The sequence below is a fragment of the Cucumis melo genome, chromosome 8, assembly GCF_025177605.1.
Source record: "Cucumis melo cultivar AY chromosome 8, USDA_Cmelo_AY_1.0, whole genome shotgun sequence".
Classification (NCBI taxonomy): Eukaryota; Viridiplantae; Streptophyta; class Magnoliopsida; order Cucurbitales; family Cucurbitaceae; genus Cucumis; species Cucumis melo.
Window position 1 is genome coordinate 16,811,704 of NC_066864.1, and position 130,187 is coordinate 16,941,890.

Consider the following 130,187-nt stretch of genomic DNA (forward strand, 5'->3'; position numbering starts at 1 on the left):
TTTATGATGACCTAGGTAACTTAATCTTAATCCTGAGCTAACTATGAACTTCTGTTCATTCGGTAGTATCCTTAGATCTGCATAGGTGAGGGCAGCTCAACATCGCAGGCCCAATAAGCCTCCCATTTCAGGGGTAAGATCGAGTGGATAGCTAGGGACATAGGGTGCAAGATGGATTCACTCCTACCCACTTCTGGGAGAGTAGATAGCTTGTTCCCTTAAGGACTGAATCCAAATCTGAACAAGGGGCCCCACCTTCTCATTGGCCCGAGAAGGATTCTGATTTTTAAGGTTGGACCTTAAACCAATTGTTCAATAGTGGATCAGTGGGTCTTAAGGAGCAAGATGTAATCTTGGGGGTAAAACGATATTTTGACCCAGCCAAGATTACGAACAACCTGTGGAGGATCAACTTACTCATCATGGTTATATTAGGTGGACAAAAATATATCTATAGTGAGGGGAGTGCAACTAAGAGTCTTTAGTGGAATGACTCTTTAGTTAAAGAATGTTGATAAACCTTGGTCTAAAAGAGTTTAGGTAGTTAATCTCGAATCGTTGGAGCCCATGATCTATAGGTCTATTAGGTTCCCCTACTAGCTCATATGGATTCAACTAAGAACAAGTATGTTGAAGTAATTCGAATTGTTCGAATAAAGATAAGAGAGAGAAAATGACAAATATATAATATATAAGTTGGTAAAAATAAACTTTAAGTTTTGTGTTTAAATATGATTTAAATAAATATGAATATAGATTCATATTTAAAAGCTTGAAAAGTTTAGAAACGGCCAAAAGTAGTAAATGTTAACATGTTGACTTTTAACTTTGAACTTTGACCAGATTTATATTCAAATATGATTTGAATTTTAGAGAAATGAATACGAATTCATACTCTGGAGGTTAGAATTAATCAAGACGAGAAAATTAGTAAAAAGTCAAAAAGTTGACTTTTGACTAAGAAAAGTGAAAGTTTGACTTTGACTTAAGTTGGTCAAATGACCAAAATACTCCTTTGACTAATTTGTTAATTCCTAAATGTTAGTGGGCGATGTGGCAGCCGATAATGAATTAAAGGCCACTAATTTCATTAAAGAGTTAATGATTTGATTAGGTGTTGATTATATATGAAATAATTTACATGCAAATTGCATGTATATTTCATATAAAACTTCTCATTACCGAATGAGAAAAGGATGATGTTTTCTCTGGAAAAGAACATTTAAATGAGACACTCCCTATCTCTCTCGATATTTCACTTCACAAAACCGAGACCCATAACTTCGTTCTTGGTCCTGAGCATAGTAGGTCAGCTTGGTGGTTGTCCTTGTTCGTGATATTTGGGTAGAGAAGGAAAAGAATTCAGAGAGGAAGCTCAGAACTATAAAAAGGTAAGTTCTTCGTTTACCTTTTAAGCTCCTCGCTTAGGGCCATCGCATAGCATGTAATTGTTAACTTCTAAATCGTTTAGATGCATATAGAGTAAAGCATGATCTATTTCTTCCGCTGCAACATGCCTCTAGTATTTTTTTTCCATCATGTGGTATCAGAGCATGCTTAGCTTCACTCATATGCATATGGTGGGTTCTTACAATTTATGTGATAAATTGATCTGGTTGAACTAAAATAGATTAGTTTTGGTTATAAATTAAGTTGTTTATTTGCTTTAATCTTTGTAATTAGCCCTGTTGGTGGCTTAATTTAATTTTGCAAAGAGTCTGTAATTTATTGAAGTCATTAGAGTTGAGTATAGGCTGTAAATCTTTCATTCGGGAAGAAGATGATGTTGTTTAAGAAGCTCAGAAGGAGATGTTTCAAGCCTTTCGTTCACCCTCTCAACGATCGCATATGGTATGTGTATCGCTTGGGCCAGTGAACATCGCGCTTACCAGCTAAACGATGGAGTATGGTACGCATATCGTTTTAAGAAGACTCTATCATTTATATGCTAAACGATCGCATAAGGTACACATATCGTTTGCATAAGAAACGATCCTATACGGCTAGGCGATCGCGTAAGGTACGTGTTGTGCTAGCGCTAGATGATCGTTTACTTCTGAAGTGATCGTATATCTGCTAAGCGATCGCGTAAGGTACGCATAATGCTAAGCGCTTAAACGATCGTTTACATGCTAAGCGATTGCGTATGGTACGTGTGTCGCTAGCATCTATAAACGATCATGTACATGCTCAACAATCGTATATGGTTTGCTAAGTGATCACATATGGTTTGCTAAGCGATCGTGTATGGTTTTCTCAGCGATCACATATTGTATGCGAATCGCCTATGTCCGTGAATACCATCTGCCTGCTCAACGATCATGCAAAGATTATCAAGCGATTAGTGTACTCCATCAAATTATTATTGTAATAATTTAGTTTTAACTTAATTTGGAGAGCCTAGATCAATCTATTTTAGGGTGTTTTAATTAATCTTGCATGTGATGTATGGTTTAATTATTTCTAAAATTGTATGTGCATATTGTATGACATATAGTTTTAAAATCTCACCATAGGTTAACATGTTCATGCATGTTAAGAAATTAATATGGAAATTAATTAATGTGATTAATTAATTGTTAAATTAATATGATTAATTTAAAGATTAATTGAATTAATTTTGTTAAATATGATTTAATAAAATTAATAAATAATTGATTTATTTAAAAAATTAAATAAATCAAAATGTCATATTAATTTGTTGTGCTTCTAGATGAATGATTATAGGTTAGTCTAAGAGTTTTATAATTGTTATAAAGTGAATTAGACATTAAAATCTATAATAAAGATAAGATGCATACTCACCTAGGTTAATACCATATCTTCCAAAATTTGATTTAGGTCGATATCTTGTAAAACTAAGTTACAAGAGGCTTACCTGATTCGATCTTGTCAACAAGTCAGATAAGATGACTAAGGATTGGAGGTTTTTAAGTTGACGGTTTATCGAACACCTCCTACCTGGAGATCGTAATCGGTTCTTGAGCCTAGCTAACCTAGTTTTATGAGCATGCGTGAGAGATGTAAGGTCATAAAATTGGTTTATCACCTAGACATTGTAGGATAAAATCCAGTAAAAATGTTATACTTGGATGGTTTACCTACATATAGGATTTGTTTAAGATAGCCTAAATTAAATCCTAAATTTTTTACCCAAAATCATTTTAGAACACTTCAGCTGGAGAAAAGTATCGTACTTTTAGCTCTAGCATCCCTAAGAGTTCACATCGTGAGGTTCATGCAGGGCTTTGGACCGTGCATAGGAGCGGACTCCATCCGGAGCGTGTTTGCATGAGCTATGAACAAGGTGAATTGGGGAAGTAGTTCATAGTAAGTGGGTGAGGGATATATGACAATACATCCCATCGTCTTTTCCATTGGGTCACACCGTGAGATTCCTATAATGTGCCTGCTTGTTTGCCTTGGAGCGACGTGCCATTCAGAGGGCTGTATTATAGGATTCGGAACACCGCAAACTCCATATTTGGATAGGGTCTCTTAGATAAGTTTTCATACTGTCTTTCCACTTTCGGGAGCATAATGATTCTTATATCTGAGGATCGAAAATGGAGGGTCACACTTACAAGAAATTACTAAAATAGTTAGTATATTCTTGACCGAAGTAAACGTTAACTAAATGCTAAGTAAATATGAGATATTTGTGAGTTAGCATTTGGTTAAGATTGTCTTGATTCAAAGGATGAGTAATCGGCTACCCCTCGGTAGAGGTTATTCTGAACCTTTGAATTATCTTTGTAAAACATAAAGGGGATATTATTTAAAGTTTTGCTAAAATGATTAGTTTATTTAGATTATAGTTTCTAAACAAAGTATGTTTGTTTTTCAGCATGAATAGCTCGATAGTTCAATTATTAGCTTCCGAAAAACTTAACAGCGATAACTATGCGGCATGGAAATCAAATCTTAACACAATACTAGTTGTTGATGATTTAAAATTTATCTTAACTGAGGAATGTCCTCAAACCCTTGCCTCAAATGCAAACCGAGCTAGTCGGAAAGCATATGATCGATGGATAAAAGCAAATGAGAAAGCCCGTGTGTACATCCTTGCTAGCATGTCAGATGTTTTAGCAAAGAAACATGAATCCTTAGCCACGACTAAAGATATTATGGATTGTTTAAAAGGAATGTTTGGGCAACCAGAGTGGTCGTTAAGACACGAGGCAATCAAATACATTTACACTAAGCGTATGAAGGAGGGGACCTTTGTTAGAGAACATGTCCTAGACATAATGATGCACTTCAATATTGCTGAGGTAAATGGTGGTGCCATCGATGAGGCTAATCAAGTTAGGTTTATCTTAGAGTCTCTTCCGAAGAGTTTCATACCATTTCAAATGAATGCGTCCTTGAATAAGATAGAGTTTAACCTAACAACCCTTCTAAATGAACTCCAGTGTTTCCAAAATCTTACAAAAGGTAAAGGAAAAGAAGTAGAAGCAAATGTTGCTGCTACAAAAGGAAAATTCAAAAGAGGATCGTCCTCTAAAACCAAAGTTGGACCCTCAAAATTTAATAGAAAGATTGAGAAGAAGGGAAAAGGGAAGACTCCCAAGCCTGCAGAAAAAGGTAAATGTTACCACTGTGGTGAAAATGGGCACTGGCTAAGAAACTGCCCAAAATACCTTGCTCAGAAAAAACAGAGAAAGAAGCACAAGGTAAATATGATTTACTTGTTCTTGAAACATGTTTAGTGGAAAATGAAAATTCCACCTAGATATTAGATTCAGGAGCCACTAATCATATTCGTTTCTCATTTCAGGAAACTAGTTCTTGGAAAAGGCTTTTTGAGGGCGAGATCACTCTCAAAGTAGGAATTGGAGAAATGGTCTCAGCCAAAGCAGTGGAAGATTTGAAGTTGTTTTTTAATAATAGATATATCTTACTCAAGATGTCTTGTATGCACCTCAAATGAAGAGGAATTTGATATCTATCTCTTGTTTACTAGAACATATCTATAAAATATCTTTAGAAATTAATGAAGCGTTCATTTTAAGAAAAGGTATTCATATTTGTTCGGCTATACTTGAAAACAACTTATATAAGTTAAGACCAACACGAGCAAATTTTATCTTAAATACTGAGACGTTTAGAACAGCTGAAACTTAGAATAAAAGACAAAAGGTTTCTTCCAATGCCTTCTTATGGCACTTAAGGCTCGGTCACATTAATCTCAATTAGGATTGGGAGATTGGTTAAGAGTGGACTTCTAAGTCAGTTAGAAGATAACTCTTTACCTCCATGCGATTTCTGTCTTAAAGGAAAGATGACCAAAAGATCTTTTACTGGAAAAGGTCTTAGAGCCAAAAACCCTTTGGAGCTCGTACATTCGGACCTTTGTGGACCAATGAATGTCAAGACTCGAGGAGGATACAAATATTTCATTAGTTTTGTTGATGATTATTCGAGGTATGGTCATGTTTACCTAATTTAGAACAAGTCTTATTCTTTTGAAAAGTTTAAAGAATATAAGGTTGAAGTTGAAAATGAATCAGGTAAAACAATAAAGACATTTTGATCAGATCGAGGTGGAAAGTATATGGACTTGTGATTTCAAGACTATTTGATATAACATAGAATCCAATCACAACTCTATGCACCTAGTACGCCTTAACAGAATGTTATATCAGAAAGAAGAAACCGAACTTTGTTAGACATGGTTCGCTCTATGATGAATTTTGCTCAGTTACCAGATTCTTTTTGGGGATATGCTTTAGAAACAACTATCTATATTTTGAACAACGTTCCCTCTAAAAGTATTTCTGAAACACCTTATGAGTTATAGATAGGGCGTAAAGGAAGTTTACGTCGCTTTAGGATTTGGGGATGTCCAGCACACGTGTTGGTGCAAAATCCTAAAAAGTTGGAACATCGTTCAAAATTATGACTATTTGTAGGTTATCCAAAAGTATTTGTGACGAAAAATGCTACATTCTTAGAGAAAGATCACATAAGAAATCATCAAACCCGCAGTAAACTAGTATTAGAAGAAATTTTCAAGAATACTACAGATAGACCTAGTTCATCCACTAAAGTAGTTGGTAAAACTAGGGATATTGGTCAAACACATCCTTTTCAAGAGTTGGGAAAGCCTCGTCATAGTGGGAGGGTTGTACAACAGCCTGATCGCTATTTGGGTTTAAGTGAAGCTCAAATCATCATACCTGATGATGGGATAGAGGATCCATTGACCTTTAACAGGCAATGAATGATGTAGACTCTGACCAATGGATCAAAGCCATGGACCTCGGAAATGGAATCTATGTATTCCAATTCTGTCTGGACTCTAGTAGATCAACCAAATGATGTAAGACCTATTGGTTGTAAATGGATCTACAAGAGAAAACGAGACCATGCTGGAAAAGTATAGACTTTCAAAGTTCGACTTGTGGCAAAAAGTTATACACAAAAGGAGGGAATAGATTATGAAGAAACTTTCTCTCCTGTTGCCATGATAAATTCGATTAGAACACTCTTATCCATCGCCACTTTTTATGATTATGAAATTTGATAAATGGATGTCAAGACAACGTTTTTGAACGGTAATCTTGAAGAGAGTATTTATATGGTCCAACCAGAGGGGTTTATACAAAAGGGTCAAGAACAAAAGGTTTGTAAGCTTAAAAACTCTATTTATGGATTAAAACAAGCTGCTAGATCGTGGAATATAAGGTTTGATACTGCAATCAAATCTTATGGTTTTGAACAAAATGTTGATGAACCTTGTGTTTACAAAAGGTTCATCAACGCCACTGTAGCATTCTTATTTCTGTATGTAGATGATATTCTACTCATTGGGAATGATGTAGGTCATTTAACTGATATTAAGGAATGGCTAGCTACGCAATTCCAAATGAAAGATTTGGGAAATGCACAATATGTTCTTGGTATCCAAATAGTTCGAAACCGAAAGAACAAGACACTAGCCATGTCTCAAACATTTTATATAGACAAAATGTTGTCAAGATATAAGATGCAGAATTCCAAAAAGGGTCTGCTGCCGTACAGATATGGAATTCATTTATCAAAAGAACAATGTCCAAAGACACCTCAAGAAGTTGAGGATATGAGTAACATTCCCTATGCTTCTGCTATTGGGAGCCTGATGTATGCAATGTTATGTACTAGAGTTGACATTTGCTATTCAGTGGGGATAGTTAATAGATATCAGTCTAATCCTGGACGTGATCATTGGACAGCCGTTAAAAATATTCTAAAATATCTTAGAAGAACAAAAGACTACATGCTTGTGTATGGTTCTAAGGATCTGATCCTTACTGGATACACCGACTCTGATTTTCAAACTGATCAAGATGCTAGAAAGTCTACATCAGGATCAATTTTCACTTTGAACGAAGGAGCAGTAGTATGGAAAAGTATAAAACAATCTTGTATTGCTCACTCCACTATGGAAGCTAAATATGTAGCTGCCTATGAAGCAGCGAAAGAAGCAGTATGGCTTAAAAAATTCTTAACAGATTTGGAAGTTGTTCCAAATATGCATGCCAATCACCTTATACTGTGACAACAGTGGTGCAGTTGCAAATTCACGAGCACCTAGAAGTCATAAACGAGGAAAACACATTGAATGAAAGTACCATCTAATCAGGGAAATCGTACATCGAGGAGATGTTATAGTAACAAAAATCTCCTCCAAGAAAAACATGGTTGATCCGTTGACAAAAGCTCTCATGGCTAAAGTGTTTGAGAGCCACCTACATGATTTAGGTTTACGTGGTTTGTAAACTAGGACAAGTGGGATTATGCCTTAGTTTATATTCGTGTTTATTGTACTCATGTATATATACTCTTCTCTCATTATAAAATTCTAACTTTCTTGGAGTTTTAGTCCAAGTGGGAGTTTGTTGGAATTTGTGTTCAAAAACTCGTACTTTGTTATTTGATTCAATAAAATTTATTATTGAATGCTATAATCATTAAAACCAATAAATTAAGGTTCGAGGCTATTTTACTGAGTTGTCAAATACATTTGAACTTTATGTATAGACATAAACATGGATTAAGTTCAAGTTAATAACCCAAATAGTCTATAGTGTATGAATAAGGTTGGACGCCTTATTCTGGATAAACACTATGGATGCGGCCCGCTTTGTTGTTAATACAAACGATGTAATCCGGAATCCTTCATGTAGAGACATGGGAATGGGGGCGTCCTATGTAAATAGTTTGCATAAGACTGGAACCACGAAGTAGTCACTTTTAGTTATAACACCATAAACTATAAACTGATAATTTCTTTTATGATGACCTAGGTAACTTAATCTTAATCCTGAGATAACTATGAACTTCTATTCATTCGGTAGTATCCTTAGATCTGCATATGTGAGGGCAGCTCAACATCGTTGGCTCAATAACCCTCCCATTTTAGAGGTAAGATCGAGTGGATAGCTAGGGACATAGGCTGCAAGATGGAATTCACTCCTACCCACTTCTGGGATAGTAGATAGGTTGTTCACTTAAGGACTGAATCGAAGTCTTGAACAAGGGACCCCACCTTCTCATTGGTCCGAGAAGGATTCTGGTTTAAAGGTTGGACCTTAAACCAATTGTTCAATAGTGGATCAGTGGGTCTTAAGGAGCAAGATGTAATCTCGGGGGTAAAACGGTATTTTGACCCAGCCAAGATTACGAGCAATCTGTGAAGGATCAACTTACTCATCATGGTTATAGTAGGTGGATAGAAATATATCTATAGTTAGGGGAGTGCAACCAAGAGTCTTTAGTCGAATGACTCTTTAGTTAACGAATGTTGATTAACCTTGGTCTAAAAGAGTTTAGCCACTTAATCTCGAATCGTTGGAGCCCATGATCTATAGGTCCATTAGGTTCCCCTACTAGCTCATATGGATTCAACTAAGAACAAGTATGTTGAAGTAATTCGAATTGTTCGAATAAAGATAAGAGAGTGAAAATGACAAATGTATAAGATATAAGTTTGTAGAAATAAACTTTAAGTTTTGTATTTAAATATGATTTAAATAAATATGAATATAGATTCATATTTAAAAGCTTGATTACGGTCAAAAGTTGTCAAAGTCAACATGTTGACTTTTAACTTTAAACTTTGACCGGATTTATATTCAAATATGATTTGAATTTTAGAGAAATAAATACGAATTCATACTCAGGAGGCTAGAATTAATCAAGACGGGAAAATTAGTAAAAAGTCAAAAAATTGACTTTTGACTAAGTTTTTGAATAAGAAAAGTCAAAGTTTGACTTTTACTTAAGTTGGTAAAATGACCAAAATTCAACTTGGACTAATTTCTTAATTACTAAATGTTAGTAGGCGATGTGGCAGCCAATTATGAATTAAAGGCCCCTAATTCCATTAAAGAGTTAATGATTTGATTAGGTGTTGATTATATATGAAATAATTTACATGCAAATTGCATGTATATTTCATATAAAACTTCTCATTACCAAATGAGAAAAGGATGATGTTTTCTCTGGAAAAGAACACCTAAGCGATATGCTCCCCATCTCTCTCGATATTTCACTTTACAAAACCGAGTCCCACAACACCGTTCTTGGTCCTGAGCATAGTAGGTCAGCTTGGTGGTTGTCCTTGTTTGTGATATTCGGGCAGAGAAGGAAAAGAATTCAAAGAGGAAGCTCAAAACTATAAAAAGGTAAGTTCTTCGTTTACCTTTTAAGCTCCTCACTTAGACCCATCGCATAGCATGTAGTTGTTAACTACTAAATCATTTAGATGCATATAGAGTAAAGCATGATCTATTTCTTCCGTTGCAGCATGCCTCTAGTATTTTTTTTTCCATCGAGATTAATATTTCATGCATCATCATTAACGTAAATCAGTCAACATCATCAAAATAACTCAGTCATAATTATTAGTCATCAACATACGTCATCAATACATTATGCATTTTAGCTACATCAATGCATTATAGAGAAATCATATGCAAACTCTTAACTTTAGTACGAGGGTCTAGTAGGACAATCTCTTACCTTGAGATTAGCTTAACCAAAAAATATTCCGAACAGTAACAATCAAGCTTCCCATGAATAAACTCTAAACAGTAAGGGAAAAATATACTAAGTTGGGAAATGGACCAAAATTAAGGTTAACGGCTCGACTAAAGGGAATGGGCTTGAGTGGTTAGGCTCACGACTCGAAATGGGGCATGACTCATGTACAGAGTGCAGGACTTGATCTCAGCTTGTTGGCTGGCATGTGCGGCTTAGGTGAGAATATATAGAGGCTATTCGAATGCACGTGTTCCTTAGAAAAGCAGAACTTGGCTCGGGTACGGCTTCAACGAAAAAAATGGATGGCTTAGATGGCTAATGACACGCGAGGATCGACGACTATAGAGAACAGCTCATTGATGGAAAAGAACGAAGACATTGGAGCACGACAGAGCACGACGAAAACTAAACCCACGACTACGACTTGCTTGTTTTTGCATCTCGGATGTGTCACGTGAACGACAGCTGGCTCGCGATTGGCTTCAACGGTAAAACACAATGGATAACAGACTAGGCCGCAGTGAACAATGGTAGAGGCAACAATTAAGGTTTGTTGAAGAAAAAGATGAAACTAGGATTTCTAGGGTTTCCTTGATAAAGAAGATGAATAGTGTAAGCACGTATGTCGAGACCTATTTAAGAAAATAATAATAATAAAATGACTTTTATTTTTATTTTCTCTTTTTCCTTATTCTTTTCAAAATAACCAACACACCTTCTCTATCTTCATTTAATACAAATCAAATCTCATTTTTATCTTCTTTTACTCTTCTCCCAAAATAATATATTAATCTTATAATTATGTTATCCACTTCTAGAATTCGGATGAACCTGGTCTCGGGCTATCTTCTCAACAAGGCGGGCTTCACTCAACCTATAGGATCCAACTTCTGTACTTTAACGAAGAATAATGTTTTTGTGGGAAAGGGGTATGAAACATATGGGATGTTCAAATTAAATCTTGATATGAATAAAAAAGTATCTTTTGCTTACATGTTGTCTTCTTTTAATATTTGACATGCTAGGCTCTGTCATGTGAATAAAAGGTTAATTAGCAACATGAGTAGGTTAAACGTGATTCCAAAGTTATCTATGCATGAATTTGAAAAATGTGCATGTTGCAATCAAGCTGTAACTAAAACTTCACATAAATATGTAACTAGGGTAACTAAGCCTCTAGAGTTAATTCATTTTGATTTATGTGAGTTTGATGGCATGTTGACTAGAAATAGCAAAAGAGATGTAATAACGTTTATTCATGATTGTTCTAATTTTAATTACTTTTATTTACTTGCTTATAAATAAAAATGATGTCTTTGACATGTTTAGGGTATTTGTAACTGAGGTAGAAAATTAGTTTAGTAACAAGGTTAAGAGAATTCGTAGTGATAGGGGAACTGAATATGATTCAGTTGCCTTTAATGAGTTTTACAACTTGAAAGGAATAATTCTTTAATGAGAAAATTAGTGTAATGAGTTTTACAATTGCCTTTAATGAGAAAATTACATATTACTCTCCTAAAATGAATGGAAAAGCTAAAAGGAAGAATAGAACTCTAACCGAGTTAGTAGTTTTTATTCTTCTTGAGTCAAGAGCAGCACCATCCTGGTGGGGTAAAATAATTAAGACCGTAAACTATGTCCTTAATAGGATTCCCAAATCAAATAACTCAATCTCACCTTATGAATTCCTTCAGAATAAAACATCAAACCTGTCTTATCTTAGAACTTGGGGCTGCCTAGCCTATTTTGGAATTCCTGATCCTAAGAGAAAAAAGCTAACTAGTAGAGCTTATGAGTGTATCTTTATAGGATATTCTGAGTCTAGTAAAGCCTATAAGTTCTATGAATTAAATAATAAGGTAATCATAGAATCAAACGATGCAGAATTTTTTGAAGATAGGTTTCCTTTTAAATCTAGGAATATTTGAGGCCTAGTTAGTCAAACTAGTAGGGGCTCAAGTTCTAGTAGCTTACCTTCAGTTAGGATCCAATCCCAAGATAAGAAATTGTATCTCAAACCTAGAAGAAACAAGAGAGTAAGAATAGCCAACAACTTTGGAGAAGACTTCGAAATGTACAATGTGGAAGAAGATCTAAAAGATGTAACCGAAGCTCTTTCCTTAGTTGATGCCAACTTATGATAGGAAGCTATTAATGATGAAATGGGTTCTCTTGAATCAAATAGAACTTGGCACTTAGTTGACCTTCCCCTTGGTTGTAAAGCAATAGACTGCAAGTGGGTTTTAAGAAAGAAACTCAATCTCGATGGATCAGTTGATAAAGCTAGGCTAGTAGCAAAAGGTTTTAGGCAGAGGGAAAATATAGACTTCTTTGAAACATTCTCCACAGTAACTAGAATCATCTCAACTAGAGTCTTGTTTGCAATTGTTGCCTTAAACAATCTCTTAGTACATCAGATGGATGTTAAGACTGCGGTCTTAAACGATGATTTAGAAGAAGAGATCTACATGGAACAGTTTGAAGGTTTCACAGTCCACAGTCAAGAATCTAAGGTCCGTAAGCTAGCTAAATCCCTCTATGGCCTAAAACAAGCTCCCAAGCAATGGCATGAAAAGTTTGATAACTGATTCATGTCTAAAGGATTCAAAGTAAACAAAAGTGATCGATGCATCTACTATAAGTCCGAGAATGGCTTATGCACTATTGTATCCTTATATGTAGATGACATGCTAATCTTTGGATCAAACTTGCATGTCATAAACAATGTAAAAATAATGCTGTGTACAATTTTTGACATGAAAGAATTAAGAGGAGCTAATGTAATCGTTGATATTAATGGTCTGAAATAAGAATTTCTTTAGATCAATCCTCTTACACAGAGAAAATTCTGAAAAAATATAACTACTTTGAAAGTAAACCAGCTTGTACACCCTATGATCTAGTGTTAAGTTGTTCAAGAACATTGGTGACAATGTTAACCAATTTGAGTATGAGAGAATCGTAGTAGTTTAGGATATGTTGCTGATTGCACTAGGCCAGACATAACTCATGCTGTAGGATTTCTATGTAGGTTTACTAGTAGACCTAGCGAAGAACACTAGAGAGTCGTAGAAAGAGTCATGAGATGCCTTAAAAAAACCCAAAACCTAGAATTACATTACTAAAAGTTTACTGATGTTTTAGAAGGGTACATTGATGCAAATTAGAACTCCCTCTCAGATGACTCAAAGGCTACAAGTGGCTATATTTTTAATATAGCAGAAGGGGGTGTTACTTGAAAATCCAAGAAACAAACTATTTTATCACAGTATATGATGGAATCAGAGATGATAGCATTGGCTATGGCTAGTGAAGAAGCAAGTTGGATTCAAAGCTTAATATAAGAGATTCCCTCACGGGAAAGACCGATACTGTAACTCCCCAAATTTAAGGTAAATTATTTGTAATTATCTTAAGTTTAATTTTTTTTTAATTTTTGGGTGTTATTTAATTGTTGAAATATTTGATTGGTAGAAATTGGAACTTATTAGATATTTGGGAAAAATATCTAATTGTTTGTATTTGTGGAAATTTGATTAATTATACATTGATTGTATAATTAATTGGTTGTGAAGTTAAAATAATTATATTATAAGGATAATATAATTATTTAAGGGTTTATGTTTTTTTTGAAAGAATTTTTAATTAATTATATAATCAATGTATTAATTGATTTGAGGATAAAATAATTTTACTATAAAGATAATGTAATCATTTAAGGTTATTATATTTATTTGGGAAGATAAAATGATGTGATTGTGTCATCTCCTCCATTGAAAAAAAAAACACTAGATTGACAAAGCAAAACCCTAGCCACCTCTTTGCGCCTTCACCGCTGTCGCCGCTCACCTCCGCCCTGTGTCATCGCAAGTCGAGCCGATTACCATCACCGCTCCTGCTACTCCATCGCAATCCATCGACCACCGAGCTGATCTATCGTTCCCGCGCTTTCTAGTTGCAGAACCGAGCTGAGTATCATCGTCGTCTGCAAGCCGTCTCCATCTGGTCTCCTCTACCATCGTCGTTTGCGTTTCATTAGCTGCCACCATTAGCCGACTGCTTCTGTAAGCCACGCTCGTGAAGTGACGATTCATGCGCCACGCACATCGTCGCTCCATCAGCTGCAAGCCACACGTGTTTTCGTACCGAGCCGCATTCCCAGTCGCGTTTTGTCCTTCAGCCGTGAAGTCTAAGCTGCGTGCCCATACGCGAGCTGTCGAGCCATCTGTGTGAACCCAAGCCAGTGTCCGAGCTGCGCATGCATGTGCGAGTCGCCGAGTCGTCTGCGTGCCTTACCCGAGTCAATTCCCTCTTTTAGCCGAGCTGTCTAACCAATTTTCCCTCTAGCCAAATCGTTTTGAGCCACCAAGCCTATTTTTGGTCCTTTTCACCTATTGTTTTTGTAAGTTTTGGGTAAGTTGATTGGGTTTTGGTTAGTGCCCAAGAAGGTTTTGGTTGGACCGAAAATAATTTAATTATTTTTTTTATGATAGATCAATTGGGAGTTATACTGTAGAATTTTCCTAAACCAGGGATAAATTTGGATTCATTTTCAACTTTGGGTAAGTTGAAATAATTGGAATTTGATCCTTAAGCGAGTGTTAAGTAATTTATTTACATTAGTTATTGAATTCCCTTGTGAATAGGACTTTACTGTTGGAAAGCTTGACCGTGACGGTTAGGATAATCTTAGTTGTAACTAATCTTCAGGTGAGAGATTCTACTACTAAACCTTGAAACTGAATTTAAGAGACCCAATGTATTTATGGTTATGCATTAATGATAGCTAAAATGCATAACTTGATGCTATTGATAATGACTGTCATTATATGGTTAATTGATGATGATGGCTGATATTATGTTTATAACTGGTAGTATATGGATGACGACGACTATGTTATGTCTTTGATGACGATGTTTGATTAAGAATGATATGATCGATACTTATGTCATATTTATAATGATGTATATTATGTTACACGCTCTAGATAGGTTGTGCTGTTAGCTTTAGCTATTACAGTCGTACCCACATGGATGTCCCTTGGGATCACCACCTTTTTATGACTGTGTAGTCTAACGGGATCACCAGTCCAGTATGACGTAGACATGATTATGAGTGATTCGACGGGGTTACTCACAACCCGATTGTCTTAGTATTTCCCCTAGGTATACTAAAGACCAGTTTGTCCTAGGTGTTCCTTTGGCTTCACGAAAAACCAGAGATGTTCCTACAGGATCACAGATCGCACGTGTTTGGGAACGTGCCAGTTTAGGGGTACCACTTTATAGGACTCTAATAGAAAGTTAACAGGCACCTATCGAAACTAGTAGTGGATCCCTTACTGAGTATATTTTTATACTCGCTCTTTCTTATTTAATTTTACAGGCTGAGATAGAGGTAAGGGTAGAGGAAAGCAGGTGAATGACAAGAAGTGACTGTGGCGAGCTATAGGGAACACTTTTGCTTCCGCCTTATGTTATTTGTTCAGATTTCAATATTTATGAATTTGTTTTTATTAACTTTCTCCTTTTAAAACTAGATAGGGCATGAGTTAGGATTTTATTTAAATTTATTTCTATATACATTTGTTTATGATTTTAATGAATAATTTGAGGTTTTTTTTTATTTTCTATTTTTAATTTAAGAAATTTTATTTATCTTTTAATGAGTAATGAACTCAGCTTAGTATAAGGAGTTTGGTCGTTATAGTTGGTATCAGAGCCTATGTTTGTAGGTTTTGCAGACTGACTTACGATGTAAGTTTTCGTTTTTGTTTTTACCCCTATGGCGAATACGGTCCTTTGTTACTCGTCAGGTATGTTCTACGATTTATGATGATGTTATGAATATAACCTTGCCTGAATTAAACTAGATAATGTATGAATGTTATGACTGTATTGTGAAAATCTTCTACTGGTGGTGCACGTAGAGGTAGAAGGGGAGGCAGAGGAGTTGGATGTAACCAGCCTGAGGAGCGACCTGCTGTACAAGCTGCCAACCCTACTGAAGCCGTCACTCAAGCCGACCTCGTTGCAATGGAGAAGAGATACCAGGATATGCTGAGAGATGCTTTAGCACCATTTTATGCTGCCCAGCAGACTCTGGTCGCCCTAATGACCATCTTCAATACATGAACTGCCCTAATGACCAAAAAGTTCATTGCGCAATTTTCTTCTTGGAAGATAGAGGTACCACCTGGTGGGAGACTGTTGAGAAGATACTGGGTGGTGATGTTAACATGATAACTTGGGAGTAGTTCAAGGAGAGCTTCTATGCTGAATTCGTTTTTGCCAACTTGAGGTACGCTAAGCAGCAAAAGTTCCTGAACTGGAGCAAGGCGACATGACTATGGAGCAGTATGATGCAAAGTTTGACATGCTATCCCGTTTTACTTCAGATGTAGTGAGGGATGAGGCTGCCAGGATCGAGAAGTTCGTTAGAGGTTTCAGACTAGAGCTTCAGCATTTTCTTCAAGGCTTCAGTCCAACCACCTATGCTAACGCACTACGCCTGGCAGTAGATATGAGTCTGCACGAGAAAGCTAATCTGTCCAAGACTGCAGGAAGAAGGTCAACCCTAGGTCAGAAGAGGAAGGCTGAGTTGCAGCCAACTATAGTGCCACAGAGGAACCTGAGGTCAGGAGGTCTTTTCTAGCAGCATCGCCAGGAGCTTGCGGCTGTAGAAAGGATTTTGAGAGAGCTACCTGCTTGTCGTAACTGTGGGAGATGTCATAGTGGTCATTGCTTAGCAGGAAATGGCATACAACTGACTTTTGTCCTTAGAAACTACTTGAGACTACTTCGAACCAGACTCCCTGTCACACCCCCTCCCGGACTACCTGCTACCTTAGACCGAAAGATGGCGTGAAGCCGACGAACAACGCTTTTCTGTACCTGTATCTGTCGACTCTGCTTAAAACTTTCATGTGATGAACTTGCCAATCTAGTATATAAACTATTGCACATGCCACAAAACACAGCGGATCCTAGGCTAGTCAAACACATACATGAAATGTACCTCAAAATTTACCGATTTCACGAGTAAACCTAAAGACACCTTAATCAAAATATAACCAACAAAGTTTACACAACTACAGCTTCTAAAGCTTATACAAACTGTGGAGTATCTATAACATACAAGGGTGTGAATACATCACAACACAACAGACTTTATGCCCAACTCAAAACACATACTGGCAATCGATAATGAAGCTTCCGCAGACTAAGGCAGTCTATCAGGCACCGGGAAGTCGATCTCTACCTGGAAAATGGGTAAAACATTTTGGAAAGGGTGAGCTATGAAGCTCAGTGAGTGACTCAGTTTAAAACTATGAATTTAAAGATAAGAGCACGTGAAAACTTTACACATATAAATCTGTTTATACAAGTCGTAAATGTAAATGTGTAATAGTAAGAATAGCTTCCTTAAATACTCAGCATGTTCATCATTGAAATCTAGCAAGGCATATCAAGTATATCGAAGCATTTTAACTAACATGACGAATCTACGTTGTGTAGGGTACACCTAGTACAACAACGTTTACAAGCACTACGATGTAGTGGGGCCCGCCCAGCACTCCCATCGTCTTTGTCGTAGTGGGGCCCGCCCAGCACTCACGACAGCATCGTTGTTACGGAGTACACTCAACGTCAACAACGAAATCTAACCAGTGTGCACACGGTAATCTCTAGCCTCAGGCTCAAGATCTTAGTCATGTAGTTAATGAAAATTTCATAAATCATCTTAAAATATTAAAACATGCCTGCTTATAATTTTACACAAAGCTCGAACTTTACTCAGCTCTTTCGTGGAAAATTGTAGTTCTTAAAACAAAACTTCATACTAATTCATGCTTTGCTTAAAATATTGTGGTTTAAATACTTTCCAAACATTTAATATCTACGTGCTAGCATAAATTTCTTTAAGAAATCTAGTCTCCAAATGTATACTTGAAAATAGTCATGAAATTCAAATACCTTTAATGGCTTCGTAAATAAACATTTATCGCATTCAATCATAATAACAGTTATGGAAAATATTTCAAAGTTGGTTTTGTCACTCACAGTCTTGGGCTAGATCCTTGGTCTATAAGCTCGGTTTAATTCTTCTCGGCCTGCCAACAACCCAACCGAGTATTAAAACCCTAAATATTCTGGTTTCCTAAAGATATACATAACATGTCGCAGCAAAGATGACGCTCACGAAAACAAAGCTTAAGAAATAAAATCCTATTTCAACAATTCTCTAAAATTTCCAGATTTCTAACATAAACTTCAAAGGACTATAACTTTCTTAATACTTAACCAAAATGAGTGTTCTTTATATCAAACTCTTCATTTTGAGATCCTCTAAAACTTACCTGAAGACATATAAATCTGATTCCCCGTGCATAAACACATATAACCCTCAAAACAGAACCACTTCCAGAATCGCGCGCACACGACCTCTTTAACTTGTTCCTACAATTTAACCAATTTTTAGTCGTTGTTGGTTTACAATTTCTTCATGAAAGTTGTAGTAAATTGAATAAGCTTTCCAACCATACCAAATAGAGATTCTAACTCCACCGATACACTCTGAAATACAAGAAAAACCAGAGACCTCCTGATTTCGAGTGAAAACCAACTGCCCTGTTTTCTTCATCAAAAAGCACCAAATGAATATCCGAATTTGCTCCAACGTTCTTCATAAAGTTTATTTAAAAATGAGTTAACTTTCAGTAAATGTAAATCTCACCTCTTAATTCCTTTGGAAGAGTTCAAACCGAATTAAAAACCAGTGATGTGCAGAATGAACTAAAATTCAGCCATTGATACACTTTGCTTGAGTTCTCCTCCTCTTCTTCAACCTAAAAATTCTAGTAAAATTTCTCTTCTTCTTCCAAACTCTCTCTTAGAAGTTCTCTGAAAATTGAAAAAGGAAAAAGAAGAAAAAAAAAATAAAGGAAACTTGGATGTCTTTAAACTTGGCGGTGAAGGGAAGAGAAGAAGAAGAAGAAAAGAGAAAATGAAATTTTCTTCTCCTTTTCTTCTTTTTGTCCTTTCTTTTCTTTCTTTTCTTTAATTAATTTAATAAAACTATTTAATATATAAATATATATATTTATATTTACACTTAATTTCCATTTTTTTTCTTTTTTTTTTCCACATTTAAAGAAATTAAACCAAGAAAATATCGGGTTTACAACTTACCTTCCCTTTAGAAAATTTCGTCCTCGAAATTTAGAATGTCCTTAACTGAAAAGTATCGGATAGCTCTTCTTCATCTGATATTCTAGTTCCCAAGTTGCCTCCTCCGCTCCATGATGTCTCCACAAAACCTTTATGAGTGGAATCGTTTTGTTTCTCAAAACTTGTTCCTTTCTGTCGAGAATCTGAACTGGTTCTTCAACATAACTCAAATTTTCTTTTAATTCAACTGGTTGATCTTGCAACACATGCGATGGATCTGGTATATATTTTCTTAACATGGATACATGGAAAACATCATGTATTAGTGCAAGTTCTATTGGCAACTCAAGTCTATATGCTGCTGGTCCCACTCGTTCCGTTATCTGATATGGCCCAATATATCTAGGACTTAACTTACCTTTTCTTCCGAAACGAATAACACCTCGCCATGGAGATAATTTCAAGAAAACTTGATCTCCAACTTGGAATTCTAGGTTTCTTCGTCGCTTATCCGCATAACTTTTCTGTCGATCTTGGGCTTTCCTCAGATTTTCTCTGATCAACTTAATATTGTTTGTCGTAATCTGAACCAACTCAGGACCTACTAACTTCCGCTCTCCCACTTCATTCCAGCACACAGGAGTTCTGCATGGTCACCCGTATAAGGCTTCATATGGTGCCATACCGATACTAGACTGATAGTTATTATTATAAGCAAACTCCATAAGTGGCAAGTGGGTATCCCAACTTCCTTTAAGTTGTAGGACACATGCTCTCAACATGTCCTCTAAAGTTTGGATGGTCCTCTCGGACTGACCATTTGTTTGGGGATGAAATGATGTACTAAACTTTAGCCCTGTTCCCATTGCTTTCTGTAAACTAGGCCAAAATTTAGAAGTAAACCTCGGATCCCTATCTGAAACTATGGACACTGGTACTCCATACTGACTCACAATCTTATCAACATATAATCTCGCTAGCTGGTCTAACGTAGATGTCATTTTAATCGGTATAAATCGTGTCGTCTTGGTGAGTCTGTCTACTATTACCCATATACCATCATGTCCACTGGATGTACGAGGTAATCCAAATAGAAAATCCATAGTAATATGCTCCCATTTCCACTCTGGCACTGGCAAAGGATTAAGAAATCCTCCTGGCCTCTGTCTTACTGGTTTAACCTGTTGACAAATCAAACATCTATCAACATATTCAGCTGTCTCTTGCTTCATTCCAGACCACCAATAAGTCTTCTTTAAAGTTTTGTACATCTTAGTGCTACCTGGATGCATAGCGTAAGCTGAACTGTGAGCTTATTCTAGAATAGCATTCTTAAGCTCACTGATATTCAGAACACATAATCTTCCTTGTTTAACAATGGCTCCATCTGTTCTCAGCTCAAACTCCACCTCTAAGCCTTTCTTGGATTTCTCAAACTTCTTCTGTAAATTACTGTCTTCTAACTGTCTTCTTACAATCTCAGTTACTAGAGAAGATCGAACCTGAAATTGAGCTAAGAGACTTCCTGAATCCTCTGTCAACTGAGTAAACTAATATATCATCAATGAACACAATCACAAACTGATCTAAATACCGATGGAAGATCCTGTTCATGAGATCCATGAAAACCGCTGGCGCATTCGTTAAACCGAATGGCATAACTCGAAACTCATAATGCCCATACCTCGTTCTAAATGCTGTCTTAGCAATATCTGATTCTCTAACCTTCAACTGGTGGTATCCTGACCTTAAGTCAACCTTAGAGAACAACGTTGCTCCCCTTAGTTGATCAAATAAGTCATCGATGCGTGGTAAAGGATACTTGTTACGTATTGTAACCTTGTTTAACTGTCTATAGTCAATACATATTCTGAGGGTACCATCTTTCTTTTTCACAAAAAGCACTGGTGCTCCCCACGGCGAAACACTAGGCCTGATGTATCCCTTGTCAACTAGTTCTTGTAACTGCATCTTCAATTCTTTTAGCTCGCTTGGAGCCATTCTATACGGGGCCTGTGAAATAGGTGTTGTTCCTGGTAATAATTCAATGGTGAACTCAATCTCTCTATCAGGTGGCAAACCTGACAGATCATCTGGAAATACATCAAGAAACTCTTTCACCACAGGAACATCTTCTGGCTTTAGTTTTTCTCTCTGCACTACTACGATGTGTGCAAGAAACGCTGTGCAACCCTTCCTCAGTAATTTCTCAGCTTTCAAAACTGCGATTAGACTTCTAGAAACGGCCTTCCTCATACCTCTAAAAACCACTTCAGCAAAGCCTGGTTTTCTGAAAACCACTTCCTTCCTATGGCAATCCATAGATGCATAATGAGCAAATAAGAAATCCATTCCCAAAATTACATCTAACCTCTGCAACTCTAGTGGTAGCAAGTCCACTAGCAAACTGATACCTTCTACTAAAACTTCACAATTACGTAACACCTCATTAACAAGTAAAACGTCACCAACTGGAGTGTATATAGCTAACCCCTCAGATAAAGGCTCTAGCATCCTATTCAACTTAGTCAGAAATATACTAGAAACAAAGGAATGCGTAGCACCTGGATCAAATAAAACATCTGCAGGTACATTACAAATAAGAATCGTACCAGTAATAACGTCTGGTGCATCCTCTACTTCTTGTTGAGTCATAGCATAGACTTTTCCCTATTGCCTCGGTCTTCCAACAACTCCCTTTTGCCTTGCACCACTGGTGCCCTCTGTTGGAACCACTGAAACTCTCGATTGCTCAACTGTCAGGGACCCAACTCCCTGATCTCTCTGAACTGTCATGTTCAACTGCGGACAATATTTCTTGAAATGTCCTGGCTGTCCGCACTGGTAACATACACCGGCACCTACCAAACACTGACCCCGATGGTTCCTGCCACAACTCGTGCATGGTATTCGCCTGACGGTACTAGCAATGGACTCCTGACCTGGTTGCGATCTTACTGTTGATCTAATGGGTTGACTAGGTATTCTCTGGCTCTGTCTCTGAAAAACACTACCATAACTCACGTTCCTCGATGCTTGGCCTCCAGAGCGATTCTTAAAATCTTGACGGCTTGAAATATTTATCCCAGGCGTGAACCTCCGCTGCTCACGGCCTCTAAATCCACTAGCTGTTGAAGTCCCACGACTAAGCTCCACTGCCGATTTCTCTTCTGTTATACTCTGCTCCACACGAAGGGCAGTCTCCACTAACTGAGAGAAATTCGTCCACTTAGCAATGGCTGTAACTGGGGTACGTATTTCAAAACGAAACCCTCTTTCAAACCTTCGGCACCTGTCACTCTCAGAAGCTATAATAACGTCAGCATACCGTGAAAGCTCGGTATACTTCCTCTCATACTCAGCCACTAAAAGTGATCCTTGTTTCAACCCCAGAAATTCATCCCTCTTGGCTTCGCAGTATGTGCTGGGATAATACTTATCTTCGAGTATGCCTCTAAAAGTCTGCCAGTCTAAAGCACGTGCATCACTGCGTCTTGCTAATATAGATTTCCACCATCCTTCAGCCTCTTTTTGCAACAAAAATGTGGCCAATCTAACCTTTCGCTCCTCAGGACAATTCATCACATCAAAACACTTTTCAAGCATATTCAACCAGTTCTCTGCATCAGCTGGATCTGTGGAACCTTCAAACACTGTAGCCCCTAACTTCTTCAGCCGTTCAATTCTGTATGCCTTTTCTGGATCACTAGGCTCAGCTCTATCTGGCCTTCCTATTTCCTGTGTTGTTCTCGCAAACTGCTCGTTTCCTGCACCACCTCGAACTCCTAGGGTACTAGATTCCCCTACAGATGGACCTTGGGTAGGACCTTCCATCCCGTCCTGATTCTGCCGGCGTCGTCTACCAGTACGTGGTGGCATGACTCCTATAATATGTCAACACATTAGACATACTATAAATACTTAACTCAAATGCATGATACTAAATGTCTACTCACGTATTAATAATAATTGGACTCACTTCTACCCTTACCTAGACCATACTCCACTAGTTCCCTTTAAGCTAACTTGACGTTCAATTATTTACTTTCCAGTTTCTTCTTAGAGCTAACCGCTCTACCTTAATTCCCATGGAGCAAACTGCTCTGATACCAAGTTGTCACACCCCCTCCCGGACTACCTGCTACCTTAGACCGAAAGATGGCGTGAAGCCGACGAACAACGCTTTTCTGTACCTGTATCTGTCGACTCTGCTTAAAACTTTCATGTGATGAACTTGCCAATCTAGTATATAAACTATTGCACATGCCACAAAACACAGCGGATCCTAGGCTAGTCAAACACATACATGAAATGTACCTCAAAATTTACCGATTTCACGAGTAAACCTAAAGACACCTTAATCAAAATATAACCAACAAAGTTTACACAACTACAGCTCCTAAAGCTTATACAAACTGTGGAGTATCTATAACATACAAGGGTGTGAATACATCACAACACAACAGACTTTATGCCCAACTCAAAACACATACTGGCAATCGATAATGAAGCTTCCGCAGACTAAGGCAGTCTATCAGGCACCGGGAAGTCGATCTCTACCTGGAAAATGGGTAAAACATTTTGGAAAGGGTGAGCTATGAAGCTCAGTGAGTGACTCAGTTTAAAACTATGAATTTAAAGATAAGAGCACGTGAAAACTTTACACATATAAATCTGTTTATACAAGTCGTAAATGTAAATGTGTAATAGTAAGAATAGCTTCCTTAAATACTCAGCATGTTTATCATTGAAATCTAGCAAGGCATATCAAGTATATCGAAGCATTTTAACTAACATGACGAATCTACGTTGTGTAGGGTACACCTAGTACAACAACGTTTACAAGCACTACGATGTAGTGGGGCCCGCCCAGCACTCCCATCGTCTTTGTCGTAGTGGGGCCCGCCCAGCACTCACGACAGCATCGTTGTTACGGAGTACACTCAACGTCAACAACGAAATCTAACCAGTGTGCACACGGTAATCTCTAGCCTCAGGCTCAAGATCTTAGTCATGTAGTTAATGAAAATTTCATAAATCATCTTAAAATATTAAAACATGCCTGCTTATAATTTTACACAAAGCTCGAACTTTACTCAGCTCTTTCGTGGAAAATTGTAGTTCTTAAAACAAAACTTCATACTAATTCATGCTTTGCTTAAAATATTGTGGTTTAAATACTTTCCAAACATTTAATATCTACGTGCTAGCATAAATTTCTTTAAGAAATCTAGTCTCCAAATGTATACTTGAAAATAGTCATGAAATTCAAATACCTTTAATGGCTTCGTAAATAAACATTTATCGCATTCAATCATAATAACAGTTATGGAAAATATTTCAAAGTTGGTTTTGTCACTCACAGTCTTGGGCTAGATCCTTGGTCTATAAGCTCGGTTTAATTCTTCTCGGCCTGCCAACAACCCAACCGAGTATTAAAACCCTAAATATTCTGGTTTCCTAAAGATATACATAACATGTCGCAGCAAAGATGACGCTCACGAAAACAAAGCTTAAGAAATAAAATCCTATTTCAACAATTCTCTAAAATTTCCAGATTTCTAACATAAACTTCAAAGGACTATAACTTTCTTAATACTTAACCAAAATGAGTGTTCTTTATATCAAACTCTTCATTTTGAGATCCTCTAAAACTTACCTGAAGACATATAAATCTGATTCCCCGTGCATAAACACATATAACCCTCAAAACAGAACCACTTCCAGAATCGCGCGCACACGACCTCTTTAACTTGTTCCTACAATTTAACCAATTTTTAGTCGTTGTTGGTTTACAATTTCTTCATGAAAGTTGTAGTAAATTGAATAAGCTTTCCAACCATACCAAATAGAGATTCTAACTCCACCGATACACTCTGAAATACAAGAAAAACCAGAGACCTCCTGATTTCGAGTGAAAACCAACTGCCCTGTTTTCTTCATCAAAAAGCACCAAATGAATATCCGAATTTGCTCCAACGTTCTTCATAAAGTTTATTTAAAAATGAGTTAACTTTCAGTAAATGTAAATCTCACCTCTTAATTCCTTTGGAAGAGTTCAAACCGAATTAAAAACCAGTGATGTGCAGAATGAACTAAAATTCAGCCATTGATACACTTTGCTTGAGTTCTCCTCCTCTTCTTCAACCTAAAAATTCTAGTAAAATTTCTCTTCTTCTTCCAAACTCTCTCTTAGAAGTTCTCTGAAAATTGAAAAAGGAAAAAGAAGAAAAAAAAAATAAAGGAAACTTGGATGTCTTTAAACTTGGCGGTGAAGGGAAGAGAAGAAGAAGAAGAAAAGAGAAAATGAAATTTTCTTCTCCTTTTCTTCTTTTTGTCCTTTCTTTTCTTTCTTTTCTTTAATTAATTTAATAAAACTATTTAATATATAAATATATATATTTATATTTACACTTAATTTCCATTTTTTTTCTTTTTTTTTTCCACATTTAAAGAAATTAAACCAAGAAAATATCGGGTTTACACTCCCACTTCCCAACAGGGAAGAGTTCTTGCCACTACTCGTTAGGAGGCCGAGCAAGCTGGTACTGTATTGGCAGGTACGCTCCCAATCTTGGGGCACTTGACATTTGTATTGTTTGACTCTGGGTCATCCCATTCTTTCATATCCTCAGTTTTTGTTTGGCAAATGTGTTTAGAAGTAGAACCGTTGGGTAGTATACTATCTGTTTCTACTCCATCAAGAGATGTCATGTTGTCTAAAGAGAAGATAAAGGCATGTCAAGTAGAGATAGTAAACCATGTGTTAGATGTAAGTTTGCTATTTTTTGACATGTGAGATTTTGATGTAATTCTAGGAATGGATTGGTTGTCTGCCAACCATGCGAGTATAGACTGTTCCCGTGAAGAGGTAGTTTTTAACCCTCATTCAGCGGCTAGTTTCAAGTTTAAGGGGGCAGGGACTGTGGTCCTACCCAAAGTCATCTCAGCTATGAAAAGCAGTAAGTTACTCAGCCAGGGTACTTGAAGTATCTTGGTTAGCGTAGTGGACACTAAAGAGCCAGAAGTTTCCTTGTCATTTGAGCGATGGTGAGAGAATACCCTGACATTTTTCCTGATGAGCTTCTAGGACTTCCACCTCCTAGGGAGATCGATTTTGCTATTGAGCTGGAGCCAGGCACTGCTCTAATACCTAGTAGAGCTGAAGGAGCTGAAGGTCCAGTTGCAAAAGTTACTAGACAAGAGTTTCATACGACCTAGTGTGTCACCTTAGGGAGCACCAATACTGCTTGTGAAGAAGAAAGATGGATCAATGTGCCTTTCCATTGATTACAAAGAGACGAATAAGGTGACAGTCAAGAATTGCTATCCATTGCCCAGGATTGATGACTTGTTTGATTAGCTACAAGGAGCCACTGTTTTCTCTAAGATCGATTTACGTTCAGGCTATCACCAATTGAGGATTAGAGTTAGTGACATTCCTAAGACTGCTTTCCGTTCCAGATATGGACATTACGAGTTTATTGTAATGTCTTTTGGCTTGACAAATGCTCCTGCTGTATTTATGGATCTAATGAACTGGGTGTTTAAGGATTTCTTAGACACTTTTGTTATAGTTTTTATCGACGATATCTTAGTTTACTCCAAGACAGAGGCTGAGCATGAGGAGCACTTTCATCAGGTTTTAAAGACTCTTCGAGCCAATAAACTATACGCTAAGTTTTCTAAGTGCGAGTTCTGGCTGAATAAGGTATCTTTTCTTGGCCATCTAGTATCCAATGAGGGAGTTACGGTAGACCCAACGAAGATTAAAGTTGTTACTAATTAGCCTCGACCATCTACACTTAGCGAAGTTCGTAGTTTCCTTGGTTTAGCAGGTTATTACAGAAGGTTCGTGGAAGATTTCTCTCGTATAGCCAGTCCGTTGACTCAGTTGACCAGAAAGAGGACTCCTTTTATTTGGAGCCCAACATGTGAGAGTAGTTTCCAGGAGCTTAAGAAAAAGCTTGTGACTGCGCTAGTCCTTATAGTGCCATATGGGTCTGGAAGTTTTATGATCTACAATGACGCCTCTAAGAAAGGATTGGGTTGTATTTTGATGCAACAAGGTAAGGTAGTTGCTTATGCCTTTCGTCAGTTGAAGAGTCATGAACAGAACTACCCTACCCATGATCTAGAGTTGGCAGCAGCGGGTTTTGCATTGAAGATATGGAGAAACTACTTGTATGGTGAGAAGATACAGATTTTTACTGATCACAAGAGCCTGAAATACTTCTTCACCCAGAAGAAGTTGAACATGAGACAGAGGAGATGGCTGGAGTTAGTAAAGGATTATGACTTCGAAATTTTGTATCACCCAAGTAAGGTGAACGTGGTAGTTGATGCACTTAGTAGAAAGGTGTTACATTCAGCAGCGCTTATCACCAAGCAAGCTCCTTTGCTTAGAGACTTTGAAAGAGCTGAGATTGCAATTTCAGTGGGAGAAGTTACTTCACAATTGGCTCAGTTGTCAGTACAGCTAACCTTGAGGTAGAGGATTATTGTTGCTCAGCTAAATGAGAAGCGTTTCTTGGTAGAAGTAGGGCAAGCAAAAGAGTTCCCTATATCCTCTGATGGTGGACTTATGTATGAGAGGCATTTATGTGTCCCAATGGATAGTGCAGTTAAGAGGGAGCTTTTGACTGAGGCCCATAGCTCCCCATTCTCTATGCATCCTAGCAATACAAAGATGTACCAGGACTGGAAGCGAGTCTACTGGTGGCGATATATGAAGAGAGAAGTGGCAGACTTCGTTAGTAGGTGCTTAGTATGCCAGCAGTGAAGGCACCAAGACAGAGGCCAGCAGGTTTGTTGCAAACCTTGAGTGTGCCATGGTGGAAATGGGAGAGCGTATCGATGGACTTCATTACAAGATTGCCTAGGACTCTAAAGGGCTATATGGTGATCTGGATTGCACTTTATTCTAGGGAAATCCACTTACACTGCCAGTAAGTGGGGACAGTTATATATGACCGAGATAGTGAGACTGCATGGAGTGCTTATATCTATCATTTCTTATAGAGATGCTCGTTTCACATCAAAGTTCTGGAAAGGACTTCAGCTTGCATTGGGTGCGAGGTTAGATTTCAGTACAACCTTTCAACCTCTGATGGTAAAACAGAGAGGTTGAACCAGATTTTGGAAAATATGTTGTGAGCTTGTGTGCTAGAGTTTTCAGGGAGTTGGGACTCTCATTTGCATTTAATGGAGTTTGCCTATAATAACAGTTACCAGGAGACAATTGGCATGGCACCGTTTGAGGCTCTATATGGTAGGTGTTGTAGATCTCCTATATGTTGGGGTGAAGTTAGTGTGCAGAGAATGTTGGGCCTTGAATTAGTTCAGACCACCAATGCAGTCATACAGAAGATTAGAGCTCGTGTGTTGACGGTACAGAGCAGGCAGAAGAGTTATGCTGACGAACGGCGTAAGGATCTTGAGTTTGATATGGGAGACATGATTTTTCTGGAGGTAGCACCTATGAAGGGTGTTCTGAGGTTCGAGAAGAAGGGGAAGCTAAGTCCACGTTTTGTAGGGCCATTTGGGATACTTGAGCGGACTGTCCCCGTAGCTTATTGTTTGACATTACCTCCAGCATTTTTCTGCTGTACATGACGTATTCCATGTCTCTATGCTGAGGAAGTATGTCGTAGACCTAACACATGTAGTTGACTTTAAGTCATTGCAAATGGATGAGAACTTGAGCTATGAAGAGCAACCCATTGAAATTTTGGCAAGAGAGGTCAATATGCTTTGTAATAGGGGAATTGCACTAGTCTAAGTTCTTTGGCGAAACCACGAAGCTGAAGAGGTCACATGGGAGAGAGAGGATGACATGAGAGCCCAGTACCCTGAACTGTTCGTGGATTAGAACATTTGAGAATGAAAATTTCTTAAAGGAGGGAAAATTGTAACGCCCCAAATTTAAGGTAATTTATTTTTTAATTATCTTAAGTTTAAATTTTTTGAACTTTGAGTGTTATTTAATTGTTGAATTTTATTGGAACTTATTAAATATTTTGAAAAAATATATAATTGTTTACATTTAAGAAAATTTGATTAGCATATATTTGATTGTATAATTAATTGATTTTTAAGTTAAAATAATTATATTATGTGAATAATATAATTAGGTAAGGATATTTATTTTTTAAAAGATAAAGGTGATTGAATTGGAGAGAGAGAAATTTGAGTTTAAAGAGAAGATTTGATGGGTTTTAAATGAAGTGGGAGAAGATTTGGATGGTTATTTGGGGAAAGAAGGAGAAAAAAGGATAAGTTAAAATAAAATAATAATAATATTATAATTATTATTTTGTTTAAATGTGGCATGGGGAGTTGTGCCATCTCTTTCATTGGGAAGAAAAAAAAGAGAGAGGAAAACCCTAACCCTAAAAACCCTTGTGTCGTCGCTGTCTTTTTTTTTTTCCATAAGCTAGCCAATCACCGACCCACACCTGCGCCATCTCCTTTCGTCTATCAACGTCTCCGTCGTCGATCGAAACCCGAAGCCGAGCCATCTCCGTCTCTGTCTGTTTTCCTCCGTCCTCGCCTTAGCGTTCATGCGTCGCCGTCGAATCCCAATCGACCGCCATTCGAGTTTCGTTAGCCACCGTAAGTCATCCCATCCAGTTGTTTGTCGTTCGCACGTCGCGGTTGAAGCCTAGCCGCGTTAGCCGCTTTTGTTGCGTCGTCCGCCAAGTACCCGTCGCTTTCTGTCGCGTACCATCAGTCGTCGTCCGAAGCTAGCACAAGTCAGCCACGCGTCGTTCCCAGTCGTGCAACGCATCCGAGCCGTGCCTCGCCAAGCCATGCGCACACCTTCAGTCGAGCCGTGCCAGCCACCTGCGTGAGTCCGAGCCGTTTTCCCTGTCGAGTCGAGTCGTTGGTTCACCTTCAGTTGAGTCGTTTCCCTACCAAGCCGAGCCGTCTGTTTTCCTTCAGTTGAGCCACCTAGCAAATTTTCCCTTAGCCAAGCCATATTGAGCCACCGAGCTTATTTTTGGCTTTTTACCTATTTTTGGTAAGTTTGAGTTAGGTTTTGGATAGTGCTCAACAAATATTGATTTTTGGACCCTAAATAATTTAATTGAATTATTTTTATGATAGGTCAGTTGGGAGTTGTGCTGTAGAATTTTCCTAAACCAAGGATAAAATTGAGTTCAGCTTTAACTTTGGACTTCATTGTTGGGAAGCTTGACCGTGACTGTTAGAATAATTTTTGTTTGAGCTAATCTCCAGGTAAGAGATTCTACTACTAGACCCTTGAAATAAATTTAAGAGACCGCAGGTATTTTATGGTTACGCATTAATGTTAGCTAAGATGCATGACTTAATGCTATTGATAATGACTGTCATGACGTTGGGTGATTGATGACGATGGTTGTTAATATATTTATTACTTGTAGTATATTGATGATGATGACTGTGTTATGTCTCTGGTGACAATGTTTGATTAAAATGACATGATCGATATTTATGTCATGCTTACGATAATGTATGTTATGTTATATGTTATGGTTAGATTGTGCTGTTAGCTTTAGCTATTAGAGTAGTACCCACACAGGTGTCCTTCGGGATCACTACCTTTTATGACTGTGTAGTCCAACGGGATTAGCAGTCTAATATGACGTAGACATAGACATGATTATGAGTGATTCGACAGGATCACGACCCGATTTTCTTATTGTTTCCCTCAAGTACACTAAAGACCAGTCATCCTAGGTGTTCCTTTGGGTTCACCGAAGACCAGATATGTTCCTATGGGATCACAGATTGCACGTGTTCGGGAACGTGCCAGTTTAGGGGTACCACTTTCCAGGATTTTAATAAGAAGTTAACAGGCACCTAACGGGACTAGTAGTGGGTCCCTTATTGAGTATATTTTTATACTCACTCTTTCTTGTTTAATTTTTCAAGCAGAGGTAGAGGTAAGAGTAGAGGGAAGCTAAAGAATGACAAAAAGTGACCATGGTGAATCATAGGGATCTTTTTGTTTCCGCCTTATGACATTGATCGAATGCACTTTTTACTTTATTTTATTTTATTTTATTTTATTTATTTTTTCCTTAAAACTAGATAGGGCCCAAGTTAGGATTTTATTTAATTTCATCTTTACATACATTTGTTTATGATTTTTTAATAAGTATTTGAGGTTTTGTTTTATTTTCCATTTTTAAATTTAAGAAATTTTACTTATCTTTTAATTAGTAATGACTTCGGTATAGTATAAGGAGTTAGGTTGTTACAGCATAACTTGATGCTATTGATAATGACTGTCATTAAATGGGTGATTGATGATGATGGCTGATATTATGTTTATAACTGGTAGGATATTGATGATGACGACTGTTTTATGTCTTTGATGACGATGTTTGATTAAGAATGATATGATCGATACTTATGCCATGTTTATGATGATGCATATTATGTTACACATTATGGATAGATTATGCTGTTAGCTTTAGCTATTAGAGTCGTACCCACATGGGTGTTCCTCGGGATCACTACCTTTTTATGACTGTGTAGTTCGACGGGATCACCAGTCCAGTATGACATAGACATGATTATGAGTGATTCGATGGGCTTACTCACAGCCTGATTGTCTTAGTATTTTCCTCAGATATACTAAATACCAGTTTGTCCTCTGTGTTCCTTTGGGTTCACCGAAGACCAGAGATGTTCCTAAGGGATCACAGATCACACGTGTTCGAAAACGTGTGAGTTTAATTAGGGATACCACTTTACAGAACTCTAATAGGAAGTTAACAGGCAGAGGTAGAGGTAAAGGCAGAGGGAAGCTAACGAATGACAATAAGTGACCGTGGCGAGCCGTAGGAAACACTTTTGCTTCCGCCTTATGTTATTTATTTAGACTTCAACATTTATGTATTTGTTTTTATTAACTTTCTCCTTTTGAAACTAGATAGGGCCCAAGTTAGGATTTTATTCAAATTTATTTCTACATACATTTGTTTATGATTTTAATGAATATTTGAGGTTTTGTTTTATTTTCTATTTTTAATTTAAGAAATTTTATTTATCTTTTAATTAGTAATGACCTCGGCTTAGTATAAGGAGTTGGGTCGTGACAGATACCAGCCATACTGATCCATTTCGATAGTACTACAACTATCACAAAAATTCAGAATCGTTATAACAATGGCAAGAGACAACAAATACGTTGTAAGCATGGTACAATTAAAAAGTTTCTCACTATTTGTGTAGTTATAGTGGATCACGTACGGACTGATGATAACTTCGCTGATCATTTTTTATGAACGAGCTAGCTAAAGAGAAGGTTTTCAGAACCTCAGAAAGAATGGGACTCAAGCCTATAGCAACACGAATTGCTTGTAAGCCAAACCCAACTTGAAAGACTGGAGAACCCATGAATCAAGTTCAATGGGTAATAATTGATCACAAGTGATATAAAGAGAATCATGCTACAACACCTAGGAGTTCCATTCTTATGATTAGCATGACATCTTAAAGCAAATGAAAAGGCTGAACTTAGTTCTTAATGAATTCTATACTTGATGTCAACTGGGATACCTAGCTACAGGAGTACTCCTAATAGATTCATATTTGTGGATGTGGAAGTGATAACCACTTCCTATGGAATTTTAGGCAAATTCTCTAGAGCGTTCACTAAACTGGGAAATACGTATGAGGCCTTAAAGCACAGGCCATTTAGAATTTCACTCGAATAATGCTGTGTGTTCAATGCTTTTAGAGGTAAAGTTCAAAACCAAGAGTTACTTTACAATATTCTGATCATTGTCCCTACGTCAAGGTTCAAGTCGTAAGACACCTTTGTTTAAGCACAGTATTACATAGATAGATATTGCTTGATAAAAATATGTTCAAAGTTTTTTCAACTGGAGGATTGTTGGTGAAAAAAAAAAGAATAATAATAAAAGATTAATGGCCAAAAATAGGAAGTTATTGAATCTTTCTCAACAATGATGGAGAACGGGAAAAACTCCCTATTTTACCTCCTTAAAAAATGTGAATCATTTGTGGCCGCACATTAATATTATTATTACACCCTTACCCCTCCCACTTCCCCTATAAAAACCCACTCTCTCTCCCTTTCTTTTATACAAAAACAACAACAAAAGCCTCTTTCTCTCACATTCTTCTTCTTCACAACGAAAACAACCTTTGTATTTATTTCTTTTTTTTTTTTTAGTGCAGTAAGTGTTCTTTCTTGAGTGTTGGTATTTCAGTGAGTCCAAGTGTTGTTTCCACCGATGCAGATGGCTATTTTATTATGGAAATGATGGGGCTAACAATTTCTTGCACCTAAAGCAGAGCCGTGAAACGTCTTAAAGAAAGCGAGTTCTGCAACTTAGCCCAAGAATTGACGAATTTCTGTTTTGCAGGTTTCGCCGTTCTAATGAAATGTTCTAGTGAAGCGGTTTCGACACTACATGACTATTTTGACAGTATCATGATGGAAGAGTTTGCTATGGTTTTCTATGATACTTGTTTTTCTCAATCCTCTTATTTATCACTCTATAACGATTAGTACAGTTTCTGGAAAAGGTTATTTGTTAACCAACAATACTTATGTTTATAAATTTTTTTTAATGGTTTTTTATTGTTGTGTCATTTACAAATGAGGAGCATTGACTGTGGATACTTCAAATTGTTTTCATATCAAGCAAAAAATATTTGGACGTTTTTCACATATAAAGTACAATTGTTTTTGATATTTCTTACATGTCACGAAGAATTAATGTTATTCTTTACCTTTCATTTGTTTCAAATGTTAATATTCTTGATCCTTTTTTGTGGTCATGAACTAACAGTCTGTGCACTTGTTTTCACAACATTTTTTTGAACTAACATTCCGTGCACTCGTTTTCACAATTTGTTTTTTAACCTGAAGAACAGTGATACTTGACTTCGAACAAACTTTAAAAAACATTGGTTTTCTGGTAGCGGTAACAATTCATTCTGTCAACTTTTAAATTTGTAGTAATTGTTTTTGAACCAATTTATTTATATAGTTTGCAACTTGTAACTATCTAGCTGTTATTGTCACAAATAATATTAAAATATAATGAAATAAATATCTACATGTAAACTGATAATTTGTCGAAAATTAATATTTTCTTATAAACTATAAAAACTATGTTGTTAGATAGTGAAAGTTAACACCTGACACTAAATTATCATAAATGTCAACCAAAAAAAATGTGGACTAGATTTTTATTTATTAACATTTAAGCTGAGCAAGTTGTTACAAATTTCAAAATAGAGGGCCAACAAGTTTTATTTTTAAAAGTTTATGAACTAAATTAAACATATAATCATAGTTCTGTTTATTTAGGTGATTAATGAATATATTATATTTTAGAATTCTATTCTATTATGTTACCAACAATATTGTGAGAACAGCAGGGTATAATTTCATGTTAAATTACAATTTTACATATACAAATATTTTATCTTCCATTGAATATTACATACACATAGTTTAGTATATAGTGGATCTCTTTTTGTTGAGTTCGTCCTACACAATAAAGAACATAAATTATATTGACTAAACTTCATGCTAAATAAATACCACGTGAAATACCTGCAAATACGACTAAGGATAATGCATGCACATCCAAACAAGCAAACTAAAATTGATCCAAATGAAATCAAATTGTTTGATTTATGCATGTGTTGGTATGTTCAATACGATTCTTAGAAGTAAAAAAAATGCTTAGTGGACAAAACCGTTATACCCTTTAGTTAAGATAACTAAGAATATTTTGAGCTAAAGAGAATTGATTCAGAGCTATCTATATAATCAAGACAGCACACATATACCCCATGTTTAACTATTAAACCCTTGGATAGATATCGAAGTTAAAGAATTTGTAAAAAGTCTACGGTCAAAGAATCCAATTCTAATTTAGTCATGTCTATCCTTCCAACCCATAATTCTATAAATATTAAGCTACAACTTTAGGTGGAGAGCATAAACCAGAGTTATAAAATTTTTATTAGCTTCAAAATATCAATAAGATATAGTTACGATGAGTAGTACAACCGACTCTGCTATCGACACATTTACATTAGAGACAATGGGAAGGTTTGCATTTGCAAATACAAAAACGCCACCTGGCCAATTGCATACGTATTTTAATGTGATTGAGCATAAAGTTTCTACTACAGATCAAGGAAGAAAAGTCAGTCTAACCTATGAAGAGCAAGTAAGAACACCGACTCAACTCACCCTAGAAAAACGTAAAGCTGAAGTGCAAGATACAACATCTACCAAGACATGGAAACTCTTAAGCTCAATATGAAAAACTCTTGCCTACTAACCATGGCATCATGGTCTACATCATCTAAGTCTTATGAGGGGAATAAAAGTAGAAAATGTTTGAATAAAATCAAGGAGGACAATATACACTCTTGGTCTATATTGAGTGTGTCGGTTTTGTCCTTGGAGTTCTTAAAATATGTTTAAATTGCTCTATTGTATGTTTGACCCTTGATAAATAAATTTATTGATGATGTTGCATTTCATTTAGGAAATTTTGGATGAATATTGTTGTTTTTGGGAAAAAGAAAAAGAAAAATAGGATGGTTTATGAAATATTTAGAGATTTGTGCAACTCATAATTATACACTCTCTGCTATGTCATGGAATCAATTCATAACCTATACAGGAGAGAGAACTCAACATATGACATATACTTTCTCTCCTATATCATGGGTTCTCTTTCTCCTCCTATGCAGATTAACCCAACCCATGACATACACATCCTTTCTTTTGTTATGAGTTTAACCAGGTAAGCCCATGATATTTTTAAATTAATTTCAACAAATGTGGTTAGTTGAAAACCCGACCTAAACACCATCCTTTTGACCTTAACCCATGTTCTCAAATTTCTTATTTTTTAATTTGTATTTAATATAAATGTATAGCGAAATTTGCAATTCTCTTCCATTTGTTTTCAAATTCTATGAAAATTTATAATTATATTTTTTTATAATTGAATTTAAAAGATGATTGTTTAACCGTTTTTTTAAATAATTTGTAAATGAAAAAATTAAATCTATATTTAAATGTTTGTATCAATATTTTACATCTATTTAAAAATTAATTTAAAAATCAATGTTTGGAGATTGGCATCCATGTATAAAGAAGATGGATCGACTTTTAAATCAAAATATCCTGTACCGACCTTTAAATCATAATACCCTATGACAAATGCTAGCATCATCGTCATCAGACAACCATAACAAGTCTGGCTCTAGGTCTGTGTCATATGAGGCTTTTCTTCCACATTATGGTAAACCTCATCCAGTTCAATTTCTTCCACTTAAACACATCCCCTATGAATTGGAGGAGGTACAATAGATACATTGTATATATTATTTAGCTCTTCCGTGTACCTCTTATTATTATCGAATATATCAAGAACTTGTTGTGGATCATCTGCAACATCATAAAGTCTAATGTTGTACGATCTTTGTGAATTGCAAAAACAAAAAATTAGAAAATATTTAATTTAGTATATAATTTAATCTAATTATACAATATTTAAATATGTACAAGCTAACCCACACCTACACTTAGTTGAGTGATGTAGAACCTAGTAATATTACTATACTAGTTTATGTATTCTTAGGTCACATCTCTATCGAATTGCTGAATCAAAGCTTCCATCACAATAGATCAATAAATCTTCTCTAAGATTGCCTCTACACAACTGAATGCGCGACCATGTCTAGCTAATCCGTATTTCTCAAGTCAATGTTGTGCAGGTATGACCTCAGTATTGCATTCTGACGGGTATCTTGTTTAAAATCGAACTGTCTAATCACCTTACAAGGATAATTTGGATACCTAATATGAATTAAAAATATGAGAGAACTGATGGTCCACCATATATCTTAACCGATCTTACAAATATTGGGAAAATGTTCAATTACATTTTTGTAACGCTCAACCTCATGAATATCGACCAGCCTCATGTAGATCGGCTAATGATGGTAGGAACATTATTAGATTCACCAATTATTTATAGAAATGTATGTTCTTGTGTCAAAGCAAGCACAACTCACCGATGGCAAATTCATAGGATTTCATCTAGGGGCATAAGTTTATATAAAGTTATAATATCACCAAAACGAGCCTAACAGCTAATATACAAACAATGGCATATTTTCATATAGTTCTTGAACTTTAAAAATATATTCTGTTTCATATAAGTATGATCATTGATAAAATCTATACTGCGCATACATATACTGATTATTACTTATCAAATTAAAAGTTAACTTTAAATTAGATGCAAACTTAATTTTTTGTCCAATAAAATATTTAACTTAAAATTTTTTAATATGCTTGAAACCTATTTGTATAGAGCATTGAAGCTTCATTGATTATTAGACATTTTTGCTTATGAGATACAAAATTAAAATTTTAGAGATTTGTTTGACACAATTTTGAAATTTTAGAGATTTGTACATATTTGTTTGACATTTTGGTGAGTTTTGTTTGACAAAATTTTAGATTTGTACGTATTTGAAATTTTGAAATTAAAATTTTAGACGTTTTGGTGAGATTTGTTTGACAAAATTAAATCTACAAATGAACATTTATATGAATACAAAATATAGGGTGCAATACTTAAATTTAATAATATATAGGAGTATTTTAAAAAATATAACAAAGCGGCAAAATATTTACACAGTATAGAACAATTTCGAAAACGAAAAAAGCCCGCAAGTCCATAATAAAAAATACTTAAAATGACCCGTGATTAATTGGTACCCAACGAGCGTAGTATATTTGGTAAACAATCATTTAGATTTGACTATTCTTTCATACACAATACCCAAATCTAAACAATTTTTTTTTCAAGATTCTCTAGTACATAATCGATTAAATTTGGCTATTCTTTGTTATACGATCGTTTAGATTTAGCTATTCTTTAGTACACGATCATTTATATTTCATTGTTTAAATTTGGGTAGCCAAATCTAAATGATTTTTTTCAACATATTTTGGTACACGATCGTTTAGATTTGGTACACAGTCGTTTATATTTGGTACATGATCATTTAGATTTGATCGTTTAAATTTGGCTACCCAAATCTAAACGTCATTTAGATTTGACCGTTTAAATACCCAAATCTAAATGATTTTCTAAACTATTGTTTATAGTTGGCTATCCAATATCCCAATGATTTTTTTTCACGATCTTTTATATTTGGTACATGATTTTGAACAAAATAACAGTTTGAAAAAAAAATAAAAGACAAATTGCAGAAGAAAAGAAAAAGAAGATGGAAAGGAAAATAAAAATTGCATGACAAAGATGGAACGAAAGGGCAAACATAAATATTTTAAAAAACCATTGTAGAAGAAAAAGAGAAAAAGACACTAAAAAGAAAAAATTGGCAGAGAGGAAGAGAAGAAAGACCATAAAAAGGAAGGGCAAACCTGAAATATTTTAAAAAAAATGGCCAACTTCATTAGCTCTTTCACTTTGTTACCCGAGCAATAAATAATTTGCTGATTTGTTATATTTATGAAAATTAACCTAATATTTATTACAAAATTATAAAAGTTTCAAATATATAAGAAAATAATAGATTTGAAATATTTATTAAAATGGTTAATTTTAAAAAATATAACAAACTAGTAAAATATTTACGGTCCGTGTAACAAAGACCATAAAGTTAGTCATTTCTTAAATATTCCAAATTTACCCTTCCATCTTTCTTCTCCTTTTCGCTACGGTTTATTTTGTCTTTCTTCACTTTCTTTTTTTTTTTCGCTGCGGTTTCTTTCCATTGTCTTTATCTTTTCTTTTTTTTTTTACGTTGTTTAGATTTGGATCAAATCTTTTTTCTTTCTTTATCATCTTTCTTTTTTTCTCTTTGTTTTTTTCACGCAATTTCTTTCCATCGTCTTTTTTCTTATCATCCTCTCTTTTACGTCATTTAGATTAAGGTAACCAAATCTAAAAGATATTGTATATAAAGAATCTTGAAAAAAGATCGCATAGATTGAAGTATCCAAATCCAAACAATTGTGTAAAGAAAATAAACGATTATTTACCAAATAATCTTGAAAAAATAAATGATCGTGTACCCAACGAATCTTGAAAAAAATTCGTTTAGCTAAATCTAAACAACCAAATCTAAACAATCGTATTGTAACGACCCAACTCTTTATACTAAGTTGAAGTCATTACTACTTAAAAGATAATAAAACTTTTTAAAATCAAATGGAAAAATAACTAATTTTCCTAATTAAAACCTCAAATACTCATTAAAATTATAAATAACTAATTTATGTAGAAATACATTTCTAAAAAATGAAATCCTAGCTCAGACCCTATCTAATTTTAAACAAGTAATAAATAATAAAAAATACTGAAAAATACTGAACTCAAACTAATAAATGTAACGGCGGAAGCAAAACATTTTCCTATGGCATGTCATGGTCACTTCTTATCATTCGCCAGCTTCCCTCTACCTCTACCTCTATCTTTGCCTGAAAAAGTTAAACATTAAAGGGTGAGTATAAAAAATATACTCAGTAAGGGACCTACTACTAGTCCCACTAGGTGTTTGTTAACTTCCTATTACAGTCTCGTAAAGTGGTACCCCTAAATTGGCACGTTCCCAAACACGCGCGATATGGGATCCCATAGGAATATCTCTGGTCTTCGGTGAACCCAAAGGAACACCTAGGACAAACTGGTATTTAGTGAACTCGAAAGAAACACTAAAACAATCGAACTATGAGTGACTCCGTCGAGTCACTCATAACATATCATCTCATATTGGACTGGTGATCCCGTCGGACTACACAGTCATAAAAAAGGTGGTGATCTTGAGGGACACCCATGTAGGTACGACTCTAATAGATAAAGTTAACTGAACAACCTATATATAGATTAACATGTAGCATAACATAATATCATAAGCATGACATGAATATTAATCATAGTATTCTTAATCATGAGATTAATATTTCATGCATTAACATCAACATCATCAATCATCACCATCAATATAACTCAGTCATAACTATCAGTCATCATAAACATAAACTCAGTCATAACTATCAGTCATTATAAACCTAAACTTAGTCGTAACTATCAGTCATCATAAACCTAAACTTAGTTATCAATACATTATGTATTTTAGCTACATCAATGCATAATGGAAAATCTCTTACCTGGAGATTAGCTTAATACAAAAATATCCCTAATAGCAATGTCAAGCTTCTCAAGAAAATCCTAAACAATAAGGGTAGAATATACTAAGTTCAATAACTCAACTAACAGTTGCTCAAGGATAAAAAATTCTATTTAATTCAACTTACCAAAGTTGAGGTTGAATTCCAATTCAACCTTAATTGGGGAAAAATTTCACAGCACCAGCTCCTAATTTGATCTAACCAGTCTTTTATAAAAAAAATAATCCAATATTAAATTATTTAGAATCCAAAATTAATCTTTGTTTGGCATTAACCAAAACCCAATCAAACTTACCGAAAATAAGGGGAAAATACCAAAAAAAAAAAAAAACTTGGTGGCTTGGCTTGGCGACTCAACGAATAGGCTAGACAACTCAGAAAATGGGTGGTGGCTTGTGGATGGTTGCAGTTGGTGTACGGTTGGCGGACGACTCGTGTGCGGCTGAAGAGAAGAGGGCGGCTCGGGATAGGCTCGACTGATGCGGACGAGTTGTACGGCTCGGGCGAACGGCTGACGAATCGCAAAAACTGGAGGCATACGTGAGGCTTGTGACGATCGGCGACGCTCGTGGTGGTTCGCGAACGACGACTGACACGACAGATGCACAGATCGACTTGCTCTTTGGTTGCACGAAGAAAAACCGACTCAACTGACGGCGCTACTGCATGGTGGAAAGATGAGCGGAGAAGACCGACAGAGGCGGAGGAGGAATGGCAGTCAACTAGTGCACGGCAGTGGTTGGAGGAAGAGGGACGTCGACGGTGGCTAGGATTTCAAGGAGGAAGATGAGTAAATTTCTTTTTCCTTTCATGCTTTACGAGGACTTCTTTAAATAAATAAAATATTATTATCATTATTTTTTTTTCTTTTCATTTTCCCTTATTCCATTACAAAAAACAAAATAAATCTCAACCTTCTCCCTCTTCATTTAAAACCCATCAAATCCCCTCTTTAAACTTCAATATTCTCTCTCTCCAATCACATCACTTTATCTTTCCAAAATAATAAATCAATTTCTAATAATTATATTATACTTAATATAATTATTTAATCATTCTCTTAATATTAATTTTATATATATATATATATATATATATATATATATATATATATATATATATATATATATATATATATATATATATAATTACCCCAAATTCACCAAAATTACAACCAATAACATTCACTTAAAACAAAAAATTTCAATCATTAACTTCCAAATTTCAAATAATTAATTAGATATTTTTCCAAAATATCCAATTAATTATAATTTCTACAAAAATCAATAATTTCAACGTAGTCAAAATTAAACTTAAAGTAATTAAACTTCAAATTACATACTTTGGGGCATTACATGTGTACCGAAATTAAACGGTAGAATTGAAAAAAAATAAATCGTTTAGATTTTTCTATCCAAATCTAAATGACCAAATCTAAACGATCGTGTACCAAACAATAGCCAAATCGAAACGATCGTATATCAAATATATTACAAACGTTATTGACGGCATGGTTGACGAGCCATTTTTGTATTTTATATTGTGGGCATGCAGACTTTTTCCATTTTTGGAATTTTTTTATATGGTGTAAATATTTTTCGGTTTTGTTATATTTTTGAAAAGATCTCTATTAAAATTTCATAAAATGAAACCATAGTTTAAACAATATTCAATTTTTCAAAATTGATATATTAAAGTAAAAAACTAAAACTATTTACAAAATATAGCAAAAGTAAATAATTTTTTAATACGTTTTAGGGAGTTTGATGGTTTTTGCAATATTTTGTAAATACATTCAATATTTTGTTATTTTTGAAAATGCTCCAACTTGTTTTGGTTTTTTTGGAAACTAAGTAAAGAATTTGATCATTGTACTTTAAAATGATGCACATCAAGGTAAGAATTATAGAGAAAATAGATTAAATATTCAAAAACTAAAAACCATAAACCAAATTGTTACTAAACAGAATAAAAATAACTCGAATTTCAACCAAGGTTTACCTTGGTTGAATTCAGCTATCTTTTCCACTATATATGTACAACTAAATAAATAAATTGGGGTTAATTTACAGATACGTGAACAAAACTGAAAATATTTAAGGTAGGTATAACAAAATAAAAAATAAAAAAAAGTCCATGAAGATTTTTCATAAATTCCAAATTTGCCCTTTTAGAATTTCTATCTCCTCTTCAAGAATTTTTTTCTTCTTTGTCATCTCTCATCTTCGGCGTTCTCTTTTCCAAAAGACAATACTTTTTTCCTTATTTTTTTTTACATTAATCAAGTATTGTATTATTCTTCTTCATTTTCATTTTTTTCTTATTTTTTCACTATTTACCAATACCTAAACGATCAATCGTCCATTTTAGATAGTCAAAGATAGATCACTATCACTAGTACATAAGTGATATATTCAAATGATTGTTTAGATTTGGTACAAGATTGTTTAGACTGGGTATAGAGATAGAAAATCGTTTAGACTGGGTACAAAAATACAGGCTCATTTAGACTGGATACAAGGGTACAAGATCATTTAAACTGGACACTAGATCATTTTTCGCACATGTGTGGCCGATTAATTGCAAGGTATTTTGGTTCTTTCGCGTTATGGGATTGTGGACTTTTTCCTTTTTGAAAATTGTTCTATGCCATATAAATATTTTTGCGTTTTGTTCTAGTTTTTAAAAAGACCCTTAAATTGGACTATTTTGAAAAATAATGTTTTTCTTTTAAATAATGACAAAAATAGGGTAGCATGAAAAGAAATTGTTGAAATAGGGTATAACCCCAAAATATGAAGGAAGTTGTGGTACATTATTCTAAGTCCCTCGTACATTGACTAGTTTGACACATGTTGGTTTGTGACTGGATTAAAGGAAATTGTTTACCTAGTATACGATTTCCTTCAAAAACAAAGTTTATGTGACTATACACATAAAAATAATAACTACCATATTTATGTGACTTCCAAGTATCACACCTTAAATGACATGTTTTACTTGTGACTCTATACATAATCTTTAAAAGCTTCTTGGTTGGTCTTTATGATTTGGTATTAGAGGTGCTTATGGATTAAGTGGAAGAATTTTTTAGATCCAAGCCAATTATTACATGTGATGCTTGGAAGTAATATGTAATACTTTTTCACATTTCTCGACCATTTTTTATTTTTAATACACACACGACTTCCTAGAAATAAAAATAATTCATTAAAATATTTGATTGTATATTTTAAGCTATATTAATTGAACAAATTTTGGAAAAAAAGTTTGTATATCTTTATGTGACTTTTTTTTAAGCTTTCAAGGATTATTTTTCACTTTAAGTTTGTACTATCGTCATGGTTTTGGTGGAAATAAAAATGCATTTTTATATAATTCTACATTATATGAATTAAAATTTTGATTTACAAACTAAGCATTATCCTGATCTATCTCTGCTACATCATCGTCATGTCGTCATCTACGTCAAATGCGTCTTCAATCCGTGTCGGCAACATTGAATCATCTGGTCTGCTGAACACTACTACAAAACTAGGTTTACTTGACACTTTTATAATTGATATACTTGACAATTTTAATAAAAACTGTCAAGTAACATAAAAAAGTGTCAAGAATAAGAAAGAGTAAAAAAACTTATAATTTTTGTTTTTTTTTTTAATTTTAAATACTTTACACTTCCGTTTGTTGCTTTCGTCTGTTGTTCATCGCAAGCCCCCATTCAGTCTTTCGTCTGTTGCGTTCGTCCGCCGTTCATCGCAAGTCCCAATTCCCTCTTTCATCTGTTGTGTTCATCTGCCGTTCATCGCAAGCCATTGTTCATCGCAAGCTATCCGCCGTTCATCGCAATTCGTCCGCCGTTCATCGGAAGCCGCCGTTCATTGCAAACTGTTCGTCCGCTCCAACAAGTTCGTCTGCCGCCGTTCATAGGTTTGTCACATCTTGGTCCCAGATCTTTTCTTTTTTATTATTTAAGTCCCTGCACTACTTTTGTTTTTTAAAATTTATTGTTAGTTTGATTTTCTTTTTGTTAGTATAGTTTTTTCTTTAATCAAACTTCATAAAACAATATGAAGAATTTTCATTGAAGAACATGCACTGTGTGTTTGTTCTAAATAATTTTTAGATGGCAAACTAAAAGTTCAAACATCTGTGGTGGTAGTTTGATCCCAACCTTTGATCATTTTTATCCAACATAGAGGATTATAAATTGAGTTATACCGAGGTCGATCACAAGTCTTAGTTTTTCAAAGTGATCTTTAAGAGATTCTTGAGTTTTAGAAGACATGTCTTAATGTATAAATTTAACATAATATGCAATTCATAAAAATCACTACAAGAAATCTAGCCTTACCGACATTAAAGGCCTTTAATGTCACTTGGCGACCGACATCTTTGCGAGAGTTATTAAAGGCCTTCAATGTCGGTTATAAACCGACATCTTTGAAGGTGTTATTGAAGGCCTTTAATGTCGGTCATCTTTAATGTTAGTAGATAACCGACATTAAATATGTCTTTAATGTCGCTTATGATACATCTTTATTGTGGCTTTTTAACCGACATTAAAGATGTCTTTAATTTTTTTTAACCAACATTAAAGCTGTCTTTAATGTCGTTTTTAACTCGACATTAAAGCTGTCTTTAATATCGCTTTTAAACCGACATTAAAGATGTCTTTTACGTCTTTACCGACATTATTTGACTCGAATTACGTCCGAAAATGTTCATCATCGTATATTGTAAAAAATAAAAAAATGGCTTGCACGATTGCTATAATGCCTACTACTCAATGCCTTATAACTAGTTCACCTGCAATGCACACAATAATACCTAAAATTCTAGCATACACTTCCATATAGAACTACAACAAATACACATCATCCAACACCTACATATAAGCACGTATCAATAAACACAACTATATTCAACACTATAAGTCCAACTACTCCAAATCCTCCAATATATCCACTTATATATATAATCACACATATCAAACAACACATCCTGTCCTCCATGGCAAACCAATAATAAACACCTACAATGCATAAGATCCAACACTAAAATACCAGCACACTTTTCCACACTTCCATATAGTACTACAACAAATACGATCATCCAACACCTAAAATATCAGTACACCTTTCCACCCTTCAATATAGTACTACAACAAATAAAATCATCCAACTCCTATATATAATCACATATTTATATAAACAACCAACAACTGTAAATGAAAACTAAAAAATATAAAGATAATATGTAAGATCGTGATTAATAACCAATGTATATGTACAACAGAAAGTTCCTTCACTAACTAAAGTATACGTACAAACTATCTAACAAACAACAATTAGTACGGGACCACCTGCCCTTCAAAAAACTATAGGACTGCTCGTCCCTACAAAAACATAACTCAACCAACTACTAACTTAACTACAAAAATCAACTACTAACTTAACTCGACCAAAAAACACATTTAAAAGCTTACACAAATTTGCTAACAAAAGTTGCCCATTCAGTTTGAATCTCGTCAATCTCCTCTTGCCTATATGCATTTTTGGTATTGAACTACACACAAAGAGAAAGATATGGAAAGTATGAGTTTAGATCATAAATTGTAATATGTAAAAAGTTAAAGTAGAAACTTACAAGGCTAGTAATACAAGTTCTAGAATTATGCACTATCTCATGTATGTACTTTTCCACGTAGTACCCACACCCTACAGAATCCAATTGATGAGGGCACTGCATGTATATAAATTGAATACAAATTAATCTTATGTTTCATAAAAAATAATTACGTGTAAATGCAAATTACCTTTACAGGTCTCCATTTTGGAGTTGATCGATAGCGTTGTAGATCGTGTTTCGCTTGCCATGTCTTCAACCCTCTAAATATTTTGAAACATTAAAAGACAATAAAGTTCAATAAGAAGTAATAATATGAATACACTTACACATTTTGACTCCATGAATGTCTTCATTGACTTTACTCTGAAGAGAGTCTAAAACATAAACGCAATTTTCACGAAGATCGATAACATGCAACATCCAATGAAAACTACAATAAACAACATCTTCAATGTGTGTACACATTTAAGCTCAATGGAAAAAAAATTAATGTGTTTCTCTTCTTTATTTACATGGTATTATATGGAATTAGCACTTTCTGTTCCAAGTTAACTGCTTCTAGCTGGTTGGCTAAATTTCTGGATCGAAGATCACGATCTTTGATATGTGACGATATTTTTTATTGGTCAGTGACAAAAAAATTCCTTGCACAGTCATATTCATCCCAAAGACATCTAAGTAAAAGCAACCATAGTTAAAATATCAACAAACTAACTACAACAGTGGTATTGGAGATAAAGATGAGTATAAGTTGTCTTATACTTACGTAATATACGCTAGTATACACATATAGCCAATTTCAACCATGCCGCAGTAATGCAACAAATCTTCACGAGCTAAATAAACAAATTTTTGTCACTTCCAAATATTAGCTTGTTCATTGGGTTGCGAATCATGTCTACATCCTTCATGTTGTTCACGGCATGTCTATTTAAAAGCTTAATAGTCTCGTTAACGTCAGTATAATTTGAAGAGTATACGACTTCCTTCCTAGTTGAATGTTCCTATCACAACCAAGGTTCTAAATTCAAAATACATATACAAATAAAATCAAAACTTAAATAGTAAAAATGATATACACTTGTTCGTCATTGATCGTAGAAACAAGCCGACGAGGTCATTCTATAATGTTACCCAATGCTTGATTTAAAGTCTCTATCTTTCCCTTCATTGGATTGGGTATAGTCAAATTTTCTCCAGTAACCACGTCTACTAGAACTTTAACATTGGGACATCCGATGTTATCCTCAACTATCACGGCTACTGCAAATATTTTATTAATGGATCCTATAGACAATTGGCATGGTGTTCCCTTTACAAATATTAAAAGCATAGTTAAGAACAATTGATCCTATATCGTTAAAAAACTAAAAGTGACAACAAAGTCAATTACCTCCACTCCTTTTTTGCTAGGTGTGTCCTCATCGGCATCAAGATCTATATTAATACTTCCAATGGATGACCTCGAGTGATTACTTCTCTTCTTGTCACTTTTGCATCTCGATTCATCCTCTTCTTTATGACTTATTTTGACTTGTGGAGTTATCATTTTCTCCTTCCCTTTTACTGTGTTGAAATGTTGTGATTGAGAGACAAAACCACCCACACCTCTTACATTTCCACCGTGCTCCTTGGAACCCAATGCGTTAGTCAAGATGTCCTCGTTTTTATGTGTTGCAACTAATTCATCCTATAAAACAATACAAGTATTTTCATCATCAGTTAGGTTAACAAAAGATTATGTATTATAATCATAAGTATACTTACAGAGGCACAATCACGAGTAGCATCATCAAAATAATCATTATTTCTTCTTTTCCGTGCTTCTTTCCAAAGAGTTGAACGATAGGAAACATTATACGTTATTTTCTACAACAAAAGTAGATATTTAATTAACAACAACATATTGAAATAAATTCTTGAATTTAATTAGAAATACTCACTAGTTCATCGACAAGATTAGCATATCCCTTACATGACATGTGGTGATTGTATACGCATTTCGACCTTCTTTCCCTTTGAATACGGCTATAATCCTATACAACGTATTAGTTTGTAGGTAGATATCAAAACAAAATTAAAGTGAAAATGTAAACTTATTTACCTCTCATTCTTCACTTAGTCTAGCATCCACAAACGATTCCCAATCTTCTTGATTTATATGAGAATAGATTTTAGAAGGAAACTGCAAGAGTGATGGTTGATCCTTAGACGGAAGTATATACTTCTGAGTTAACGTGGTCTTGAAAGTTCGAAACTTTCTTGATGCAGACATAAGTATAGAATGTTTAGCATTGGATCGTAAATCGAACGACATCTACAAGAAAAAAAAGCGTAGATAAACTTAGAGTGTAAAGAAAACTACATTATATGAAAAACATAATAATAGAACTCATATCGATATACAACCATAGATTTTATCTTTCAGCTCATTCGGAACTTCTTTCCAAAAGTTATATGTGATAGGAATCTGTTGCCGAACGCACGCACCAATGTAATTTTGCATTTTCTTAGACATGGCTCCAACAGGTTGCCCGTGTTCATTAAATTGAATGGGCTACTTTTGCCCAGAATTTCTCACTAAGGCCAACTCAGACATAGTAGTTGGCCCACGTGGAACAAATGATTTCTTTCTTACTTTTGGAAGTATTTCTCTTTCATCCTCACTGCTATCCTCCATCTATGAATCTGTAAAAAACGGAAATACATTAGTAAACAAAGTCAACCTACATAAGCATAACAATTATGTTATGAACTTAAACATAAATACATTATAAAGCAAAGTAATGACATACCATAAATATAACAGTTATATTACGAACTTTAAACATAAATAAATTATAAAGCAAAGTAATAAGATAGCATAAGCATATCAATTATATTACGAACTCTAAACATAAATACATTATAAAGCAAAGTAATGACATACCCTTCTCTACCCATCTACCCTCACAATCATGTCTAATATAAGTTGAATGTGTATCATCAGTCTCATTAGGTGTATCAACATTGGGCATCCTTTTAATGGTTTCATAACAACACTTTTGAAGCATATCTCCTATTTCATCTTTAAAGAAATTTTCTTCAATATTTCTTTGTGGAGATGTTAAAACCACTGACCATTCAGGATTTGCAGAATCTTGAACATAGAATACTTTTTTTGCTTGAGTGGCTAAAATAAATGAGTCTGATTTATGCCCAATACGTTTGAGATCCATGATGGTAAACCAAGCTCGTCCACTTTGACTCCACTTCTATTGTCAACCCAATCAAACTTAAATAAAATAAAAGATAATTGATGGTAATCAATCTCCCATATCTCTTGTATTACACCATAAAACATTATATCTGACATGACAGGGCTTTTGTCCTTAGAACTAGAGACTTGCATCGTAGTAGCGGTTATACTAACTCCACTATTTTGAATTCTCCTAATATCATCACGCCTTTTTGTGTGATAATAATAACCATTAATTATGTAACCAGAATAAGTGGCCACATCTGGAGAAGGTCCGTGAGCTATCCATCTTAAAGAAGGCGTGATGGAATTTTTAGGCACTTCGAGAGCAAGTGCAACCTACACAATATATTGGATTTAGTTAGATCCAAAACAAACATAAAAGAGTATGATTATAGTGATTACCTGTGTGGACAGCCACCGACTGAATGAGCGATTATGCTCTTCTTGAATTGTAACGACCCAACTTTCCGGACTAAGCTGAGGTCACTACCAAATACAAAAACTCGACCATTCAACATAAAATTTAAAACGGACCAGTTACGATTCATTAAAGCATTAGAAACCTTACAAAAAGACAGTTTCGGGCCCTATTTTAAATCAATCAAAGAGTCACAAATAAAAACTCAAGTCACCAGTTCAAAAATCACAAGTCAAAATATTCTGACAAAATACATAGCGGAAGCGATAAGGAAAACCGGACGCGTCCATATGGCCTTCACGCGTCCTTCCTGCCTCTCGTCGGTCTGCCCCTCGCTGTGCCCTTACCTGAAAGGTTAAAGAAGAGAAAAGGGTGAGTATAAACATACCCAGTAATGGACCCACTACTGGGCCCGTTAGGGGACAACAGTTAACTTCCTATTCGGGGGTACCCTACATAACAGTCTAGTGGTTCCGTAGAACGCACATATCAGTCTAGTGCTCCCGAGGGATGCACATATCAGTCTAGTGCTCCCGAAGGATGCACATATCAGTCTAGTGCTCCCGAAGGATGCACAGATCAGTCTAGTGCTCCCGAAGGATGCACAGATCAGTCTAGTGCTCCCGAAGGATGCACGTATCAGTCTAGTGCTCCCGAAGAATGCACGCATCAGTCTAGTGCTCCCGAAGGATGCACATATTCGTAAGGCACACTACCCCATAGATGAAGCTAATCATTACCCCTCAGTCCATACTAAACCGTCTACATCAGTCATACCCCAACGGCATTTATATTACAGTTTCGCCATAGGCTTTGTCAGTCAGATAGTATAGGTTTAAACAATTTCGCCCTCAGTTGCTATACGCATCACCAATTCGCACACCATTAGGGAAAACCCTAGACCCAATCAACTAACCAATCAAAACCGGACTCACTGTCCTTCCCCGTCCAAACTCCATGATCAACATCCAGACCAATGCTTTACTACATACTCAACCGTAACTTCAAGGTCCATCAACATAAAATCTCAATCTACAATTAGCAGTCACAGTATCTTTACCTCAGACAAAATATGATAACAGTGCTTAACAGTCAACACGCATACAGTTATTCAGTACAGTCACTAACGTGTAATCCCCTGTGGATTACTACGTTTTCAGCCTGGATTCGGGGTCCAGTAGTAGGAAAACCCTTACCTGATACTCGGTTATGCCCCTCGATCGAATCCACGCTCAACGGATCAACCTAAACGAAACACGAAGGTTTTAGTTGATGACTTCAGTAGAAGTCGTTTTAAAAAAGGTCAGAAGCGACATCCGTTGACTTACCCAAGGAAAGGAAAACTACCTCCAAACAAGCCTACCGCGAGACCCGAGAACTCAAGCGTCAACTCTGTACTACCTTCAAAGGAGAAAAGTAGGGCCATATCTTATTCCAATATTCAAACTCTAATCGGATGTAGCAACATTATGAAATTCATCGAAAACAATCCTTACCGAAGACTCACCGTGACCCGGAGCGGAGGAAGGAAGGCTTAGGTGGCTTGGCGAAACAAGGAGCTCAGCTCGGCTTGAAGGCGTTCGGCTCGGCTCGGCTCGGCTCCACCTCGGCTCGGCTCGGCTCCACCTCGGCTCGGCTCGGCTTGGCCTCGGCTCGGCTCGGCTTGGCCTCGGCTCGGCTCGGTTGGCCTTGGCTCACAGCTCGGCTTGTGGGTCGGCTCAACTCGGCTCGCGGCTCGGCTTACTCGGCTTGCGGCTCGGCTCACTCGGCTCGCGGCTCGGCTCGCGGCTCGGCTCACTCGGCTCGCGGCTCGGATCGTGGCTCGACTCACTCGACTTGCGGCTCGGATCGTGGCTCGGCTCACTCGGCTCACTCGGCTCGGCTTACTCAGCTCGGCTCACCCGGATTTGTGTGTGGCTCGGACTGGAAACGGGTTTTGGGTTGGGTCAGCTTGGAACCGGGTCGGGTTGGATGAAAAACGGCAGCCACGGTGATCGATTTTCCCCCGGCGAGCGATGGCGGCGGCGATTCGCAGACGACGCACGAGGAACGCAGCTGGCTGTTTCGTGGAGCGGCGACGAGCGGCGGCAGATCTGCTGTTGTGTGAGGCCGAGAAGGTATCGGAAATGGATGGGGAGCCGCGGCGGACGACGACCGGTGAAGCTACACACGCCGACGGAGATGGAGATAGGGACAGAGGACGGAGACGGAGAGGATGGGTGATGGTGGCGGAGACGAAGAAGAGAACGAAGGAGAAGGAGAAAACGAAGGGAGAGACGGCTGGCGGCTGTCGGGCGAGGAAGGGAGAAGAAGAAGAAGGAGAAGAGATTTCACGGGGGGGGGGGGGGGGGGAGGCGCGCGTAGTTAGGGTTTCTTTCTTTTTTAAAATATATATATATATATATATAAATAATATTAATAAATATATATGTAATAAAAATAAATAATAATAATAATAATATTATTATTAAATATAATAAAAATAAATAATGATATATATATATATATATATATTGAATAAAATTAATATAAATTTATAATAGAATATTAATATTAATTAATTATAATAATATTAAATAAGAATATTAATATTTATTTTAAATAAATAAAAAGAAAATATTAACATTAAAAAATGTAATAATAATTTCCGATAATAATAATCTAATCAATATTATATTATTATTTTATCGTTTTACCAAAACTCAAATTTCCGAACAATTCATTTAAAATGCTAAAATTTTTACCTCGAACTTCGAGGCGTTACATTCTTCCCTCCTTAGGGAACTTTCGTCCTCGAAAGTTTTATTCCTCGAACAGCTCGGGATAACGGGATCTCATATCATCTTCTCGCTCCCATGTAGCCTCTTCCACCCGGTGATTCCGCCATAAGACTTTAACCAAAGGAATTTCTTTATTCCTCAACGTTTTCACCTCTCTAGCCAGTACCTCAACGGGTTGTTCGGTATAGCTCAAGTTTTCATCAATTTCCAGTGGTTCGTAATCCACTACATGGGATGGATTTGGCACGTACTTCCTCAACATGGAGACATGGAAAACATCATGAACTGTCGAGAGTGATGGTGGCAACGCCAAGCGATAAGCTACAGGGCCAATCCGCTCCAGAATCTCAAACGGCCCAACAAAACGGGGACTCAGCTTTCCCCTCCTTTCGAAACGCAAGACACCTCTCATAGGTGCTACCTTTAAGAACACCTTATCCCCTACCTCAAACTCAAGGTCCTTCCGCCTCACATCTGCATAACTCTTCTGCCTACTCTGAGCGGTATGCATGCGTGATCTAATCTTCTGTATCGCTTCGTTAGTAGACTGAACTAACTCAGGACCCATCAATCTCTGCTCACCCACCTCACCCCAGCAAACCGGGGATCTACAACATTTGCCGTACAAGGCCTCAAATGGTGCCATGCCGATAGTAGTCTGATAACTGTTATTATAAGCAAATTCCATCAAATGTAAGTGGGAGTCCCAGCTACCTGGAAATTCCAATGCACACGCTCGCAACATATCCTCTAAAACCTGGTTCAGGCGCTCAGTCTGACCGTCAGTCTGTGGATGGAAAGCCGTACTAAAGTCCAACCTCGTGCCCATAGCAGTCTGCAAACCCTTCCAGAATTTGGAAGTGAAACGGGCATCTCTATCAGAAACAATCGATACTGGCACTCCATGTAATCTCACTATCTCAGACATGTACAACTGTGCCCACTTACTAGCAGTATAGGTGGATTTACCCGGAACGAAGTGCGCTGATTTAGTAAGTCTATCCACCACAACCCAGATCACTGTAAAACCCCTCAGAGTTCTCGGCAGCCCTGTAATGAAATCCATGGACACGTTTTTCCACTTCCATTCTGGTATGCTCAAGGGTTGTAATAAACCCGCTGGCTTCTGCCTTGGTGCCTTAACCTGCTGACACACCAAGCATCTACTAACAAATTCTGCTACTTCCCTCTTCATGTTACGCCACCAATAAACCCGCTTCAGGTCCTGATACATCTTCGTACTACCTGGGTGCATAGAAAATGGGGAACTGTGAACCTCAGATAATAATTCTGTCTTAACCGCACTATCTGACGGAACACAGAGGCGTCTCTCAAACAACAGTCCACCATCAGAGGATAACGAGAACTCAGCCGCTTGCCCTGCCACTGCTAGGCCACGTTTCTCAACCAGATAAGGATCGTTACTCTGAGCATCAATGATCCTTTGCCTCAAAGTCGGCTGTACCGTCAACTGGGCTAACTGCATAGTGACTGCCCCCACTGACACTGCAATCTCAGCTCGCTCGAGATCCCGATGCAATGGGGCCTGTCGGGTAATAAGTGCTGCCGAATGTGATACCTTTCTACTAAGAGCATCAGCTACCACATTTGCCTTGCCTGGATGATACAGTATCTCACAATCGTAATCCTTCACTAACTCAAGCCACCTTCGCTGTCTCATATTCAATTCTTTCTGAGTAAAGAAGTATTTCAAGCTCTTATGATCCGTGAATATCTGTATCTTTTCACCATATAAATAATGCCTCCATATTTTCAAAGCAAAAACCACTGCTGCCAACTCTAGATCATGTGTAGGGTAGTTCTGCTCATGACTCTTCAACTGACGAGACGCATAAGCGACCACCTTACCCTGCTGCATCAAAACACAACCCAAACCTTTCTTGGAAGCATCACTATAAATCACAAAACTGCCAGAACCATCAGGTACAGTAAGAACCGGTGCGGTAACTAGCTTCTGTTTAAGGTTCTGGAAACTGTCCTCACATGCCTTGCTCCAAACAAAAGGAGTTCCCTTTCTGGTGAACTGAGTAAGAGGAGTAGCTATACGAGAAAAGTTCTCCACAAAATGTCGATAATAGCCTGCTAAACCCAGAAAGCTACGAACCTCACTGACAGTGGAAGGTCGGGTCCAACCGGTGACTGCCTCTATCTTAGCTGGATCCACAGAGACCCCAGCCTTAGAAACCACGTGACCCAGAAAGGACACCTGCTTCAGCCAAAACTCGCACTTCGAGAACTTTGCGTACAACTTATTATCCCGAAGTGTTTGCAAAACCATACGTAAATGCTCCTCGTGTTCGGCCTCCGTCTTGGAGTATATCAAGATATCGTTGATAAACACAATCACAAAAGTATCTAGGAACTCCCTAAACACTCTGTTCATCAAGTCCATAAACACTGCCGGAGCATTCGTCAGACCAAAAGACATCACAATAAACTCGTAGTGTCCATACCTGGAACGAAATGCTGTCTTCGGTACATCCTCGTCCTTAATCCTCAGCTGATGGTATCCCGACCAAAGATCAATCTTAGAGAACACATTGGCTCCCTGTAACTGGTCAAATAGATCGTCAATCCTGGGCAAGGGATATCTGTTCTTTACGGTTACCTTGTTCAACTCCCTATAGTCAATGCATAGACGCATCGATCCATCCTTCTTCTTAACAAATAAAACTGGCGCACCCCTAGGTGACACGCTCGGTCGAATGAATCCCTTATCAAGCAATTCCTGTAACTGTACATTCAGTTCTTTCAGTTCTGCGGGGGCCATTATGTAAGGGGCTCTGGATATAGGAACCGTGCCCGGCTCCAACTTTATGGCAAACTCAACCTCTCTGTGCGGAGGTAACCCTGGAAGTTCCTCAAGAAAGACATCCGGATAGTCCCTCACTACTGGTTCTGATGACAGGGATACATCGGCCTCTCTAGTATCCACCACGCTCGCTAAGATACCCCAAGTACCCTGACCGAGCAGTTTACTGGCCCTGATGGCTGAGATTACCTGAGGCAACGACTTTGACCCTCCTCCCTTAAATTTAAAACTGGCCATCGAGGGATTGTTAAACGTTACCTCCTTACGTGAACAATCTATGCTGGCGTGGTTAGCGGCCAACCAATCCATACCCAGGATTACATCAAAGTCTAGCATATCCAGGACTATCAGCGTTACTTCAATCACATGGCCTGCTATCTCAATTTGGCATGCTTTCACCTTTTCCTTCGACAACATACATTCTCCGAAAGGAGTAGATACTGATAGAACATGGTGTAAGGGCTCTACCTCTAAGCGGGCATGCAACACAAATGCGGAGGAGATAAAAGAATGTGACGAACCCGAATCAAACAAAACTAAGGCGTAATGCCCCAACACTGGGAGCGTACCTGTCACTACCGTGCCTGCCTTCTCAGCCTCAGTCTTGTTGGTAGCAAAGACTCTACCCTGATGTGGAGCACCTGCTCCCTGATTCTGCGCGTTCCCCGTGAGTCTCAACGGGCATCTATCAGCTGTATGACCCTCTTGCCTGCACTTAAAGCAAGTCCTGGTCCCGAATAAGCAACGGCCCAGATGGTGCTTCCCACAAGTGGTACACAACGGCTTCCCTCTGGCAGCCTCCCCTGCCTCAAAAGGTTTCTGCTGGAAGCGGCGAAACTCATCACCTGATCTGAAATTCCGCTGTGGCACTGGAACAGGCTGCTGCTCAGCCTTCCTCTTCTGTCCCGATGTCGAACCTCTACCAGCGGTCTTAGACGAGTTAGCCCTCTCCTGTAAACTGAGATCCACTGCCAGGCGCAGTGCATCGACATGAGTAGCGGGTCTGAAAGCTCGGACCAAACCCTGAATGTCCAGTCATAGGCCTCTAACAAACTTCTCAGCTCTGGCCGCCTCGGTCGCTATCATCTCGGGAGCGAAGCGGGATAACATGTCAAACTCCGCATCATACTGCTCCACTGTCATGTCACCCTGCTCTAAGTTCAGGAACTCCTGCCGCTTGGCATCTCTCAAACTAGCAGAGAAGAATTTCGCATAGAAACTCTCCTTAAACTGCTGCCACGTGATCTGGCTCACATCACCACCTAGCATTCTCTCTGTAGTCTCCCACCATGCAGTACCTCTGTCAGTCAACATAAAAACAGCACACTGAACTTTCTGATCCTCAGGGCATTTCATGTAACGGAATATGGTCTCCAAGGACGATAACCACATCTGAGCCCTGGTGGGGTCCTCCAAAGACCCATCGAACGTCGTGGGATTATACTTCCTGAAATCCCTCAGGTGCTTAGCCTCTACTGACAACTGATCCGGCACAAACTGGGGCGCAACTGGTACTGGAGCCGGAGCTGGAGCAGGAGCTGGTGCTGGAGCTGGCGCTGGAGCTGGCGCCGGAGTTGGCGAGGCAGGCTTCTGCTGCTCCCGCATCTGCATAATCAAATCTCTAAACCTCTGCTCCATGGCGGCTAGGTCCGCATGAGTAACTGGCGCAGCCGGGTCAGGGGCTTGGGCTACAGGCTGCACCTCAGGCTGAACGCGTCCTGCTCCCCTTCCTCGGCCTCCTCGGCCACCCCTACGTGCACCTCTCCTTGGCGGCATTTCCCTAACAACCACCAACGATCTCTTTAGTCATAAATGGTAATTGAATTTGCAGTTTAACTTAGGTAAGGTAATGCATGTAGAGTTATACATATATTTTCATGAGAGCGTACCTGAAGAGCGGCAAGGATCGTTTCAGCCATAAGGACACAAAACACAGACTCACATTATAAGCCAGTCTACAGAACCTAAAACTTAGGCTCTGATACCAACTGTAACGACCCAACTTTCCGGACTAAGCTGAGGTCACTACCAAATACCAAAACTCGACCATTCAACATAAAATTTAAAACGGACCAGTTACGATTCATTAAAGCATTAGAAACCTTACAAAAAGACAGTTTCGGGCCCTATTTTAAATCAATCAAAAAGTCACAAATAAAAACTCAAGTCACCAGTTCAAAAATCACAAGTCAAAATATTCTGACAAAATACATAGCGGAAGCGATAAGGAAAACCAGACGCGTCCATATGGCCTTCACGCGTCCTTCCTGCCTCTCGTCGGTCTGCCCCTCGCTGTGCCCTTACCTGAAAGGTTAAAGAAGAGAAAATGGTGAGTATAAACATACCCAGTAAGGGACCCACTACTGGGCTCGTTAGGGGACAACAGTTAACTTCCTATTCGGGGGTACCCTACATAACAGTCTAGTGGTTCCGTAGAACGCACATATCAGTCTAGTGCTCCCGAGGGATGCACATATCAGTCTAGTGCTCCCGAAGGATGCACACATCAGTCTAGTGCTCCCGAAGGATGCACACATCAGTCTAGTGCTCCCGAAGGATGCACACATCAGTCTAGTGCTCCCGAAGGATGCACGTACCAGTCTAGTGCTCCCGAAGGATGCACGCATCAGTCTAGTGCTCCCGAAGGATGCACATATTCGTAAGGCACACTACCCCATAGATGAAGCTAACCGTTACCCCTCAGTCCATACTAAACCATCTACATCAGTCATACCCCAACGACATTCATATTACAGTTCCGCCATAGGCTTTGTCAGTCAGATAGTATAGGTTTAAACAATTTCGCCCTCAGTTGCTATACGCATCACCAATTCGCACACCATTAGGGAAAACCCTAGACCCAATCAACTAACCAATCAAAACCGGACTCACTGTCCTTCCCCGTCCAAACTCCATGATCAACATCCAGACCAATGCTTTACTACATACTGAACCGTAACTTCAAGGTCCATCAACATAAAATCTCAATCTACAATTAGCAGTCACAATATCTTTACCTCAGACAAAATATGATAACAGTGCTTAACAGTCAACACGCATACAGTTATTCAGTACAGTCACTAATGTGTAATCCCTTGTGGATTACTACGTTTTTCAGCCTGGATTCGGGGTCCAGTAGTAGGAAAACCCTTACCTGATACTCGGTTATGCCCCTCGATCGAATCCACGCTCAACGGATCAACCTAAACGAAACACGAAGGTTTTAGTTGATGACTTCAGTAGAAGTCGTTTTAAAAAAGGTCAGAAGCGACATCCGTTGACTTACCCAAGGAAAGGAAAACTACCTCTAAACAAGCCTACCGCGAGACCCGAGAACTCAAGCGTCAACTCTGTACTACCTTCAAAGGAGAAAAGTAGGGCCATATCTTATTCCAATATTCAAACTCTAATCGGATGTAGCAACATTAGGAAATTCATCGAAAACAATCCTTACCGAAGACTCACCGTGACCCGGAGCGGAGGAAGGAAGGCTTAGGTGGCTTGGTGAAACAAGGAGCTCGGCTGGGCTTGAAGGCGTTCGGCTCGGCTCGGCTCGGCTCCACCTCGGCTCGGCTCGGCTCGGCTCGGCCTTGGCTCACAGCTCGGCTTGTGGCTCGGCTCAACTCGGCTCGCGGCTCGGCTTACTCGACTCGCGGCTCGGCTCACTCGGCTCGCGGCTCGGCTCGCGGCTCGGCTCACTCGGCTCGCGGCTCGGATCGTGGCTCGGCTCACTCGGCTCGCGGCTCGGATCGTGGCTCGGCTCACTCGGCTCACTCGGCTCGGCTTACTCAGCTCGGCTCACCCGGATTTGTGTGTGGCTCGGACTGGAAACGGGTTTTGGGTCGGGTCAGCTTGGAACCGGATCGGGTTGGATGAAAAACGGCAGCCACGGTGATCGATTTTCCCCCGGCGAGCGATGGCGGCGGCGATTCGCGGACGATGCACGAGGAACGCAACTGGCTGTTTCGTGGAGCGGCGACGAGCGGCGGCAGATCTGCTGTTGTGTGAGGCCGAGAAGGAATCGGAAATGGATGGGGAGCCACGGCGGACGACGACCGGTGAAGCTACACACGCCGACGGAGATGGAGATAGGGACAGAGGACGGAGACGGAGAGGATGGGTGATGGTGGCGGAGACGAAGAAGAGAACGAAGGAGAAGGAGAAAACGAAGGGAGAGACGGCTGGCGGCTGTCGGGCGAGGAAGGGAGAAGAAGAAGAAGGAGAAGAGATTTCACGGGGGGGGGGGGGGGGGGGGCGGCGCGCGTAGTTAGGGTTTCTTTCTTTTTTTTTAAAAAAAAATATATATATATATATAAATAATATTAATAAATATATATGTAATAAAAATAAATAATAATAATAATAATAATAATAATATTAAATATAATAAAAATAAATAATGATATATATATATATATTGAATAAAATTAATATAAATTTATAATAGAATATTAATATTAATTAATTATAATAATATTAAATAAGAATATTAATATTTATTTTAAATAAATAAAAAGAAAATATTAACATTAAAAATTGTAATAATAATTTCCGATAATAATAATCTAATCAATATTATATTATTATTTTATCGTTTTACCAAAACTCAAATTTCCGAACAATTCATTTAAAATGCTAAAATTTTTACCTCGAACTTCGGGGCGTTACATTCCACTTTTTACTTTGAGCTTTACCAGAGTTAAGCTTACACAAACTCTCCATATGTTGTCTGTCATAAATGACAAGTTATTAAGTAATTACATAACCAACTTATATAGAATGAGATGAGATAGGATTTAACACGTACTCGACGTATGGTAGAACATCATTTACATTATGAATGACATAAAGATGAGCTTGATCTAACTGCTCCTTACTCGGTCTAATAAAAGAAGAAGCTGATAATGCTCTATCCACGTTTGAATTCTTTTTTATTACAGATGAGTTAAGTCCGAGTTAAGTCCAATAGAACTAACTCCAGCAATAAATTCAGAATAAAACTTTATAGCCCTCTTCAACAATATAATTTTCTACCATATATCCTTCTGGTCGATTTTTGTTTCGCACATAAGTTTTTAGGACTTTCATATATCGTTCAAAACGATACATCCACCTTAGATGAACAGGTCCACAAAACTCAATTTCTCTTACGAGATGCACTACAAGGTGTACCATTATAGTGAAAAATGATGGTGGAAAATACTTCTCCAATAGACATAAAGTGACAACTACATCTTCTTGCATTCTTTTTAAGTGTGATGTATCAATTGTCTTCTTACATATAGCATTAAAGAAGAAGCATAGCCGAATAAATGCAAGTCTTACATGTTTTGGTAGAATACCACGAATTGCCACAGGTAGCAATTGTTGCATAAGAATGTGATGGTCATGCGACTTAAGTCCATACAGTTTCAAATTTTTGAGTGACACTAAACTTCAAATGTTCGATGAATAGCCTTCTGGTACTTTCAGTTCAGATAGTGTCTTACAAAAACTGAACTTCTCTGCTCGAGATAATGTATAACATGTCGAGGATCTTTTTCTCCCCTACTTGAGGGGCTAGCTCTGGTCTAATGTTCAATTCAACCAAATCTAATCGACTTTTTACTTCATCTTTCGTTTTACTGGGAATATTAAGCAATATGCCAATGAGATTTGCACAGACATTCTTTTCAATGTGCATCACATCTAAACAATGTCGCACATCAAGAAACTTCCAATATTCTAATTAAGAAGAATAGATTTTTTTCTTCCAATAAGTTCCTGAAGAACTCATTTCACTGTTCTTTTCGTTGATAGTTCTCTTCGCAAATGAGTGGTCGTACTTACTTATTTGTACAAAAATTTCTTCCCCACTCAATGGTTCTGGAGCCAATTCTAATTCTTGTGCACCATTGCGATGCCCAATATATGCCATCATCCTTCCTTTTGGCAAATAAATGGATAAAGTTTTCTCCCCACATATTGGACATGCATGATATCCTTTGACTGTACAACCACACAAGTTGACATACGCATGAAAATCATTAATGGTCCATAAATAAAATAGCTTTTAGCCTGAAACATTGATCTTGATATGCATCGTAACATTCCACCCCATCATGGCAAAGTATTTTCAAATCATCAACTAACGGAGCTAAATAAACATCTATTTCATTTTTCGGTTGTTTGGGACCAGATATTAGTGCGGTCAACATCAAAATTTTTTGCTTCATACACAACCATGGAGGTAGGTTGTATGTCACTAACATCACTGGCCAACAACTATATCTACTGCTAAGATCTCCATGTGGATTTACCCCATCTGTGAAAAGAGCAGGACGTAGATTTCTAGGTTCCGACCCAAACTCTAGCAATAAATTGTCTATTTTTTTCCATGATAATGCATCTTTTGGATGTTGTAATAGATCATTCACTTCTCTTTTTCTGGCATGCCACGTCAATAATTTTGATGTTTCTTTGCTTCGAAACATTCTTTCAAATCATGGAATTGGGGAGAAATACCACATGACTTTCACTGGAACATTCTTAACCTCCTTCTTTGAATTTTTAGGAATCTTCCATCTTGACATACCACAAGATGGGCATACATTTGCATCAGATAGTTCTTTCCTAAACAAGCAATAATCATTCCTACAGACATGAATCTTCTCGTACTTCATTCCAAGAGTACACAAAAGTTTTTTTTGCTTCATAAGTAGAAGTAGGGCATTCGTTGGGAGTAGGTAAGATGTCACAAATTAATTATAACAATTTAGTGAAACTCTTATTACTCCATCCAAATTTAACTTCCAAATTATATAACTTTATTAACGTAGATATTTTGGTAAAATTCGTACAATTAGGATATAATGGTTTCTTGGCATCATCTATTAATCAAAGCCTGCATGGGAGAACAATGATAAATTTGCTTCTTTTATATGCTTAGCTTTTGATTTAACTTCATTCAAAATGCAATAAGTCATGCAATTATATAGAATAGTACAGGAAGAAAAAGAGTATATGAATGAAAACTCAACTATGGGATCGATACAATATAATGCATAAGGTCCGAGACAATATATATAACAACTTCATGGAACCACACCCCACCACTTGCAATGCACACATGATAATAAATCCCTAAAAACACTAAAAAACATTACACAAAGCCAATGAATTATATCCAATTTATTAGGAAACAAAACCTAAAAACATTAAAAAAAACTTTATAACAAACATGAACATTACACAAAACCAAAAGAAAAACTTACATTTAACTTCTTTTGTCTACCAACACGAAAACCACAAAGAAAAATCAAGATTTTTCTTCCTTGATAGCCAAACAGAAACTTTCCTAAAAACCGCTTCACACTCTGACAGAGGAAAAATCTGAAAGAATTAAATCAAGAAACAATTTAATGATGTGAAGAAGAAATTAGAACAAAAAAAAAACATAACAAAAAGATCTGTAGGAATAAAAATAGAAAAAAAAAAGTTTCTTCTAAAACTTATCAAACCAATAAACAATTCAATGAAACAAAAAAACTTTGCATCCCAAACACAGACATATGACTTTTCCAAATATATGACGAACTCCATATACATATGAACTTCTGACATCCTATCTCAACTCAACGCTTCAAACGATCTCTAAATTTCTTTAATAAAATATCAAAAACAACAAAGGATGATGAACAAACATATGTCACAAAAACTCTACTGTCAGAACATTTCTCAAAAAACACCAATTGAAAAGTCTACAACAAAGAAGAGCAAAGTATTTATTTACGACAAATGTAGGGACAAAAAAGGAATGTACTAATTCTTCAACTTTTAATATAGTATAAGTAATTTAAGTAAAATTTCAAGTTTAGTCCCTCAATTTTAGGGGTTATCTATAGATTTATTATACTTTTGATTTAAAAATCTAATGGATATGTTATACACAAAATTAAACAATAAATAAGCTACTAATCGATTAACATTAAGTTATGATTACCAAGTTTAACCTAAAATTTAACGAAAAAATTCTAAGTTTATTAATTTTTAATTCATACCTCCATGGAATTTATCAAAATATTTGATTTTTTTAACTTTATTTTATGAATTTATGAGAAGATACTAAAATGTCTCTTTCTCCTAACACCAAAAGTCAGAACTTTGTGCGACAAGAATCCCGTACTTCCTTTGTTTATCATAGAATTTCATCTTTATAAATTTAGTTAACAAACTATTTTGAAATTAAAATCTACCAAAACTTTGGAGGAAAATTGGAACATAGGATGGGTACAGTTATGTCCAAGCCTCCTAAAATCCTCAAGGTAGATCCAATCCAACCACAATATTGCTTTCTCAAGAACTAATTCTCATATTGTACGGAAAAAATGGTCACACATCTACATTTTTCCTTACCAAAATGCGTAACAAGTGTCAGCAAGCTTGTTAGGTCGACCTTGAAATCCTCCATCAGCTGCTTGTTTCTACATAGTAACTCACTGATAAATAGTTGAAAAAAATGTTGACATAAGAAAGCAACTAAGTTTAGAAAAATTCAAGAGAGGAAAAATTATTTTTCATAAATATGTCTTTGTTTCCAATCTACTTGGCTTAGAAATTATTTTTCATAAATATCTTTTTTTTTTCCAATCTATCCTTGGGTTACAAATTATTTTTCATAAACATGTCTTTGTTTCCAATCTATCCTTGGCTGTTTATTTCTAGGAAAAGTCAATTTCTAAGCATTACAAAGTCCAAGTATTGGAAACTCTTTTATTGTAGTGGTAGGATGATGAAAATGAACCTGCAAGCACCACTACAGCAACAATGAAAAAAACATATATACAATCTACATGGACATATGGATATGATGCACATGATCAACATTAACGTGATACGTTATAAATTGCAATGTTGCGTCACGTTATAAATTGCAATGTTGCTCCCTTACATAAGAACCACACTTTGACCTTTGAAATCATAAATAACAAATAACAAATAAGAGAGAAAAAAAAGGCATTATTGAACTTTAAAAATTATCTGAAATTTCAATCTCAATCTCAGTGGCATTATTAGAGTATAAAAATTAACATGATAGTTAATATATAAAAATTGATTATGTAAATGAATGTATCTATATATTGGATATAAAATAAATATAACAATGATCTTAACTCTCTACATAGTTGCATGTATACATAATATATGTCCATGAACCCATTTCAAAGTTAACTTAAACCCCCCTACCCAAAAAAAGAAAAAAAAAAAAAAAAAGGAAAAAGTGAGAACACAAACTTATTACTTCAAACTTCGAAACTATAGTATAGTATTCAGAAACCCAAAATTTGTAATTTTTTTAACCAAAAAAGAAAGAAAGAAAACAAAAAAGAAAATAAAGGAAAGAAAATTAGGAATGTCCCCCCTCCCTATTTGAGCAAAAAAAGTTAGGAAAACAGAGCTTTGTTTGTGCAAAAACAAAAGGGAATAGAATGGACCCATTTTGAAAGAGAGAAAAAATTGTGAATGAAATGAGATGGCAGAATTTCAAAGGTGAAACCCAGTTAAAGACAACCCAACAAATTTTTTTCCTCCGGAAGCGTTTTTCTATGCTGCAAAAAGCTTGATTTGTAATTGAAGGAGATGAGGGAGAGAAAGAAATTGAGCATATAATAATCACAGACACAGTCTGTTACAAAAAAAAAAAAGAAGAAAAAAGAAATGACGGTGGGGAAATTAAACTTGTACGGTTAATTATAATTGCTTGCTTAACCGTCCTATTTTCTTAGCTTTTTCCCTCTCTCTTTCTTTCTTTTGTGGCTTGTCCTTTATTGATCGGTAGATGGGGTAGCAATAGCACGATAGTTTACCATTCTTTCAGACTGTGAAAAACATAGCAAGAGAGAGAGAGAGAGAGAAGAGAGACCCTATTTTCTCCTCTTCTTCTTTGGTTTCTCTTGTTGTTCTTCATTCTTTGGCATTTTAGACTGAGACCTATTTTTTCAATTTGGATGACACTTTACGAAGAGAATCCAAGGGAGTCTCACAAAGGTGAAACCCAGTTGAATATCTCTATTTTTTTCAAATTTGGTGTTTATCAAAACACCCAAAGGACTTTGAAATTTCGAGGTGTTTTTGGAGTGTTTGATTGATTTTGTTTGGTGGGTAGGTTTGGAAGGTGAGGATCTGTATGAGGAGCTGTGTAAGGCATGTGCAGGACCTCTTATTGAAGTTTCTATCGATGGAGAAAGGGTTTTTTACTTCCCGCAGGGTCATATGGAATAAGTATTTTGCCATCTCTTTTTCAATTTCACCCTTGAAACAAAAAGCCCTCATAATCTTAGAGGCTGAAATTTCTTCTGCTTTTTGGTTCTTCATCAATTGGAAGAGTCCACAAATCAGGAGCTTAATCACCAAATCCCTCACTTTGATCTCCCTGCCAAGATCCTATATCGTGTTGTTAACATTTGTTTGCTGGTATTTCTTATTTTCTCTTTTGTTCATGTACACTCGCCTACTTTGTTTCTGTTGATTCTTCAGGTTCGTTTTCTTCTTTTGATTTCAATTTTTCAGGCTGAAAAGGAAATGGATGAAGTCTATGCTCAAATCACTTTATACCCAGAGGCTGATGTATGCATATATTTTTACTTCTTAGCGTTAATCCTTCTTCTGTTCCTCTTCCTTCTTAGCCATCCATCCATCCATCCTTCAATCCCATTTTCTGAAACTTCCTAACACCTTACACCCCTCTTCTCTTCAATATATATATAAACCCAAACCAACCTCCTCCTTTTCCCAAATCAGGATACTTCAAGATTGAAGTGGAGTATCCCATTCCATTGATATACAACTCATAAACTAGTACATTGTTCGAAGTGTATGCACATTCATGAATATATGTTCGATTCAACAATAAACTCAGACATAATACATCAAGCATAAGGCTCCATTCGGTTTAAATTAATTATACAGTGATGGAAGGACATACCTACAGTTTTGGGTACAATCTGCCCATATAATCCAATCACGATTCTACCTACAAAGAGAGAAAAAAGAAAGGATTTAGAAGTAATAATCATGTCCACAGATACTCAAATACTGAAACAACTCATGTTGAATTTTGAACAAAACTCAAACTCATTCCTCATCAGAATTAAATAACCAAACCACTAAACGCAAGATAACAAGATAACAACATAGCTGCAAATTAATTAAAATCATGTCCATAGATACTCAAATACTGAAACAACGAGTGTTGAATTTTAAGATTGATGGGTGGTTTGCAGTCTAAATCGAAGTAAAAAAACATTGCAGCTTAAACCCCAAATTAAAAAAATTGTGACCACTTGAAAGAAGATGGAAATTACCGTTGCTGTGAATGTGAGAGGAAGAATGTGAATGTGAGAGGGAGACGTGGATGATTTTGTTTAGAAGGTGGATGCAGAAGCTGTGAATGTTAAAGGTAGGAGCGGCATTAATAGTCTGGGGTGAGAATGTGAGAGGGAGACGCAGACGAGTTTGTTTAGAAGGAGGGAAATGTGGATGAATTTGTTCCGAAGGGTGGATGAGTAGAACAACAATGGTGGCAGCAAGCAAATTGGTGGCGACGAGCACAATGGTGGCGTCGATCACAATAGTGGCGACAAGCTCAATGGTGGCAGTGATGGTTATTCGAAGAAGGAACGGGCATCGGAGAAGAAAAAGTCATCGGAGAAGAACTGGACAAATTCCATTTGGAGAAGAAAAGGGATTGCGAGTGGGAGAGGGTCGAAAGAGTAAAGTAAGAGAGAGAAACTGTTATTTTTTCACAAAATAAAATTATTAAAAAAATTAAATGGACCTTTAATGTTGGTTTTAAACCGACATTAAAGCGTGTTATTTTTTTACAAATTAAAATTATTAAAATTAAAATTCAAATGGACCTTTAATGTCGGTTTTCAAAATGGCGGACCTTTAATGTCAGTTTAAACCAACATTAAAGCTTACTCGTTAATGTCGGTGGAAAACCGATATTAAACAACCAACTTTTTCAAAATCAACATTAATGTTCATTTTTCATTTTTCCCAACCTACATTAAAGCGTATATTTCTTCTAGTGAACGTTTGTTTTCTCCTACTTTTTGCTTAGCTGTTTAAATCCTTCCCATAATAGTATCTCATTGGTTGAAATAAGATTTCCTTTAGTTTTTCTAAGATATAAAATAATACATTTAATATTATGAAATGATCATATATATCTTAGTATTTGTTATGTTTTCTTTTTAGTTCTTTAATTAACCCTTAGTAAGAGTGAAGAACCAAACTTACTTTTTATGTATGGATTAAAGTACAAGTTGGGTTTATATATATATATATATATATATATATTGTAGTTAGAAAAGAAAATCTTCATGTATGTCGCTATTTTTGTTTGTATTAATGGTACCAATAATGTTATGAATTTGGTTATGGCCTATAGTAACTTGTACTCTTTTTTTTAGTAAGAGTTGCTAAAATTTTGTTAGTAGGAATTGCTAAAATTTTGTCAGTAGGAGTTGCTAAAATTTTCAATTTCTTGTATTCTTCCATATGAATTTCTTTCATATTATGAATTTCTTGTATTCTTTCATATATTACAATTAAAATCGATAACCATTACTCAATAAATTCTCTTAGGACTTATACTTAAGGATAGATCATGGATGCACAAGAGTAGGTTATCCAAAGATTATAAATTGGGTGTAGAAAACTTCATCAATTTTAGATTTTCTAATACGGAAGATGCTTCTATTTGTCGTCCTTGTTTGAAATGTGAGAATTGTGAAAAACAAAGCCGTACTACTATTAGATATCACTTATATGTCAATGGAATGGATGAAAGTTATAAAATTTGGTTTTGACATCGTGAACAACTACCTAAGTCATCCTCATACGGGGAATCTTCTAAGTTTGACACCCATATGTATGAAGAGAATGATGCTGAAAGTATAAATGAAATGATTGAAGTTGCTTATGAGGAGTATTCAAAAGATCCAAATGAATTTGAGAAATTGCTTATTGATGCCGAAAAACCACTATATGAAGGATGCAAAAAATTCACCAAGTTGTCCACGCAGTTGTATAATTTTAAAGTTAGGCATGGATGAAGTGATATTATCTTTTCTGAACTACTAAAAACTTTAAAGGAAATTTTGCCTACTACCAATGAGATCCCAACATCCATGTATGAAGCGAAGAAAACTTTAGGTGCACTAGGAATGAATTATGAAAAGATTCATGCATGCCCTAATGATTGTTGTTTGTATAGAAAAGAATATGCTAATGCAATTGAATGTCCTGAATGTGGTGAATCAAGGTGGAAGTATGCTAATAATACAAACAGAGGGAAAAAACAGATTCCTAAAAGAGTTGTATGGTATTTTCCACCGATTCCACGTTTTAAAAGATTGTTTCAAAGTATTGTCAATGCTAAAAATTTGATTGGGCATGCTAATGAACGAGTAGTTAATGGAAAATTACGACATCCTGCAGACTCTCCAGCTTGGAAATTAGTAGATTTGAAGTGGCCAGACTTTGGTTCTGAACCTAGGAATATTCGTTTAGCATTGTTAGTGGATGGAATCAACCCACACGGTGAAATGAGTTCGAAATATAGTTGTTGGCCTGTAGTGATAAATATTTACAATCTTCCACCATGGTTGTGCATGAAAAGAAAGTTTATGATGCTATCAATGTTGATATCGAGTCCAAGACAACCAGGGGATGACATTGGTACGTACTTAGCACCACTCCTTGAGGATTTAAAACTCCTATGGGAAAGTGGTGTTGAATGTTATGATGATAATCTAGAAGAAATATTCAATTTAAGGGCTATTTTGTTATGAACAATAAATGATTTTCCTGCATATGGAAATCTTAGTGGATTTAGTGTGAAAGGGTATAAGGCATGCCCAATTTGTGGAGATAAGACTAAAATATGGGAAGAAAATTGCATACCATGGGTATTGAAGATTTCTAACATGCAACCATCCATACCGATGTCAAAATAAGTCATTTAATGGTCAAAATGAGCTTAAAACAATTTCAGAACCTTTGTCTAGAGAGTCTATATATTCAAGAATAAAAGACCTTGAATTTCCAAAAGGAAAGAAGACAAAAAGAAAAAAACCTACGAAAGGAAGTGCAAGGAGTTGTTGGAACAGAATGTCTTTGTTTTTTAAGCTACCATATTGGAAAGATCTTCATGTTAGACATTGTCTAGATGTGATGCACATTGAAAAAAATATTTGTAGGAATATATTGGGTACGCTTCTTGATTTTCCTGGAAAAAGTAAAGACGGCTTGAATGCTAGATGTGATTTAGTCCATTTGAAAATTCGACCAGAGCTTGCACCTATCAATGGTGAAAAAAAATCTTCATTCCACCTGCTTGTTATACTTTTACAAAAGAAGAAAAACGTTGTGTTCTGAAGACATTTTCAAAACTAAAGGTACCAGAAGGTTATTCTTCCAATGTTAAAAACCTTATGTCGATGGTTGATTTAAAACTTAATGGTTTAAAATCTCATGACTATCACGTTCTCTTACAACAATTGTTTCCTATTGTGATAAGATCTATGCTCCCAAAACATGTTTGGTATGTCATCACTCGGTTGTGTATATTTTTCAATCTGATATGTAATAAAGTCGTTGATGTGCAACAACTGGAAAAGTTGGAAGAAGATATTGTGGTGATTATTTGTTTGCTAGAGAAATACTTTCCTCCATCATTTTTCACCATTATGATGCATCTCACTGTACACATTGTAAGAGAATTCAAACTTTCTGGGCCTGTATATCTTAGATGGATGTATCTCTTCGAAAGATACATGAAAGTTCTAAAAAACTATGTGAGAAATAGGCATCGTCCAAAGGGTTGTATTGCAGAAAGTTATATAGTAGAAGAAGCGATTAAGTTTTGTTCAGACTTCTTATCTGGGGTTGATCTTGTTGGGCTAGGCATTGATAGATTAGATGCATCTTTCGACAATTCAAGCCTTTGTAGACCATTGTCTACAGGAGTTTCCTTCAAACCTGAACAAGATCTTCTATACCAAGTTCATCGCACTACAAAAAATATCAGTTACAATAGCATAAAAAAACGCTATCATTGACTTTCGATAGCATTTTCGAAATGCTGGCGTAGCCGATGTTATTGAAAGTCCATGACTTTTCATAGTGTTTTTTCGCCGCTATGCAAAATGCTATAATATGTCCCTAGCAATAGCACAAATACGATGCTATAAATGCTTTTTATAACGTGAGAAAAAACGTTATGGAAACATTTTGATAACGTTTTTTATTGCGTTGGAAAATTGCTATGAAATGTTTCAATAGTGTTTTCAATAACATTGGAAAAATGCTATAAACAATTTTTTGTAGCGTTTTATAAATGTTGTCGTAGCAAAAAGTCATTGACCTTTAATAACAGTTTTTGTAGAGCTATTAATAACAATATAAAAGATAGGTATATTTTAAAACCATTTGGCCTCATTAACATTTCATAATCACATTATTAATAGAAGAATTACCATAGTATACATATAATATCTCATTGAATAATATATGTTATCTTCTATGCATTACAATTTTGTTTATAAGGGAAAAAAAATCCTTTGAGAACAAACATGAACAAAAAACTACAAGCCTGTTTTAGAAAACTCAATACATCACAAGAAAACTAATAAACTGAAGCATTTCTTCATACAACAAATTTCCCATGGAACCATTTCTCATAGATATCACAACAAATCCAAAATTCATCTGAAGCATAGTTCTCACCGCATGCCCTACATAAGATGTCACTGTGCTCGTCTTTATCTTCTTCATACGTCTCTATCTCTTTCCTTGCCTGCGACTGCCTTGCGCATGTTCCTTGCATTTCAGCTTCACTCTGAAAATTCTTGAAAGATAGAATATGTAACCAATCCGAGTAATCAACACAGTAAATTACATCACATCAAAAAGTGTCAACTGAAAAAATGAAGATCATGATACACATACCGATTTAAAACTTGACTTGGATTTGCTACCATTTGCAGTTGATGATTTTTCCTTAACTTGTTGCTTTGCAATATTGGTGACCACTTCAAATACAGTTGGCATATCATTTATAATATTAAATAGCCGCCTCCTACATCAAAAGAACATGGAAAAATATTTTATAGCAAGATCAACCATCATGGTTATTATTGAAATAACTTGTCACACCCCCTCCCGGACTACCTGCTACCTTAGACCGAAAGATGGCGTGAAGCCGACGAACAACGCTTTTCTGTAATTGTATCTGTCGACTCTGCTTAAAACTTTCATGTGATGAACTTGCCAATCTAGTATATAAACTATTATACATGCAACAAAACACAGCGGATCCTAGGCTAGTTAAACATAGCTAGTCAAACACATACATGAAGTGTACCTCAAAATTTACCGATTTCACGAGTAAACCTAAAGACACCTTAATCAAAATATAACCAACAAAATTTACATAACTACAGCTCCTAAAGCTTATACAAACTGTGGAGTATCTATAACATACAAGGGTGTATATACATCACAACACAACAGACTCTATGCCCAACTTAAAACACGTACTGGCAATCGATAATGGAGTTTCAGCAGACTAAGGCAGTCTATCAGGCACCGGGAACTCGATCTCTACCTGGAAAATGTGTAAAACATTTTGGAAAGGGTGAGCTATGAAGCTCAGTGAGTGACTCAGTTTAAAACTATGAATTTAAAGATAAGAGCACGTGAAAACTTTACACATATAAATTTGTTTATACCAGTCGTAAATGTAAACGTGTAGTACTAAGAATAGCTTCCTTAAATACTCAGCATATTCATCCTTGAAATCTAGCATGGCATATTGTAACGACCCAACTTTCCGGACTAAGCTGAGGTTACTACTAAATACCAAACTCGACCACACAACATAAAATTTATAACGGACCGGTTACGATTTCTTAAAACATTAGAAATATTACAAAAAAAAAATGTTTCGGGCCCTATTTGAAATCACAGTCACAAAAGTTTCAAATAAAAACTCAAGTCATCAGTTCAAAATCACAAACCAAATATTCTGACAAAAATACATAGCGGAAGCAATAAGAAAACCAGACGCGTCCATATGGCCTTCACGTGTCCTTCCTGCCTCTCGTCGGTCTGCCCCTCGCTGTGCCCTTACCTGAAAAGTTTAAGAAGAGAAAAGGGTGAGTATAAACATACCCAGTAAGGGACCCACTACTGGGCCCGTTAGGGAACAACAGTTAACTTCCTATTCAGGGGTACCCTACATAACAGTCTAGTGGTTCCGTAGAACGCACATATCAGTCTAGTGCTCCCGAAGGATGCACATATCAGTCTAGTGCTCCCGAAGGATGCACACATCAGTCTAGTGCTCCCGAAGGATGCACATATCAGTAAGGCACACTACTCCATAGATGAAGCTAACCGTTACCCCTCAGTCCATACTAAACCGTCTACAACAGTCATACTCCATCAACACTCATTTTACAATTTCGCCATAGGCTTTGCCAGTCAGATAGTATAGGTTTAAACAACTACACCCTCAGTTACCATACGCGTTTCCAATTCACACACCATTATGGTAACCCCTATACCCAATCAACTAATCAATCGAAATCGGATTCACTGTCCTTTCCCGTCCAAACTCCATGATCAATGTCCAGACCAATGACTATCACGTACCTAACCGTAACTTCAAGGTCCATCGACATACAATTCCAATCTACCACGTAGCCCATTAACATAACCACACTATACCGAGCACCCAGCATCGGGGTCTACTAGCAAGAAACTCCTTATACCCGATAGCGCACAAGTTACAACTAGCGGTCGCGTTACTCTTACATCAGACAAGAATATAATAACAATGCTTAAAAGTCAAACACACTTATATTTATTCGGTACAGTTACTAACGTGTAATCCCCTGTGGACTACTACGTTTCCAGCCTCGCTCCGAGGTCCAGTAGTAGGAAAACCCTTACCTGAAACTTGGTTATGCCCCTCGATCGCGTCCACGCTCGACGGATCCACCTAAACGAAAACACGAAGGTCTTAATCGATGATACCAGTAGAAGTCATTTTAAATGGTCCTAAGCAACATCCGTTGACTTACCCAAGGAAAAGAAAACTATCTCCAACCAAGCCTGCCGCGGAAATCCGAGAACTTAAACGTCAACTCCTTAATACCTTCAAGGGATGGAAGATAGGACCAAAGCTTATTCCAATATTCAACTCGAATCGGATATAGCAACATTAGGGAATTCATCAAAACAATCCTTACCGAAAACTCACCGTGACCCGGAGTGGAGGAAGGAAGGCTTAGGTGGCTCGGCTCGGCTTGGCTCACTCTCGGCTCGGCTCGGCTTGGCCTCGGCTCACAGCTCGGCTCACTCTCGGCTCGGCTCGGCTTGGCCTCGGCTCACAGCTCGGCTCAACTCGGCTCGGCTTGGCTTGGCCTCGGCTCAGCTCGCGGCTCGCGGCTCGGCTCAACTCGGCTCGGCTCGGCTTAACTCGGCTTGGTTCTCGGCTCGGCTCGCGGCTCGCGGCTCGGCTCAACTCGGCTCAGCTTGCGGCTCGCGGCTTAACTCGGTTCGCGGCTCGGCTCCACTCGGCTCGCGGCTCGCAGCTTGAAACACGGGTCGAATTTGATTCGAGTTTTCGGGTCGGGTCGGCTTGAAATCGGGCAACCTCAACGACAACCTTCGGGCGTTCGACGACGGAGAAGTGTCGCGGCTGTCCGACGACTGGCCCTGCTTCCACGCGGCGGAGGGCGACGACCTAACGGCGGATACGGTCAGACGAAGGACGCACGGCGGCGTTCGAGTTTTTGAAACCGAGAGGAGACCCGAAATGGTGGGAAGCCACGGCGGACGAACACGTTGAAGCTGACGACATTGCCGACGCTGGAAGCGGAAATGGAGACGGAACGTGACGGGGGAGATGGAGACGCGTGCGGAAGAGAAAGATGGAGAGACGGCAGCGGCGGCGTGAAGCTGGAGACGAAGAAGAAGAAGAAGAAGAAAAAGAAGAAGAAGCCGAGGGGGGGGGTCTCGCGCGCGGTAAGTTAGGGTTCTTTTTTTTAAAAATATATATATATATATATATATATATTAAGTTAAATAATAATAATAATAATATTTAATAATAATAATAATAATAATAATAATAATAATAATAATATAATTAATAATAATATTAATTAATACTAATGTAATAATAATGTTAAATAATAATAATAATAATATTAAATAATAGTAATGATAACAATAATAAATTATAATAATAATAATAAAAGATAATATTAATATTAAATTATATATAAAGATTATAATAAATATTAATAATAATAATAATATAATTACTATTATATTATTATTATATAAATTTACAAATATTAATTTAAGAATTTCAGAAATTAATCCAAAATTTAAAATTCCCGAAAAATTATATAAAACGGTAAAAGTTTACCTCGAAAATTCGGGGCGTTACATTCTTCCCTCCTTAGGGAACTTTCGTCCTCGAAAGTTTTATTCCTCGAACAGATCGGGATAACGGGACCTCATGTCATCTTCACGCTCCCATGTAGCCTCTTCTACCCGGTGATTCCGCCATAAGACTTTAACCAGAGGGATTTCTTTATTCCTCAACGTTTTCACCTCTCTAGCAAGCACCTCAACAGGTTATTCAGCATAGCTCAAGTTTTCATCAATCTTCAGTGGCTCGTAATCCACTAGATGGGATGGATCTGGCACGTACTTCCTCAACATAGAAACATGAAACACATCATGAACTGTCGAGAGTGATGGTGGCAACGCCAAGCGATAAGCTACAGGGCCAATCCGCTCCAGAATCTCAAATGGCCCAACAAAACGAGGACTCAGCTTTCCCCTCCTTTCAAATCGTAAGACACCTCTCATAGGTGCTACCTTTAAGAACACCTTGTCCCCTACCTCAAATTCGAGATCCTTCCGCCTCACATCTGCATAACTCTTCTGCCTACTCTGAGCGGTATGCATGCGTGATCTAATCTTCTGTATCGCTTCGTTAGTAGACTGAACTAACTCAGGACCCATCAATCACTGCTCACCCACCTCACCCCAGCAAACCGAGGATCTGCAACATTTGCCGTACAAGGCCTCAAATGGTGCCATGCCAATAGTAGTCTGATAACTGTTATTATAAGCAAATTTCATCAAATGTAAGTGGGAGTCCCAGCTACCTGGAAATTCCAATGCACACGCTCGCAACATATCCTCTAAAACTTCGTTCAGACGCTCAGTCTGACCGTCAGTTTGTGAATGGAAAGCTGTACTAAAGTCTAACCTCGTGCCCATAGCAGTCTGCAAACCCTTCCAGAATTTGGAAGTGAAACGGGCATCTCTATCAGAAACAATCGACACTGGCACTCCATGTAATCTCACTATCTCCGACATGTACAGCTGTGCCCACTTACTAGCAGTATAGGTGGATTTACCCGGAACGAAGTGCGCTGATTTAGTAAGTCTGTCCACCACAACCCAAATCACTGTAAAACCCCTCAGAGTTCTCGGCAGTCCTGTAATGAAATCCATGGACACGTTTTCCCACTTCCATTTCGGTATGCTCAAGGGTTGTAATAAACCCGCCGGTTTCTGCCTTGGTGCCTTAACCTGCTGACACACCAAGCATCTACTAACAAATTCTGCCACCTCCCTCTTCATGTTACGCCACCAATAAACCCGCTTCAGGTCCTGATACATCTTCGTACTACCTGGGTGCATGGAAAATGGGGAACTGTGAGCCTCAGATAGTAATTCTGTCTTAACCGCACTATCTGACGGCACACAGAGGCGTCTCTCAAACAAAAGTCCACCATCAGAGGATAATGAGAACTCAACCGCTTGCCCTGCCTCTGCTAGGCCACGTTTCTCAACCAAATAAGGATCGTTACTCTGAGCATCAATGATCCTTTGCCTCAAAGTCGGCTGTACCGTCAACTGGGCTAACTGCATAGTGACTGCCCCCACTAACACTGCAATCTCAGCCCGCTCGAGATCCCGATGCAATGGGGCCTGTCGAGTAATAAGTGCTGCTGAATGTGATACCTTTCTACTAAGAGCATCAGCTACCACATTTGCCTTGCCTGGATGATACAGTATCTCACAATCGTAATCCTTCACTAACTCAAGCCACCTTCGCTGTCTCATATTCAATTCTTTCTGAGTAAAGAAGTATTTCAAGCTCTTATGATCCGTGAATATCTGTATCTTTTCACCATATAAGTAATGCCTCCATATTTTTAAAGCAAAAACCACTGCTGCCAACTCTAAATCATGTGTAGGGTAGTTCTGCTCATGACTCTTCAACTGACGAGAAGCATAAGCGATCACCCTACCTTGTTGCATCAAAACACAACCCAAACCCTTCTTGGAAGCATCACTATAAATCACAAAACTACCAGAACCATCAGGTACAGTAAGAACCTGTGCGGTAACTAGCTTCTGTTTAAGGTTCTGGAAGCTGTCCTCACATGCCTTGCTCCAAACAAAAGGAGCTCCCTTCCTGGTCAACTGAGTAAGAGGAGTAGCTATAATAGAAAAGTTCTCCACAAACCGTCGATAATAACCTGCTAAACCCAGAAAGCTACGAACCTCACTGACTGTGGAAGGTCGGGTCCAACCGGTGACTGCCTCTATCTTAGCTGGATCCACAGAGACTCCAGCCTTAGAAACCACGTGGCCCAGAAAGGACACCTGCTTCAGCCAAAACTCGCATTTCGAGAACTTTGCATACAACTTATTATCCCGAAGTGTTTGCAAAACTATACGTAAATGCTTCTCCTGTTCGGCCTCCGTCTTGGAGTATATCAAGATATCGTCGATAAACACGATCACAAAAGTATCTAGGAACTCCCTAAACACTCTGTTCATCAAGTCCATAAACACTGCCGGAGAATTCGTCAAACCAAAAGACATCACAATAAACTCGTAGTGTCCATACCTGGAACGAAATGCTGTCTTTGGTACATCACCATCCTTAATCCTCAGCTGATGGTATCCCGACCGAAGATCAATCTTAGAGAACACTGTGGCTCCCTTCAACTGGTCAAATAGATCGTCGATCCTGGGCAAGGGATATCTGTTCTTAACGGTTACCTTATTCAACTCCCTATAGTCAATGCATAGACGCATCGATCCATCCTTCTTCTTAACAAATAAAACTGGCGCACCCCAATGGGACACGCTCGGTCGAATGAATCCCTTATCAAGCAATTCTTGTAACTGCACCTTTAATTCTTTTAGCTCTGCGGGGGCCATCCTGTAAGGGGCTCTGGATATAGGAACCGTGCCCGGCTCCAACTCTATGGCAAACTCAACCTCTCTGTGCGGAGGTAACCCCGGAAGTTCTTCAGGAAAGACATCCGGATAGTCCCTCACCACCGGTTCTGACGACAGGGATACATCGGCCTCTCTAGTATCCACCACGCTCGCTAAGATACCCCAAGTACCCTGACTGAGCAGTTTACTGGCCCTGATGGCTGAGATTACCTGAGGCAACGACTTTGACCCTCCTCCCTTAAATTTAAAACTGGCCATCGAGGGAGGGTTAAACGTTACCTCCTTACGGGAACAATCTATGCTGGCGTGGTTAGCGGCCAACCAATCCATACCCAGGATTACATCAAAGTCGAGCATATCCAGGACTAACAACGTTACTTCAACCACATGGCCTGCTATCTCAATCTGGCATGCTTTCACCTTTTCCTTCGACAACATACACTCCCCGGAAGGAGTAGATACCGATAGAACATGGTGTAAGGGCTTTACCTCTAAGCGGGCATGCAACACAAATGCGGAAGAGATAAAAGAATGTGACGATCCCGAATCAAACAAAACTAAGGCGTAATGCCCCAATACTGGAAGCGTACCTGTCACCACCGTGCCTGCCCTCTCAGCCTCAGTCTTGTTGGTAGCAAAGACCTTACCCTGATGTGAAGCACCTGCTCTCTGATTCTGTGCGTTCCCCGTAAGTCTCAACGAACATCTATCAGCTGTATGACTCTCTTGCCTACACTTAAAGCAAGTCCTGGTCCCGAATAAGCAACGGCCCAGATGGTGCTTCCCACAAGTGGTACACAACGGCTTCCCTCTGGCAGCTTCCCCTGCCTCAAAAGGTTTCTACTGGAAGCGGCGAAACTCACCACCTGATCTGAAGTTCAGCTGTGGCACTGGAACAGGCTGCTGCTCAGCCTTCCTCTTCTGTCCCGATGTTGAAACTCTACCAGCGGTCTTAGACGAGTTAGCCCTCTCCTGTAAACTGAGATCCACTGCCAGGGGCAGTGCTTCGGCATGAGTAGCGGGTCGGAAAGCTCGGACCAAACCCTGAATGTCCAATCGGAGGCCTCTAACAAACTTATCAGCTCTGGCCGCCTCGGTCGCTATCATCTCGAGAGCGAAGCGGGATCACATATCAAACTCCGCGTCATACTGCTCCACTGTCATGTCACCCTGCTCTAAGTTCAGGAACTCCTGCCGCTTGGCGTCTCTCAAACTAGCAGAGAAGAATTTCGCATAGAAACTCTCCTTAAACTGTTGCCACGTGATCTGACTCACATCACCACCTAGCATTCTCTATGTAGTCTCCCACCATGCAGTACCTCTGTCAGTCAACATAAAAACAGCACACTGAACCTTCTGATCCTCAGGGCATTTCATGTATCGGAATATAGTCTCCAAAGACGATAACCACAGCTGAGCCCTGGTGGGGTCCTCCAAAGACCCATCGAATGTCGTGGGATTATACTTCCTGAAATCCCTCAGGTGCTTAGCCTCTGCTGACAACTGATCCGGCACCACCTGGGGCGCAACTGGTACTGGAGCCGGAGCTGGAGCAGGAGCTGGCGCTGGAGCTGGCGGGGCAGGCTGCTGCTGCTCCCGCATCTGCATAATCAAATCTCTAAACCTCTGCTCCATGGCGGCTAGATCCGCATGAGTAACTGGCGCAGCCGGGTCAGGGGCTTGGGCTACAGGCTGCACCTCAGGCTGAACGCGTCCTGCTCCTCTTCCTCGGCCTCCTCGGCCACCCCTACGTGCACCTCTCCTTGGCGGCATTTCCCTAACAACCACCAATGATCCCTTTAGTCATAAATGGTAATTATCTTTGCAGTTTAATTTAGGTAAGGTAATGCATATAGAGTTATACATATACTTTCATGAGAGCGTACCTGACGAGCGGCAAGGATCGTTTTAGCCATAAGGACACAAAACACAGACTCACATTATAAGCCAGTCTACAGAACCTAAAACTTAGGCTCTGATACCAACTGTAACGACCCAACTTTCCGGACTAAGTTGAGGTTACTACTAAATACCAAACTCGACCACACAACATAAAATTCATAACGGACCGGTTACGATTTCTTAAAACATTAGAAATATTACAAAAAAAAAGTTTCGGGCCCTATTTGAAATCACAGTCACAAAAGTTTCAAATAAAAACTCAAGTCATCAGTTCAAAATCACAAACCAAATATTCTGACAAAAATACATAGCGGAAGCAATAAGAAAACCAGACGCGTCCATATGGCCTTCACGCGTCCTTCCTGCCTCTCGTCGGTCTGCCCCTCGCTATGCCCTTACCTGAAAAGTTTAAGAAGAGAAAAGTGTGAGTATAAACATACCCAGTAAGGGACCCACTACTGGGCCCGTTAGGGAACAACAGTTAACTTCCTATTCAGGGGTACCCTACATAACAGTCTAGTGGTTCCGTAGAACGCACATATCAGCCTAGTGCTCCCGAAGGATGCACATATCAGTCTAGTGCTCCCGATGGATGCACACATCAGTCTAGTGCTCCCGAAGGATACACAGATCAGTCTAGTGCTCCCGAAGGATACACAGATCAGTCTAGTGCTCCCGAAGGATGCACACATCAGTCTAGTGCTCCCGAAGGATGCACACATCAGTCTAGTGCTCCCGAAGGATGCACATATCAGTAAGGCACACTACCCCGTAGATGAAGCTAACCGTTACCCCTCAGTCCATACTAAACCGTCTACAACAGTCATACTCCATCAACACTCATATTACAATTTCGCCATAGGCTTTGCCAGTCAGATAGTATAGGTTTAAACAACTACACCCTCAGTTACCATACGCGTTTCCAATTCACACACCATTATGGTAACCCCTAGACCCAATCAACTAATTAATCGAAATCGGATTCACTGTCCTTTCTCGTCCAAACTCCATGATCAATGTCCAGACCAATGACTACCACGTACCTAACCGTAACTTCAAGGTCCATCGACATACAATTCCAATCTACCACGTAGCCCATTAACATAACCACACTATACCGAGCACCCAGCATCGGGGTCTACTAGCAAGAAACTCCTTATACCCGATAGCGCACAAGTTACAACTAGCGGTCGCGTTACTCTTACATCAGACAAGAATATAATAACAATGCTTAAAAGTCAAACACACTTATATTTATTCGGTACAGTTACTAACGTGTAATCCCCTGTGGACTACTACGTTTCCAGCCTCGCTCCGAGGTCCAGTAGTAGGAAAACCCTTACCTGAAACTTGGTTATGCCCCTCGATCGCGTCCACGCTCGACGGATCCACCTAAACGAAAACACGAAGGTCTTAATCGATGATACCAGTAGAAGTCATTTTAAATGGTCCTAAGCAACATCCGTTGACTTACCCAAGGAAACGAAAGCTATCTCCAACCAAGCCTGCCGCGGAAATCCGAGAACTTAAACGTCAACTCCTTAATACCTTCAAGGGATGGAAGATAGGACCAAAGCTTATTCCAATATTCAACTCGAATCGGATATAGCAACATTAGGGAATTCATCAAAACAATCCTTACCGAAAACTCACCGTGACCCGGAGTGGAGGAAGGAAGGCTTAGGTGGCTCGGCTCGGCTTGGCTCACTCTCGGCTCGGCTCGGCTTGGCCTCGGCTCACAGCTCGGCTCACTCTCGGCTCGGCTCGGCTTGGCCTCGGCTCACAGCTCGGCTCAACTCGGCTCGGCTTGGCTTGGCCTCGGCTCAGCTCGCGGCTCGCGGCTCGGCTCAACTCGACTCGGCTCGGCTTAACTCGGCTTGGTTCTCGGCTCGGCTCGCGGCTCGCGGCTTGGCTCAACTCGACTCGGCTCGCGGCTCGCGGCTTAACTCGGTTCGCGGCTCGGCTCGCGGCTTGGCTCCACTCGGCTCGCGGCTCGCAGCTTGAAACCCGGGTCGGATTTGATTCGAGTTTTCGGGTCGGAACGGCTTGAAATCGGGCAACCTCAACGACAACCTTTGGGCGTTCGACGACGGAGAAGTGTCGCTTCTGTCCGACGACTGGCCCTGCTTCCACGCGGTGGAGGGCGACGGCTTAACGGCGGATACGGTCAGACGAAGGACGCACGGCGGCGTCCGAGTTTTTGAAACCGAGAGGAGACTCGAAATGGTGGGAAGCCGCAGCGGACGAACACGATGAAGCTGACGACGTTGCCGACGCTGGAGGCGGAAATGGAGACGGAACGTGATGGGGGAGATGGAGACGCGTGCGGAAGAGAAAGATGGAGAGACGGCAGCGGCGGCGTGAAGCTGGAGACGAAGAAGAAGAAGAAGAAGAAAAAGAAGAAGAAGCCGGGGGGGGGGTCTCGCACGCGGTAAGTTAGGGTTCTTTTTTTTTTAAAAAAAAAAAAATATATATATATTAAGTTAAATAATAATAATAATAATATTTAATAATAATAATAATAATAATAATAATAATAATAATAATATAATTAATAATTATATTAATTAATACTAATGTAATAATAATGTTAAATAATAATAATAATAATATTAAATAATAGTAATAATAACAATAATAAATTATAATAATAATAATAAAAGATAATATTAATATTAAATTATATATAAAGATTATAATAAATATTAATAATAATAATAATATAATTACTATTATATTATTATTATATAAATTTACAAATATTAATTTCAGAATTTCAGAAATTAATCCAAAATTTAAAATTCCCGAAAAATTATATAAAACGGTAAAAGTTTACCTCGAAAATTCGGGGCGTTACACATATCAAGTATATCGAAGAATTTTAACTAACATGACAAATCTACGTTGTGTAGGGTACACCTAGTACAACAACGTTTACAAGCTCTACGATGTAGTGGGGCCCGCCCAGTACTCCCGTTGTCTTTGTCGTAGTGGGGCCCGCCCAGCACTCACGACAACATCGTTGTTACAGAGTACACTCAACGTTAACAACGGAATCTAACCAATGTACACACGGTAATCTCTAGCCTCTGACTCAAGATCTTAGCCATGTAGTTAATGAAAATTTATAAATCATCTAAAAATATTAAAAAATGCCTGCTTATAAATTTTACACAAAGCTCGAACTTTACTCAGCTCCTTCGTGGAAAACTGTAGTTCTTAAAACAAAACTTCTTACTAATTCATACTTTGCTTAAGACATTGTGGTTTAAATACTTTCCAAACATTTAATATCTACGTGCTAGCATAAATTTCTTTAAGAAATCTAGTCTCCAAATGTATACTTGAAAATAGTCATGAATTCAAAAACCTTTCATGGCTTCCTAAATAAACATTTATCGCATTCAATCATAATAAAAGTTATGGAAAATATTTCAAAGTTGGTTTTGTCACTCACAGTCTTTGGCTAGATCCTTGGTCTATAAGCTCGGTTTAATTCTTCTCGCCCTGCCAACAACCCAACCGAGTATTAAAACTCTAAACATTCTGGTTTCCTAAAGATATACATAACATGTCGCACCAAAGATGACGCTCACGAAAACAAAGCTTAAGAAATAAAATCCTATTTCAACAATTCTTTGAAATTTCCAGATTTCTAACATAAACTTCAAAGGACTATAACTTTCTCAATACTTAACCAAAATGAGTATTCTTTATATCAAAATCTTCATTTTGAGATCCTCTAAAACTTATCTGAAGACATGTAAATCTGATTCCCCGTTCATAAACACAGATAACCCTCGAAATAGAACCACTTCCAAAATCGCGCGCACACGACCTCTTTAACGTGTCCCAACAATCTAACTGATTTCTAGTCGTTTTTGGTTCACAATATCTTCATGAAAGTTGTAGTAAATTGAATAAGCTTTCCAACCATACTAAATAGAGATTCTAACTCCACTGGTAAACTCTGAAATACAAGAAAAACAAGAGACCTTCTGATTTCGAGTGAAAACCAACTGCCCTGTTTTCTTCATCAAAAAGCACCAAATGAATATCCGAATTTGCTCCAACTTTCTTCATAAAGTTTGTTTGAAAATGAGTTAACTTTCAGTAAATGTAAATTTCATCTCTTAATTACTGTTGAAGAGTTCAAACCGAATTAAAAACCAGTGATGTGCATAATGAACTAAAATTCAGCCATGGATACACTTTGCTTGAGTTCTCCTCCTCTTCTTCAACCTCAAAATTCTAGTAAAATTCCTCTTCTTCTTCCAAACTCTCTCTTAGAAGGTCTCTGCAAATTGAAGAAGGAAAAAAAATGGAAGTTGGATGTCTTCAAAATTCTTGGCGGTGAAGGGAAGAGAAGAAGAAGAAGAAAAGAAAAAATGAAATTTTCTTCTCTTTTTCTTCTTTTTATCCTTTCTTTTCTTTCTTTTCTTTAATTTATCTAATAAATCTATTTAATATATATATATATATATATATATATATATATATTTACACTTAATTTCCATTTTCTTTTTCTTTTTTTTTCTACATTTAAAGAAATTAAACCAAGAAAATTTTGGGTTTACAACTTACCTTCCCCTTAGAAAATTTCGTCCTCGAAATTTAGAATGTCCTTAACTGAAAAGTATCGGGTATCTCTTCTTCATCTGATATTCCGGTTCCCAAGTTGCCTCCTCCGCTCCATGATGTCTCCACAAAACCTTTATGAGTGGAATCGTTTTGTTTCTCAAAACTTGTTCCTTTATGTCGAGAATCTAAACTAGTTCTTCAACATAACTCAAATCTTCTTTTAATTCAACGGGTTGCTCTTGCAACACATGTGATGGATCTGGTATATATTTTCTTAACATGGATACATGAAAAATATCATGTATTCATGCAAGTTCTATTGGCAACTCAAGTCTATACGCCGCTGGTCCCACTCGTTCCGTTATCTGATATGGCCCAATATATCTAGGACTTAACTTACCTTTTTCTTCCGAAACGAATAACACCTCGCCATGGAGATAATTTCAAGAAAACTTGATCTCCAACTTGGAATTCTAGGTTTCTTCGTCGCTTATCTGCATAACTTTTCTGTCGATCTTGGCCTATCCTCAGATTTTCTCTGATCAACTTAATATTGTTTGTCGTAATCTGAACCAACTCAGGACCTACTAACTTTCGCTCTCCCACTTAATTCCAGCACACATAAGTTCTGCATGGTCTCCCGTATAAGGCTTTATATGGTGCCATACCGATACTTGACTGATAGTTATTATTATAAGCAAACTCCATAAGTTGCAAGTGGGTATCCCAACTTCCTTTAAGTTGAAGGACACATGCTCTCAACATGTCCTCTAAAGTTTGGATGGTCCTCTCGGACTGACCATCTGTTTGGAAATGAAATGATGTACTAAACTTTAACCATGTTCCCATTGCTTTCTGTAAACTAGGCCAAAATTTAGAAGTAATCCTCGGATCCCTATCTGAAACTATGGACACTGGTACTCCATACTGACTCACAATCTTATCAACATATAATCTCGCTAGCTGGTCTAACGTAGATGTCATTTTAATCGGTATAAATCGTGTCGTCTTGGTGAGTCTGTCTACTATTACCCATATACCATCATGTCCACTGGATGTACGAGGTAATCCAAATAGAAAATCAATAGTAATATGCTCCCATTTCCACTCTGGCACTGGCAAAGGATTAAGAAATCCTTCTGGCCTCTGTCTTACTGGTTTAACCTGTTGACAAATCAAACATCTATCAACATATTCAGCTATCTCTTGCTTCATTCCAGACCACCAATAAGTCTTCTTTAAAGTTCTGTACATCTTGGTGCTACCTGGAGGCATAGCGTAAGCTGAACTGTGAGCTTCTTCTAGAATAGCATTCTTAAGCTCACTGATATTCGGAACACATAATCTTCCTTGTTTAACAATGGCTCCATCTGTTCTCAGCTCAAACTCCACCTCTAAGCCTTTCTTGGATTTCTCAAACTTCTTCTGTAAATTACTGTCTTCTGAAAACCTTCTTACAATCTCAGTTACTAGAGAAGACCGAACTTGAAATTGAGCTAAAAAACTTCCTGAATCCTCTGTAGTTACTACTGCCTTGGAACCTCTTAACTCATTCAACAAAGCTACTCGAATACCACACAAGGCACTCTTCGGAAGTCTTGACTTCCTACTTAATGCATCCGCTACAACGTTGGCCTTACCTGGATGATACTCTATAGTACAATCATAATCTTTAATCAGTTCTAGCCATCACATTTGTCTCAGATTTAGCTCTTTCTGATCAAAAATATACTTCAGACTTTTATGATCTGTGAAAATATGACACTTTTCCCCGAACAAATAGTGTCTCCAAATTTTTAGTGCTTAAACAGCTGCTGCTAGCTTAAGATCATGGGTAGGGTAATTACACTCATGCTCCTTCAACTGCCTTGAATCATAAGCTATTACATTCCCATCTTGCATAAGCACACAACCTAATCCTAGCCTTGAAGCATCACAATAAATCACATAGTCCTTCTCTGTTTCAGGAAGTGCCAAAATAGGTGCTGTAACTAGTCTTTTCTTCAATTCCTGAAAACTTTGCTCGCATTTATCTGACCACTCAAACTTAGCATTCTTCCTTGTCAAAGCGGTTAAAGGCAATGCCAATCGAGAGAAACCTCAATAAAACGCCTATTGTATCCTGCCAAACCTAGGAAACTACGTACTTCTGTCGCACTAGTTGGTCTTTCCCAATTGACAACCGCTTCTACTTTTTATGGATCGACACTAACTCCTTTTGCTGAAACTACATGTCCCAAAAATACTACTTGTTCCAACCAGAACTCACATTTGTTGAACTTAGCGTATAACTGTTTATCACGTAGAGTCTGTAGAACAATCCTCAGATGTTCCTCATGGGATTCTTTGTCAACCGAGTAAACTAATATATCATCAATAAACACAATCACAAACTGATCTAAATACTGATGGAAGATCCTGTTCATGAGATCCATGAAAACCGCTGGCGCATTCGTTAAACCGAATGGCATAACTCGAAACTCATAATGCCCATACCTCGTTCTAAATGCTGTCTTAGCAATATCTGATTCTCTAACCTTCAACTGGTGGTATCCTGACCTTAAGTCAATCTTAGAGAACCACGCTGCTCCCCTTAGTTGATTAAATAAGTCATCGATGCATGGTAAAGGATACTTGTTACGTATTGTAACCTTGTTTAACTGTCTATAGTCAATACATAATCGGAGGGTACCATCTTTCTTTTTCACAAATAGCATTGGTGCTCCCCACGGCGAAACACTAGGCCTGATGTAACCCTTGTCAACTAGTTCTTGTAACTGCATCTTCAATTCTTTTAGCTCGCTTGGAGCCATTCTATATGGTGCCTGTGAAATAGGTGTTGTTCCTGGTAATAATTCAATGGTGAACTCAATCTCTCTATCAGGTGGCAAACCTGATAGATCATCTGGAAATACTTCAAGAAACTCTTTCACCACAGGAACATCTTCTGGCTTTAGCTTTTCTCTCTGCACTACTACGATGTGTGCAAAAAACGCTGTGCAACCCTTCCTCAGCAATTTCTCATCTTTTAAAATTGAGATTAAACTTCTAGAAACGACCTTCCTCATACCTCTAAAAACCACTTCAGCAAAGCCTGGTTTTCTGAAAACCACTTCCTTCCTATGGCAATCCATAGATGTATAGTGAGAAAATAAGAAATCCATTCCCAAAATTACAACTAACCTCTGCAACTCTAGTGGTAGCAAGTCCACTAGGAGACTGATACCTTCTACTAAAACTTCACAATTTCGTAACATCTCATTAACAAGTAAGACGTCACAAACTGGAGTGTATATAGCTAACCCCTCAGATAAAGGCTCTAGAATCCTATTCAACTTAGTCAGAAATATACTAGAAACAAAGGAATGCGTAGCACCTGGATCAAATAAAACATCTGCAGGTACATTACAAATAAGAATCGTACCAGTAATAACGCCTGGTGCGTCCTCGGCTTCTTGTTGAGTCATAGCATAGACTTTTCCCTGTTGCCTCGGTCTTCCAACAACTCCCTTTTGCCTTGCACCATTGGTGCCCTCTGTTGGAACCACTGAAACTCTCGATTGCTTAACTGTTTGGGACCCAACTCCCTCATCTCTCTGAACTGTCATGTTCAACTGCGGACAATCTTTCTTGAAATGTCCTGGCTGTCCGCACTGGTAACATACACCGGTACCTACCAAACACTAACCCCGATGGTTCCTGCCACAACTCGTGCATGGTGTTCGCCTGACGGTACTAGCAATGGACTCCTGACCTGGTTGCGATCTTACTGTTGATCTAATGGGTTGACTAGGTATTCTCTAGCTCTGTCTCTGAAAAACACTACCATAACTCACGTTCCTCGATGCTTGGCCTCTTGAGCGATTCTTAAAGTCTTGACGACTTGAAATATTTATCCCAGGCGTGAACCTCCGCTGCTCACGGCCTCTAAATCCACTAGCTGTTAAAGTCCCACGACTAAGCTCCACTGCTGATTTCTCTTCTGTTATACTCTGCTCCACACGAAGGGAAGTCTCCAGTAACTGAGAGAAATTCGTCCACATAGCAATGGTTGTAACTGGGGTACGTATTTCAAAACGCAACCCTCTTTCAAACCTTCGGCACCTATCAATCCCAGAAGCTACAATAACGTCAGCATACCGTGAAAGCTCAGTATACTTCCTCTCATACTCAGCCACTGAAAGTGATCCTTGTTTCAACCCCAGAAATTCATCCCTCTTGGCTTCGCAGTATGTGCTGCGATAATACTTATCTTCGAATATGCCTCTAAAAGTCTACCAGTCTAAAGCACGTGCATCACTACGCCTTGCTAATATAGATTTCCACCATCCTTCAGCCTCTTTTTGCAACAAAAATGTGGCCAATCTAACCTTTCGCTCCTTAGGAAAATTCATCACATCAAAACACTTTTCAAGCATATTAAACCAGTTCTCTGCATCAGCTGGATCTGTGGAACCCTCAAACACTGTAGCCCCTAACTTCTTCAGCCGTTCAATTTTGTATGCCTTTTCTGGATCACTAGGCTATGCTCTATCTTGCCTTCTTATTTCCTGTGTAGTTCTCGCAAACTGCATCTTTTCCTGCCCCACCTCGAACTCTTAGGGTACTAGATTCCCCTACAGATGGACCTTGGGTAGGACCTTGAATCCCGTTCTTATTCTGCCGGCGTCGTTTGCCAGTACGTGGTGGCATGACTCCTATAATATGTCAACACATTAGACATCCTATAAATACTTAACTCAAATGCATGATACTAAATGTCTACTCACATATTAATAATAATTGGACTCACTTCTACCCTTACCTAGACCATACTCCACTGGTTCCCTTTAAGCTAACTTGACTTTCAATTATTTACTTTCCAGTTTCTTCTTAGAGTTAACCGCTTTACCTTAATTCCCATGGAGCAAACTGCTCTAATACCAAGTTGTCACACCCCCTCCCGGACTACCTGCTACCTTAGATCGAAATATGGCATGAAGCCGACGAACAACGCTTTTCTATAATTGTATTTGTCGATTCTGCTTAAAACTTTCATGTGATGAACTTGCCAATCTAGTATATAAACTATTATACATGCAACAAAACACAGCGGATCCTAGGCTAGTGAAACACAACTAGTCAAACACATACATGAAGTGTACCTCAAAATTTACCGATTTCACGAGTAAACCTAAAGACACCTTGATCAAAATATAACCAACAAAATTTACACAACTACAGCTCCTAAAGCTTATACAAACTGTGGAGTATCTATAACATAGAAGGGTGTATATACATCACAACACAACAGACTCTAGCCCAACTCAAAACACGTACTGGCAATCGATAATGGAACTTCAGCAGACTAAGGCAGTCTATCAGGCAGCGGGAACTCGATCTCTACCTGGAAAATGTGTAAAATATTTTGGAAAAGGTAAGCTATGAAGCTCAGTGAGTGACTCAATTAAAAACTATGAATTTAAAGATAAGAGCACGTGAAAACTTTACACATATAAATCTGTTTATACAAGTCGTAAATGTAAACGTGTAGTAGTAAGAATAGCTTCCTTAAATACTCAGCATGTTCATCATAATAACAGTTATCGATCTCTAGCAAGGCATATCTACGTGCTAGCATAAATTTCTTTAAGAAATCTAGTCTCCAAATGTATACTTGAAAATAGTCATAAATTCAAATACCTCTCATGGCTTCGTAAATAAACATTTATCGCATTCAATCATAATAACAGTTATGGAAAATATTTCAAAGTTGGTTTTGTCACTCACAGTCTTGGACTAGATCCTTGGTCTATAAGCTCGGTTTAATTCTTCTCGCCCTGCCAACAACCCAACCGAGTATTAAAACTCTAAACATTCTGGTTTCCTAAAGATATACATAACATGTCGCACCAAAGATGACGCTCACGAAAACAAAGCTTAAGAAATAAAATCCTATTTCAACAATTCTTTGAAATTTCCAGATTTCTAACATAAACTTCAAAGGACTATAACTTTCTCAATACTTAACCAAAATGAGTATTCTTTATATCAAAATCTTCATTTTGAGATCCTCTAAAACTTATCTGAAGACATGTAAATCTGATTCCCCGTTCATAAACTCAGATAACCCTCGAAATAGAACCACTTCCAGAATCGCGCGCACACGACCTCTTTTGGTTGTCCCTACAATCTAACTGATTTTTAGTCGTTTTTGGTTCACACAATCTTCATGAAAGTTGTAGTAAATTGAATAAGCTTTCCAACCATACTAAATAGAGATTCTAACGCCACCGGTACACTCTGCAATACAAGAAAAACCAGAGGCCTTCTGATTTCGAGTGAAAACAAACTGCCCTGTTTTCTTCATCAAAAAGCACCAAATGAATATCCGAATTTGCTCCAACTTTCTTCATACAGTTTGTTTGAAAATGAGTTAGCTTTCAGTAAATGTAAATGTCATATCTTAATTACTTTTGAAGAGTTCAAACCGAATTAAAAACGAGTGATGTGCAGAATGAACTAAAATTCAGCCATGGATACACTTTGCTTGAGTTCTCCTCCTCTTCTTCAACCTCAAAATTATAGTAAAATTCCTCTTCTTCTTCCAAACTCTCTCTTAGAAGTTCTCTGCAAATTGAAGAAGGAAAAAAAATGGAAAATGGATGTCTTCAAAATTCTTGGCGGTGAAGGGAAAAGAAGATGAAGAAGAAAAGAAAAAATGAAATTTTCTTCTCTTTTTCTTCTTTTTATCCTTTCTTTTCTTTCTTTTCTTTAATTTTTTTAATAAAACTATTTAATATATATATATATATATATATACACACTTAATTTTCATTTTCTTTTTCTTTTTTTTTTCCACATTTAAAGAAATTAAACCAAGAAAATATCGGGTTTACATAACTCGTACATGAACTAAAGTCAAAATCAAAATACCTATCAGATTTATCAAATCCAAATATCGTTCTAAAACTTAAATAATCTTTTCCTACATTTTTCCTTTTCCGCTTTTTTTTCCTACTTTTTATAGTGTTCATTAGAAATGTTATATATAAACCAAATCTAAATTACTTAAGTTCAGATAAGGAACCATAAACCATAAGCGAAATATTAAAACAGCAACAACAAGAACAAAAAAGTATTAAAAACATTAGGGGGCTAAGATTCATAAGAAACTTAAATGAATGGAGCAGAAAATTAGAGCAAAAAACCAGGAACTTAATAACCAAATCTAATTTACTTGAGTTCAGATAAAAAACCAAAATTGATACTCCTAACAAGAACAAAAACCAACATTAAAACAACAACAATAAGAACAAACAAGTAATCAAAACTTCGGGGCCTAAGACATCAATCTTTTTTTACTAATTTTTTTTATGAGACAACCACATCATATTCAATTGCAAGAACTAGAAGCAAATAAAGAAGCCTTTATTGATTTCTAAGGAGACTCCACAACATAAAAGCTTAATTCTCAATAGAAAGGTGGTCTCTACCACGGCTTAGCCTCATGTCTTATTCTAAGTTGGCCGCCTTGCAACCATTGCTTAGCTTCTAACTCCCTTGAAAGCATGTATCTAAACAAATACTAAGAATATATCAAAGAAAGCTCAGAATTAGAACTTACCTAAGTACGAAAAAAGTTCCAAAAGGTTAAAACTAAATTACAACATTGAAAATGAAAGGGATAGTTGCAAATTTAGCAATTATATTTAAAATAATCAAGTATACAATAACATTTTTAAAAAATTGCAAATATAGCAAAATCTGTCAAAATCTATCAATGATAGGAGTCTATCACCGATAGACCATGTAGCAAGTGTTGGTCTATCACTAATAAACCATAAGAGTCTATCAACGATAGAAGTGTATCACTTATAGATTTTGCTATATTTGCAATTTTTTTAAAATATTGCTACATACTTAATAATTATTCTAAAAATTGCTACCTATTATAATTACCCAAAATGAAACTAAAAATTATGAACAGAACTTCACCACACTTAAATATCTTACCCAACAAGGCTAGGGCCTTTGCTAGATTGAGAATAAATGAGATTGGAGAAAAATTAGCCATGCTGAGAAAGATAGAGAGAGAGGAACTACACTTTTGTAGCTCACATCTAAATCTAAACTAACAAAATGAGAAAATCCTCCATGAAAAATGGGTATTAACACTAACCAAAATCCAAAGAGCTAGAAAGCAACACATAATCTGACGAATTATTAAACATTAAATGAACTAATGAAAAGAAAATGAAAGGAAAGGTAAATAGGTACTTTGGGAATTCCCAAACAGTAGGTGAGGAGACTGGAGAATACATGAACAAAGGCTAAACAAATGAACAAACTAAATTAGTAAGTTGTTGCAACGATAGTAACCCAAGACCAATCTGTAATTTGGATGATAACAAAGATCAATTATGCTATCAAGTTTAAAAATAAAAGAAAATTTTCAATCAATAGTAGTTAACCATCAAATGAAACCATTATCTTCTCTCTTGAGTTTTGCAAATCGAATTATTGCTTTTTTGCTTATGTACCTTTGTACCATAAAAAAGAAATATAAGAGAATGGGTTAAACCATTAATGTTTGTCTTATAATAAGTTTTTTAGGAATGAGAACACAATTTAATAGCTAACTTGCAAATTGTTACTTTGATTTCATTCAGTTCAATAAAGATATCAGCATCAAATCTTCAAAGAACTTACAAGGATGTTTTAAATTCTTAAGCCATACCCATTTTCGTCTAAACTTCGTTTGTAAAGGACTCCACAATTAGTATGTAAATATAGTATGCATAAACAAACTTATCACAGGAAAATATACTTAAGAAACTCAAACCAAAAGAAATGGCAAACCATTAAAATACATTCATTCTATTTACTTATAGAAGATAAGCAAGCATTATTCTAATGGTGACAGACAGAGATGACAATAAGAAATGACAATAGAATAAGCAAGCATTATTTTATTTACCAACAAAGAGCTAGCAATAAGAAATAACAATAGTTTACCAAGAGATGACAATAAGAAATGACAATAGAATAAGCAAGCATTATTCTATTTACCAACAAAGAGCTTGCAATAAGAAATGACAATAGCTTACCAATAGAAAACCTGGAAATAACTTACTAACCGAAACCGTCTACAACAGACACACTCTGACGACGTTCATACTAACAATTCTGTCATAGGCTTCGCCAGTCAGACAGTATCGGTTTAAACAACTATATCCTCAATTGCTATATGCATATCCAATTCACACATCATTGTGACATTCTTTAGATCCAGTCAACTAGTCAAATCAGAATCGGACTCTTAGTCCTTCAACGACATAACTTTATAACCAATATCCGAACAATAGACTACAACATACCTAACATTAAGACTTTAAAGTCCACCGACATTCAATTCCAGTTCACAACGTAGCCCACCAACACAACTACAATACATAGAACATCCGGGCATCGGTGTCTATCCGTAAACAACTAATTACACACGATGTCACACAAGTTACAACTAGCGGTCACACTACCTTTAATCAGACAAGAGCATATAAGTGATATGTATTAGTCAAACATGCGTCAATTCATTCAGTATAGTTACTAACGTATAATCCCTTGTAGATTACTACGTTTCTAGCCTCGATCCGAGGTCCAGTAGTAAGAAATCCCTTACCTGAAACTTGGTTATGCCCCTTGATCGAGTCCACGCCCAACGAATCCACCTAAATGAAAATCATAAGGGTTTAAACGATGATACTAGTAAAAGTCACTTTTTAAATCGTTCAAACAACATTCGTCGGATTACCCGAGTAAAGAGAACTATCTCCAAAGAAGCCTGTCGTGGAACTCGAGAACTTGGACGTCAACTCCCTAATACCTTCAAGGAACGAAAGGTAGGACCATGTCTTAACCCAATATCTAAACTCGAATCGGTTATCGCAACATTAGGAAACTCACTAAATGATTCTTACCGAAGGCTCATCGTAATGCGAAGTGGAAATAAAATGGCTTAGGTGGCTCAGCTCGGCTCAACTCTCGGCTCGCGGCTCGCGGCTCACGGCTCACGACTCGTCGCTCAACTCGACTTGACTCAGCTTGCGGCTTGGCTCAGTCTTCGGCTCGCGGTGCAGCTCGGCTCGGCTCGCGGCGCGAGCACGACTTGGATTCGCAGCTTGAGTTGCGGGTCAGATTGGAAGAGGGTGGCTCGAGTCGGGTCAGCTTGAAGCCGGGGCAACCAAGAGCGACGAGTCTTCGGACGCTCGACGACAGTGGCGTTTCGCGGCCTGGAGAAATTGAACGATCGGCTCTACTTCAACACGGCAGACAACAAACGGAGGGGACGCACGACTGTGAAAACGAACGAACAGTGACAGCGGTGGCGTTGGCTGGATACGAAGTGGAGATTGGGAGGGCCGACGGTGAAACCGAATGGAAGCGAAGGGACTGGCGGCGAGGCGACAACGATGAGAAGCTTCACTGTACGGCGGCTGCAGGTCAGTGTTGATCGAAAAAGAAGGAGAAGAAGAGACGGACGTTACGTCGGCTGAAGAAGGAGAATGAAAAAGAAGAAGACGCACGGGAAGAGGAAGAAGGAGGACGCGGGGGGGGGGGGGGGGGGGGGGGCGGCGCTCGGGCGAGGGGAGGGTTTAGGGTTTTTTATTTTTAAAAATATTATATATATATATATATATATATATATATATATATATATATTTAAATTAAATAAGAATATTAATAATAATATAGGTAATAATAATAATAATATAATTTATATTATATTATTATTATATTATTTTATACTATATTATATAAAAAAAAATTATACCCTTCGATTTCTTTTTCTTCCCTCTTCAAAACCAGCCATAAAAAAACATTAACACCAAAGTTTTTAAATTCCCGACAATTTACATAAAAAGATAAAAGTTTACCTCGAAAATTTTGGGGCGTTACATTCTTCCCTCCTTAAGGAACTTTCGTCCTCGAAAGTTTTATTCCTCGAACAATTCAGGATAACGAGCTCTCATGTCATCTTCTTTCTCCCACGTAGCCTCTTCAACCCTATGATTCCGCCATAAGACCTTAACCAAAGGAATCTCTCTATTCCCCAACATCTTCATCTCCCTAGCCAACACCTCAACGGTTTTTTCTGTATAGCTCAAGTTTTCATCAATCTCTAGTGGCTCGTAATCCACTACATGAGATGGATCTGGCACGTACTTCCTCAACATAGAAACATGGAACACATCATGAACTACCGAGAGTGATGGTGGCAACGCCAAGCGATACGCTACAGGGCCAATCCGCTTCAGAATCTCAAACGGCCATGAACTACCGAGAGTGATGGTGGCAACGCCAAGCGATACGCTACAGGGCCAATCCGCTTCAGAATCTCAAACGGCCCAACAAAACGAGGACTCAGCTTTCCTCTCCTTTCAAATTGTAAGACACCTTTCATGGGTGCTACTTTCAAGAACACTTTGTCACCCACATCAAACTCAAGATCCTTCCGTCTCACATCCGCATAACTCTTTTGCCTACTATGTGCGGTATGCATACGTGATCTAATTTTCTGTATCGCTTCATTAGTGGACTGAACTAACTCAGGACCCATCAATCTCTGCTCACCCACCTCACCCTAGCATACAGGGGATCTACAACATTTGTCGTACAAGGCCTCAAATGGTGCCATGCCAATAGTAGCCTGAAAACTGTTATTATAAGCAAATTCCATTAAATGCAAGTGGGAGTCCCAGCTACCTGGAAATTCTAATGCACACGCTCGCAACATATCCTCTAAAACTTGGTTCAAACGCTCAGTCTGACAGTCAGTCTGTGGATGGAAAGTTGTACTAAAGTCTAACCTCGTGCCCATAGCAGTCTGCAAACCCTTATAGAATTTAGAAGTGAAACGGGCATCTCTATCAGAAACAATCGACACTGGCACTCCATGTAGTCTCACTATCTCAGACATGTACAGTTGTGCCCACTTACTAGCGGTATAGGTGGATTTACCCATAACGAAGTGTGCTGATTTGGTAAGTCTGTCAACCACAACCCAAATCACTGTAAAACCCCTCAGAGTTCTTGGCAGTCCTGTAATGAAATCCATGGACACGTTTTCCCACTTTCATTCCGGTACGCTCAAGGGTTGTAATAAACCCACTGGTTTCTGCCTTGGTGCCTTAACCTGCTGACACACCAAGCATTTACTAACAAATTCTGCCACCTCTCTTCATATTACGCCACCAATAAACCCGCTTCAGGTCTTGATACATCTTCGTACTACCTCGGTGCATGGAAAATAGGGAACTGTGAGCCTTAGATAATAATTATGTTTTAACCGCACTATCTGATGGCACACAGAGGCACCTCTCAAACAAAAGTCCGCCATCAGAGGATATGGAGAACTCAACAGCTTGCCTTGCCTCTGCTAGGCCACACTTCTCAGCTAAATAAGGATCGCTACTCTGAGCATCAATGATCTTTTGCCTCAAAGTCGGCTGTACCGTCAACTGGGCTAACTGCATAGTGACTGCCCCTACTGACACTACAATCTCATCCCTCTCAAGATCTCGATGCAATGGGGCCTGTCGGGTAATAAGTGCTGTTGAATGTGATACCTTTCTACTAAGAGCATCAGCTACTACATTTGCCTTGCCTAGATGATACAGTATCTCACAATCGTAATCCTTCACTAACTCAAGCCATCTTCGCTGTCTCATATTCAATTCCTTCTGAGTAAAGAAGTATTTCAAGCTCTTTTGATCCGTGAAGATTTGTATTTTTCACCATACAAGTAATGCCTCCATATCTCCAGTGCAAAAACCATTGCTGCGAACTCTAAATCGTGTGTAGGGTAATTATGCTCATGACTCTTCAACTGACGAGAAGCATAAGCGACTACCTTACCTTGCTGCATCAATACACAACCCAAACCCTTGTTAGAAGCATCACTGTAAATCACAAAACTCCCTAAACCATCGGGTACAGTAAGAATCGGTGTAGTAACTAGCTTCTGTTTAAGGTTTTGGAAACTGTCCTCACATGCCTTGCTCCAAAAAAAAGGAGTTCCCTTCCTGGTCAACTGAGTAAGAGGAGTAGCTATACGGGAAAAGTTCTCCACAAACCGTCGATAATAACCTGCTAAACCCAGAAAGCTACGAACCTCACTGACTGTGGAAGGTCGGGGCCAACTGGTGACTGCCTCTATCTTAGCTGGATCCACAAAAACTCCAGCCTTAGAAACCACATGGTCTAGAAAGGACACCTGCTTCAACCAAAACACACATTTCGAGAACTTTGCATACAATTTATTATCCCGAAGGGTTTGCAGAACCATACGTAAATGCTCCTCATGCTCGGCCTCTGTCTTGGAAGATATCAAAATATCATCAATAAACACGATCACAAAAGTGTCTAGGAACTCCCTAAACACTTTGTTCATCAAGTCCATAAACACTGTCGGAGCATTCGTCAAACCAAAAGACATCACAATAAACGCATAGTGTCCGTATCTGGAACAAAAGGCCGTCTTCAGTACATCACCATCCTTAATTCTCAGCTGATGATATCCCGACCGAAGATCAATCTTAGAGAACACTGTAGCTCCCTTTAACTGGTCAAACAGGTCATCGATCCTGGGCAAGGGATATCTGTTCTTAACGGTTACCTTATTCAACTCCCTATAGTCAATGCATAGGCGCATTGATCCATCCTTCTTAACAAATAAAACTGGCGCACCCTAAGGTGACACACTCGGTCGAATGAAGCCCTTATCAAGCAACTCCTGTAACTGCACTTTCAGTTCTTTCAATTTTGCTGGGGCCATTCTGTATGGGGCTCTGGATATAGAAACCGTGTCCGGCTCCATCTCTATGGCAAACTCAATCTCTCTGTGAGGAGGTAACCCTGGAAGTTCTTCAGGAAAGACATCTTGATAGTTCCTTACCACTGGTTCTGATGACAGGGATACATCAACCTCTCTAGTATCCACCACGCTCACTAAGATACTCCAAGTACCCTAACTAAGCAGTTTGCTGGCCCTCATGGCTGAGATTACCTTAGGTAACGACCTTGATCCTTCTCCCTTAAATTTAAAACTGGTCATCGAGGGAGAGTTAAACGCTACCTCCTTACGGAAACAATCTATGCTAGCATGGTTAGCAGCTAGCCAATCCATACCCAGAATTACATTGAAGTCGAGCATGTCCAGGACTAACAACGTTACTTCAATCACATGACCTGTTATCTCAATCTGACATCCTTTCACCTTTTCTTTCGACAACATATACTCCCCAGAAGGAGTAGATACTGATAACACATGGTGTAGGGGCTCTACCTCTAAGCGAGCATACACCACAAGTGCAGAAGAGATAAAGGAATGTGATGAACCCGAATCAAACAAAACTAGGGCATAATGCCCCAACACTGGAAGCGTACCTGTCACCACCGTGCCTGCTCTCTCAGCCTCTATCTTATTGGTAGCAAAGACTTTACCCTGATGTGGAGCACCTGCTCCCTGATTCTGTGCATTTCCGGTAAGTCTCATCGGGCATCTATCAGCTGCATGCCCCTCTTGCCTACACTTGAAGCAAATCCTGGTCCCAAATAAACAACGGCCCAGATGGTGCTTCCCGCAAGTGGTACACAACGGCTTCCCTCTGGCAGCTTCCCCTGCCTCAAAAGGTTTCTGCTGGAAGTGGCAAGACTCAACCTTCCTTAGCTGTCCTGAGGTCGAACCTTTACCTGCAACCTTGGAGGAGTTAGCCCTCTCCTGTAAAGTGAGATCCACTGCCAGGCGCAATGCATCAGCATGAGTGGCAGGTCGGAAGGCTCGAACCAAACCCTGAATGTCTAGCCTGAGGCCTCTAACAAACTCATCAGCTCTGGCCACCTCAGTTGCTATCATCTCGAGAGCGAAGCGGGATAACATGTCAAACTCCGCATCATACTGCTCTACTGTCATGTCGTCCTACTCTAAGTTTAGGAACTCCTGCTGCTTGGCATCTCTCAATCTAGCGGAGAAGAATTTCGCATAGAAACTCTACTTGAACTGTTGCCAAGTGATCTGACCCACGTCACCCCCTAGCATTCTCTCTGTCGTCTCCCACCAGGCAGTACCTCTGTCTGTCAACATGAAAACGGTGCACTGAACTTTTGGATCCTCAGGGCACTTCATATACCGAAATATGGTCTCCAAAGAAGATAACCACAACTGAGCTCTAGTGGGATCCTCCAAAGACCCATCGAATGTCGTGGGGTTATACTTCCTGAAATCCCTCAAGTGCTTGGCCTCTGCAGACAACTAATCTGGCACGACATGGGGCACAACTGGTACTGGAGCAGGAGCTGGCGGGGTAGGCTGCTGCTGCTTCTGCATCTGCATAATCAAATCTCTGAACCTCTGCTCCATAGCAGCGAGGTCCGCGTGAGTAACTGGCGCAGTCGGGTCGGTGGCTTGGGCAACAGGCTACACCTCAGGTTGAACACGTCCTGCTCCCCTTCCTCGGCCTCCTCGGCCACCCCTACGTGCAACTCTCCTTGGCGGCATTTTCCTAACAACCACCAATGATTCCTTTAGTCTCATGTGATAATTAACTTCGCAATTTAACTTAGGTAAGGTAATGCATATAGAGTTATACATATAATTTCATGAGAGCGTACCTGACGAGTGGCAAGGATCGTTTTAGCCATAAGGACACAAGACACAGACTCACATCATAAGTCAGTCTACAGAACCTAGAACTTAAGCTCTGATACCAACTGTAACGACCCAACTTTTCAGACTAAGCTGAGGTCACTACTCAGTATTAAGACTCGACCATAAAACACACAAACTCATAAAGGACCGGTTACGATTCATTAAAAACGGTTTAAAATCACATTCACGAGAGTTCTAAAATACAGTGCTCAAATCATCAAACACAAAATCACAAACCAAATATTCTAACCGTGACTCGATCTGACAATGAAAATAACGAAAAAAAAATACATCAGCGGAAGCATAAAGAAAACTAGACGCGTCCATATGGCCTTCACGTATCCTTCTTGCCCCTCGTCGGTCTGCCCCTCACTGTACCCTTACTTGAAAAGTTAAAGAGGAAAAAAGGTGAGTATAATATACACCCAGTAAGGGACCCACTACTGGGCCTGTTAGGGAATAATAGTTAACTTCCTATTCAGAAGTACCCTACATAAACAGTCTAGTGGTTCCGTAGAATGCACATCAGTCTTCTGATCCCGAAGGATGCACGTATTAGTCTAGTGATCCCGAAGGATACACGTATCAGTCTAGTGATCCCGAAGGATACACGTATCAATCTAGTGATCCCGAAGGATACACCTATCAGTCTAGTGATCCCGAAGGATGCACATATCAGTAAGGTACACTACCCCATAGATGAAGCTAACTGTTACCCCTCAGTCCATACTAAACTGTCTACAACAGTCACATTCCGACAACGTTCATACTAACAATTCCTTCATAGGCTTCGCCAGTTAGATAGTATAGGTTTAAATAACTATATCCTCAGTTGCTATATGCATATCCAATTCACACATAATTGTGACATTCTTTAGATCCAGTCAACTAGTCAAATCATAATCGGACTCTTAGTCCTTCCACGACATAACTCCATAACCAATATCCGAACAATAGACTACCACATACATAGCATTAAGACTTTAAAGTCCACCAACATACAGTTCCAGTCCACAACGTAGCCCACCAACACAACTACAATACACAGAACATCCGGGCATGGGTGTCTATCCGTAAACAACTCATTACACACGATGGCATACAAGTTACAACTAGCGGTCACGCTACCTTTAATCAGACAAGAGCATATAAGTGATATGTATTAGTCAAAATCTAAACTCGAATCGGTTATCGCAACATTAGGAAACTCACTAAATGATTCTTACTGAAGGCTCACCGTGACTTGAAGTGGAAAGAAAATGGCTTAGGTGGCTCGGCTCGGCTCAACTCAATTCTCAGCTCGCGGCTCAGCTCAGCTTGACTCTCGGCTCGCGGCTCGCAGCTCACGGCTCGTGGCTCAGCTCGGCTTGACTCGGCTCGCGGCTCGGCTCAGTCTTCGGCTCGCGGTGCAGCTCGGCTCAGTCCTCGACTCGAGCCGGCTCTCGACGCGAGCACGACTTGGATTCGCAGCTTGAGTTGCGGGTCAGATTGGAAGAGGGTGGCTCGGATCGGGTCAGCTTGAAGCCGGGAAAACCACGAGTGACGGGTCTTCGGGCGCTCGACGGCAAGGGCGTTTCGCGGCTTGGAGAAATTCAACGATCGGCTTTGCTTCAACGCGGCGGACAGCCAACGGAGGGGACACACAACGATGAAAACGAACGGACAGTGACGGGGGTGGTGTTGGCTGGATACGAAGTGGAGATTGGGAGGGCCGACGGTGAAACCGAACAGAAGTGAAGGGACTGGCGGCGAGGCAACGACGATGAGAAGCTTCAACGTACGACGACTGCAGGTCAGTGTTGATCGGAAAAGAACGAGAAGAAAAGACGGGCGTTGCGTCAGCTGAAGAAGGAGAATGAAAAAAAATAAGACGCACGGGAAGAGGAAGAAGGAGGACCGGGGGGGGGCAGCGCGCGGGCGAGTGGAGGGTTTAGGGTTTTTTATTTTTAAAAATATTATATATATATATATATATATATATAAATTAAATAAGAATATTAATAATAATATAAGTAGTAATAATAATAATATAATTTATATTATATTATTATTATATTATTTTATACTATATTATATATATAAAAAAAATTATACCCTTCAATTTCTTGTTCTTCCCTCTTGAAAACCAGCAAAAAAAAAAAAAAAAAAAAAAAAACATTAACACCAAAGTTTTTAAATTCTCGAAAATTTACATAAAAAGATAAAATTTACCTCGAAAATTTTGGGGCGTTACATAATCAATGTAATGAATGTATATGTTTAAGTATAGAAAAATATACCTTCAGAAGAAAGTGAGCTTCACCGAGCTAGTGTAGATAAGAAGGGACAATACTACGATGAAGATGTCCAAGAAGTTGTGAATCGTATAGTAAGACACATTACAACTTTGCATTCTTTAAATTTTAAAGTTTTATGAAATTTGATTATATTTTTGTGCATTTTTAGGATGAGATCTCAAAAACTTGTGCTAATAAAGAACCGTCTCCAAACGTTGTTTTGACACAAGCTTTGGGTACACAATAGAGTAGTGAACGTGTACGTGGAGTTGGTGGATTTGTCACCCCAACTGCTTATTTTCACACAGCAAAACGTTCAAAGAAACGGAGTGAAGAAATTGAGAAGCTTAGTGCAGAGAATGAAAAGCTTCGTTTGCGAGTTCAAGAATTAGAGAATATTCATATTTCAACACAATCTACACCCACGTCTGCACATGGATCTTGCTCCAGACCCAGATTGGAATACGATATTCAATGTAAAAAAAATATGGAAAAGGAGAAAATGAATGGCACGACGAAGGTGGTTAAAGAGGAGGTGAATGTAGATGTGATTACTTTTAATGATCAACATGAGGATGCTATAGAGGTAATTAGTTATGCTTTGGTACAATTTGATGCATCAGTTTCTATAAGTCTTATAAAGTTTATTAATGTTGGATTTATGACTTTCTTAGGTTCGTAATGAAAAAGAAATTGTATGTGACTCCAATATCAAGATGTCACTACCTTTAAAGACAATACTCAGATTTGTTGAAAAGGTAATGGACAAAGATTCAGGGATTCGTTACCAACTACCATTCTCGTTATTTGGTATCGGTAGGAAGACATTTGTTCTTCGAGAAGATATTATTGATTTTTGTAACATGCGAGAAGTCAACACTTTGACATGGCGTAAGTACTCATTCATCCACTCTAATCTTTTTGTATAAATACTCGTTTATTCATTTTTCTATCTTTCTTAGGTATTTGCATTCGTAAGATGAACTTTCAAATTACATCTTCGTTGACCTGTCCCTTATATCTGTTGAACACAATACAAAAGAAGTTAGAGCTCGCAATCTTTGCAATAGATTAATGGCTTCAAAACCAAACGAACTTGTTCTGCTTCCATTCAATCCAGTGTAGGTAATATTATACTAATCAATTCATTAAAATAAGTTATAGGTGATTTGCTTTTTTGAATTGAACCTCTTCTTTGTATTCATCATCTGGGAAAAATTGTAGAATATATGTTATGAATTATGTGAAGGCAATCCTACGGCGGCGGCGGCGGTTGGGGGGGGGGGGGGCTTATGAAATTAAGTTATATGAAAACAATCTACTTGTATTCTTTCTATGTAGTGGTCATTGGGCACTTCTGGCTATTAACACATACGATGAGACAGTCTATTATCTTGATTCATCACTTCGAACAACATCTAGTAGATATTAGATATGTCACTGACACGTAAGTAAGCTTCTTTCATATATGATGTTTTTCGTCTTAAAGTTTACTTCATTATAACGTGTAGTTGTTTCTTGGTAATAGGGCTATTACTATCTTTCGATCTCAGAAGAATATTCAAACAAGTTGTAAACAACCAATATGGAATACTTCAAGGTGTCATCACACATTGGCTTTTATTGTAATGACATTTACGAGGGAGGAGCACGAACTGTGGATACTTCAAATTGTTTTCGTATCAAGCAAAAAAATATTTTGACGTTTATCACATATAAAGTAAAATTGTTTTTGATATTTCTCACATGTCACGAAGAATGTTATATATTCTTTACATTTCATATATTTCAAACGTTAATATTCTTGACCTTTTTTGTGGTCACGAATTAACATTCCGTGCACTTGTTTTCACAATGTTATTCTAAGCCTCAAGAACAATAATACTCTGACTTTGAAAAAACTTTAAAAAACATTGGATTTCTAGTAGCGGTAACTATTCATTCTGTTAACTTTTTAAATTTGTAGTAATTTTGTCTTCGAACCAATTGATTAATTTGCTTTGCAACTTGTAACTAGATCTATTTAGCTGTTATTGTCACAAATACTATTAAAATTTATTGAAATAAATATCCACATGTGTACTGATAACTTTATTGAAAATCAATATTTTTATAAACTGTAAAAACTGTGTTGTTAGATAATGAAAGTTAACACTTAACACTAAATTATCACAATTGTCCACAAAAGAAAAATGTGAACTAAATTGTTATTTATTAATGTTTAAGAGTAAGTCGTTACAAATTTCAAAATAGAGGGGCAACAAGTTTTATTTTTAAAACTTTATGAACTAAATTAAACATATAATTAAAGTGCTATTTATTTAGGTAATTAATAAATATATTATATTTTAGAATTCTATTCTATTATGTTACCAACAAAATTGTGAACAGCAGGGTATAATTTCATGTTAAATTACAATTTTACATATACAAATATTTTATCTTCCGTTGAATATTACATACACATAGTTTAATATATAGTGGATCTCTTTTTGTTGAGTTTGTCCTACACAATAAAGAACATAAATTATATTGACTAAACTTCATGCTAAATAAATACCACGAGGAAGACCTGCAAATTAGACTAAGGATAATGCATATGCATATCCACACAAGCAAACTAAAATTGATCCAAATCGAATCAAATTGTTTGATTTACGTATGTGTTGGTATGTTCAATACGATTCTTAGAAGTAAGAAAAATGCTTATTGGATAAACCGTTAAATCCTTTAGTTAAGATAACTAAGAATATGTTGAAGTAAAGGAATTGATTCAGAACTATCTATCAAGAGAGCTCATATACCCCATGCTTAACTATTGAACTCTTAGATAGATATCAAAGTTAAAGAATTTGCAAAAAAGTCTACAGTCAAAGAATCCAGTTCTAATTCTGTCATGTGTTTCCTCCAACCCATGACTCTATAAATATTAAGCTACAACTTTAGGTGGAAAGCATAACCAGAATTATAAAATTTTTATTAGCTTCAAAATATCAATAAGATATAGTTACAATGAGTAGTACAACCAACTCTGATATTGACACTTTTACATTAGAGTCATTTGGAAGGTTTGCATTTGCAAATATAAAAACGCCACCTGGCCAAATACATACGTATTGGCGTGTGACTGAGCATGAAGTTATTCCTGTGCCTGATGGAAGAAGAGTCAGTCTAGCCTATGATGAGGAAGTAAGAACAGCGACTGAACTTACCAAAGAAACCGTTAAAGCTGAAGTGCTAGATACAACATCTACCAAGACATGGAAACTCTCAAGCCCAATATGAAAAACTCTTGCCTACTAACCATGGCAGCATGGTCTACATCATCTAGTCTTATGAGGGGAACAAAAGTAGAAAATGTGTGAATAAAATCAAGAGTACAATATAAACTCTTGGTCTATAAAGAGTGTGTCAGTTTTGTCCTTAGAGTTATTAAAAGTGAGTCAATGAGGTTTAAAAAATATGTTTAAATTGTTGTGTATTATGCTTGACCCTTGATAAATAAATGTATTGATGATGTGGCATTTCATTTAGAAAACTTTGGACGGATATTGTTACTTTTCAAAAAAAAGTAGAGAAATTGATAGTTTAGAAAAATATTTAGAAATTTATGAAACCAATGACTATACACTCTCTCCTAGATAAGTAAAGTAATAAGATACCATAAGCATATCAATTATATTACAAACTCTAAACATAAATACATTATAAAGCAAAGTATTGACATACCCTTCTCTACCCATCTACCCTCACAATCATGTCTAATATAAGTTGAATTTTGTATCATCAGTCTCATTAGGTGTATCAACATTGGGCATCCTTTTAATGGTTTCATAACCACACTCTTGAAGCATATCTCCTATTTAATCTTCAAAGAAATCTTCTTCAATAGTTCTTTGAGGAGATGTTAAAACCACCGACCATTCAGGATTTGCAGAATCTTGGACATAGAATACTTGTTTTGCTTGAGTGGCTAAAATAAATGAGTCTGATTTATGCCCAATACGTTTGAGATCCACGATGGTAAACCCAAGCTCATCCACTTTGACTCCACTTTTATTGTCAACCCAATCACACTTAAATAAAATAAAAGATAATTGATGGTAATCAATCTCCCATATCTCTCGTATTACACCATAAAACGTCATATCTGACATGACAGGATTTTTGTCCTTAGAACTAGAGACTTGCATCGTAGTAGCAGTTCTACTAACTCCACTATTTTGAACTCCCCTAATATCATCACGCCTTTTTGTGTGATAGTAATAACCATTAATTATGTAACCAGAATAAGTGGCCACATCTGGAGAAGGTCCGTGAGCTATCCATCTTAAAGAAGGCGTGATGGAATTTTTAGATACTTCGAGAGCAAGTGCAACCTACACAATATATTGGATTTAGTTAGATCCAAAACAAACATAAAAGAGTATGATTATAGTGATTACCCGTGTGGACAGCCACCGACTGAATGAGCGATTATGCTCTTCTTGAATCCACTTTTTACTTCGAGCTTTACCAGAGTTAAGCTTACGCAAACTCTCCATATGTTGTCTGTCATAAATGACAAATTATTAAGTAATTACATAACCAACTTATATAGAATGGGAATAGATAGGATTTAGCACGTACTCGACGTATGGTAGAACATCATTTACATTCTGAATGACATAAAGATGAGCTTGATCTAACTGCTCCTTACTCGGTCTGATAAAAGAAGAAGTTGATAATGTTCTATCCACGTTTGAATTCTTTTTTATTACAGATGAGTTAAGTCCAATAGAATTAACTCCAGCAATAAATTCAGAACAGAACTCTATAGCCTCTTCGACAATATAATTTTCTACCATACATCCTTCTGGTCGATTTCTATTTCGCACATAAGTTTTTAGGACTTTCATATATCGTTCAAAAGGATACATCCACCTTAGATGAACAGGTCCACAAAACTCAATTTCTCTTACGAGATGCACTACAAGGTGTACCATTATAGTGAAAAATGATGGTGGAAAATACTTCTCCAATAGACATAAAGTGACAACTACATCTTCTTGCATTCCTTTCAAGTGTGATGTATCAATTGTCTTCTTACATATAGCATTAAAGAAGAAGCATAACCGAATAATTGCAAGTCTTACATGTTTCGATAGAATACCACGAATTGCCACAGGTAGCAATTGTTGCATAAGAACGTGATGATCATGCGACTTAAGTCCATACAGTTTCAAATCTGTGAGTGACACTGAACTTTGAATGTTCGATGAATAGCCTTCTGGTACTTTCAGTTCAGATAGTGTCTTACAAAAACTCAACTTCTCTGCTCGAGATAATGTATAACATGCCGGGGGTAAAAAGATCTTTTTCTCCCCTACTTGAGGGGCTAGCTCTGATCTAATGTTCAATTCAACCAAATCTAATCGACTTTTTACTCCATCTTTCATTTTACCGGGAATATCAAGCAATGTGCCAATGAGATGTGCACAGACATTCTTTTCAATGTGCATCACGTCTAAACAACGTCGCACATCAAGAAACTTCCAATATTCTAATTCAAAAAAAATAGATTTTTTCTTTCAATAAGTTCCTGAAGAACTCATGTCACTGTTCTTTTCGATGATATTTCTCTTACCAAATGAGTGTTTGTACTTACTTGTTTGTACAAAAATTTCTTCCCCACTCAATGGTTCTGGAGCCAATTCTAATTCTTGCGCACCATTGAAAACTTTCTTTTGTTTCCTATATCAATGATGACGTGGTAGAAACTTGCGATGCCCAATATATGCCATCTTCCTTCCTTTTGGCAAATAAATGGATGAAGTTTTCTCCCCACAAATTGGACATGCATGATATCCTTTGACTGTACAACCACACAAGTTGCCATACGCAGGAAAATCATTAATGGTCCATAATAAAATAGCTTTTAGCCTGAAACATTGATCTTGATATGCATCGTAACATTCCACCCCATCATGCCAAAGTATTTTCAAATCATCAACTAACGGATCTAAATAAACATCTATTTCATTTCCCGGTTGTTTGGGACTAGATATTAGTGTGGTCAACATCACAAATTTTCGCTTCATACACAACCATGAAGATAAGTTATATGTCACTAACATAACTGGCCAACAACTATATCTACTGCTAAGATCTCCATGCGGATTTACCCCATCTGTGGAAAGAGCAAGACGTAGATTTCTAGGTTCTGACCCAAACTCTGGCCATAAATTGTCTATTTTTTTCCATGATAATGCATCTTTTGGATGTTGTAATAGATCATTCACTTCTTTTTTTCTGGCATGCCACGTCAATAATTTTGATGTTTCTTTGCTTCGAAACATTCTTTCAAATCTTGGAATTGGGGAGAAATACCACATGACTTTCACTGGAACATTCTTAACCTCCTTTTTTGAATTTTTAGGAATCTTCCATCTTGACATACCACAAGAGGGGCATACATTTGCATCAGACAGTTCTTTCCTAAACAAGCAACAATCATTCCTACATGCATGAATCTTCTCGTACTTCATTCCAAGAGTACACAAAATCTTTTTTGCTTCATAAGTAGAAGTAGGGCATTCGTTGGGAGTAGGTAAGATGTCACAAATTAATTGTAACAACTCAGTGAAACTCTTATCACTCCATTCAAATTTAGCTTTCAAATTATATAACTTTATCAACGTAGATATTTTGGTAAAATTCGTACGATTAGGATATAATGGTTTCTTGGCATGATCTACTAGTTCCTCAAAATTTTCTGACTTGTCATTAAAATAATTATGTGCAGCCTCAAACATTCCAATTGTGTCATCAACATCATCATCGTCAATTTCTTCTTTTACACTACTAAAGACACTTTCATTGTTTCTTTTTATTGGTAGTGATTCACCATGAAAAATCCATTCTTCATAACTCTGATCGATGCTGTTAAAAAACAAGTGATCTCTAATTGTATTCACATCTAAAGTTTTTGCATTCACGCACTTTAAACAAGGACAGGCCATGACATTCGACGTGTTTGAATGCTTCAACCCATTTTTAATAAACATCTCAACCCCATAAGCATACTCAGATAACGTTCTATTCTTTTGCATCCACGACTTATCCATATTATATAAGATGCAATTTAATCTACAAAAAAAAATCGAGAAAACAACGAAATTAAGTAAACTTAAACTGAACCCACATTCCAAAAACTAACAAGTTCTATATAACCCAAACCAAAAGCCTCTATATTATACACAAAACCAATTAATTCTATCCAATGAATTACTATGTATAGTTGAAGCTATCAAAAGACGAAGTCATTGTTCGAGTTGGTACCATAAAGTTAAAGCTGAAGTTTACCGACATAATGCGATTAAGATCATTAAAAAATTCAAGATATAAAAACAAATTTATTGAGAATACTTTTCTTTTTTTTTTTAAAAAAAAGACCGTTGAAGTGCATGTGAGTGGATTTACCACCTTAAAGATAATTCATAATAAATAAATATACATCATCCTCTATGCCTTTTTCTGGGTTACAGCGGAAGACTTTAAAATGTTTTGAAAAATGAAATTTGAGACTTTTCTTTTTCAATGTTTTGTTGGAGGAAGAAGAAGCAATTTCAAATATATCATAAAATTAAGAATTAAAATTTTGAGATTTAAAAGTGTTTTTTCTTTTAATGAGATGTAATGGTTGCATGGGTATAATACTGTACTCTAAACAGAAAATACATCACCAAAATATGCTAACAAATACCCAACACCAATAATTTAAAATATAATGTTGGTGTATAAGTAGTATATCGCATTAACTCAACAACATCGTATCACTACATTTAAAAAGAAGAATTTATATCACTACTAATAGTTCTTAAATATGCATTTTTTTTCTCTCAAAGTACATACTGCTACAACAACAGCCCACTGAAAATCTAATTTCAAGCGTCGCATTGATGTATGAATAATTCATCCAATTCACTCAAAATGATTGTTAATATGATCAATTAAACCATTATAAGTTGTAAGCTGTAATATAATATAGTAGATATATGCATGTTGAAACACTAATTAAATTAAATTTATCTCAAATCGTCAAAAAGCAGAAGTTGATGATGAAAACAAATTTAATATAACATATAACATTCTCTCTCACGACTTGAAATGTAAAGAAAAGCCCAGAAATCAATATTAAAAGGTAGGGAAACAACTATACAACTATAATTACTATGCTATGCCTTTCCCTCCTCAACTCTCTTTCCCATCACTTCATCCTTTACTTAAATTTATAAACTTCTAAACTTTTAAATTCAAAAACTTAAATTCACCCACAAAATTCGTAACCTCTTGTGTGATACCCTATTAAATAAAAGATTCAAATTTATGTAGCCAACGTGTTTGATACCATAAAAAAAATAAATATTAGATATCAAAATAACTACAGAGAATAAAATAAGTGACCACTTACTATTTCCAAACAGGTGGGAGCTTCTAGGTCTTCTTGTAGTAGCGAGCTAGCCGGTGAATCCTGCTCTCCACAAGAATCAACTTGAACTTGGAGTCTTTGTCCTTCCTGTTCCTTTCCAAATGCTTTCTAATCGAGACAGCCTTCTTAATAAAATGGTAAAGATCCTCAGGAATCTCCGGAGCAAGCCCTTTTGATAGTAATAAAAAACACACATTCAATTACCACAACAGCTAAAACCTAAAACTAATACATTAACATATACTCAATCTTCCATATCTATCCTGGTAATAGCTAAAACCTAAAACTAATACATTAAAATTTCGAATTGATGTGTCACACCCCCTCCCGGACTACCTGCTACCTTAGACCGAAAGATGGCGTGAAGCCGACGAACAACGTTATTCTGTACCTGTATCTGTCGACTCTGCTTAAAACTTTCATGTGATGAACTTGCCAATCTAGTATATAAACTATTGTACATGCCACAAAACACATCGGATCCTAGGCTAGTCAAACACAGCCAGTCAAACACATACATGAAGTGTACCTCAAAATTTACCAATTTCACGAGTAAACCTAAAGACACCTTAATCAAAATATAACCAACAAAATTTACACAACTACAGCTCCTAAAGCTTATACAAACTGTGGAGTATCTATAACATACAAGGGTGTGAATACATCACAACACAACAGACTTGATGCCCAACTCAAAACACGTACTGGCAATCGATAATGAAGCTTCCGCAGACTAAGGCAGTCTATCAGGCACCGGGAAGTCGATCTCTACCTGGAAAATGGGTAAAACATTTTGGAAAGGGTGAGCTATGGAGCTCAGTGAGTGACTCAGTTTAAAACTATGAATTTAAAGATAAGAGCACGTGAAAACTTTACACATATAAATCTGTTTATACAAGTCGTAAATGTAAATGTGTAATAGTAAGAATAGCTTCCTTAAATACTCAGCATGTTCATCATTGAAATCTAGCAAGGCATATCAAGTATATCGAAGCATTTTAACTAACATGACGAATCTACGTTGTGTAGGGTACACCTAGTACAACAACGTTTACAAGCACTACGATGTAGTGGGGCCCGCCCAGCACTCCCATCGTCTTTGTCGTAGTGGGGCCCGCCCAGCACTCACGACAGCATCGTTGTTACGGAGTACACTCAACGTCAACAACGAAATCTAACCAGTGTGCACACGGTAATCTTTAGCCTCAGGCTCAAGATCTCAGTCATGTAGTTAATGAAAATTTCATAAATCATCATAAAATATTAAAACATGCCTGCTTATAAATTTTACACAAAGCTCGAACTTTACTCAGCTCTTTCGTGGAAAATTGTAGTTCTTAAAACAAAACTTCATACTAATTCATGCTTTGCTTAAAATATTGTGGTTTAAATACTTTCCAAACATTTAATATCTACGTGCTAGCATAAATTTCTTTAAGAAATCTAGTCTCCAAATGTATACTTGAAAATAGTCATGAAATTCAAATACCTTTCATGGCTTCGTAAATAAACATTTATCGCATTCAATCATAATAACAGTTATGGAAAATATTTCAAAGTTGGTTTTGTCACTCACAGTCTTGGGCTAGATCCTTGGTCTATAAGCTCGGTTTAATTCTTCTCGGCCTGCCAACAACCCAACCGAGTATTAAAACCTTAAACATTCTGGTTTCCTAAAGATATACATAACATGTCGCACCAAAGATGACGCTCACGAAAACAAAGCTTAAGAAATAAAATCCTATTTCAACAATTCTCTAAAATTTCCAGATTTCTAACATAAACTTCAAAGAACTATAACTTTCTCAATACTTAACCAAAATGAGTGTTCTTTATATCAAACTCTTCATTTTGAGATCCTCTAAAACTTACCTGAAGACATATAAATCTGATTCCCCGTGCATAAACCAATATAACCCTCAAAACAGAACCACTTCCAGAATCGCGCGCACACGACCTCTTTAACTTGTTCCTACAATTTAACCAATTTTTAGTCGTTTTTGGTTTACCATTTCTTCATGAAAGTTGTAGTAAATTGAATAAGCTTTCCAACCATACCAAATAGAAATTCTAACTCCACCGATACACTCTGAAATACAAGAAAAACCAGAGACCTCCTGATTTCGAGTGAAAACCAACTGCCCTGTTTTCTTCATCAAAAAGCACCAAATGAAAATCCGAATTTGCTCCAACGTTCTTCATAAAGTTTGTTTAAAAATGAGTTAAATTTCAGTAAATGTAAATCTCACCTCTTAATTCCTTTTGAAGAGTTCAAACCGAATTAAAAACCAGTGATGTGCAGAATGAACTAAAATTCAGCCATTGATACACTTTGCTTGAGTTCTCCTCCTCTTCTTCAACCTAAAAATTCTAGTAAAATTTCTCTTCTTCTTCCAAACTCTCTCTTAGAAGTTCTCTGCAAATTGAAGAAGGAAAAAGAAAAAAAAAATAAAGAGAACTTGGATGTCTTCAAACTTGGCGGTGAAGGGAAGAGAAGAAGAAGAAGAAAAGAGAAAATGAAATTTTCTTCTCCTTTTCTTCTTTTTGTCCTTTCTTTTCTTTCTTTTCTTTAATTAATTTAATAAAACTATTTAATATATAAATATATATATTTATATTTACACTTAATTTCCATTTGTTTTTCTTTTTTTTTCCACATTTAAAGAAATTAAACCAAGAAAATATCGGGTTTACAACTTACCTTCCCTTTAGAAAATTTCGTCCTCGAAATTTAGAATGTCCTTAACTGAAAAGTATCGGATAGCTCTTCTTCATCTGATATTCTGGTTCCCAAGTTGCCTCCTCCGCTCCATGATGTCTCCACAAAACTTTTATGAGTGGAATCGTTTTGTTTCTCAAAACTTGTTCCTTTCTGTCGAGAATCTGAACTGGTTCTTCAACATAACTCAAATCTTCTTTTAATTCAACTGGTTGATCTTGCAACACATGCGATGGATCTGGTATATATTTTCTTAACATGGATACATGGAAAACATCATGTATTCGTGCAAGTTCTATTGGCAACTCAAGTCTATACGCTGCTGGTCCCACTCGTTCCGTTATCTGATATGGCCCAATATATCTAGGACTTAACTTACCTTTTCTTCCGAAACGAATAACACCTCGCCATGGAGATAATTTCAAGAAAACTTGATCTCCAACTTGGAATTCTAGGTTTCTTCGTCGCTTATCCGCATAACTTTTCTGTCGATCTTGGGCTTTCCTCAGATTTTCTCTGATCAACTTAATATTGTTTGTCGTAATCTGAACCAACTCAGGACCTACTAACTTCCGCTCTCCAACTTCATTCCAACACACAGGAGTTCTGCATGGTCTCCCGTATAAGGCTTCATATGGTGCCATACCGATACTAGACTGATAGTTATTATTATAAGCAAACTCCATAAGTGGCAAGTGGGTATCCCAACTTCCTTTAAGTTGTAGGACACATGCTCTCAACATGTCCTCTAAAGTTTGGATGGTCCTCTCGGACTGACCATCTGTTTGGGGATGAAATGATGTACTAAACTTTAGCCCTGTTCCCATTGCTTTCTGTAAACTAGGCCAAAATTTAGAAGTAAACCTCGGATCCCTATCTGAAACTATAGACACTGGTACTCCATACTGACTCACAATCTTATCAACATATAATCTCGCTAGCTGGTCTAACGTAGATGTCATTTTAATCGGTATAAATCGTGTCGTCTTGGTGAGTCTGTCTACTATTACCCATATACCATCATGTCCACTGGATGTACGAGGTAATCCAAATAGAAAATCCATAGTAATATGCTCCCATTTCCACTCTGGCACTGGCAAAGGATTAAGAAATCCTCCTGGCCTCTGTCTTACTGGTTTAACCTGTTGACAAATCAAACATCTATCAACATATTCAGCTATCTCTTGCTTCATTCCAGACCACCAATAAGTCTTCTTTAAAGTTCTGTACATCTTGGTGCTACCTGGATGCATAGCGTAAGCTGAACTGTGAGCTTCTTCTAGAATAGCATTCTTAAGCTCACTGATATTCGGAACACATAATCTTCCTTGTTTAACAATGGCTCCATCTGTTCTCAGCTCAAACTCCACCTCTAAGCCTTTCTTGGATTTCTCAAACTTCTTCTGTAAATTACTGTCTTCTGACTGTCTTCTTACAATCTCAGTTACTAGAGAAGACCGAACCTGAAATTGAGCTAAGAGACTTCCTGAATCCTCTATAGTTACTACTGCCTTGGAACCTCTTAACTCATTCAACAAAGCTACTCGAATACCACACAAGGCACTCTTCGGAAGTCTTGACTTCCTACTTAATGCATCTGCTACTACGTTGGCCTTACCTGGATGATACTCTATAGTACAATCATAATCTTTAATCAGTTCTAGCCATCGCCTTTGTCTCAGATTTAGCTCTTTTTGATCAAAAATATACTTCAGACTTTTATGATCTGTGAAAATATGGCACTTTTCCCCGAACAAATAGTGTCTCCAGATTTTTAGTGCTAAAACAACTGCTGCTAGGTCAAGATCATGGGTAGGGTAATTACACTCATGCTCCTTCAACTGCCTTGAAGCATAAGCTATTACATTCCCATTTTGCATAAGCACACAACCTAATCCTAGCCTTGAAGCATCACAATAAATCACATAATCCTTCCCTGTTACAGGAAGTGCCAAAATAGGTGCTGTAACTAGTCTTTTCTTCAATTCCTGAAAACTTTGCTCGCATTTATCTGACCACTCAAACTTAACATTCTTCCTTGTCAAAGCGGTCAAAGGCAATGCCAATCGAGAGAAATCCTCAATAAAACGCCTATAGTATCCTGCCAAACCCAGGAAACTACGTACTTCTGTCGCACTAATTGGTCTTTCCCAATTGACAACCGCTTCTACTTTTTGTGGATCGACACTAACTCCTTTTGCTGAAACTACATGCCCCAAAAATACTACCTGTTCCAACCAGAACTCACATTTGCTGAACTTAGCGTATAACTGTTTTTCACGTAGAGTCTGTAGAACAATCCTCAGATGTTCCTCATGAGATTCTCTGTCAACTGAGTAAACTAATATATCATCAATGAACACAATCACAAACTGATCTAAATACCGATGGAAGATCCTGTTCATGAGATCCATGAAAACCGCTGGCGCATTCGTTAAACCGAATGGCATAACTCGAAACTCATAATGCCCATACCTCGTTCTAAATGCTGTCTTAGCAATATCTGATTCTCTAACCTTCAACTAGTGGTATCCTGACCTTAAGTCAATCTTAGAGAACAACGTTGCTCCCCTTAGTTGATCAAATAAGTCATCGATGCGTGGTAAAGGATACTTGTTACGTATTGTAACCTTGTTTAACTGTCTATAGTCAATACATAATCTGAGGGTACCATCTTTCTTTTTCACAAAAAGCACTGGTGCTCCCCACGGCGAAACACTAGGCCTGATGTATCCCTTGTCAACTAGTTCTTGTAACTGCATCTTCAATTCTTTTAGCTCGCTTGGAGCCATTCTATACGGGGCCTGTGAAATAGGTGTTGTTCCTGGTAATAATTCAATGGTGAACTCAATCTCTCTATCAGGTGGCAAACCTGACAGATCATCCGGAAATACATCAAGAAACTCTTTCACCACAGGAACATCTTCTGGCTTTAGTTTTTCTCTCTGCACTACTACGATGTGTGCAAGAAACGCTGTGCAACCCTTCCTCAGTAATTTCTCAGCTTTCAAAACTGAGATTAGACTTCTAGAAACGGCCTTCCTCATACCTCTAAAAACCACTTCAGCAAAGCCTGGTTTTCTGAAAACCACTTCCTTCCTATGGCAATCCATAGATGCTTAATGAGCAAATAAGAAATCCATTCCCAAAATTACATCTAACATCTGCAACTCTAGTGGTAGCAAGTCCACTAGCAAACTGATACCTTCTACTAAAACTTCACAATTACGTAACACCTCATTAACAAGTAAAACGTCACCAACTGGAGTGTATATAGCTAACCCCTCAGATAAAGGCTCTAGCATCCTATTCAACTTAGTCAGAAATATACTAGAAACAAAGGAATGCGTAGCACCTGGATCAAATAAAACATCTGCAGGTACATTACAAATAAGAATCGTACCAGTAATAACGTCTGGTGCATCCTCTACTTCTTGTTGAGTCATAGCATAGACTTTTCCCTGTTGCCTCGGTCTTCCAACAACTCCCTTTTGCCTTGCACCACTGGTGCCCTCTGTTGGAACCACTGAAACTCTCGATTGCTCAATTGTCTAGGACCCAACTCCCTGATCTCTCTGAACTGTCATGTTCAACTGCGGACAATCTTTCTTGAAATGTCCTGGCTGTCCGCACTGGTAACATACACCGGCACCTACCAAACACTTACCCCGATGGTTCCTGCCACAACTCGTGCATGGTATTCGCCTAACGGTACTAGCAATAGACTCCTGACCTGGTTGCGATCTTACTGTTGATCTAATGGGTTGACTAGGTATTCTCTGGCTCTGTCTCTGAAAAACACTACCATAACTCACGTTCCTCGATGCTTGGCCTCCAGAGCGATTCTTAAAATCTTGACGGCTTGAAATATTTATCCCAGGCGTGAACCTCCGCTGCTCACGGCCTATAAATCCACTAGCTGTTGAAGTCCCACGACTAAGCTCCACTGCCGATTTCTCTTCTGTTATACTCTGCTCCACACGAAGGGCAGTCTCCACTAACTGAGAGAAATTCGTCCACTTAGCAATGGTTGTAACTGGGGTACGTATTTCAAAACGCAACCCTCTTTCAAACCTTCGGCACCTGTCACTCTCAGAAGCTATAATAACGTCAGCATACCGTGAAAGCTCGGTATACTTCCTCTCATACTCAGCCACTGAAAGTGATCCTTGTTTCAACCCCAGAAATTCATCCCTCTTGGCTTCGCAGTATGTGCTGGGATAATACTTATCTTCGAATATGCCTCTAAAAGTCTGCCAGTCTAAAGCACGTGCATCACTGCGTCTTGCTAATATAGATTTCCACCATCCTTCAGCCTCTTTTTGCAACAAAAATGTGGCCAATCTAACCTTTCGCTCCTCAGGACAATTCATCACATCAAAACACTTTTCAAGCATATTCAACCAGTTCTCTGCATCAGCTGGATCTGTGGAACCTTCAAACACTGTAGCCCCTAACTTCTTCAGCCGTTCAATTCCGTATGCCTTTTCTGGATCACTAGGCTCTTCTCTATCTGTCCTTCCTATTTCCTGTGTTGTTCTCGCAAATTGCTCGTTTCCTGCACCACCTCGAACTCCTAGGGTACTAGATTCCCCTACAGATGGACCTTGGGTAGGACCTTGCATCCCGTCCTGATTCTGCCAGCGTCGTCTACCAGTACGTGGTGGCATGACTCCTATAATATGTCAACACATTAGACATACTATAAATACTTAACTCAAATGCATGATACTAAATGTCTACTCACGTATTAATAATAATTGGACTCACTTCTACCCTTACCTAGACCATACTCCACTAGTTCCCTTTAAGCTAACTTGACGTTCAATTATTTACTTTCCAGTTTCTTCTTAGAGCTAACCGCTCTACCTTAATTCCCATGGAGCAAACTGCTCTGATACCAAGTTGTCACACCCCCTCCCGGACTACCTGCTACCATAGACCGAAAGATGGCGTGAAGCCGACGAACAACGTTATTCTGTACCTGTATCTGTCGACTCTGCTTAAAACTTTCATGTGATGAACTTGCCAATCTAGTATATAAACTATTGTACACGCCACAAAACACATCGGATCCTAGGCTAGTCAAACACAACCAGTCAAACACATACATGAAGTGTACCTCAAAATTTACCAATTTCACGAGTAAACCTAAAGACACCTTAATCAAAATATAACCAACAAAATTTACACAACTACAGCTCCTAAAGCTTATACAAACTGTGGAGTATCTATAACATACAAGGGTGTGAATACATCACAACACAACAGACTTGATGCCCAACTCAAAACACGTACTGGCAATCGATAATGAAGCTTCCGCAGACTAAGGCAGTCTATCAGGCACCGGGAAGTCGATCTCTACCTGGAAAATGGGTAAAACATTTTGGAAAGGGTGAGCTATGGAGCTCAGTGAGTGACTCAGTTTAATACTATGAATTTAAAGATAAGAGCACGTGAAAACTTTACACATATAAATCTGTTTATACAAGTCGTAAATGTAAATGTGTAATAGTAAGAATAGCTTCCTTAAATACTCAGCATGTTCATCATTGAAATCTAGCAAGGCATATCAAGTATATCGAAGCATTTTAACTAACATGACGAATCTACGTTGTGTAGGGTACACCTAGTACAACAACGTTTACAAGCACTACGATGTAGTGGGGCCCGCCCAGCACTCCCATCGTCTTTGTCGTAGTGGGGCCCGCCCAGCACTCACGACAGCATCGTTGTTACGGAGTACACTCAACGTCAACAACGAAATCTAACCAGTGTGCACACGGTAATCTCTAGCCTCAGGCTCAAGATCTCAGTCATGTAGTTAATGAAAATTTCATAAATCATCATAAAATATTAAAACATGCCTGCTTATAAATTTTACACAAAGCTCGAACTTTACTCAGCTCTTTCGTGGAAAATTGTAGTTCTTAAAACAAAACTTCATACTAATTCATGCTTTGCTTAAAATATTGTGGTTTAAATACTTTCCAAACATTTAATATCTACGTGCTAGCATAAATTTCTTTAAGAAATCTAGTCTCCAAATGTATACTTGAAAATAGTCATGAAATTCAAATACCTTTCATGGCTTCGTAAATAAACATTTATCGCATTCAATCATAATAACAGTTATGGAAAATATTTCAAAGTTGGTTTTGTCACTCACAGTCTTGGGCTAGATCCTTGGTCTATAAGCTCGGTTTAATTCTTCTCGGCCTGCCAACAACCCAACCGAGTATTAAAACCTTAAACATTCTGGTTTCCTAAAGATATACATAACATGTCGCACCAAAGATGACGCTCACGAAAACAAAGCTTAAGAAATAAAATCCTATTTCAACAATTCTCTAAAATTTCCAGATTTCTAACATAAACTTCAAAGAACTATAACTTTCTCAATACTTAACCAAAATGAGTGTTCTTTATATCAAACTCTTCATTTTGAGATCCTCTAAAACTTACCTGAAGACATATAAATCTGATTCCCCGTGCATAAACACATATAACCCTCAAAACAGAACCACTTCCAGAATCGCGCGCACACGACCTCTTTAACTTGTTCCTACAATTTAACCAATTTTTAGTCGTTTTTGGTTTACAATTTCTTCATGAAAGTTGTAGTAAATTGAATAAGCTTTCCAACCATACCAAATAGAAATTCTAACTCCACCGATACACTCTGAAATACAAGAAAAACCAGAGACCTCCTGATTTCGAGTGAAAACCAACTGCCCTGTTTTCTTCATCAAAAAGCACCAAATGAAAATCCGAATTTGCTCCAACGTTCTTCATAAAGTTTGTTTAAAAATGAGTTAACTTTCAGTAAATGTAAATCTCACCTCTTAATTCCTTTTGAAGAGTTCAAACCGAATTAAAAACCAGTGATGTGCAGAATGAACTAAAATTTAGCCATTGATACACTTTGCTTGAGTTCTCCTCCTCTTCTTCAACCTAAAAATTCTAGTAAAATTTCTCTTCTTCTTCCAAACTCTCTCTTAGAAGTTCTCTGCAAATTGAAGAAGGAAAAAGAAAAAAAAAATAAAGAGAACTTGGATGTCTTCAAACTTGGCGGTGAAGGGAAGAGAAGAAGAAGAAGAAAAGAGAAAATGAAATTTTCTTCTCCTTTTCTTCTTTTTGTCCTTTCTTTTCTTTCTTTTCTTTAATTAATTTAATAAAACTATTTAATATATAAATATATAAATTTATATTTACACTTAATTTCCATTTTTTTTTCTTTTTTTTTCCACATTTAAAGAAATTAAACCAAGAAAATATCGGGTTTACATGATGAACAAGAAGAACAAGTACAATACCATGAGCTTTAAGAATGCGCAAGATCTTATTGACAGTAACACTCTTAACCTGAGTAGTACCGTGAGAATCACGAAGAATGACACCGATGCAAACTATATCCTCACCTAAATCATCCAAGCAGAAAGGTGAGATGGAAACAAGAGAAGATTAGAAAACAGTTGCATATGGTCTAGAAAATTAGAAAACTATATCCTCACCTAAACCATAAAAAAATTAGAAAATTAGAAAATTAGAAAACAAGATCAATTACACTGATCTTTGAAGATCACCTCCACTATTACACAGCTGCATATGGTCTCTCAAATCTAAAAGTCTCTACATTCCTACTTTATTGCCGATTTTATAAGAACTTCTTGCAACTACAGCAGTGTTATAGCTTTATTTTCTCCATTCATTTTCCTGCCTAAGTTAAGCTAATTCTAAAGAGAATAGTTTTTTGATTCCTTTCTATGAACCCAGTAGAAAGTAAGAACTTCCAGTTTGACCAAGATTTTAACATAGCACAGCTTCTCTAACCTGGTTGCCTACCTGTCACTACACCTCATCTACCAAATATAAGAAGCTTGTACTAAACGCAACTCCAGCCATTTCATCCTTATTTACAGCATTATTGTAATTAATTTATGCTTTTCAAGATTCGTCGACGCCAATAAAGCCCGCAACACAAATCTTCCAATGCCTTGACAACTTTCCCTTGTCTAAGAATCCATAATCTAAATCGAAATCAAAAAACATGCTAAAAACCCCAAATTAAAAAAATCGCGACCACTTGAAAGAAGATGGAAATTTTACCATCAGTTCTGTGAATGTGAGAGGGAGAATGAGAATGTGAGAGGATGTATTTTGTGAACGCGGACGAATTTGATTCCAAGGGTGGGCGAACCTGGTTGCTGGTTGCTGTGAACGCGGACGAGCGGATGAGGTTCAAAAAACCTGGTTGCTGTGAACACGGTTGCTGTGCACGCGGACGAGCGGATGAGTTTCTTTAGAAGGAGAGAAATGTGGCCGAATTTGATTCCAAGGGTGGGCGAATAGAATAACAATCGTGGCGGCGATAGAAATGGTGGCGACGATAAAAATGGTGGCGGCGATAAAAATGGTGGCATCAATCAGAGAAGAAATGGAGGGGAGTCGTTCGGAGAAGACAAGGGAGATGGTCGAATAGATGGTTGAATGGTTGATCTTCGTATAGCAGACAGTCGAAAAGGGTAAAGTAAGAGAGAGAATGTTATTTTTTCACAAAAAAAAAATCTTAAAAAAAATTAAATGGACCTTTAATCGGTGGAAAACCGACATTAAAGTGTCTAATTTTTTCAAAAAATAAAAATATTAAAATTAAAATTTAAATGGACCTTTAATGTCGGTTTTCAAAATGGCGGACCTTTAATGTCGTTTTAAAACCGACATTAAAGCTTAGTCTTTAATGTCGGTGGAAAACCGACATTAAAGGTCCGCTTTTTCAAAACCGACATTAATGGTCTTTTTTCATTTTTCCCATGCGACATTAAAGCCTATATTTGTTCTAGTGTATCCTAGATAATTAATATTTGCAATGTATTTGGCATGATTTTAGGGAGGGTTGAATTTTGAATCTAAACTTAACTAATTTACCATTTGCCATTTCCACGGATTCCCTTTTTTTTTTTTTGTTACGAGTTTAACTAGACCTGCCCATAATCTTTTTTAATTAATTCCAAGAAAGGTGATGGGTTGAAAACCCGACCTACACACCAAATTTTTTACCTTATCCCGTTTTTTCAATTTTCTTATTTTTTTAATTTGTAATTAATAAGTCTATAGTGAAATTTGCAATTCTCTTCCATTTGTTTTCAAATTTTATGAATATTTATGATTATATTTTTTTATAATTAAAAAAAAAAAGATGATTGTTTGATCGTTTTTTAAATCATAAGTAAATGAAAAAAATTAAATCTAAATTTAAATTTTTCTATCACTATTTTACATCCATTTAAAAATTAAAAGAAAATCAATGTGTTCCATAACATAGACGTAGTCAATTTCGAACTAGTTGTCATCGGTCGTCGACTTTGAACTTTGTGCTGCTCTGACTCCTCTTGGTTCTCTAGTTTTTATTGGTACTCTTGGATCTAATACATTTGCAACTGCTTCGTAGTAGAGATATTCGTTACGTTTTCCATGGCCCCATCTTTGTCCATACATGTATGAAGTTGATGGACTATCATCTATTTGTATGAAGAAGATGGACCGACTTCTGAATTAAAATATCCTGTACCGAACCTTCAATCATAATACCCTAGCCCAAATGCTAGCATCATCGTCATCGAAATACCATAACTAGTCTAGCTCTAGGTTTATGTCATAGGAGGCACTTTTCTTCAACATTATGGTAAATCCTGATCAAGTTCAGCTTTTTCCACTCGAGCACGTCCTCTTTGAACTTGTGGAGGTATAATTGATACATTGTATATATAATGTACCTCTTCTATGTACCTCTCATTATTATTGAGATATATCAAGAACCTGTTGTGGATCATCTGCAACATCACAAAGTCTATTGTTATTCGATCTTTGTGAATTGTAAAAACAAAAATTAAAAAATATTAAATTTAGTATATAATTTAATGTAATTATACAATATTTAACTATGCACCAGATGACCAACAACTACACTCATTTGAGTGGTGTAGAGCCTCGTAATATTACTATACCAGTTGATTTATTTTTTGAATTGTTGAATCAAAGCTCCCATCGTAATAAATCAATAAATATTCTACGAGATTGCCACCGCACTACCGAATGTGCGACCTTGTCTGGCCAATCTGTATTTCTTATGTCAATGTTGTGCAGGAATGGCCTCAGTAGTGTATTCTGATGAGGTATCTTGTTTAAAAACGAATTGTCTAATCACCCTATCAGGAAAATGTCACTACCTAATATGAAAACATATCCGATAAATATTGGTTCCCCATATGTCTTAATCAATCATACAAAAATTGAGCAAATTTTCAATTACATTTTTTGTAATGCTCCACCTTAAGAATATCGACCCACATCATGTAGATTGGCTAATAATGGTAGGAACATCAAATTCACCCAATATTTGTAGAAGTGTATGCTCTTGGGCCAAAGCGAGCACAACTAACAAGTGGCGAATTTATAGGATTTCATTTAGGGGCACAAGTTTATATAAAGTCATAATATTAAAGTTATAATATCGCCAAAACAAGCCTAACAACTATAATACAAACAATGACATATTTTTATATAGTTTTTAAACTTTAAAATTTTGTTTCTTATCGGTATCAATTATTGATAAAATCTATACTACACATACATATGTTCATTATTACTTATCAAATTGAAAGTTAACTTTAAATTAGATGCAAACTTAATTATTTGTCCAATAAAATATTTAAGTTAAATGTTTTTAATATGTTTGAAACCTATTTGTATACAGCATTGAAACTGCGTGGATTTGTTTAGACATTTTTCCTCTATTAGACACAAAATTAAGATTTTTGAGATTTGTTTAGACACAATTAAAATTTTAGAGATTTGTTTGGCACAATTTTAAAATTTTAGAGAGTAAACCTACAAGTGAATATTTATATAAATACAAAATACACTATTGCAGTACTTAAATTTAATAATATTTATTGCAAAATCATAATAGTTTCAAATATATAAAAAATAATAGATTTGAAATATTTATTAATTTTCATAAAAGAAAACCATAGTCTAAACTGTTGGAATTTATATCATAAAACTCATAGTTTGTAATCATATTCTATTCAATAAAGTCATTGTTGAGAAATTGAATACTATAATCTTAAATCCAATAAACTAACGTTCCGAGGCTATTTTTGAGTAAATTCAAACTTTATGTAGAGACATAAATGTGGATCAAGTTCGAGTATATAGCCTAAATAGTTTATAGTATATGAATAAAGGTTTGACGCCTTATTTAAAGGAACAATGGATGTGGCCCACTTTGTAGTTAGTACAAAGAAGGTGATCCTGAACCGTTTATGTTAAGACATGAAAGTGGGGGCATCTTATGTAAAGTGTTTACATAATATTGAACCAGGAAATAGTCACCTTTACGTTATAATGTCATTTACTGTTTAAAACTGACTATCTTGATTATTGATGACCTAGGTAACTTAATCTTAATCCTGAGCTAACTATGAACTCTTGTTCACACGACATTATCCTTAGATCTTTATAGGTGAGGGCAGCTCATTAGCATTGGCCCAATAAGCCTCCCATTTCAGCGGTAAGATTAGGTGAATAGCTGGGACATTGGATGCAATATAGAATTTACCCCTATGCATTTTAGGGTTAGTAGATAGGTTGTTCTCTTAAGGACTGAATCCAAGTCTTGAACAAGGGGTCCCACCCTCTCATTTGCCTAAGAGAGATTCGGTTTGTAGGTTGAATCTTAAACCAATTGTTCAATAGTGGATCAATAGGACTTAAGGAGCAAGATGTAGTGTTATGGGTAAAACAGTATTTTTACCCAACTGTGCTTACGAAAAACCTATGAAGAATTAACTTACTGATAATGGTTATATCAACTGGACACAAATATACCTATAGCGAGGGGGAGTGCAACTACGGGACTTTAGTGGAATGACTCGTTAGTTAAGGAATGTTGATTCGCTCGGTCTAAAAGAATTTAGCCAGTTAATCTTGAATCGTTGGAGCCCATGATCTATAGGTCAATTAGGTTCCCCTACTAGCTCGTATAGAATAAACATCGAACAATATGATGGAATTAGTTGAAGTTCGAATTCTACGAGGAGAGAGAAACCGACAAGCATATGTGATATAGTCTTTGGATTTTATATTAGAGGTAGAGCTTTATGTTTAAATGAGATTTAAATATTAAAAATATGAATGCGGATTCATACTCAAAAGCTGAAAAATGATGGAAATGGTCAAAGTTGTAAAAAGTCAAAATTTGACCGGCAATATATTCAAATATGATTCGAATCTTGAGAAAATGAATGTGAATTCATGCTCAGAAGGTCGAAATTAGTCATGACGGACAAAATTGTAAAAGGTCAAAATGTTGACTTTTTTGTTTGAAAAGTCAAAATTTGACTTTGACCAAATGAAAATTTTACCCTTTGACCAAAGTTAGTGGGAAAATTCCAACATTTTGTTGGATAATCCCACTAACTATAGTAGGCTAGTGTTAGCACACTATGAGGACATTAAGCCCACTAATGATCAGTAGGTTATGTGTTGTTAGCCCATAAGTTTGCAGGCACATGTAACCTTGCATGTGAATTCTCTATAAATTAGGCTTTTGGGGCCTTATGGAAAATGTTGGCATTTTTTAAGACAAAATTGGACTGCTGAATTTCCCATTTGTTTTTCTAAAATCAAAACTAAAACTCTAACCCTTTTTCATATAATTTTCATCTTCTTTCTCTCTCCTGGTTTCCTTCATCCAATGGTCCCACAATCTGGTTCTGATTCTGAAGGATCGTAGGTCAACCTTAGTGGTGGTTCAAGCATCAATCAGAACTACAAACGTAAGTTTTCTAAAAAACCCTAATTTCAAACTTATTTCGGTTTAGGATTTCCTGTTAATTAATTGCAATTATGATAAAATCTCGATCTTTCTTCCGCCATGCATGTTTAATCTCTATCATTAACAATATTCAATTTTTCAAAAAGGATATATTAAAGATTAAAAAATTAAAACTATTTACAAAATATAGTAAAAAAAAATGAATAATAGGTTTTACGGAGTTCGATGATTTTTGCTATATTTTGTAAATAGATTAAATATTTTGTTATTTTTTTAAATACCCCAACTTCTTTTGGTTTTTATTCGGAAACTAAATAAAAAATTCTATCATTATACTTTAAAAAGATGCACGTCAAGGTAAAAATTGTAGACAAAATAGATTTAATATTTAAAAACCAAAAACCAACAATGAATTTTTTTGAAAAATAACTCGATAGAAATAACTCGAATTTCAACCAAGGTTAACCTTGCTTGAAATTCGGCTTTCTTGTCTACTATATGTGTAGAAATAAATACATAAATTGGTGGTTAATTTACTTATATAGAACAAAACCAAAAATATTTAAGGTATGTATAACAAAATAAAAAGGGGAATCCGTGGAAATGGCAAATATAAGAATAGAAAATAGAAAAATATCAAACTGTTATTTTTTTTATTTATGAACAAACTAATTGCCTTAAGTATTTTTCCACTTTTTTGGTCCAAAATTATCCGTCAACGGATGACAATTGTCCATACACAAAAACAATGTATTTTGTGAGATCGAAAAATAAAATAAAATACAACATATCACGATTACAGTGTATTTGTAAACACATCCACTTATGATAATTATTAACTAAATCAAAAAATTATTATATTCTTTCAGAGGTACCTAAACATATTCAATTGGTTTCAATATCCCTTAATTATCTCGATTTTTACCTTCAAGTTAATGAAAAATGACTTCAAATATTTAATTTTTATCCAAAGAGTATAGATTCAAAATTATACAATAATTAATTATTATGAAAAAAAAAAAGAAATTAACGGCGAAGAGTTTCAAATATCCATTTTTGAATTTTTGGAATTATACATTCAAAGTGAATCCGTCCCTAAAATCATGCCAAATACAATGCAATAATTAATTATTAACAAAGACAATAAAAAATTAACGAAACATAATTTAATAGATTCAAATTTTAAATGCACGTAGATACCAATCCTTCCCTAAAATCATGGCCAATATAATGCAAATAATTATCTTTGGTAAATTAGTTAAGTTTAGATTCAAAATTCAACCCTTCCTAAAATCATGCCAAATACAATGCAAATATCAATTATCTAGAAAAAAATGTGGAATTAAGGGAAACGAAATTAAAAGATTGATCGAAAACAACGCATGAAGTACCATATTGACAATCAACCGAAACGCTGATGGCCGCAGAAACGAAAATTTGAACGAAGAATGGAGGAAAGTATATTATTTTCAAAATTTTAACATCTTTATTGTCTAAATACCTTCGAACGGAAGGTTGAAGAATGAAAAGAATGTTTGAAACGAACAAAAGGTTGAAGACTAGTGGAAAGAGATTCTAAATGGGAACATTCAAAGCGATTAAGTGGAGAGCGATCTTAAAAGTTCCAGTGGAAAGCAATCAGTGGAAAAGGCTGCACTTATCTGAAGTGACTGTGCAAAGCGTTTAAAAAAGGAAGGGACAAAGCGATTGTATTTTAAGAAGGAAAAAAGAAGGAAAAATTAGTGTTTTTCTTGGAGAAGTGGAGTGGTTGCATGAAGAAGATGTGATGTTTTACAAAAGATGGTTTATTTTGTTTGGGGGAAAATTAGAATATTCAAGGGTGTGCATAGTACGTATTAATTATAGGGTATTTGTGGTTTTTCTTACTATTGTATTTAAGAATCTAATTTGTCAATTGGGTAGAGGTATTTAAGGCATAGTTGTCCAATTTATTATGTAGAAATTAACTGTTTTGCTATTTTGCCAATTTAAAAATAAAATTGTCATTTATTCAAAGTAAACCTTATATTTTTCTATTCTTCTTGTCGCCCTAAATAATAATAATAATAAAAAAAACTCATGAAGCCCATATAACTTGAGTTAAATTTTTTATAAATTTCAAATTTTCCCTTCTAAAATTTCTATCTCCTCTTATAGAATTTATTCTTTCTTCGTCATCTTTCATCTTCAGCATTATCTTTTCCATAAAGACAATACTTTTTTCCTTATTCTTTTTTCATTATCAAGTATTGTGTTCTTCTTCTATCTCTTCTTCGTTTCTTCTTATTTTCTCACTATGTACCAATTTCTAAATGGTCAATCGTCTATTCCAGATAGACCACTATCACTATAGATAGGTGAAATATTCAAACATTTAGATTTGGTATAAGATTGTTTAGACCAGATACAAGATTGTTTAGACTGGGTATAAGGATACAAGATTGTTTAGACTAGATACAAAGGTACAAGTTCGTTTAAACTATGTGTACAAGATCATTTTTCACTCGTGTGTGGCCGATTAATCGCGAGGTATTTTTTTATTTCGCAAGGCTTGTGGACTTTTTCTTTTTTAAAATTGTTTTATATAGTGAAAAGATTTTCGCATTTTGTTCTATTTTTCAAAAAAAAAACCCTTAAATTGGGACTATTTTCAAAAATAATTTTTTTTTTAAATAATGACGAAAATAGGGTACCATAAAAAGAAATTATAGAAATGGGGTACAACCCAAACTATACCCAAACTATGAAGGAAGTCGTGGTACATTATTCTAATTCATTGATATCTTGACTAATTTAACCCAAGTGGTTTGTGACTAGGTTAAAGGAAGTCGTTTATGTTGGAATTTGTGTTATAAAACTCGTACTTTGTTATTTGATTCAATAAATTGTATTATTGAATGCTATAGTCTTAAAACCAATAAATTAAGGTCCCGAGGCTATTTTAACTAAGTTTGTCAATACACTTGAACTTTATGTAGAGACATAACATGGATTAAGTTCGAGTTAATAGCCCAAATAGTCTATAGTGTATGAATAAGGTTGGGCGCCTTATTCTGGAAAAACACTATGGATACGGCCCGCTCCGTACTTAGTACAAACGATGTAATCCTTAACTGTTCATGTAGAGACATGGGAGTGGGAGTGTCCTATGTAAATGGTTTGCATAAGACTGGAACCACGAAATAGTCACTTTTAGTTATAACACTATAAACTATAAATTGACAATTTCAATTTTGATGATCTACGTAACTTGATCTTAATTCTGAGCTAACTACGAACTTCTGTTCATTCGGTAGTATCCTTAGATCTGCATAGGTGAGGGCAGCTCATCATCGCTGGCCTACTAAGCCTCCCATTTTAAAAATAAGACCAAGTGGATAGCTAGGGACATAGGGTGCAAGACGGAATTCACTCCTATCCATTTCTGAGATAGTAGATAGGTTGTTCCCTTAAGGACTGAATCCAAGTCTGGAACAAGGGGCCCCACCTTCTCATTGGTCCGAGAAGGATTCAGGTTTATAGGTTGGACCTTAAAACCAATTGTTCAATAGTGGATCAGTGGGTCTTAATGAGCAAGATGTAATCTCGAGAGTAAAACGATATTTTGACCCAGCCAAAATTACGACCAACCTATGAAGGATCAACTTACTCATCATGGTTATATTAGGTGGATAGAAATATATCTATAGTGAGGGGAGTGCAACTAAGAATCTTTAGTGGAATGACTCTTTATTTAACAAATATTGATTAAGCTTGGTCTAAAAGAGTTTAACCAGTTAATCTTGAATCGTTGGAGCCCATGATCTATAGATCCATTAGGTTCCCCTACTAACTCATATGGATTGAACTAAGAACAAGTATGTTGAAGTAACTCGAATTGTTCGAATTAAGAAAAGAGAGAGAAACCGACAAATATATAAAATATAAGTCGGTAGATATAAACTTTAAGCTTTCTGTTTAAATATGATTTAAATAAATATGAATATAGATTCATATTTAGAAGCTTGGAAAGTTTTGAAACGGTCAAAGTT

At 37.2% G+C, this 130,187-nt stretch overlaps 3 protein-coding genes across 3 annotated transcripts; 1 reads left to right on the plus strand and 2 right to left on the minus strand.

Annotated features, from left to right (window-relative positions):
• Positions 1-21,876: 21,876 nt before the first annotated feature.
• LOC127150502 (uncharacterized) lies at positions 21,877-89,950 on the minus strand. Its single transcript, XM_051088362.1, has 2 exons — positions 89,932-89,950; positions 21,877-23,766 (listed from the first exon to the last, which is right to left on the minus strand). Exon 2 carries the CDS (start codon positions 23,083-23,085, stop codon positions 21,877-21,879), a length of 1,209 nt encoding a protein of 402 aa, XP_050944319.1. The 5' UTR covers positions 23,086-23,766; positions 89,932-89,950.
• On the minus strand, positions 71,036-99,115 carry LOC107992128 (PHD finger protein ALFIN-LIKE 3-like). The gene is made up of 3 exons (XM_017047834.2): positions 99,009-99,115; positions 71,338-71,467; positions 71,036-71,227 (listed from the first exon to the last, which is right to left on the minus strand). The coding sequence occupies exons 1-3, from the start codon at positions 99,113-99,115 to the stop codon at positions 71,036-71,038; spliced, it is 429 nt and encodes a 142-aa protein (XP_016903323.2).
• Positions 99,116-102,591: 3,476 nt separating this feature from the next.
• LOC127150505 (uncharacterized) lies at positions 102,592-103,245 on the plus strand. Its single transcript, XM_051088365.1, has 2 exons — positions 102,592-102,712; positions 102,801-103,245. The coding sequence occupies exons 1-2, from the start codon at positions 102,614-102,616 to the stop codon at positions 103,053-103,055; spliced, it is 354 nt and encodes a 117-aa protein (XP_050944322.1). The 5' UTR covers positions 102,592-102,613; the 3' UTR covers positions 103,056-103,245.
• Positions 103,246-130,187: the final 26,942 nt, after the last annotated feature.

Bases quoted from the DNA above. Each gene is read 5' to 3' on its own strand.
- LOC127150505 (XM_051088365.1), top strand. From the start codon at position 102,614: ATGGAAAAGGAGAAAATGAATGGCACGACGAAGGTGGTTAAAGAGGAG. The intron at 102,713-102,800 runs GTAATTAGTTAT...TGACTTTCTTAG, and splicing joins AACATGAGGATGCTATAGAG to GTTCGTAATGAAAAAGAAAT.
- LOC127150502 (XM_051088362.1), bottom strand. From the start codon at position 23,085: ATGCCACCACGTACTGGTAGACGACGCCGGCAGAATCAGGACGGGATG.
- LOC107992128 (XM_017047834.2), bottom strand. From the start codon at position 99,115: ATGACAGTAGAGCAGTATGATGCGGAGTTTGACATGTTATCCCGCTTC. The intron at 71,468-99,008 runs GCTAGACATTCA...CTTTTGATGTAG, and splicing joins GAGTTTGTTAGAGGCCTCAG to GAGGCGGCTATTTAATATTA. The intron at 71,228-71,337 runs GTATGTGTATCA...AAGAATTTTCAG, and splicing joins CCAAGTCAAGTTTTAAATCG to AGTGAAGCTGAAATGCAAGG.